General features: G+C 41.9%; 3 protein-coding genes across 5 annotated transcripts in view; all 3 read left to right on the top strand.

Moving 5' to 3' along the window:
• RLF (RLF zinc finger) overlaps nucleotides 1-48,285 on the top strand; it is a 56,937-nt gene extending 8,652 nt beyond the window's left edge. Inside the window, exons 3-8 of one of the 3 annotated variants that reach the window (XM_068418002.1) lie at nucleotides 3,110-3,191; nucleotides 14,608-14,740; nucleotides 26,147-26,349; nucleotides 32,298-32,434; nucleotides 40,486-40,627; nucleotides 43,138-48,285. In XM_068418002.1, coding sequence (XP_068274103.1) covers nucleotides 3,110-3,191; nucleotides 14,608-14,740; nucleotides 26,147-26,349; nucleotides 32,298-32,434; nucleotides 40,486-40,627; nucleotides 43,138-47,871 — 5,431 coding nt within the window. In that variant the 3' untranslated portion in view covers nucleotides 47,872-48,285. Of the gene's footprint in view, nucleotides 1-3,109; nucleotides 3,192-3,379; nucleotides 3,451-14,607; nucleotides 14,741-26,146; nucleotides 26,350-32,297; nucleotides 32,435-40,485; nucleotides 40,628-43,137 lie in introns of those variants that run through there. The other 2 variants (XM_068418004.1, XM_068418003.1) reach the window with 2 other exon arrangements.
• A 9,989-nt stretch (nucleotides 48,286-58,274) lies between these two features.
• Nucleotides 58,275-81,226, top strand: ZMPSTE24 (zinc metallopeptidase STE24). Its single transcript, XM_068417862.1, has 10 exons — nucleotides 58,275-58,428; nucleotides 60,052-60,198; nucleotides 64,073-64,159; nucleotides 64,823-64,939; nucleotides 69,004-69,156; nucleotides 73,675-73,816; nucleotides 76,188-76,345; nucleotides 76,997-77,101; nucleotides 78,973-79,116; nucleotides 79,430-81,226. Exons 1-10 carry the CDS (start codon nucleotides 58,312-58,314, stop codon nucleotides 79,652-79,654), a joined length of 1,395 nt encoding a protein of 464 aa, XP_068273963.1. The 5' UTR covers nucleotides 58,275-58,311; the 3' UTR covers nucleotides 79,655-81,226.
• An 11,581-nt stretch (nucleotides 81,227-92,807) lies between these two features.
• Nucleotides 92,808-141,449, top strand: KDM1A (lysine demethylase 1A). The gene is made up of 20 exons (XM_068417841.1): nucleotides 92,808-93,098; nucleotides 96,127-96,292; nucleotides 101,293-101,352; nucleotides 104,975-105,108; nucleotides 108,464-108,542; nucleotides 109,542-109,634; nucleotides 110,387-110,493; nucleotides 112,492-112,573; nucleotides 114,824-114,918; nucleotides 121,691-121,833; nucleotides 122,382-122,472; nucleotides 123,214-123,348; nucleotides 124,622-124,695; nucleotides 125,382-125,493; nucleotides 125,861-125,993; nucleotides 126,779-126,966; nucleotides 127,398-127,512; nucleotides 132,513-132,640; nucleotides 136,269-136,415; nucleotides 137,569-141,449. Exons 1-20 carry the CDS (start codon nucleotides 92,814-92,816, stop codon nucleotides 137,752-137,754), a joined length of 2,553 nt encoding a protein of 850 aa, XP_068273942.1. The 5' UTR covers nucleotides 92,808-92,813; the 3' UTR covers nucleotides 137,755-141,449.
• Nucleotides 141,450-143,468: the final 2,019 nt, after the last annotated feature.

The following is a 143,468-nucleotide window of genomic DNA, read 5'->3' as shown; positions in this document are numbered from 1 at the left end:
ACTCTTCAGAAATGCAGGAGAATTCCTGGCAACAGGTGAACTGTTCCTGATCATCCGATGTATATTTAGTCATCTTTTTAACTCCCAGAAGCTTAGGATAAGAAAAGTTTTCTAATACAATCTAAAGATGAGCACAATTCTGAAAGCTTTTAAAATTTCTGTCTTAAAATAATAGTGAATGAGGTATAAAGTGATTACAGAATAATTGTATGCAAATAATATGTTGATTTTTGCCTAGAGTTATTCCTTCCAAAATAAAGAAATTAAAATCTAAGAGACCTTCTAAAAGGTATTTTGAAATTGAGTGTTTGAGATGAATGATTTTTTTAATAATGGAAGCATTCAAGCACTCATTACAGTTTATTTGCAAAAACTGTGATTAAAGTTTGGAATTGAGTTTTGTGTGGGTAAGTATTGTGGTGGTACTGGTAGAGTGGGGTAGAAAGGCTTAACTTCATGAAGTGGTACTGGTATTTAATTTGTGGTCTTAGCCATGATACCTAAATTCTGTTTAGTTGCATTACAATAGTGAAGGAAATGGGCTTGCAGGGATAAAGGTGTGTTTTGAATTATTGTATAGTAAGGACCAAAAGGAAGAATTAAGCTAAATGGCCGTTCCTCCCCTTGCCAGTAGCAAAAACTGGCTAGTCTGTATGCAGCTGTTTGAGTCAATTCTTATAACAAAAACTTAAGCAGTTGACTTAGAATTCTAATTCTTCTGCCAAGGGAATTGTAATTGGAATATCCTGGATATTACTTTTGCAGTTGTGCTGTAAGATTTGTGGCTATATATCGGGAGCTCCATATTTCTCATGGAGTGATTTCCAAACTAGAGTGCTTGGTGTTGGGATCCTGAGGAAGACTTAAGCACTCACAACAAAAGAATTTTCAGTTCTTGCTTCAGCTCAGTCCTGTATTACTACAACAGACAATAACTCTTCATGCATAAATTCAGCCCTCTTGTCTTCATAGACTGTCATCTCACTCACTCTGTATACACAATGCTTTGAAAATCTAATTTCAGATTTTTTTTCACTGTCCAAGTAGCACCTTAAGGGTTAACTACAGAAAAATGAAAGCTATCATATTTTGTGCCTGTCTAATAGAAGTTTTTAGAGCTTTTGCAAGTCTAAACCTCTGTTTAAAGGAACAGGATTGGGCAGTGAAGGCAGACTTCTGAAATGTGTAAAGGATGGCCAGATGTTAATTCAGGATTTGCCCATTTGATCTTGTTTATGTACATGACTGCTGAATCTGGCTAAAAACTGGTTAGGCATAGCATTTTGCAGGTAACTGTTCAATGTATTTATCAAAAGTCAGGAGGAAGGGAGAAAGGGAAGTCATTCTTTTTGGGTACTAAGCAGTTTTGAAACTGATGTTTGCTTTATGGTGATCTCTTCCTTTTCCCCTTCCCCAAGCTCAGCTGTTCTGTCTATGGTAAGACTGAATGTGTTGTCCTGTCATTCTTCTATTTAGTATTTGGAAGTGGAGGTTTTGAAGAAAAAATAGCATGAGTTGGAATTAGATAACAATGTAGGTGTGGGCTTATAGCAGTTATTCAGTGCATTTATTATATGTGGAGTCTTAGACCAGTTTTCTTTCCTTGCATTGTCATGATTTATGAGAACATTTTTGCTGTGTGTAAATCTTGTGAATCTCTAGGGAGAGTGTCGTAGTTAACACATTGTGTTTGATTTGGTCAAATTGTTCTTTGCAGCAGCTGAGGTTTCGGTAATCCGTATGTCCTGTACAAGGTTAGGGAGCCCCTGTTTGAGAACAGTATAGGTAGTAGTCCTGCCATTGCTTTGTCTCCCAGAAAGCAGTGATTCTTGTTCTCCAAGACTTTTCCCTGAAATGAGATGGATGTGCTAAATACATAGAGTCATTTCCTTTTTTTTGTTTCTGGAAAGGGATGGCATTGACCTGATGGTCTAAATGAGGGAGTCTCAAGTAGGTCTTGCTTTCCCCTCTTTCTGTTTTTGGAATCTGAACTTACGTATGGAATATACAGGTCTCAAATTTGCTGGATATTTCAGAGATGTTAAAACTTTCTGAACCCTTCCCGCTTTCCTGAATTTTCATTTGGAAAACCTGATAGACAGCAGAAGTTCACATGCCACTGTGATGGGGCTGACTCATACCAACATTAATTGTTGACACAGTTGAAAATGGCATGTAACAAACTTTCCTGGGTATAAAATCAAGACTGGGTGACTAGTGTCCTATTTTTAAGCAGGAGCTTGGCTTAATGAAGAAATAAGGGGATGTTCTCCACCTGTGTTGTGTAGATAACTGAGCTACACAGATACGGCAGCTCCCAGAATTAATGAACTGGGAATTTTACAATCTGATCTGTTTAACTCTGACTTTAATCTAAACATCCTTGATATGTATATCAATGTGGGTAGAGTTTTTTTGGTTTGGTAAGCTCTTGAGCTTGTTGCAGTTCACACCATAGGTATTTGAATATTTCCCTCCCAGCCCCCATGCTATCAAAGATTGACAAGGTGTTTCTAGGAATCTGTTCTGCAGGTCCATTTCTGTGCTGATGCATCTCTTTGACATAGCTTGTCGGTCTGTTGCTTTTAGGATAATGTTAGGGATCTGTTCTCTAGGTCCATTTCTGTGCTGATGCATGTGGTTTCTTCTGTCAAGCTGTTCTTTAGTTTTATTTTCTTATACATGTCAGCACTGAAACTTCAAGTTAGGTAAAAATGGCTTTCATTCTCGCTCTAGGCAAAGAGACGGTGCTGGGGTCAAATGGGTTTTATTCGAAATGGGTATTAGGATTCCTTTGTGAGAGGAAAGGTCAGAAATTCTGTAATGCAACTTTCCTAAGACATGTTGAACAGATTATCTTGGATTATAAGAGTAGCTGCAATCTTATCTAGCAAGATTGTGTATAGTAAAAGGAGCACTCTTTCCGTGTGATGATTCATGGCTGATTCTGGGGCTGGTTTTGGCCTTTAACTGATTTGTGCAGTCAAACATGTTTCAATGTTACTGTCATTTCTTATCTGAATGCTAAGCAGTATGCACCACAAATGTTATTTAATGTTACAACAGAATGTGTTCAGGTGGCTTGCTTACTTGCTTTTTACTTTTCCAGGAGTTGTTTTGAGCTACTGCTTTCAGTTCCTGAAAGTGAATTGCCGCATGAGGTGTGGTTAGGATTCCATCAGTCCATACAGGTAAGTGTTCTGAATTTCTTTTCTCCAACTTACATGTTTTTTTTTTAAAAAGGCTGCTGTTGTGTTCCTCTTTTTCTACCCTTCTCTTGAATTCCACCTGTCCAGCATTGCTGTTATCTAGGCAGCAAGAATTTCTGAGCAGCAAAAGACTAACTGCAACAACAGTATTGGCAGCCTTCAGCCCAACAGCAGATTTATAACTACACAGTCAATGGCAACTGCAGCAAGAGAACTGTAGCAAATCTGGATCTGTCTAATGGTATGTGTGAGAGAAAGTTAGATGGAGTGATGTAACAGCTCTGAAGTACTACTATGAAGATGACTAAAAAATGCTTTTGTGGACATCTGAGTGGCAAGTTAAGTGTCTATACCTGATTTGAGAGGGATAAAAATAGTAGGACTGGTCTTTAGTCTGGATGGTTTCTAGAAGTGTTTCTTCTGAGGTGGTGCTGAAACAAGTTCATAATACTACTGTTCCTACACTCAAATGAAGATGGCTACTATAGACTACGTAGGAGGAAGAGATGTTTTCAAGGTTTTAGTCTGGAGGTAGTACCTAGCTGTCTGCAAGGATTTGTGTTACCTAGCTGTCTGCAAGGACTTGTGTTCCTCATGGAGCTGAAAGACAGGAGTGGTAATCTTGCTGTGTTTGTAATAATAGACCCTTCCAGGACCAGGGACTGATGTGTTGCTGCTGTTGCCTGTTCTGCCTTTAACTGTGACTGATGAAGTTACAGGCTAATATAAGTTATAAGTTACTGACGTGAAGACTTTGGCAGGAAGTAGTTGGAAGGAAGTGAACTTAGACCTTGCAGCTGTCCTTGTGCAGACCGTATCACAAGACCTTACGCTCCTATGACTGGAGATTTCCTCAGTCCCTGAGGCTTGGCTGCTGCTGCTGCAGTAGCTCTGAAGATGCAGATGTAAAGGTTCTGAAGGAGCTTCTACTTTTGTTTCACCTGCAGTGAGGGAAATTGTGGGTGTGGAAACTCTTCCGTAGACTGAAGATGAATAAACGTGGCACTTTAAACTGAGAGAAACAGACTAGTAGAGCTTTGTAGTCCTGCTAGTAGTGGAAGGGGTGGTCTGTGACTGGTGAATTCAGGTGTGGACAGACCTCCTTTTCCTGAAATACCATGGAATACCTACTATCATGGCAACCCTAAAAACAGTTGCAGAAAGTAGTACTTGGTAGTAGAAAGAAGTGCAGTAGGTACAGTTTAAATCCTATGGTCTTAGTGGTGTCAAAGATTTGTCCTTTATTTTGAGTGCTGGTGCGTAAGTCCTGTGACTCCCTTAGTGACTACAGGAGATCATAGTGGACATTGCAGCACTCCAGAACCAAGTTTGAAGGTATGTCAGTTTACTTTGACAATACCCAGGTATGCCATCTATTACACGTAGTCTGTAGTTATTAGTCATGGTGTTGCAGAGGCTAGGTCTGTGCTCCCAACCCATTCATTTGTGGGGATGCCACAAATAAGGGTGGTCAGCCACAGTTCATCTTTTGTGTTAGGGCTGATGGTGGGATAAAAGAGGTGTGAATCACAGAATTATAGAATACCGGGTTGGAAGGCACCTCAAGGATCATCTGGTCCAACCTTTCTTGGAAAAAGCACGGCCGAGACAAGGTGGCGCAGCACCCTGTCCAGCCAAATCTTACGTGTCCAATGTTGGGGAATCCCCCACTTCCCTGGGGAGATTATTCCAATGACTGATTGTTCTCATTGTGAAAAATTTTCCTCTTGTGTCCAATCAGAATCCCCCCAGGAGTAACTTGTACCCATTACCCCTTGTCTTTTCCATGTGACTCTTTGTAAAAAGGGAATCTCCGTCCTCTTTGTAGCCACGCTTTGAATACTGGAACATGGTGATAACGTCTCCCCTAAACCTTATGAGCTTATCATACACTAGAAGGCATATAGTATGTTTGTAACTGAGATGGCCTGGACCTGAAACAAAATGTTCTCTCATATTCCGAGTATGGGAGGGCATATACAGACTTCTTTCCATTATAGCAGATGTATAAAGCAGCTGTAAGAATTACTAGCTTTTAACTGGAGAGATCTGCAAGGAGAATTCTTGTTACCAAGGAGAATAGTTTCTGTGATGTAACAAGCATGTGCATTTATAGGTTTCTGAAGCCAGCGATCGAGCTTTGATACTTGCGTCAACAGAGAACAAATTTTTAGTCGGATGAGATGACTTGATTCAGGCTGAATATGTTGGAAGGAAACTATTAAATGCCAGGGGTAGAAGGTGACAGAAGCCAAGATCTCTCATGTCAGCTTTTAGAACTAAAGGAAAATAAAAGATGTGCAGCTGCCAGGTATAGTAATGTACTTGGCTTTTGTACTGACTTTTTGAAACTGCGGCTTCTAAGTTTAGCACTTGTCTAATGCTCCCGATAGTTCAGATAGTAAAAGATTTGGGCAAAACTTATTAAGCATGGTAGTAGTCTGAAACCTTGCTGAAGAGGTTTGTGGACTTTTACAAACAGGTGCCTCTAATGAGGTTCTGAAGTAGTGCTTTTGCAGAAATATGAGAACGAGAACATTTGTACCCTGCTCTGGAATACAGTAGGAACCCCCTCTTCATCAGAGAAGGAGAGAGTAACAGAGAAGGAGTAAGCAGTCATACAGAAGGCGATATAGACCTTTAGACAGGAATCACTCGTAAACTCTCATGTGAGGGCTTGTAGGTTTCATGGAATCATAGAACGGTTTGGGTTGGAAGGGACCTTAAAGATCATCTAGTTCCAACCCCCCTGCCACAGACAGGGACACCTTCCACTAGACCAGGTTTCTCAGAGCCCCATCCAACCTGGCCTTAAACACTGTCAGGGAGGGGGCAGCCACAGCTTCTCTGGGCAACCTGGGCCAGGGTCTCACCACCCTCACAGGAAAGAATTTCTTCCTCATATCTCATCTAAATCTCCCCTCTTCCAGTTTAAAACCATTCCTCCTCGTCCTATCACTCCGTGCCCTTGTCAAAAGTCCCTCTTCAGCTTTCCTGTAGGCCCCCTTCAGGTACTGGAAGGTGCTAGAAGGTCTCCCCGGAGCCTTCTCTTCTCCAGGCTGAAGAGCCCCAACTCTCTCAGCCTGTCTCCATAGCAGAGGTGCTCCAGCCCTTTGAGCATCTTCATGGCCCTCCTCTGGACTCGCTCCAACAGCTCCATGTCCTTCTTACGTTGGGGGCCCCAGAGCTGGACGCAGCACTGCAGGTGGAGTCTCACGAGAGCGGAGTAAAGGGGCAGAATCCCCTCCCTTGACCTGCTGGCCACACTGCTTGTGATGCAGCCCAGGATACGATTTGCCTTCTGGGCTGCAAACGCACACTGCCAGCTCATGTTGAGCTTCTTGTCAACCATCACCCCCAAGCTCTTCTCCTCAGGACTGCTCTCAATCCATTCTCTGCCCAACCTGTATTTGTGCTCAGGATTGCGCCAACCAACGTGCAGGACCTTGCACTTGGCCTTGTTGAACTTCATGTGGTTCGCACGGGCCCAGCTCTCAAGCCTGTCCAGGTCCCTCTGGATGCCATCCCTTCCCTCCATCTTGTTGACCGCACCACACAGCTTGGTGTTGTCAGAAAACTTGCTGAGGGCACACTCAATCCCACTGTCCATGTCGCCGACAAAGATGTTAAACAGGACCGGTCCCAATACCGACCCGTGAGGAACGCCACTCATCACTGGTCTCCACTTAGACATCGAGCCGTTGAGCGCAACTCTTCAAGTGCGACCATCCAGCCAATGCCTTATCCACCGAGTGGTCCATCCGTCAAGTCCATATATCTCCAATGTAAAGACAAGGATGTCGTGTGAGACAGTATCAAATGCTTTGCACAAGTCCAGGTAGATGACATCAGTTGCTCTTCCCCTATCCACCAGTGCTGTAACCCCATCGTAGAAGGCTGCCAAATTTGTCAGGCACGATTTGCCCTTACTTTAGAGCCTGTGACCATGTTAATGTGCCAATCTCCAGGCAAATCCAGTAGCAAAGCACTACAAAATTATATATTAGCACATGCCCCAGATTGACAGATGTGAATGTGCCTATTCCTTTCTGAACAAAAAGGGCAGGTGTGGCTGATGATGAATAATATAACTCCAAATGTAACTGGTACTTGCAGCAAATGTGGGACAGAGGTATTTCTTTCAGATTTGCCTGCAGTAATTTTTGGTCTGTAACAATCTGCACAGGCAGTGAGAGTCAGTGGAACTTTAAATAAGTTTTCATCCCAGAAGTGAAAAAGGTAAAGGCTTGAATTTCAAAGCAGCAAGGTGTAGGGACTGTTCTAAAGCTGAAAATGGAGTGTCACTGATGTCCAGCTTACATACAAAATGCTATCAAAGCTTTCTTTGGTGTCTGAGCCTGTTTGTTCTTTCATCTTAAATAACAGTTGTTATGCCCTGCAGTTCCCCGTGAGTCCGGTTTTCCTTATCTCTAAGCAAGACGAGAGGCAGCCTGTGCAAAATGAAAACAAGATGTGAGATTGTATGGCAGGAGTCTCGGCGTGGGTTTTACACAGTGGCAGCAGGCAAAAGGATGCGGACACAGGTGGGGAAATGCTGTAAAATATGAATGAAAGGATTGGAGCAGGATTACAACAGGGCTCTTGATACAGGTAAACTCAATTATTCTGGAGGAAGAACTCAGTGGAGAGGTGCTGTGGGGATGGATGTAATCTGACCAGTTGAGGAAGATAAATCAGTGCATTCAAAGATGGCTTTAGTGGGAGTAGGGATGTATTGTCATGGGAATTGAATATGGATTGTGGAACAAGGTTCCATTCAAGCCTTACAAAGAGCATGAGTGCTTTCTTTAGAAAAGTTGTGTGTTGAGGGTAAGCACAAAACAAACTTTTGTGACACTGTAGTAGTAGACACTGTGATCGCTTTGAATTGCCAGGTCTAAAAATCCTGGTATCTTCAGTAAACTGTTCCAAGGATTGTATTTTCTCTTTAACGTTGTCCATAGGATCTTATTAGGTTATCCTTTCCTGACTTCATCTAGAATTAAATGCTTTGTGTCCCTCTCTTCAGGACCTGTTTATGGTGGACCTAACTTAATGAGATGAATATACTTAAATTTTGCATTAGATTTCTTCAAAGACTTTTGAAGTATTCATAGTAGATTTTCATAAATATTTCCATTAATATTAGCCTTGTATTCTTCAGCAGGTCCAACAATGAAAGGTTCAGCTAAGCATCTAGAATAGATGTTTAGTGTATTGTCAGTAGTTAGTTACTTATGCTACATACGTTGGTGAATTTCATATACGATATTTCAGTATTGATACCCTGAATCTCAAACGCAGTGCTGACTCAGGAAATCAGTTGACTTGTATGATAGTCCCCTTCTTTCTCACCTTCTAAAGTTGTTCTTTGAGCCCTTAAAACAAAGGTGCTGAAATGTGAATGATCCCCATAATTGAACTGAGTTCTGCTAGCTCTGTACTGCATCCTGAAGCCTTCGGATTAGGGAAGAGTTGCTGTTGGGAAAACGTTGTTTATATTGGATGTCTGAGTCACAGAATCTCATAATCTGAGGGACAGCAGTCTTTTCAGTAGCAGTACCTCACCCTTTTCCAAGCTGTATAATTTTTTTTTTTTTTTTTTGTCAGCTATGTTGTTCGGCAGCGGCAGCAGATAAGTGGTCTGTTTTGTCTTGCTCCAAGGCAGTGGCTTCTAGCTCCTCAGAACATGCAACTCAGTAGCAGAGGGACTTGGGATAAATATCACTAAGAGGCAACAAGTCTCAGCTAGTGTGATGTGCCATTACAAAATCTGCTTGTATGGTCTTTGGCACTTGTTGGTTGGTGAGTGCTTGTTGGGGCCAGGATAGGTATAACCCTATCCTGTCAATAGAGAGGGTGAGTTCATACAACCAGGAGTTGGTATTTCCCTTTCTTTGCCTTTCAGAACTGTGCAGAGCTGAAAATCCTGTTTGTAGTTCAGTCTTCTTCACTGATAATATCTTGGAGTTTCTGGAACAGATATTTGGGTGACACCATTATATGTAATATGTGCCGAGAGCTCTCTGTGGCTTCCTAAGGCTGTGTCTCTTGCAGTACTGCTGTACACTTAAGTACAATAAAGCATTGGTAATTTAAGAGGTGATTCTTTGTCTCATGTTTGTTAAACTGTTGCTCAACAGGAAGAGCTGGGAATGTCTGAGTCATGCTTTTATTCAAATGATGCTAGGAAATGTCATAAATTCTCAAGACTTGAAATAAAATTGTTAAATTTTTACTGATTAGTAATGCTTTGTTGAAGCTCTTGGTGAAGAATCTGAACATATAAATGATACCCTCAAAGGAAATGTAGGCTGATTACCAAAGGTCTTCTGATAACGAGATCTCTTCTGATTTGGCTGTTGGTTTTGGGTTTTTTTGTTTTGGTTTGGTTTGGTTTTTTTTTCCAAGAAAACATGCTGTTGAAAAGATACGGTGTCCTTTCTCCTCTTACAAGTCATAACTGTGAGGAACCTGTCACTTCTTGCCTTTATGTGATACAAACTGATTGGAAGGGCTTTGATGGTCAATTCCACCTCTTTCCAAGGCATAACACATGTGCTGAATGCCTTCTCAGAGTGCTGTAGCTCAGTAAAGCTCATTGAGTTCAGTCTTCCAGGTGAAGTTCGAAGTCATAGGCTGTTAAATGCTGATGGTTTTTGGGACTTAGTCTTTGACTTGGTTTATGACCTGATCTACGCTTGAGACTGCTACAGGTTAAAGCTGTAATGTTGTATTATTATATGGGATATTATATTATTATATTATATTATTATATTATATATTTATTATTATTATATAATAATATATATATTATATTATTATATGGGAGAGGAATGCACAATGGATACGCTGGCAACCTATTGTATTGAAAAGGCTTCATGCATGGTGCCGTACAGGTGAGAAAGGTCAAAAGTAGAGGTTGTCAGAATGGGCTTGTATTTATTTTGTGGGTAAGATACAGTATCCCTTCTACCTGCACACTGTAATTGTTTTCTAAATCACCCAAGTCTGAGGATAAAATTATATACGTAGACTTCCTACGTGATCATAATTGCCACTTACGGAAACTCTGGACTGTGGTTGCATACTTCATAGATACAAATTTAGATCAGTTTGTTGTTTACTGCTGACACTTTCAAAGGTGTCCTGAGGCTATAACTTGAGCATCTTTTGGCAGAAGCACTGACTTAAGCTTTGAGCCTATCATTCACCTGCCTGATTCTACTGGCATGCCATTTAGCTGTGTAAAGTGGGGAACTGATCATGCTTTAATTTCTAAAAACAAAACAAAAACCCCGCTCCTCCCCTGAGGCTCTTTCTGCAAAATTTAGTTTCCTGATTCAGCTTGCACAGGAAGGAAAGACTTGAACAGCTGTGTGAGCGTAAGGATTGCTTAAGTGATGTTTTCAAATGCTTAAATACAGCCTGAAATCTTTGTCTGTTGTAGCTCATATATTAGTCTCTCAATGCTGTTAGTTAAGAGCAGTTTGAACTCTGGTTAAGAACTTAAGAGGTCACTTGCATCTTCAGGGTGTAGCTGTGACATGCCAAAATTTTTTTTCCTTTGACCTTGTGGGTAATATTTCAGGCCCAAGGCCAGAAATCAATCATTGTCAGCATCCTACTTGGCTATCTTTGCATCTGCAAATTAGCACCAACTCTTCTATATACTTTTCATGTCAACAACTGATTTTGAGGTGGTCTCACCAATAGCTCACTTGCTAGTTTTACTTTCTCTATAATCATTTTTAGAAGTAGCTTAGTCTGTAGTAAATGATTTTAGTTAGCAAGTATGCTAGGAGCTAAGAGTTGGAACACAGTTACAGCAGTTATCTTAAAATAAAATCAACATTGGGGCGATATTTACAGAAAATTTTGGTTACTGCTAAGGAAGATGAGATGGTTGAAGTTACCAAAACTGCTCAATTGTTGCATTCGGCTATGAGGCTTTTAACTTTGGTGCCCCTTAGAATGTGGAAGTCTGCACTATAGTTTCACGTTTGGAAAGAACTCCTAATGTGTGCTTTTTCACTCACTTCTGATGTTAGTTTGGTTTTGTTCTTGCAGCTGGAGAAGAACTAGTGTAGGGCAGAAGCACTGAGTCACACTAAGTGTGCTTTCAGTATGTTTAGTAAATGCATTGAATATGCAGATCTCTGAAGGTGTCTATTGTGGAAGAGTCATGAGGTGGCTGGAGCTGGAAGGTAGCTCAAGTTATCTGATCCATCTCTTCACCCAGAATAAGGGCTATCTTGAATCAGGTTGCTTAGGGTCCTGTCCCACCAAGTTTTAAGTGTCTCTTAAGAATGGAGACTGCACAAACTTTGGGTAGTCCTTTCAAAGTGAGAGTATTTAAACATTGATGCACTTCCCCTACACCCACTTTAAAGAACTTCCCTTTATGTGACTTGTCTGTTAACTCACTCACTAGACAGAAAGAGGAGTCCAGCTTCAACTACCTACTGGGGAGTATAGCAAAGATAGAGACAGCTCTAAAGTTTCCCCCTTCACCCTCTCTTCCTAAGATTGTATAGGCCTTCTGGTGGCCTTTGCTGGACTTGCTCTGCTATGGCAAATGAGTTGTACAGGACAGCCACAAACTGGGTGTTGTACTCCAGTGCAGTCTCAAAAGTACCAAACAGAGGTGAATAAAGACTTCAACGTCCTGGTTATGCCCTGTTTGAAAATGTTCAGCATCGTTTGCCTTGTTTGCAATAAGGGCTCACTGCTGACCTAGACTTAAATTACAGACCCTAGAGGCCTGTTGTGCTAAACTGGAACCTAGCAAGCTGGTCACCAGCCTCTACTGATACTTGCAGTTGTGCGGGGTGCAGCACTTTGCATTTGCCTGTGTTGAACTTCAGTGAGTCCCTGTCAGCGACGTTCTGCGTCCTGTTGAATGTCTTTCTGAATGGCAGCCCTGCCCTCCAGTGTCAGCTGCTCTCCAAGTTCTGTATCAGCTGTGGACTGGCTCATACAGCCCACAAATGCGACAAATGTACTTTGTCCCATTATTCAGACATTTAATAAAGATGTTAGAAGTATCAGCTCAGTGTTGACCCCTGAGAAGTGCTTCTAGGAGACAGCTGCCGGTTGCTTTTTGTACAATTGGTCACAAGCCTTCTGAGCCTGGCAGTTGAGCTGATTTTTCCACCTGCATTATTGTCCACTTTTCCATATTTTAACAATTTGGTTTTAAAGACACTGTGGGAAACTGTCAGAAGCCTTGCTAAATCTGACTGCTCTAATGTCATCTGTAGCCGATTATCACAGCAGGTAGTCAGGTTGATAAAATGTGACTTGTACTTGGCAAATCCTGGCTGTTCCCAGTCACATTTTTGTTCTTCAGGTGACTGGATGTGGTTTCCAGGAGAATTTGCCCCATAGTCTTTCTGGGGACAGGTGATGCTGACTGGCCACTAGTTCCCCAGGGTCTCCTTCCCTTGGTTTTGAAAATGGGCATGGTAGTTCCAGTCACCAGGAACCTTCCCCCATTGGCCGTGACCTTTCAGAGCTAGTATTGGTCTTGCAGTGACATTCATGATCTCCCATCGACACCCTTGGCTTCTGTTCGGTACCATGGATGCTAACATGATTGTCTTAACATCTTGTCTGTTGTGCTGCTTCATGCCCCTTCCCCGCCCCCACTTTGCCACTAGTCATAGGGACCAGGAAGGCCAGAGTGCAGATCTTAACAGTAAAACTTGAGGCACAATTATTGAGTACCTTAGCCTCTTCAGTGTCCTCTGTTACTTGATGCACTCTTCTGTTGAGCTGTTCTCACACTTTCCTTGGCCTTTCTTTCACTTTCAGTCTTATATAATCATTGAATGCAAAGGTGCATTTTACTGTGAATGGTTAATGGGAAAGTCTGGGGTATTTTCATAGCAGATTCATTTGGTTATAGAAGGCAACTCAGGAACTTGAAAAACTTGTCTTGTGCGTTGCCATGTGGAATGAAGTTTATTGCTGTCTTTTGACAGCCCACGATACGAGGCTCTTTAGTTACTCTGGTATTCCCAATGGTCATAGCATTAGCCCCATTTAATTCTGATAATTCAGAGCATGGAATTGATTCCGGTATATGTAGAGGATACAACAGAGGCTATCAAAAGCAAATCTGAGGTTAATAATAGTGTTAAAAGTACTGCTGACTTAAAACACAGCTCTCTAGAACTAGGGGGCATTGTCACATATCAAAGTAATTCTTGAACTTAAGATGTGTTGTGACTGATGTGAGAAGCATTTTTACTGATTGTGTAGCCACAAATTGCCTACAGTTAACTGGCTTCAATTTGTCAGCGTTAGGAAATTCTGCGTGGTGATATTTCTTCCTCCCTTAACTCCTCAGATTTCCAGAATTAAAAGTAGTAGGGCCTTGATGACTCTGAGTATTGTACTATGTATACAGGTTTGGTGGATGAACTTCAGCTGGAGACCTGGTCATTGTGGAGGGGCTCTGGATCAGCCTTCACAGCATCAAAACTGTCAGGATCAGGAATCCCTGGATCGTAGAGTAAATGCACTGGACATGGATTAGTTCCTAAGGAAATGGTGTATCTGTATCCAGTAGAAGGATGTTTTCATCTTAACAAAGGAAATTATTCATGATCTAGTTTTATCTGGATTGTGAGTGTTGTACAGCAGTCTCTGCTGTGTATATTGTGCTCTTCTTTCTCTTTCTTAAGTTCCCTGAGACTTCTTGCATCTCTAACCACCAGGAAACCTGCATCTTCATATCACCCCAACCTCACCCTTTTGGTAGGTGAGAGTCCTTTCTGAGCCTCTCCCATTGCACTGCTTCTCATATAGGATAAAGGATATCCATATCATATATCCGTAAAGGATATTTACCACCATAACCTTCCTCAGACTAGTGAGTGACAGCTTTAATAATTCTCAGAGAAGTGAATTGAGAGGCTCATCTCACTAATGTTAACACTAAATGTAACATTTTACACTCTCAGCATTTTGTTATTCATTTTGAAAACTATTTAGTCTTCATTCCGGTTCCTTAAATGGCACTAAGTGCTTTGATACAAAATCATCCTTTGTCTTTTATACAATAATTTCTGTAATTTTATTTATATGTATACACGTACATGGAGAAACATATAAATTGCAGAAGACTTACCACTGCAGAATAGGCTTTTTGAGTTAAGCCATTTCAGTTAACTTTCAGTACTTTGAAACTGGGAAATTTTGCTGTAGGATTAGAGAAGTGAAAGGACATTGTACCGTTAAAATCATGATGCAAACATGTCAAAACAGTAATGACTTAGAAGAATGGTGTGAAATTATTAGATACAGTCAAATATTAGGACAGATAATGTAAAATTACATTGGTTTAATTTTTAGCAAAGACTTTTAATGACTTTTTTTTTACATTTTGTAGGATTCACATGATGCTTTACTGGAATTTGGGAATAACAACCTCCAAATATTGGTGGATATCACAAAGGAAGGAGTATGGAAAAATCCAGTTCTTCTTAAAATTCTATCCCAGCAACCAGTAGAAACTGAGGAAGGTAAGAATGTGATTTTAGAGATGATATGTGGTTATTAAGGAATTACTTGGTGCAGTTTTGGTGGAGAACCAGTGGCCTGAAGTCAGAAGAGTTGTATTTTAAAGTGCGTTCTGCAGTAGTATTTGTATGCTGCTAAACAATATTTATGGTGAAACTGTCTCACTGGCACTCTAAATAAGGTGTCCTTGCTAATGCAGCTCTGCTTGGACTATACTATCCATCGGTTTGAATATTTTGAAACTCCATTTTTAACAAGAATTACTTCTTTTTCCATCATAAAAATATGGAAATTTTGCTCCCTGAGGTGGTTTGTTCTTCATAAATTTGTGCTTTTAAATGTCTCCCTGAATGCTTCACAGGGAGGAATTGTGTATGTCCACACCTTTCAGAGGCATAGAAGATGTGTTTGGAGGGGTGACATGAGTGTGGAGGTTTCCTTTTATTAAGCTCTGTGCTGGGAAGCTTGTTGTGTTTATACTGTGGAAGTAAGATCTTTAATCAGAAAATGTTGAGAGGTGAGGAAGAGGAATTTTTGGCATCACTTTGTATAATTTTTGAATGTCTTCTCTTAAACTTTCTTCTTTTATTCACTGAATTTTTTTCATATCTATTAGTGTTACCATTAAGTACTTGCAGGTATTTCTTTTAACCGTTCCATTAACGGTACATGAGACTGCAGTTTACCTCAGTGGTAATCTAAAGTTAAAAATAATATAGAGGGGAAGAAGAGCTTAAAATATTTTCTTAAAAATTAAAGGAGCACAAAAAAGGGATTTTAAGTCAAGCTTTCTTCCGTAACAGAATCCTTCTTTCTGGCTTTGCGTAGCCTCTCTTTGAGTTGTGTTAAGGTAGTACTTTTTAAAAAATAACTGAGAAACACGTTAAAGTTATTGAGAGGATATGTTGCTTCTCTGTGCTAGAAAGCATTAAAAAAAAAAAAAAGCAGCCAAGGGTGGACTGCAGTCTTTGCTTGCCTTCACTTCAGGTATTCAATAGTATGGCAGAAACATTTGAACTCCAAACAGCGTTTAATCCCATCTCCAGCATGTCTTGAAAAGAATTGCATTCATAGAATCATAGAATGGTTTGGGTTGGAAGGGACCTTAAAGATCATCTAGTTCCAACCCCCCTGCCATGGGCAGGGACACCTTCCACTAGGTTGCTCAAAACCTCATCCAACCTGGCCTTAAACACTGCCAGGGAGGGGGCAGCCACAACTTCTCTGGGCAACCTGTTCCAGTGTCTCACCACCCTCACAGCAAAGAATTTCTTCCTAATATCTCATCTAAATCTACCCTCTCTCAGTTTAAAACCATTCCCCCTCGTCCTGTCACTACTTCTCCTTGTAAAAAGCCCCTCTCTCGCTTTCCTGTAGCCCCTTCAGGTACTGGAAGGTGCTAGAAGGTCTCCCTGGAGCCTTCCCTTCTCCAGGCTGAACAGCCCCAACCCTCTCAGCCTGTCTTCATAGCAGAGGTGCTCCAGCCCTCTGATCATCTTCATGGCCCTCCTCTGGGCTCGCTCCAACAGCTCCGTGTCCTTCTTATGTTGGGGGCCCCAGAGGTGAACGCAGCACTGCAGGGGAGGTCTCATGAGAGCGGAGTAAAGGGGCAGAATCACCTCCCTTGACCTGCTGGCCACGCTTCTTCTGATGCAGCCCAGGATGCGGTTGGCCTTCTGGGCTGCAAGCACACACTGCCGGCTCATATTGAGCTTCTCGTCAACCGTCACCCCCAAGTCCTTCTCCTCAGGGCTGCTCTCAATCCATTCTCCACCCAGCCTGTATTTGTGCTTGGGATTGTCCCAACCCACATGCAGGACCTTGCACTTGGCCTGGTTGAACTTCATGTGGTTTGCACAGGCCCAGCTCTCAAGCCTGTCAAGGTCCCTCTGGATGGCATCCCTTCCCTCCAGCGTGTCGACCACACCGCACAGCTTGGTGTCATCGGCAAACTTGCTGAGGGCGCACTCAATCCCACTGTCCATGTTGCCGACAAAGATGTTAAACAGGACCGGTCCCAATACCGACCCCAGAGGAACGCCACTCGTCACTGGTGTCCACTTGGATATTGAGCCGTTGTCCGTAACTCTTTGAGTGCGACCATCCAGACAGTTCTTTATCCACCGAGTGGTCCATCCGTCAAGTCCATGTCTCTCCAATTTAGAGACAAGGATGTTGTGCGGGACAGTGTCAAATGCTTTGCACAAGTCCAGGTAGATGACATCAGTCGCTCTTCCCCTATCCACCAGTGCTGTAACCCGATCGTAGAAGGCCACCAAATTTGTCAGGCATGATTTGGCCTTGGTGAAGCCATGTTGGCTGTCACCAATCACCTCCTTGATTTCTGTGTGCCTCAGTGTAGTTCCCAAGAGGATCTGCTCCATGATCTTGCCAGGCACAGAGGTGAGACTGACTGGCCTGTAGTTCCCCGGGTCTTCCTTTTTCCCCTTCTTGAAGATGGGGGTTATGTTTCCCCTTTTCCAGTCAGTGGCAACTTCACCAGACTGCCACGACTTCTCAAAAATGATGGATAGCGGCTTAGGAACTTCATCTACCAGTTCCCTCAGGACCGGTGGATGCACCTCATCAGGTCCCATGGACTTGTGCACCTTCAGGTTCCTTAGATGGTCTCAAACCTGATCTTCTCCTACAGTGGGTGGTTCATCATCCTTCCAGTCCCTGCCTCTGCCTTCTGTGACTTGGGTGGTGAGGCTAGAGCTCTTGCTGGTGAAGACTGGTGAGGCAAAAAAGTCATTGAGTACCTCAGCCTTCTCCATATCCTGGGTAACCAGGTCTCCCGTTTCCTTCCGGAGAGGGCCCACATTTTCTCTAGTCTTCCTTTTATCACTGACACACCTATAGAAGCATTTCTTGTTGTCCTTGACATCCCTGGACAGGTTTAATTCTATCAGGGCTTTAGCTTTCCTGACCTGGTCCCTGGCTTCTCAGACAATTTCCCTGTATTCCTCCCAGCCTACCTGTCCTTGCTTCCACCCTCTGTAGGCTTCCTTCTTGTGCCCGAGTTTATCCAGAAGCTCCTTGTTCATCCATGCAGGCCTCCTGCCATTTTTGCCTGCCTTCCTCTTTGTCGGGATGCATCGCTCCTGAGCCTGGAGGAGGTGGTCCTTGAATACTAACCAGCTTTCTTGGGCCCCTCTTCCCTCCAGGGCTTTATCCCAAGGGACTTTCCCAAGCAGGTCCCCGAAGAGGTCAAAGTCTGCTCTCCTGAAATCCAGGGTGGTGAGCTGGCTGCGCACCCTCCTTGCTGCCCTATGGGTCTTGAACTCCACCATTTCATGGTCGCTGCAGCCAAGGCTACCCTTGAGCTTCAAGTCCCCTACCAGCTGCTCCTTGTTGGTGAGAACAAGGTCTAGCATAGCACCTCTCCTCATCGGCTCCTCTATCACTTGGAGAAGGAAGTTGTCATCCATGCATTCCAGGAACCTCCTGGATTGCTTGTGCCCAGCTGTGTTGTCCTTCCAACAGATGTCAGGGTGGTTGAAGTCCCCCATGAGGACCAGGGCCTGTGAATGTGAGGCTACATCTACCTGTCTGTGGAGGGCCTCATCAGCTTGGCCATCCTGGTCAGGTGGCCTGTAGCAGACACCCGCTATAATGTCTCCCGTCCCTGCCCGCCCTTTAATCCTGACCCATAAGCTTTCTGTCAGCTCCTCCTCCATCCCCAGACAGAGCTCCATGCACTCAAACTGATCATTGACATAGAGGGCAACACCCCCTCCTCGTCTCCCTTGCCTGTCTTTCCTATAAAGCCTGTATCCCTCCATTCCAGTGCTCCAGTTGTCAGAGTCATCCTACCATGTCTCTGTGATGCCAAGAAGGTCGTAAATTAGCATTCCATACTAATGTCCTGTCTTGGAGTCTTTCACGTATAGCATTGTTAGGCCATCCAATTGCACGGTTACTGCTCTTAGGGTATTTCTGCTCCAAAGGACTTGCGTTTCAAAATTGGTCCATATTACTGAAAACCTTCAGCTATTGAAGAATCCCTTACTTGGAGAGTAGTATACCAGTGAGGGCTAATGGTTAGCTCGCTTTGCAAACTCCCTACACCTGTGGCAAGCCAGGAGCTGTTCTGGAGGACTGGGTGAATTCCAGTAGGAGCAATTTCCTCGTACGTGTGGATTCCATTATAGATTAATTTGATTCTTACACACGTGACTGGTTTTATCAATGGCTGTATTACTAAACGCTGCTACACTTCTTCGTTCCTGTGCAGGAGGACCTTGACATGGTTCAGACTACCTCTTGACTTCAGCAGTAATAGGATAAACTAGTTTGTTCAGTCCTTTGGCTTTTAATTTAGGTTGAAGTTTCTGCTGACAAACTGACTGTACATCTCTGACCGTGTTGAATTGGGCTGAGTGTAGGTTCCCATTTCTGAGGTCACTTGGCAACCTTGAAACTATTGATTTCTTAGTGTTCTTTATTTAGTACATATCTGTCTGTTTACCTAGATCTGAATATATGCACAGAAGAGTTGTCGTCACTGGCGTTTCTTTCATGTGATGCAAGCAGAGACAACAGGACATTCATTGGAGCTCATCTGGAAATTTTGTAACTGTGCAAGTGCGTTCTCATATAGTCTGGAGTAGTCCACAGGCGTGCTTAAACAGACTGAATGTGACTTCACAATCCCTTGTTAGACCAGTCTGTCAAAGGAAAGTTTCTCAAGTAAATAACGCGGTAAAGCGTTAGACTTTTTAAATAAAGGGCAGTTCTTAAGAAGCCAAATATCCGCCTGAAATGTCATTTCTTACTGAGTGTCTTGCTTTTGTGGCAATCTTGGGAACCTTGGTTTGGTTTGGTTTTTTGCTTGCTTTCAGAGTATCGAAGAGCAGATAAACTGAGAATCCTTGTGGCCTGTGGACGTGCAACATAGCTGCTTAGACATATCTAAAAGATCTTTCTATAAGCTTTCCAAGCCATCTGAATGTGTCATCTTAGCACCCAAGCAAGATGTTTTAGATATTGGTTGAGTGCTTTCAACTGACAATACAGGGAACAGTAAGTAGTAGTAGAGCTCATGTGGTATTTGTCTACGTGTAGAAAGACAGTGAGAGCAGCACGTGAGAGTGCTCTCCTGTTTCTGCTGTTCTGGGTTGCAGCAAATACTGTGAAAATGGTAGATCAAAGCAGTAGCATGATTAGTAATGGAAATGGGAAAATAGCAAGCGATGGGGATATTTAATAGCTACAAATACTATAAAGTAAACTATTGCTGCAGTAGTTAAATAATTCTGTGCCCTTACATTACAGAGGATGGAGGGGGTTTTATTTGGTTGGTTTTGTTCTTAGCCTCTTGGGAGACTAAGAGCGTGTTGAACAGGTGTTGAAGATTTGCAGGAGACTGTAGGAGAGAACATAAGGCTGGGAAAGACAACGTAGGGCATAGGATTCAGTCTCCTGTAATTGTTCTCAGCTATTCAATAACATTTCAAAGAAATCAAAATCATGCATATCGTGAGTCACTGAGTCATAAACTCTAAAATGCTACAGGAAGAGAGAAGTAGATTGAGGGCAGACATAAAGTTTACGCTTTTCTCAGAAGTCAAGATGAACGTGCCAGATTTGTATACCCTACATTCTGGAGCAAGGCAAAATGAAAACTTAAAGAAATCCTGCTCTCTATGCCAACAAATTATGATGTGGAAAATCTTTTGACTCCTAAATTGTACTGCTTATGTAAATTGTTTATCTTGTTGACATCATCAGACAAACGTACTTCAGTGACTACAGAAGTTATTGTTGAAATACCAGCTGATCCATGAATCTGTATCATACCATGTGTTATGATTACTAAAATCTTGTTGGTTGTGTTTTACTTCCATGTCTTTGTTCAGTCCCTTCTTTCTCTGTGCCAGGAAGTCAGATGCTTCTGTAGTATCATTTGGCTTGCAGAAGGTCTGTCTGGGTAGCTGGAATTACTCTTGGCCTTGTGTAGGACATGGTTGGAGCTGGAATTAAGCAACTATCTCTGGGTGTCTACTGGAATAACTTAATCCTTTTCTACCTTCAGAATCATATCAAGTAAATGCTTGTAGCATAATAGGAGATCATAAGTCACTGATCAGTTACCAGGTTTTGTTTTCCTTCTTTTACTTGTGTCACCTCTTTGATCTGTGTGATGTTCTCTTCTGACTACCAGGCTCCATTTGACAGAAGTAGCAGGAAACAAAATGCACTTTCTACAGGTCACAGCAGGGATGACAGTTCTGCTGTTAGGCATGTTGAGTAAGGGATGCAGAAAGAGCTCTAGCACAACGGTTTCTCAGTTGTTTTAGTCAAACTGCCATTTTATGTTTCAGTACAACAACAGTTTTGCAGAGTATCTCCTGAAATGTTGTAAATAGATGCTGTTTCAGTCATCTAAAATGTGGTTTCTTTGAATAGCTTGTTGTTCATGCTTTTTGTTTTTTTGTCACGTGTCTGGAAAGCATTCCTAGTTTTTACTGTTGTGGGCCACTGGTAAGCCAGATGTGAGAGTAGCTCAATGTGCCCGGCTGGAGCTTTGTTTTGTGAACTGGTAGTTCGTGTTAATGATCATTGGATGCTTGCTTGAATCAAAGATCCTCAAAATGTGACATGTTCTTGTCTCTCTTAATTAGAGTTTTTTGGGTTTTTTTTAATGCACTAGCCCTGAAAAGGAACTGACATCAACTGTAACTATGGCTTACCAAATTTGCTCCAGCAAAAGTTTCATAGCTGCTTAGGTTCTGGCTGCTGCTTCTACGGCTGTTCTATGTGTCTAGGGGGGTCGTTGCTGTTTTGTACTGTCAGCTGGCTCAAGATGGTTGTTTTGGGCATGAATATTTGCTTGAGGAAGGGGTGGTAAAAAAAAATCATTGCTGCTTATGCCTTTTAGAAGAGTAAACGATATTAGCATCCCAAAGTGAACACAGTAGATGCTGTTCAGCAGTCTTGACCTCCGATGTTCTTCTATGCCTAAGGAAGCTAGCTTTAATTCTCTTATTTCAAGATTTTTTTTTTTTTGGCTTAAAAAAATAGTATCATTCAAGAAGAACAAAGAGGTTAGGGTGAGTTTGTTGCTGTGTGCAGCAGGTGAATACCAACACCTTGGTATGTCTCTTGACATGAGTTGATTTGTAGGAAAGCTGGGAGAACTCTCCACCACACTGCTATTGTAAAATATACAGACCTCAATGTTGTTCATGCATATTTAACTTTACTGCACTTGAGCGCATTGTTATCCTGTGCCAGAGGTACTTTCACTGGAAATGCTCACCTAAGATGCTGTTTCTCTTGAACATTTTTCATAGTGACCGCAGAGTCTTCTCGTGCTGTAGTGCCATCCATGCTTTATAAAGGCTGCATTCATGATATTGTGGTATAACTTGAATTCATCTTATACTGCAAGTGTTTTGGGTGAGAGGGGAATCTCTTATCCTTACTTTTGGTCCTAGGATAAGAGAGTCCTTTAGATACATATAGAGTTTGAAACTGCACTGATCCTTTACTACTCTAAAGGTTTGGAGGAGGGAAGGGTTGCAAGGTGTCTTTGCATTGATTTTTATGGCAGGCCTTTTTAGTCCTGAGATGCTTGGTAGAACACTGGGACAGAACAGACAACAACAGGAGGTCTAGGAAGAGAAGGAACAAGAAAATCTGTTCGTGGACATGTTTGGAAACAACAAATTTAGGACCGAGTACAAAATTAGGTTCTCTGAGGGGAAAGCAACTGTTCTGAGGAATAGGCAGCAACATGAGTTTTTGTTCCCTTTTCAGGGAAAGGGAGGTTGTTGCAGGCAGGCTGCTGGAAAAGAATAGACACTTCAAAGGAAAACTTAAGTGCTAAGAAAAAAAAATCACTAGTTAGATCTCTGACTTTTGTTCCTACCTTCACCACTTAACATCTGCATGACAGAGGAGCTCAGTTAGTCATTTGCCTCCTTTGCAGAGGTCAATACACACTTAGGTGTGGAGGAATTGGCCTAGGGGCACAGACCTTCCACCCTTGGGGGAGGAGGGGGTGCACATGCTTACTGGCTGCTCCCAAAGATTGCAGCAAGTTGAGACCCTCTTGTCCATACCAGCAGTGAGTCCACCTCCTGTATTTCATTAGCAAGTTTCTCTCATCTGTGCTTAAAGATAAAAGTGTGAGTGTAACCTGAAAACATTGAATTTGTCTGGCTGACTGCAGGTACTCTTAAAACATTTCCCATGTCTTGACTAGCTGGCTCTGGCATGTCAGTAAAAACTTCACTTGAGCAATAAGTGCGTGTCTAGCTGTGTAATAAGAAACAAGAGTAATCTAAATCATTCTTAGAGCAGGTAAATAGAATACCTTATTTTTCCCTAGTATTTCTTTTATTCTTCTCATGGACCTGAAAATTTTTTTATTTTTTTCTGTGAGCCAAGAGCTGTAGAAATAGAGGCTACAGAACTGCTTTGAATGCTTGTGGGCGCTAAAAACTATTACTGACGTGCCAGGGAATAGTATGCTTCACCTGGAATAGATGACTTTGTTCTGAAGTTGAGTAAGCAAACCTTCTTAGAGTTACAGTGATCTCTTGGCCACCTTGCTGTGGTCGCAGTCTCTTACATCAAATAGGATGGGTATTGAAGCACTGTTAGTTTTCCTTGATAAATTTTCAAGCACAGTGTCATATACAGATGTAATTTTTGAGAGGAGGCTTTTTTCCTAGCAACTGGGGAACTTACTGCAGACTGTCTCTTGGCTAGCCAGCTTTTTTTATCTTCTTCATTGAAGTTGCTTAATTTGAAGTGTCAGTGTCAGCCATGTCAAGAGTTTACTGCTCAGAGGTTTTTCGTGTGAAAAATGGAAACCAGTACCATAGATTTGAATCTTAAAATGATCTCTAATGGGCCACTAAGGAAACTTCAGCAGAATACTATTGTCTCACTACAAGCATATAGTATGTACTTGACCCCTGAAATGAGTTTTCTGTTTAGGTGCACATTATAAGATTCTGCCAGCTAGGTAGTATCTGTTAGAACATGTCATTTTTCTGTTTGGACAATAATTTAAATGCAGAAAGTATAAGAATTTTCCTGTTCTGTGTTACGTACAATCCTCTCTTTCAGAAATTTGTATGCTATTGGTTTCTTAGCTGCCCATCTCACATAATAATAATAAGATACCAACGTAGTGAAAATATTTTTATGCAATGGCTCTTCCAATAAGTTGTTATTCTAAAGCAAACTTACTTTTTTGACTAAACCAGTCTCTTGCAGGCTTTACAGGTATCTGGTTGACTACGGCTGCTGCAGAACACCGGTTCTAATATGTGTTTTATCAGAACATCTCAAGCATTTCCATAATTTCTTCTACAAATCATCAGTTAGTTTGTTCCTTGGTTGATATGTCTTATTGCATGCAGTATAAGAATGTATTGACTCATCTTTCTTAATTCTCAGGGGTCTTTTGAATATGTACAAATCTAGAGACTAGTATCAAACCTTTCTCTAGATGTTTCTGTTAAGCTGGAAATAGCACCGTAGCTGTCTTGAAGCGTACTATTTTGTCAGCTAAGGCGAAATACGTGTACTTTAGCAAAGCTTTTGATGCTGTCTCTCACAATATCCCTCAGGATAAAATGCCCAGCATACAGCTAGACAAGTCCATAATACATTGGGTGAGCAATTAGCTGATGGGTCGGGCTCCATGAGTTATAGTAAATGAGGTTACATCAGGCTGGCGGCCAGTCACCAGTGGGGTTCCTCAGGGCTCAATTTTAGGGCCAGTGCTCTTTAATATTTTTAAAAATGGTCTGGGTGCAGGAGCCGAATGTATGTGAAGTAAGTTTGCTGATGATACTACATTAGAAGGAGCTGTGGACTCCCTTGAGGGTAGAGGCCTTACAGAGAGATCTGGATAGGCCAGAGAGCTGGGCAGTCACCAGCTGTATGAAATTTAACAAGAGCGACATTCTCCACCTGGAATGGGGTAATCCTGGTTATACATACAAATTGGGGGGCGAGAGGCTGGAGAGCAGCCCTGTGGAAAGAGATGTGGGGCTTTGGGTTGATGGCAAGTTATGAGTCAACAGTATGAGCCAACAGTGTGCCCTGGCAGCCAAAGGGTCCAACCATGTCCTGGGATGCATCAAGCACAGCATTGCTACCTGGTCGAGGGAGGTGATTGTCCCAGTCTACACTGCACTGGTGCGGCCCCACCTCGAGTACTGTGTGCAGTTTTGGGCACCTCAATATAAGAAGGACATCAGACCATTAGAGTGTGTCCAGAGGAGGGTGACCATGGTGGTGAAAGGCCTTGAGGGCAAGATGTACAAGGAGCAGCTGAGGTCACTTGGTTTGTTCAGCTTGGAGAGAGAAGGCTAAGGGGGGACCTCATTGCAGTCTACACCTTCTTCAAGGGGGACAGTGGAGAGGGAGGTACTGATCTCTCTGGTGACCAGCAGACAGGACACGAGGCAATGGAATGAAACTGCATCAGCGGAAGTTCATATTGGATATTAGGAGAAGGCTCTTCACTGAGAGAGTGGTCGGTCCCTGGAACAGGCTCCCCAGAGAAGTGATGACAGCACCAAGCCTGTCAGAGTTCAGGGAGCATCTGGATGATGCTCTTAGTCATATGGTTTAGTTTTAGGTAGTCCTGCGAGGAGCAAGGAGTTGGACTTTGATGATCTTTATGGGTCCCTTCCAACTTGAGATATTCTGTGGTTCTATGATAACTACCTGGCAAGAGAATCAAACTCAATCGGTGAGGTTTTTAATCAGATTAAGTAAATCTTGCTAACTACTTACAAAAATAATCTGAAGTTACATTTTTACTATTGAATTAGTTCATCAGGTCTCATAATGATTAGTTGTATTTGGTTGGTCTAGAGGATAAGCCTAGCATGTCTCAAACACAACTCTTCCAAAGTACCACAAAGATAACATTTCACCCTCTACTTCATTTTGTATATTTTGGCATTATGTGAGGTTTTAACAACTTGGGTAGAAAAATCTCTGGTTGAAAAGTATGTAATGCTTTGTTTGAAATATTTTCAGTTCTTTGGAATATGAAGCTATAATGAAAAGTTGAAGATTTTGAATCTCAGCTAAACTACTGTATCTTGTTCAAAATACTCTATGGTTTGATCAGTGTCCTTTAGCCACTGCTGTGGCATACTGCTTTACTGTGTTAATGAATGCTCTCTTGGTTGGGGGGGTGTCTGTTTTCTGTAGCCCAGCATTCTCTCCCTACACAGTTGGTCTGAATTTGTTTGGGAGAAAATATTCCATTTATTGCTGTCACTTTTTATCACACCTAGAGTTTCCTAAGAAAGCTGACTGTACTTATACAAGTTTGTGATAAAATAAAGTGTGAATGCAGTGAGACAATTTCAGTTAAGTGTCAGCTGTAAATTGGTGTATTCTCAAAGGCTTTTTTCTTTTCCTAGCTAATAAATTGATTACACGAGAAGGGCCTTCCTTTCTGCAGATGCGAATAAAACATTTGATGAAGTCAAACTGCATCCCACAAGCTACTTTCTTGTCAAAATTGTGTGCAGATTCTCCAGAAATTGCAAATGTTTCATCTTTTCGCCAAGCCTACATCACATGTGTGTGTTCTATGCTGCCTAATGAAGACTCCATTAAGGAGGTTAGTAATCCATAGTCCCTTTTTAATGTATATCTATCAAGCATTTTAGAATTTATTTCTGCAATATTAAGAACCGAAGCTGAAGAGTGAAACTGTTGCAGCAGAGTTCCGAAAGACAAATGATCTGTTGCAGACTGCAGTAGAAAAGAACATTTATATTAACTGCTGGTGTAGAAAAGTATGTATTATATGCTTGCATTCGAGGTTAGATATGTTTGAAAGCTTAAAATAAGGCTTGTAATTTCATTCCCCCTTGTAAGCAAAATATAATTTAAAAGCTGTCTTTTCTGACTCAAATACTAGTACTAGAGCAGTTACTTCTAGTCATTCTGACCTAGGAAAGAAAAGTTTAAAAAACAAAATGAAACAAAACCCCACAAAACAAGCAAACAAAAACCCGCTTAAAGTTGTTGCTCCAGAACTTGAAACCCAGTTTTAGCAGTTAGTCTTCCTCTTACAGTAAGTCATAGCAATGATTTGTGTTAACACGCTGCAGTCGCAACAGCAATCAGACAACTCTTGCCTCTGTTGCCTCTTGATCTCACACATCTGTTATTTTATCAATCTCACTGTTCTTGTTAGAGTTGTATGGGTTTGGTGTAGTTTTAAATGTGAAACTTGAACATTTTGAGTAAGCCTTTTTGAAACGGGGGAAGCTTCACATAAAAAATGCAACTCTTGTGTCTGCACTTCCTGAGTGAGTGGCAGACTTGTTTGGAATATTCTTGTTATGCATGTAAACTATTTAAAAAGCATTCCTTTAAAAATACTTCTTTTTTAAAATAAGTATTTGGATAGGTGTACCCTCAGACAGTCTCTTCAGTTTGAGCCAGATTCCCCTCAGTTTGCTGTGCTGTAGGAGCGATGAATGCATTTAACACCTCACTGCAGACATGATCTGCGTACTGGAGGTGTTGGGGATATATGGGTAGCTTGAAACATGTTCTTTGATTGGACTGGCTACTAATGATGAACAGCATAGAAATCACATTAAATTGTGTTCAGTTTTTAGTTTCATTTAAGAGTTGTGAAGTGCAGCTGTTTTACCTAGATACTCAGAAAAGTGTCTTGACTTGCCAGTCAAGTATAGAAGTATAGAAGCTAGAACACAGACTGAGGAACTGAATGAAATTATGCTAACCACTTAATTAAACCTTTTAAGGGAAAATAAAGCCACTAAGCATCAAAGCAGTATCTTAAAACTATGGTTTATTGACTTGACTGGACCTGTAGCCAACACTGTGAAAAGTGTAGAGTCAGTGGTGTTACAGTGCCAGAGAGTTGACGTAAAGAAATGATAATATGAGGATTTGTGTGTAATGTTTCTTTGCATGCTTGGTCACAGGTATTGTGTAGTTGTCACTCTTTACAGAATTGCTGAAATCTGAGACTTCTAAAACACTTCTGTTTCCACCTGTCTTCAGAAGGCGAGAATTGTGTTATATGTTCATGTTACCTATTGTCTTCCTTAGGTAGAAAGTTATCAGGTCTAATGACAAGTGGGCAAAAGAGAGAGAAAAAAGATGAAAGATGAAGAACTCAAAGAATGGCAGCTGCTGGAGAACGAGAGGTGGCAATAACCAAAAATCCAGCAGGGGGAAGAGGGAATTAACTGTAATAAAAGAAATAAGGGTTAAGTGAAATCTGAAGTTCAGATTAGGATGGGATAGATGGAGGAACAGGGCTTAAGTAAGAAAGTAAATGTTACAAAAAGGGGTGAATATGAGTGAAGATAGCTTGGGGAGGACTGGAGAGAAATAATTTGTTTCAGAAGATTAGACAATGTATGGTCATCCCTTTCCAGGAACTGGAAGTGATTGGCATGGCTAGGTCAGGCTTGGAAGTTAAGTTGCTCAGCTCCTAAAAGTTAAGGCTGGTGAACTACTTCTATCTATATCTATAGGCCATCACATACTTATATACATGTGTATAGGTACATTCATATATATACACACACGTACATATATGTGTGTGTATGTATATATATATATGGTTATAACTCTGTGTGTATATACACTATATATAAATTGTCCTTTTCATTTCTGGTACCTTCTGATACCTTGAATTGATCCTAAGGAACACATGTAACAAATAATATGACTGTGTAATTATGTGTTCACAAGAATCTCATGCTGCTCTGTGAGAAACATAGAAAGTAACAGAACTAAGAATTGCTGTCTGGCTTACCGAGTCTGGTGTTTGGCTTGAATCTGCCAATTTTATTGAACCAATGAAAATGCTAATTAAAGAGGTTCTCCTACATGCTGGTTAACAAGTAGTTAATAACACTCTTTACTATTGCAAAAAGCATAAAGCCCCAAATGTTCCGTAATCTAAGATGGCTTTCTCTGCAAGGCAAGTGCCAGCCACATGTAGCAATAAAACAGGGTTTTCAAATGAAACAACCAGTTAAAATTAAAACCAGATTGTTTGTTTCAATCATAACTGGTCACCTCTGTAGAATGTCAGTGTGATTGCTTGCTAGGTTGAATTTGAGCTCCATATAGCCATCACTTATCATCAAAGTAGGATTTTTTTTTAGTCTGGACTGTATTTGAGAAAGACCATTCAAAAATCTGAGAGTAAAGCACTAGAGGAAGTCTGAATGTAAGGAAATCCCTGTTATCCCATTCATAAAAATTTCAACTGGGAAGCTTAAGAACAGTCATCTTTTGGAGGCCCTCTCCAGACACTGCCTACAGAATAAGGAATTGTTCTTGGGTTGTATGCTTAAAAGAGCAAGAGGGAAAGACAATGCAGCTTGTTAAAACACTGGGGAAGGATAGTTGCTTATCATGAGTTAGCTTGCAAAAATATTCTTAGTTACTGTATTGTTTCCATTGTCAAGTTAAACCAAGTGTTCTCTTCCCTCTGTAATTTCCAATTTGATTGGAAGATTACAAGAACTTAACCTAAATCTTCCTTGCCCTGCAAACTGTCTATGCTTAATTAAATACTTTTGATATAAAACATGTTCTATTATTAAATTTTGAGGCAGCAGCTCTGAAATTCTTGCAGCTGTAGCAGCATTATTTAATGTAAATAAGGTAATATGCTACAAAAGAGTAGCCTGCATTTACAGGCTCAAGAGTATGTTGTCCCAACTCAGCTAGGGGGGAATTTACAGTCTCTGAGCTGAAACTAAATTGTCTTTAGTCAGTTCATGGTGTATCTCTAGCTCCTGAAAGGAGGGTAAGTCTCTCTAGATAAGCAGGTTGGGTGCCCTACTAAAAAAACTGGTAGAAGTCTTAAGTTAATGGTAGGAAATTTTTATGGTGACATAAGAAATGAGATATCATTGTAATGTTAAAACTTTTTCTTCAAACTAAAACAACATGGAAGACAAAGACAAGATAAATCTTACATGGTTGTATGTTCCATGGAATAACCTTGAGGAGTAAACTGGCATCCTTCTTGTTAACGGAACGTGGGGAGGATGACAGCATTTTTCAACAATTCTAATTTAAAATATCTTAGTACTGCTCATTCTGCAGTCTCTGAACTTTCATTCAGCTGCTGGTCTTGTTGGGTTTCTAACAGAGTAACAGAAGCACAGGTTAGCATTCCAGGTTTAGTAAAGACACTTTAAGTTACTAAGTGTCTGGTTTGTCACTTAAGTGACTGACTAGATATTGTTGCATGAATTCAAGCTGTGCATTTGGACTTTTTGTCTTAAATATTATTTTAAAAAAACAAAACACGTAAAAAAAAAACAAGGTCTGAAACAAGATGGATCATTGACAAAGTTTGAAATAAACAGAACTTGAAAACAAATTGCCTTGTTGCTTACTCAGTAGTTAATGTCCTGAATATGAGTCAGTTTGGCCAAAAGGAATCAAATTTCTTTGTGAGAAGGAGAGTGAATCCAAAGTGCTGTGTGACTACAGGCTGCTCCCAGTGCCATAGACATGCCTGTTGCTGGAGCTCATGTTTGTGCTGTTCCTGCTGGTCCAGCACACAGAAGAAGTTCCAGGTCTTGTTACAGTGCAAGTCTGAGTGAGGAGTAACCGATGGCTGCTAAAAATGAGGGTTTTATTGTTCTGTAGCCTAAGAAACCCTAGTCAGTGGGTTTTAAGTTTTTAGTTTTAAAACAGTGGTAGCGTTGTTCAGTGATTATTCCTTTAATGGAACTGGGAAACTGAGCATGGTCTCTGTCAAGTGATGCCTGGCCAAGTAGATCACAGGCTGCCATGTCGTCCTCATATTTGTGGAGGAAACATATCCCATATTTCCATGCTCTGACAATTTTTGTTTTTCTAAAAACCAAGACCTAGAAGATCAGGTTTGTATCAAACCGCTGCAGGCAGCCTCTTGCATGATGTAAGAATGTTTGCCGCTGTATTGAGGAGATGACAGTGTATAATTGTGGAAATTATCGAAGACAAAAGTTTGGGTCACTTAGCTTTGTTTTCCTGACTTGCTTTATAAAATGTGCTGATGGAAACTGTCATCTATAGAGAATAGGAATAACTGAGTGGTAGAATACTGTGAGAAGACTGGAGTTGCCCAGCTATCAGACCTGTATTCAACTAGACTTCCCACACAAGCTGAAAGCCTGTGTGCCTGTAAGTACCGAAGGCAGATGAGAACAGAAGAAAGGTACTGCTGGCAAAGGATGTTGGAGGGAGATAGTATGCAGCAGTATCCTTTTTTTTGTTGTTTTTATCTGTAAGCTGGAAGAGCCGTGTTCTCTCCTGTGCAGTGATGAACACCTTCAAAATTCTTCCATGTGGCCACTGGTATGGGCTTACTTTTCCATCTTGCCAACCTGATGGAGGTGGCACTTCATTTACAGATATTCTAAGTGCTTATTATTTCTGACATGCAAGGAGCAATGATGTCTGTCCCCTTAGTTAGCAAAGCATTGTCACTTAAATCAGTTCTTTAGGTTTCTCTCTTGCCAGAGGTGAGTCCGTGACAAAACACTAGACCAAAACAATCTGCTATGTTTTACTCTTTTTCAAATGCAAAACTGACACATCTGCAAGCACTTGCAGCTTGTGAATTGCTCTAAAAATGTCTGCTGCAGAAGGTCAGTCATGGGTCTCCAGTTGATCGCCAAAAGTCAGTGGACCCTAGAAAATGCTGACATTGCTCAATGAACTCCAGTGTCAAGCCTGTGTGGAAAACTGGGGTAATACACCTGCTTCTGCTCTTCCTGCTGAATGTGAAAATTAGTTTGGTGTATTTTAACTTCCCTTTGGTCTTTCTAGATCATTATTTTTAATGATTAACAAGAGGTTTGAATTGTTTGTAGTAGCAACAGCTGATTAAGGTAGATGTTGCTTGAGTACAGCATATTATATGAAGTGGAATAGATCTGGTGGAAAATGTACTAAAAATATGTACTAAAAATAGTGTTGTCTTAATAGTAAAAGCACTTCATAATTACTGTTTGTGGTCTAGAATACTTGGCTTATAACCAAGCTAATGCCCTGTTTTGATACATGGATAGGTACTACCTTTAAGTAGGTTTCCAGAGCTTCCATGGGATTTGTCTCTTCTCTAAACACTTCTGTTTTTAACGTCATGCTTTGTGATTGTTCAGAATCAGCACTTACGGACAAAGAGGACAAGAGACTGGCTTTTTCACATCTCTTGACGTTTTTGGACCTGGGTTTTAATTTTCAAAAGGAAAACAGGGATGCCTGCAAGTGCAGAGAAGGAATGGGAAGTTTTAGATAGACTGTGGTTTGTATGTATTTTGTTAAGCTGCCCAAAATGGAAGTTAGTCTCAAAGAAAACAAGAGATTAGAACTAACATATGTGTACTTCTTTCAGCTACAGAATGGCATGAGGTGTGGTATGAAGTCTGGGTATTAAAAGGAGACATAATGTGTTCATGTGTTTGTGAGACCATTTCCTTTGATACGGTAAACATGCATTTCTTTTGTAAACATGCTGAGAATAAAGTGCCTTTTCTTTTAATTTGCTTTTATTCCTTTAAGATTGCAAAGGTGGATTGCAAAGAAGTGCTGGACATCATATGTAATCTGGAATCTGAGGGGCAAGAAAACACTGCATTTATTCTTTGTACAACATACCTTACTCATCAGCTTCAAACAGCAAATGTGTATTGCTCTTGGTAAGTATTAAATATTACCGCTACTCCTAACTGTTCCTCACTGGGCTTCAATGTAAGAGAATTGAACTAATATAGTACAAAAATATGTAGAGAAGGTGGATATATCTTTAAATTGAGAAGTACATCAGAGTGAAGTACTTTCTAGATAACTTGTGACAAAATAAATAAGGACTTATCTTGCTGCAGTCATAGAGCAGTTAAGTCAGACAATGTTTACATCATTTAAAAATGAAACAGCAGTCATTGTTGGCATTAACAGTAATGCTTCAACAACATAGTAGCTCTGTAAGTAGTGCTGGATCTGTGCTGTCTGGGTTGATATTAAACCTCTAAGCTTTGTGGTTCCACAAAGTATGTTGTAATTCAGTTTTTCCCTCTTGAATACTTAGACCCATGAGAGTTTGATGCCTTTTTTTCACTTCTTCCACAGACATGTAAGTAGTAGGAATGTGCAGAGGCAGCACCCTTTAAGTCCCCCCGCCCCTGCCTCTGAGAGCCTTTTTATATTTTTGTAATTGCTGTAACTCTGAGAATTGTAGTACTAGGTCTTGGCCAAATTGTGACTATAAAACTTCTCTGCCCTCTTAACTGGCTGGAGGTACAAAACTTTTTGCATCTCTGTTTCAGCAGTGGCAAACTGGTAGAGCCAAAGCAGGGAAGCTGTTTTCTGCCCCTTATGAAATGGGGTTGTAGTTTTTGCTTTCAAGGCATTGCTAAATGCGTAGTTTTCTCCTGTTTAAATGCTGATAAAGCTTTACATTACCAGCATCTCAAGTGTACCTTGAGAATTTGGATTTGATCAGCTGTGGTATTGTTCATTTACTCACTCCACATTTTAAAGCCATTAAGAAAAGTTTTCATAGCACTTAAGTGTCAGCAGGATGATTGATAGTTTAGCCTGGTCCAATCATCTGTACAAAAAGGCCAGAAGTATTTGCATAGTGCTTCTGTTTCAGGCCAGAAATGTCTTTTTGAGCAAAAGCATGCCTTGTAGAGAGAAATGAACTTGTGGAAGACTCAAAAGGGGAGAGTCCACCATACTTGGAAGTTCTAGAGGCTGACTGTGTTTCACAGCTGAAATGTGTCATTAGAGATTAGATTAGAGCCATGTCCAAAGAGATAAGGAGCTGAAGTCCATCCCATAATCTCTTTTTATAGAAAAAACAAAACAAACAAATAAAAAAAAAAAAAAAAAAAAAAACAAAACAAAACAAAAAACACAAACCAAAAAAACCAACAACAATAAGAGCTAACATTCTTTCAGGGTGAACTAAATTATGTTGTCCAAGGAGACTTGTTAAGGAGTTCTATCTAAAAGCTGTATCCCTAGGGTGCAAATGAAGAGAGTTGGACTTCATGTGTAGCTGAGACTTAAACTATTGGGACTGGAGAACAGACTTTGGTGATGTAGCATTTATTGTTGCAGAATAACACCTCTCTTTTGTGACAACTGCGGGTAAATTTTTTGCTTGCAGTACGAAGTCTGAACTGAAGCTAGTTAGAATTTGAATTAAAATTTCAAGTCCTGTCTTAACCTAGATTTTGTCCTGACTAATGAGTCAGGAGAGATCAATTAGAGCTGTAGATTTCTCATCTCCATGCCAGTATGGCCCATGATGGGGCCTGCCTAAGACTGTCTACACAAAACGTGGTGCAGCTGTAACATGAGGAGTTACTTCCACATCAGCTTTAAAATTGGCTAGCCTAGGTGACAAGCAGGGAAGGCTTGAAGATACAAATGTTAGCACAGTCTAGCAACACAAGTACGTTTCTACTTACAGAAGGTGTTGGCAGGTTTGTGTCCCTCATGCTGAAGTCATATCGTTACGTCTACACTGTTGTTAGTGGTTGTTCAAATGAAAGGTGGTGGTTCAAACTGTGCTGCTATGTCCATGCATGCCATGGCTGCCCCCTCTGCTGTCTGGACAAACTCAAGTTCCAGCTGCCTTCTATCAGGGATGAGACAGGAGAATGAAGTCTTCTGTCTAACACTGAAATTGTATAGGTGTGTAAATTCAAATTTTAGTACCGTACATACCACTCCTTGTACAACAGAATTGCACACAACCAATGCAGTCTGTACCCTCTGAAGAGCAAAGGTTCCAGGATGCTGGAGCCCAGATTGAAGAGGTTCACCTTCTGATGAAACTGGTGTAATACTTCTTGACCATCAGATTACTTTCTCACTTTGAGGCTGTACCTCTGAGTCTGTTTAAAAAGTGCTGTTGCTTGAAAATAAGGATGCCTTGCTGGTCTAATGGTGAACTGCTGTTTGATGGAGAGGCTGACTCCATTATTGACTTCTACCTACTTTCCTTGTGGCAGATGCAGATCTAGTGATTATTTAGCCACAAGGTAGATGAATTCAAGTGGCTGATATGACATAAAACTCTTAATTTGGAAGATTACTTTTGTCACATCATCCAGCTTAATTGATAAGGCATGAGATTACACATTACAGATGTTGTGGATATTATGGCTCACAAAAATGAGGAGGCCTCTGCTCCATACAAACTGTGGTGATCACTGAAATCATTACAGAGCTGATTTGAATCAGTGCCCTGGAAAAGAGATAAGGTAATGTTATTTTCTCTGCATTAGTAAATTGAGCTCAATCAGAAGCCAGCTCATGTCAGAGCTGGCTGGAAGGACAGGAGGTGTTAAGATGGACTCACTGCAATATGCATGTTTAGCCTAATCCTACAGCTAAAACTAAGGTGGAGGAATCTCGTGCTAGAGGTTGCTTGCTAGCCGTTATGCAGGCTTAAGTACAGCATAAATATACACTTAGAATACTTAACTAAATTGAATATATAAACTGAGACATACTGCTTTCTGTGACCAGCTGCTAGTTTTAAGGGGCAGCAATTGCTTAATTCACTTCAAAGAAGGTCCTGTCTGGTTCATAAAGACAGGATTGTAGTTGAAAGGTTATTTTACTCTGTGATGCTTAATCTGCTGATCATTTGGACTCTCCTTAAAATTCTTCTAGCAATGTCATTAATGCCTTTTGGATTTTGATTGTTAATAATAAAGTGTAACTTTTTCTTCTGTATATTTAATCACAAGCCTGCATAATAGTGTTTCAAGTCCAAAACTGATTTAAGTTTTAATCAGTTTCATAGTGTACTTCTGGCACATTGTGTAATTTGATAGACTAGAACCGAGGGGTGACTAAAACATTTACTAAAGACCTTTGAGAGGAGAGTAGGGAGTAAGAAGAGCAGAGACCCTCTGGTACAGTGTCATTTGCAGGTCAGCTTCCCTCTGTGCTGTTACGGATTTGGTTCAACAGACAAGCCCTAGCATATGTACTTGGAAATGTTCCACTCATCTGTAGGATCCTTAAATAAAATTGTTTCCTGCAGAATTTTCTGGATCATGTCCTTCTTGATTTTCAGAGTAGCAGTACATAGATGAAACATTTTCTTCTGGCCCCTGTCTGGCCTTTAACAGATGCTGTAAGCAAGCAGTGTTGTCCAGTGCAATCCTGCTTGCTGCCAGCCATCCATTCCCATTATTCTACTCCCTATGTTGCTTTGTGCAGTGTCAGAGTGAACGAGCGTAAGTGATCCAGATTGAAAGTGTTCTGGTTTAGAAAAAGGAAAAGAACTGTTGACAGCTGTGAACAGCAGGTGAAGGGAGGATGCTTTTGGGACTCTCAGTGTAGATGAGTGTCTTAGATAGTGGATGACGATGGAGCTTTGGTGCTGTGGAGTAACTACTGGGGAGGCAACTCATTGAAACTAATTGTTGGAGGCACACTTATTCAGAGTAAAGTTTTATCCACATCCTATAGAACTAAGAACTGAAGACAGGCTGAGAGAGTTTGGGCTGTTCAGCCTGGAGAAGAGGCAGCTCCAGGGAGACCTTCTAGCACCTTCCAGTACCTGAAGGGGCTACAGGAAAGCTGGAGAGGGGCTTTTTACAAGGGCATGGAGTGATAGGATGAGGGGGAATGGTTTTAAACTGAAAAAGGAGAGATTAAATTAGATATTAGGAAGAAATTCTTTGCTGTGAGGGTGGTGAGACACTGGCCCAGGTTGCCCAGAGAAGCTGTGGCTGCCCCCTCCCTGGCAGTGTTCAATGCCAGGTTGGATGGGGCTTGGAGCAACCTGGTCTAGTGGAAGGTGTCCCTGTCCGTGGCAGGGGGGTTGGAACTAGATGATCTTTAAGGTCCCTTCCAACTCAAACCATTCTGTGATTCTATGAACTAAGAAAGCGTTCTAGGGTGGGACGCAGTCGGCATGTAAGGAATCTGCTCTGTAATAGTTCCCCAAGCAACCTGGCCTGCATTCTTGGCTGTTCGGCACCTCTGAGAGAATGGAGGGTGGAACTGTGTGGAGATAACCATGGCCAGGCTGTGTGTAAACAAGGTAGGTACGGGAACTAGATGGTACCTCGTAGCTTATAAATCACATAGCTACGGTCAAATAAGAGATAACATCACCGTTCCACCGGAACGCTGGTTGCTGAGCTAGCAATTGTGGCGAAATTGTGTCCTATGGATGAACTTTGCTCGTTATAATACCAAAACACACCTCCATCCCAAAAGCTACCTGCTTCCCTCTGGCCCTGAGCATGCTTTCTGAATTTTTCTTAGTCTATACCTTTAAAATCAAAGTGAGAGAATTTTACACCAGTCAATAATAAAGGTATGTATGACTAGAGTCGCTCAAGCTCCACCTAAACGTAGGAAAATAGTATAAAATGCCTTTAAGAAAGAGGCAAGGTGGGGAAGATACCATCCCTGAGAAGTCAGGGAGACATCACTGCGGACTTTGGGATCAGTCAACGGGCTGAACCTCTCTTCCCCACCCATAGGGACGCCTTTGGGTAAGACTCGTACACTTGGTTATACCAGGTGCTTTCCTGGGAAACTTAGAAATCAAGCTTTTATTTGTAATCATATTAGTAGCGCTATGTAGTCATCTTGCTACATATATATGTTCATAGGTACCTAAGCATGCTCTACAGACAGTGTATTCATCACCGGCAATCTAAAAGGATCTGTATCTGTTGCTTAAATAAATTACCTTAACTGTGGAACTCGTTGCGAGGATTTTATTTTGGTGGATGCACCCAGATTTATGGTATAATCTAGAACCATGTCAGTTCATCGACCGTGACAGGGCCCTGCACTGTTAGTGCATCCGGACCTGTGTTAGTTCAGCGTATCAGCTGTTGAATGCAGCTGGGCTGATAGTGCCGACTTTGGCCTATTTCAGCCAAAATTTAAGGTGTCAAATTGGGCATCACTCAGAGGCTAAGCTCAGGTGCCCCCAGCCCCTCTGATATCTGAGGACAAGCTGAAATGCAAGGGGATTTAGTTTCTGCCAAATAAGCCCTCTTAAACGCAACAGATGCCATACTCATACTTGAGCCAGTCCTAACAATTTGCTGCTGCCAAAAAGCAGAAGATAAATTCTTGCCATATTGTGGTGTTAGCTGCATGAGTCTGCCTCATCTGTTGTTCTGGCTCTGCGCCCATCTGCTCTGTAGTGAGCACATTCATCTAACCCAGCCAAAACTGTGTAGCTTTCTACAGATTAATGCTTGATTAGTTTACCATGTGGTCAGACAAGTACCAGCAAAGTGCAACACTGGTGCTTCTAGAAGTTGTAAGCTGTTAAATCTGTTCAGATGTAACATCACTCTCAGTCTAGAAAGGGAAAATCTACCTCCCTTCCCTCCCGTCTTCACTGCCGTAGCATTGCCTGATGGCACAGTGCTAACTCTCCAACCCAGCACAAACCTCTTATTATTCTTGCACATTTGGAGAGCTTAAGCTATTTCACTAGCTTAGCTTGGCTCATCCTGTAGCCTCAAGTCTGTACCTCCAAGAGAAGATTAGGAAACCATATATGTATGTGGATTAGTGCTGTTGGCGTGAAGCTTCATTTCACAGCTGAAGATGAAAGCAAACTTAGATTTGTATATGTTATTCATCACCAAAATTGGAAGATTTTTGCAATGATTGTTGCTGATGATCATAAAATAATGTGTAATGCTACTTTTAAGACTGGAGGTATCTGCTGTGTTTGTAGCTTTATCTGAGAAGTAGTGCTGCTCTGGGCAGTAGTTCTGAGCTAGCTGATTGCCTTAGTCTCTAAGGAGTCAAGCAATTCATCAATCTATAAAATAATGTAATCTTTAACATTAATGCAAGTGGCGTGAAGTATGAACTGTAGCTAAGCACAACTTCAAAAAACTTTGATCTGATATGTTAGTAAGATTTTTTTACTTCTAAGTATTACTAGATATCTGTCTGGAGTTCTTTCAGTTCTCTGCTCTGTCTCATATCAATTTTAAAATGGAAAATTGCCCAAATATTGAGAGTTGGCCTTTCTTGCCTTACCATATGTGTGAGGAACATTTCTACATCACCATCCTTGAGGAGCCCTTCCAACAACGTACTTCAGCTTTGCAGAAAGAAGAGGTGGGAAGAGAAAAGAGAACAGGGCAAACACTGAAAACTTTTTGCTCTGTCAAAACCTCTTAGGAATAAGGATTATCCAGAGTGAAGCCCTTCTATTCTTCCAACCAGTGAAGCCCACTATTCTTCCAACTATGTAAACGTACTGAATAGATACACAAAATGACTGTTGTCTTGCTAAACTATTTTTCAAGTCTGTTTTGTTTCTGTTGTGGTGATGCTGAGTTAAAATTTTTTTGTAATACTTTATATATATTCTGTGCCTTCCTTGCGTAAGCTTCCATTCATAGAAATCTTCCATGTCAGTCCTATTGATGTTCAGTTAAATTTTAAATTTTGTCAGCTTCTTGGGGCTAAAGGGCAGTAGAAAAAGTTGCTGATATTTTGGGTGTCTGCCTTTTTTCCTCTCTAGTTCTGTTTTAGGATTTAAAAATAAAACATCTTGAATTATACTGTTTGTACACTAGTTTCTTGTAGGCCTGTGTAGCTTCTCAGCTGTCTGTTCCTGATTGTGAAGAGCTGTTAATTGCATTTCTAAGCCTTTAAACAAAAAAACCCACAAACAAACAAAAACCCTAAAAAACTGTTACCAGTAAATATTGTCCATTTTTGTGCAATAAATCTATCCTAGGTCAGATCTATAACAAGGCCTCATTCTCTTTCACTTGGCTTGGGGTTCAAGAGTAGAATTGCAATAATTCGAAGGAAAAACCTTGCCAATATTCAGTGTAAAGTGTGCCTAGGTCTGTCTTCTTGATTTTGGTTCTAGAGGCTATGACTGACCTTGCATCTAGAAACCTATAGGTATAATTTGATGCACAGAGTGGTTAAATTAGCAAAGGTGAAGTTTGCTCTACTAAAGGAACAGAAGAAAAGCTTTTTTCAAGTGATGTAGAAGGTACACATCCTATCACTGCTTTTCTGTTTCTGTGGCATTCACTGTGGTGGCAAAGCAACACAAAGTGACACATTGCATCATTCAATGGCTGTGTTGCGTTGGTTATAATAAATTGCTTAACAGAACATCTCTGTGCTCAAATGGTACGAGCAGTAAAGCACATAACTGCTCAAAGACAGTAGACAAAGCCTTCAGCTTACACAGCCTTGGTGTAACACTTCACAAAGTGTGTTCTGTTAGAGGTATCTTTAAAGTACTGAGGGGCAGTTACATCGCTTGAATGCCGGTGTCAACATCTAAGCTGCTTGCCTACTGGGAGAGAAGTGGCTACTTGACATTATGATTCATCTTACCTATTTTAAACTTCTGTGTGAACAGTTAAGGCTCTGCAAGTGTGGGGGTTTTTTACTTGTCTAGAAAGGAAGTCTATACAGCTATAGATGCCTGCATTAAGCGAGAGGAATCCCATTGCCCAGTGTCTTTCCCCATTAAATAACAGCAGATACACTGTGTTTTGATCTGGTGCTTGTTTAGGAGTAACACACAGTACCAGTTCTCTTCAGCATCTCTCAAAGGTGGAGACCTGACTGAAGTGTGTGGTGTTTTTTTAATAACACTTAAATTACTGTGGCATCAACTCTGAACTAAAGCGTGTAGGCTCTGGACAAATTGTGTGTGTCTGCAATGTTCTTACATTCTGCTTTCAACTCTTCACAGGGAACTGACACTTTTCTGGAGCAAACTGCAGAGAAGAATAGATCCTTCTTTAGATTCCTTTTTGGAGAGATGTCGTCAGTTTGGTATCATTGCCAAGACACTACAGCATTTATTTTTCTTGATAAGAGTCATACAGTCTGAAGTAAGTAAGCTGCAGTCCAGAATCTTTGGACACAGCCAGAACTGTTTACATGTATTGTTTTCTTAATAATGCCACTAAACTGATATGAAATATAGCTTATTTCATTATTCATACTTTCTGATAGAGTGCCTAATAACTTACTAATAAAAATATCTGCAAAATGCCTGCTATTGCAGTTTTGTGTCAGTTTGACACCTTGAAGTGACCTTCAATCAATGTGGACTGGTTGGTTTGTTACTCTGAAAATACAGTATGACAGTATTTTGCAAACAAAGCATTGCTGTGTTTTGACCTGATGCCTGTTTAGAGGTGAGGCACAGCAACAATTTTCTGCAGCATCTCTGAGAGATGGAGACTTGGCTGAAATGTCTCATATTTTTGTATCCTGAGAAAATACCTTTTCCTCAAAACGTGTGATACAGTCACATCTGGACTTCTACCTTCGGTTTTGATGCGTATCTTTAGAAAGTTGCAGAAAGGTTCAAGAGATGCTTAACAGCATTTTTTATAAACTTGTAATCTCTGTTTGAGGAGTAATGGAAAGACTTTAATTGATCCATCTAACTAAGAGGAAAAATATAGCATGTTCTTCATAAGCAGAGCAGAAGGGATAGCTGTGGTAACCTGGGTAGTAGCTCAATGGGATGTTTCTGTCTTCCTTTGATGGCTGCTCTGGCTGTTGGAATTGATTAGACTGAAATTTCCTGTGTCTGGTCACTATATAAGAGTAGATTTGTGGAGGGCAATTATGAATGAAAATGAATCAGGCACACTTTAAAGGAGGAAAAATAAGCTAGCTGATAATAACAGGATTGTAACTGGTTTAGTAGCAGTATTACACAGATCATGGACCTTAAGTTAGATAATGGGATTTTCCCTTAGGAATGTCACCATTTCCAAAAGATTTCAGATATTTCTTCCTGAAAAACAGCATAGTTTTGCACATGTAGAGTAGAATTTGCCACACAAACTTCAGTTTTATGAATGTTTCAATTAACAGTACCCTCTCAAATTCACTCATCTTTTTGCATTCTTATATGGAATTGAGTTAATTCAGAGTTAAGGCAGCAAATGGATTATGGATAAGACAGACAAGGTTCCTTTTTTCAACTAAATTTCTCTCCAGCTTCAGGTTTGTTTGCCTGGGAGTCTCTGTCACTGACTAGAGTTAATCCTGCAAACCAAATGAGTTATCAAGTGTGATTTGATAAGAGAAGAGCAAGTATCAGAGCCCAGTTTTAAGAGTCAAAGTAGAGATCAGAAAGGTTATATGATTGTTCTTTTGACAGATCGTAGAGGAGAGTCCAGAACTCTGATTTGGCAAAGATGAATTCCAGTAGAGATTGCACAATGTTTGCTCCTGGTTTTTCTAAAGTTGGCCTATTTCTACTTTTAAAACGTGCATGAATGTGCGCTTTATATATAAAGCATAATACATTGTTAACTATATACCAGTTCTTTCTGTGTTTCCTGCTAAACCATATTAAAATTTCTTCTCCTGGGGAAATAGCTTTTTGGTTGCTGTCTGGCAAATTAACACTGTTACTGAATTAAAGAACTATTGCATGACTTCCAATAGGCACTGCACAGTGAGTGTAAGAGCTTGCCAATTCTTTTAACTTGTTCTTAGTTCTTGTGGATCTTTACCATCTGAGCTGGTGTGGATGTGGTTGTGTTAGCCGCATGTCATCTATCTACACTATTCATAAATAACTGTTACTAATCTTTACTAACAATAGTTACTTCATGCATTCAGATTCTTTATGCTGAAAAGTATGCTTTTGGAACAAGGTAACTTTCCATTTTGTCCATGTAGAATTTGGAATATATTATTTTTTAAAATCAGCATGTGAATAATATTTGTAGGTATCTTCCTGATACTATTGAGCAGCATCTCAAAGTTGCATAGACTCCTCAGAAAACGTTTGGAAGTGAAATCCCAGTTGTCTTCATCAGGACTCATTTCTGCTACTGTACTGCTTATGCCGTTGAAGGTTATTTTGTTTCAGGGTGTGAATTTACATTACTTTCCTTATTACGCAGTATGGCATGTTCGGAATTTATATCCTGTATGGATGCTGCGAGAGGAATGTATATGGAAGATTTACACCGTTCTCTTTTAGACATCTGACTTAATTATGATTGAGAGTCATTCAAGGAGGAGCAAGAGGAGTTAGAAAGATGTTTTGCAACATCTAACGCCTAAACTAGTTTGCGTGACTCCTCCACAGAGTGCGCTAAATGTGAAGTGGCTCCTCTCGCTTGAAAAGTAGAAGAGTTTTCTCACGTAAAATAAACTACAACTTTCTAGAGTATGCTCAGTGACTCGGGCACTTAAAACTCAGAAGCCTGAATACATTCTGAATGGGCTGTAGTCTATTGGATGCTCTCATTGCACGTTTTTTTCATAGAACAGTTCTAGAGAGAATGTACTTATCCAAGAAAAGTAACATTTGTTTTATGGCTGTTTGTTGTTTGTTTTTTTCTTTTTTTCTTTTTTTTTTTAACAGGCAGAAGAAGCAGGACTTGCTGTGTCTGTTTTGTTATGTGTGAGAGCCCTTCAGATCAGATCAAACGGAAGTGATGAAATGAAGACATCAGTATGTAAAACAATTGCATGCCTTTTACCAGAAGACCTTGAAGTTAGAAGAGCTTGTCAGCTCACAGAATTTTTACTTGAGCCAACTCTGAGTGGATTTAATGCGTTGGAAGAGCTCTATATGCAACCAGATCAAAAATTTGATGAAGAAAATGCACCAGTTCCAAATTCACTCCGTTGTGAGCTGCTGTTAGCTTTAAAAGCATATTGGCCATTTGATCCTGAATTTTGGGACTGGAAGACTTTAAAGCGACATTGCCTTAAACTGTTAGGGAAAGTAGCTTCTGATTCTGAGGATGATGCAAGTTGTAATATGTCGATCAATGAAACTGACATGTTAGAAACTTTCTTTAGTGACTACGATGAGACAAAAGAACATAGATATTATTATGGAAGAGACACAATGAACCACCCTAAAGAAAAAGTAAGAGTAAAAAAACCAATTGGTTCTTCAGAAAGATACCAGAGATGGCTTCAATACAAATTTTTTTGTGTGCTCTGCAAAAAGGAGTGTATAGAGGCTAGAATACTGCATCATTCTAAGATGCATATGGAAGATGGTGTTTATACATGTCCGGTCTGTACAAAAAAGTTCAAGAGAAAGGAATTGTTTGTACCACATGTAATGGAACATGTTAAAATGCCACCTAGTAGAACACACAGACCTAAAAAGAAAATAATACTGAAAAAAGAGAGATCACCACAAATGACAACTGCTTCCAGCAGCCCACCCCCAGTGTTTCAGGAAAAGTCACATCAGCCACAGCTGCCCGAAAACTTTGAAAATGACACAGATGAATACGTCACATTTAGCCAACTGGAAAATTGCCAGCTACAAGACAGAGATATCTATCCATGTCCTGGAACAGATTGTTCTAGAGTATTTAAACAGTTTAAATATTTAAGTGTACATCTGAAAGCTGAACATCAAAACAATGATGAGAACGCAAAACACTACTTGGATATGAAAAACAGGAGAGAGAAGTGCGCTTTCTGTCGCCGACACTTCATGACATCCTTCCATTTGCGGGAGCACGAACGCGTGCACTGTGGGCCTCAACCATATATGTGTGTGTCAATGGATTGTTATGCTAGATTTGGGTCAGTTAATGAGCTTCTCAATCACAAACAAACACATGATGATCTTCGTTATAAATGTGAGCTAAATGGCTGTAATATTGTTTTCAGTGACTTGGGGCAACTTTATCATCACGAGGCACAGCACTTCAGAGATGCATCGTATACCTGCAATTTCTTTGGATGCAAAAAGTTTTATTATTCAAAAACTGAGTTTCAGAATCACCTTGCAGTGCATAATATTCAAGTGTCAAATGGGGAAGCAAAGCAAGCACTAAAACTTGGAGAGTCGGCTCCGAAAGACAAATGCAGTTATCTTCCAGAGTCTCAGCTGCTGGAACAATCTGAGAATTCCGGTCTGAACAATAACTTGGATCCCTCAGGCTCTCAGGAAATTCCACAGATTAAGGAAGAAGCTCTCTCTGACAGTGAAGATCTAGACAGTGAAAGTAATTGCAGTCTTCATTGTGGGGACCACAGCGCAGATGCTGCAGTAAACCAAGGCCAGATATCTCCTCTACTGATTGAAACAATGGCTCACAATCAATCAGTTCCAGGTTTTCACATGACCCAAGAAGGAGTCCTCCATCCAGCAGGCGTGAAACAACAATGTTCTAATGTGGCAGTTTGCTTTGATGAAACAAAAGTTTCCTGTGGTTTTGAAGGCTGCTGTTCCACACACAAAAATTCCAGAAGTATGCAAAAACACCTCCGCAGGGCTCATCCATATAACTTTAAAGGTAAAAAACATACAGAGATGAAAACTAAAGACTTTCTCGATCTGTTGAGTGACGCTCAGGACAGTAAATCCCCTACTGACATCAGTGCAGAGTTAGGTCATAATTCAGATACAAATGCTGACTCTCCAGAAAGCTTGTATTGTAGCGTAGATGCTAAAGGAAGCAATGGCCTGAAGGAAGAAGCTTGTCCTTCTTCCCCAGAAACATCTTTTTATGACAGTTCTAAAGAATCAAATATTGAAGATAACATGTTGGAACTAATGTTAGGCTTGAAGCATCTAAGCTTAAAAAATTCTAACATTCAGAATTCTTCAAGACACAAGGCTTTTTTGGGCTCTTTACAGTCCTATTCATCTAGGGATGCCAAGTGCCCCGAGTCAGTAGATGAAACTACCTCAAAATTTCAGCTTCAAGTGCAACAAGATAATTTACCCAGCCAGTACCTTACTCAACTGGCAGCTAAACCATTTTTCTGTGAATGTCAAGGATGTACGTGTGAGTTTGTGACCAGAGAAGCTCTCTTAATGCATTATGTTAGAAAGCATAACTATTCAAAGGAAATGGTTCTTCAGTTAAATATGTTCCAGCATCGGTACTCACCATTTAAGTGTCATATTTGCCAAAGATCATTTACAAGAAAAACACACCTTAGAATTCACTATAGAAACAAACATCAAATTGGCTGTGAGAGGGGAACTCAAAAGGTGTGTTCTAATGAAAAATTTGATCATGTAGGTTTATGTACAGATGACATGCATAAAAATAGCACTGTTCCAACACCTGTCTGTGCAACCAACATTGAATTCCTTGAACATTCAGACCACTCTGACCAGCTGTGTCATCCTAAAAAGGAAGACTGTAGTTCTGAGACAGATTTGGAGTCCAGTGAAGAAACAGACAATAATGTAACAAGAAAAACATCCAACATAGGTTCTCTGGACAGTCATAGGGAAGAACTGGAAGCAAGAGAGGGAAGAGGAAGCAAAAGAACAGTTGCTAAAGGAAACTTATGTTATATATTGCATAAGTACCACAAACCATTTCATTGTATACATAAAAGTTGCAACTCAGCATTTACCAGCCAGAAAGGTTTGATTCGCCATTATAGAACCGTTCACCAGTATAATAAGGAACAGCTCTGCTTAGAAAAAGACAAAGCAAGAACAAAAAGGGAACTTGTCAAATGTAAAAAAATATTTGCATGCAAACACAAAGACTGTGGTAAGCGTTTTTTATGTTCTAAAGCTCTTACTAAGCATTGTATTGACTTCCACGATGAACACTTGGAGGATCAAAAACTGCTTTCTGAAGCTGAATCTGCAAGATTTGCTTGTAACCAGCCCCACTGCCCTGCTGTATTTTATACCTTTAATAAGCTTAAACAGCACCTAATAGAAGAACATGCCAGTGAAGAAAAGTTAAACAAAGATTTTGAAATCCATTGTGACCTTAATGGCTGTGATCGAATTTTCACAAATTACAGTCACTACTCTCAGCATGTATATTTCCGCCATAGTGAGTATTATGATAGTCTCTTTGGAAATCAGAGAGAGGAGGAAGATGATAAAGAGACAAATGAACAAAGTTATTTGAAAGACAGTTTTGATGTAAGCAAGCAGAATGGGAAGCAGTTAAAAGAAAAATCTAGAAGAAATAGCAGAAGTAGAGAAAAGCATTTGATGAATTTCAAAACAAAAGAGGAAGCCCTACAAATGTGCAAAGAGAAGTCTAATCAGACCCAGTACCCTTGCATGGTTCAAGGATGTCTGTCTGTTGTCAAACTGGAAAGCAGCATACTGAGGCACTATAAGCGCACACATCAGATGACCAATATGTATATAGAGCAACGGATTCAGAAACTTGTTGTTTGTGTTAAATGTGGCATAATGATTGAAAAACAGTCCTGCTCCGAAAGAGCTGTAGAGTTGGATAAAAAAGGTGTAGAAGAGGATAAATCAGCTAATCCTGAGCATGTGCAGGAAAGTGAAAAACCTCTTGTTCCAAATACTGACTGTGATCCTCCAGATGTAAGCAACGAAGACCAAAAAAGATGTCCATCGAGTAGTGTGAGTTTTGATGCGAGTGCCTTTATGTATTCAGGCACTTTAAAATACAACCACAGTTCAAAGAACACCTGTTTTGAAGAGCATAACATCAGGGACACGGTTACGTGCAAAACTAAAGATTTTTCTGAAAGTAGTGAAAGAGAGAATAGCTCTTATTTCTCCAGTTTACAATTAGAGTTGCCAAGAGAGGAAGACCCAGAAGGATGTCAACGTAGCGCAGTTAATCAGAATGCAAAAAGAAATGTACTTTGTGCTCCAAAAGACAAATTTCAGAAGCCTCCAGTGTCCAAACCATTTGATTTAAAGACATATAAACCAATGGGATTTGAGTCTTCATTTTTAAAATTTATTCAGGAAAGTGAGGGGAAAGATGATGACGATGATGATGATTTTGATGAAGTAGTAGAATGGGAGTCTCCTGAGCAGCTGCCGGTAGATAAAACCTTGCAAAAAGAGGGAGATGGTCAAGGGGATACACCAGTAAACGACTTTGTAAATGACAAAAATGTAACCGTACCCCAAAATAATCACGGGCAGCTAACAGAAATCCAGCCCCTGTTGTCAGAATCGTCATCTGCCCCTTCTTTAGAAAATTTGAGGGCGATCTTGGACAAGGCACTAACGGACTGTGGAGACCTTGCCTTAAAACAGCTTCATTACTTAAGACCAGTCGTTGTTCTTGAAAGATCCAAGTTTTCCAAACCGCTCATAGACTTATTTCCAACAAAAAAGGCCGATGAGCTTTGTGTAGGAAGTACGTAATTAGTTTTGCTTAGAGCAGATCGCCTCCACTACTGCTATATGGGGAGAACTTCAAATTAGAACAGTAATTGTTACAGTACACACTGTTTAGGTTAGTTTAGACTGTTTAATTCCATGAATGTATAATATCTGTCAAAAGTATTGGCCAAGTTAATTTAGCTCCCCATTTTTTTCAGTGGACTATGCTGATTTTGGTGCTATTTAACACATCAGAATACTGGGGGCTTCCTCTTGAAAGAGTAAATGTGCATGATTGTATATGGAACAAGTACTGGGGTACCAGGGTTTGGGGGGCGATGGAGTTATTACTTGACTTGAATGTGCACCCTAGGGTGCTTTGTGTAACATATTGTACACTACAGCATCTTATATTTTTTGAGTTATGAGTTTCAATAAATTACAGTTTTTCACCCATTTGTTTATTGTACAGTAAATCTTTAATGTGGTTTACTTGTAATTGAATTTGGGACCATTCTGAGTTCGTTGAACAGTGTTGCTTAAGTTTTATGCATTTGTAGATAATTTATCAGGCTGATGAAACAGTATAGATACAGAATAGTAAAGTATTACATTTTATTTTATAATATTCTCTGTGCTTTTTTCAGACTTGAAAGAATTATAATTAGTATAGGCAGAAAGCACTTGCCGCTTAGAAATGAGGAAGTCCTAGTTACCTTTCCCTTTAAAGGAAGAAGATGCTTCTGAGAGTGTGTGGTACAACATGAGTGTTTGAAGAGCGGTGCCAGACTTCCAGGAGGGTTGTGTCACATGAAAGTATAAGTGCACATTTGGGGTTCCCTCGTTAGCTTTTTCGATAATGAATAAAATCTAGCTGGAAGATTCACCAGAAGAGTAATCGAATATTTTAAGATCTGTTTCTTCTTCTGTGTCTCGCGTCTTGCCATACTTCTGGATACCTCGTGAGGCCCAGAATCTCTTTCCCCTGTGAGTGGTATTTCCCAGTCTCCGTGAGGATGCTAATGAGCAAGAAGCAATCACAGCTGCTTCTTGATTGAGAGCTTGGGTTTTGTTGGGGTGTTTTGGGTTTTATGCTGTGATCTGAAAAGTAGCAGTGGAAAGGAAGTGGAGATGTTTAAAACATCTGGGAAATGTTTAAAACAGACCATGAATACTGGATGGGTGCAGGAATGAAGAAGGCTATCTAAAAAATCTGGAGAACTGTGTTTTGACCAAAACTAGGCAGAAATGGCATCTTCATACTACACTTACACTTACTACACTTACAGAAGTTATTTTGGCATCCTTAAAATAAAAGATTAAAAGTTGTACACCAGCGGGAGAAGTGTAGTTTATTGCATATCTTTTCTTGTCATTTCCTTTCTCTAAACTATAAGCTTCTTGTAATGAAAGGAATATGGTGCATGAATCTTCTCACTAGCTTTTAAAAGTGTAAGTTAGGGTTAAAAGGTTAAATACTGCAACGGGGTCAGAAACCTGAAGTAGCTGAAGTGTGTTCCAAAGTGATTTTTGGCTCTTTTTTATAAAAGAAAAAAAAAAAGGTCTACCATTTAATGTCAAGTTTGCATCATGTTCAAACATACTTGAACCTTCACAATCTCAAAACAAAAAGAGATTAACTGCAAACTGAATAAACATGTGATGACTGATTCAGGTAATGTGCCTAGAGAGATACCAGTATGCTACTGGGTTTTTTGAGTATCCACAAAACAGTCTGTCCCCTTGAATGCCTAGAGAAAGAAAAGCGGTCAGCCTGAATAGTAACTTCATTGAGGTTTTGAGTCTTCTGTTTCAGGTCAAGCAGCTGTATTTCCACTAGATAACCAGAGCTTCAAATATGACAGTATTAAAGAATTCAAGCATTTAAAATACTTTGAATGAGAGAAATTAGATGAGAATGCAGGAATGAAATGAGATGGAAAATATGTATATATGCCACAGACCAGAGAAGTGGTAAGACAAAGGGAGTGTGCAAGCTTTTGTGTTGTGTCATCCTAAAAATGTACCAAATCTTTTAAAAAGTAGTTTTGATGTCATTGGTTGCTTCCTACAACTTAAACTGCTGTGAGTACAGTCAGGAAAATGGAAATGTTTAAATGCAAGACTGATACTTAATGTGGTGATAAATCAGATGAGTCGTAAGAGACCAGTACAGAACTTTCTACATGGAGAATAGCAAAGCGAAATAGATTCCACCAAAGCCAGTATCTGCAGACCTAAAAGGCAGGAGACAATTTTATGATGACTCCTTAGGCTAGCTAAGTCCTCTTTGAAGGTAACAAAACTGTGTTCCCAAGACAGTTTCATCATGCCTGATGCTGACTGCCACTTCCATCCATGAGCACACACTGCTGGAAATCTACTTTGTGCAAGGACCTGAAATTGTCTTCAGGGACCTGGGGACAATTAGGTTTTCATAAGACGTTTGAAACATGTTTACACAAGCCAGAAACCAGAAGAAAATTTAAAAATTAAAAATGGGATTTATTTCCAAGGTGCTGCTTTATGATGTAGATGCAGCTTTCAGTAAATGAGGTGTTTAAGGTAGTATGTTGCAAATGATGTAACCTTACAGATTTTTTTTTAATAGTAGTTTTGGAATATTTACAATGTCTTTGCAAACCTGAAGGCATTTAAACACAGACTTGGTGCTTTCCATTATCATTGGGTTAGTTGACAGTTGCTTAGCTGACAGGTGGAAATTTGTTTAACTGGGGTAACAGTTCCATGTGAACTTTTTACCTATCTACACAAGAAAACTTTTCAGAGAAGCTTGCATTTACTCTTTTAGACTTCATTCATACATCATTCACTAGAACTTCCTCTAATGAATACCTGAGGTTCTTGGAGAATAGAGACATGATTGTTTTTAGAAATGCCACAGATCGTACAGCTCCAATTGCAGAGCTGAGCTTCTCCCCCCATTGCCCGTGCTATATTTTGCACATATTGTAACCTGAAGCTGGGCAAGATTTCAGTTTTAACTCCCCACGCACATTTTCCTTCTCTTTTTACACTTGACCGATACTCTAGTTTGATTATGCTTAAACTTTCTTCAAGTTATTTCTTTTCTATCGTTGCCTCTTGGAGTCAGCACCGGTAACTTCCTGCTCAATAGGAAGCTATGATCACAGATTCCCAGTGAACAACCTCATAGAGTTTGTGAATTAATTCTTTTTATAATCAAAAAGATTCTGGGGCCACAGAAGTTGTCCAGAAATAAGGAGCGAAAGAGTTTCTGCCTGGCATGGGTGAAGCTTTATGTGTAAAAGATAAAAATTTTACAAGAATTTGCCTAAGACTGCTGGATAAATTGCCCCATGAGTGAAGGCTTATTGCAACTGTCCATCTTCTCTAGTGAACTCACAGCGCATCTGTCTGCCTGTTCTGACATGAACCTGGGAACAGGTTCACTGTCAAAAGCAGCAATTCAAAATGCAGGTTGTATGGAAGTACCGTGTGTCCTTGTAGTGTGACTAACAAAGTAAAACTAACAGTGGTGCAGCCTTGCCTCCCCCTTTCGAGCATAGCTTCCTACTTCCTTCTGTCAAGCTCCCAAATTATGGATCATTTTAAAACTATGACTTTGAATGAATATGTATTTCTTGCATAATGTTCATCTAAGCTCTGCTGCAAACTTGCTACCAGAGAACTCTACAAAATCATACAAAATTACCTTTATACAATCCTACTGTGTTTAAGCTGTGTATTAAAATTCTTGTGTTCAGCTTTCCTATTAAAAAAATTAATCCTGTCACTTGTTGTATAAACAAATTTGCATATTAAGCATGAACTTTATGACAATTGGAGTTCTGTGTTCCCACGAAACAGTCACATGTGAAACTTTTAATTCCTCAAAGGTATTCTGCTCTTACCAAAGAAGAGTTACTGCATGCATGTAAATTACCACCGCTGTACACAGGGCAAGCTTTTACAAATTATATCTCTGAAGAATTTTATAGATCCTGGTGAGTTGGCTGCTGCTGTAATTACTGCTATTTCCGTAGGCTTGAATATAATGCAGGAGAAGATAAAGAGACAGACGTTGTTTCTGTCTGTCATGTATGGAGACAGGTCCTGCGATATTATTCAGTCCACACGTTGTATTTAGAAAGTGGTGATTTCTCCTCAGTGCTCGTACATGAGCATCTTACGGGCATTTTCTTCTGGTGATGTGGCATCCTGTATGCTACCAGGATTTTTAATACTGTGCTCTTAAGCTGTATTCATATTTCTGTTGAAAGACACCAATGTTACACTGGCCTATCAGCTACTTCCTAGTTAGAGAAATAATGCCTTGCCCATTTCAGATACCGACAGTGTGTTTCAGTCTTTGAACTCCACTTCTTTATCACCTACAAAATGCACTACCCTCTCAGCGAGGTTATCAGTGTTACACCATCAAAACTATACAGTTAGAATCCACATCCTAATCCTGATTTCCTCTTGAGCTTATGTAATCTTTCTAATTGTCTAGCACTGCTGGGTGTCAGGGAAGGAGGCCACAAAAGGGTAAAGGGCTGAAGTTAAGAATTTTTACTGTCTACGTTTTCCTGTCATCAAGTAGGCCATCATTTTTCCTTCTGGGTGCTACCAGAACTTGTCTTACAGTGAAGATGTAACATTTCCAGCTTCTTGCTTTCAGACGGGAGAAACATTTTGTTCTGCAGTAAAGGAACACCTTCATGCTGACTTCCTAAAAAAGGATTCTTACTGTAAACAGCACATACATAGAATCATAGAATCGTTTTGGTTGGAAAGGACCTTTAAGATGATGTCCGTCATGAAGACCATGTCCCTCAGCACCACATCTACACGGCTTTTAAATCCCCCCAGGGATGGTGACTCCACCACTGCCCTGGGCAGCCTGTTCCAGTGCTTGACAACCCTTTTGGTGAATAAATTGTCCCTGATGTCCAATGTAAACCTCCCCTAGTGCAACTTGAGGCCGTTTCCTCTCATCCTATCACTTTTTACCTGGGAGAAGAGACCGACCCCCCCGTCTCTACACCCTCCTTTCAGGCAGTTGTAGAGAGTGATAAGGTCTCCCCTCAGCCTCCTTTTCTCCAGGCTAAACACCCCCAGGTCCCTCAGCCACTCCTCATCACACTTGTGCTCCAGACCCTTCTCCAGCTTTGTTGCCCTTCTCTGGACTTGCTCCAGCACCTCGATGTCTTTCTTGTCGTGAGGGGCCCAAAACTGCACCCAGGATTCGAGGTACGGCCTCACCAGTGCCGAGTACAGAGGGACGATCCCTGCCCTAGTCCTGCTGACCACACTAGTGCTGATACAAGCCAGGATGCTGGTGGCCTTCTTGGCCACCTGGGCACACTGCTGGCTCATATTCAGCCAGCCACCGACCAACACCCCCAGGTCCTTTTCCCCCAGGCACTTTCCAGCCACTCTTCCCCAGCCTGTAGCGGTACGGGGGGTTGTTGTGCCCCAAGTGCAGGACCCGACACTTGGCCTTGTTGAACCTCACACAGTGGCCTCAGCCCATGGATCCAGCCTGTCCAGATCCCTCTGCAGAGCCTTCCTGCCCTCACACAGATCAACACTCCCGCCCAACATGGTGTCATCTGTGAACTTACTGGGGTGCACTCGATCCCCTCGTCCAGATCACTGATAAAGATATTGAACAGAACTGGCCCCAGTAGTGAGCCCTGGGGAGCACCACTTGTGACCGGCCACCAACTGGATTTAATTCCATTCACCACAACTGAAAAAACGTAGGTGCAAGTACATAACCATGGCATGTTGCTTCTGTTTTTTTTAAATTACTGTCTTCAGGTGTGTGGATTTTATAGAAAACAATGTGTTTATTGGTTGTGCATGCCTAAATTCCCCAAGGCTGTGGTCTGCCCTACCGTGTTCCCACGGGTAGTAAAAGACTGTAAGTATCATTACAAAGAGAGACCTTCTAGGCTGACTTCTGTATTTCTGGCAGGGTTCTCAGCGTTTTTGCTTGTCTGTTGTTTTCTGGCTGGTTCATGCAAGGTCTTTGAATTTTATGATGCTGATAAGGCCTTGTGACTCTCTATTTCACAAATTCTGCATCTTTGCTGAAGTTAATTATCTGAGGGAAATTCAATTTCCAGCTAAGTTCTAGCATGTCTTGTCGAGAATCTGAGTACAGTTATGGCAGAAAGCAGGGGAGGCTGAAATGAAACCACCTTGTGTTTGTCTGGCACTGTCAGGTGCTCCCTCCCCTGTTCTCCTCCCTCTCCCCCAAAGTTTACAGCTGGTGCCCTTGAGCCCTTCTGCTCTCCTGACTCCCCACAGCATTATTCCCCCAGGTTTTTTCCCCATGCTCACATGAGTTTGGAGGGGGTTGAGGGTGGGATGGGAGAGCTGTTGCTGTAAGACATAAGATTTATGATTTTAGGGAAGGAAGTAGGTAAGGCATCAGTCCGGATGCAGCGTGGTGCCTGGGAGGGATCTGGCTTGGCCAGCTTTGATGAATTGCTGTGGCTCCCTCTAGGAAAGGAGAAATGTGACAGCCAGTAACAGCTCACTGAGAGGAGCACTGCTTTGTCTTTCGTGGCAGTTGGCAGGGATGGTGTTTCTTCTGGGGGGACATAGCAGCTTACAGAAAAGGTAAGGCTGTTTTTTAATTTATTTGATAGGTCATTCTGCTAAAGAGTTACAAATGGTAACAGACTCCCCCTACAGTGCTGCATCCAGCTCTGGGGTCCCCAATGTAAGAAGGACATGGCGCTGTTGGAGCGAGTCCAGAGGAGGCCACGGAGATGCTCAGAGGGCTGGAGCACCTCTGCTCTGGAGACAGGCTGAGAGAGCTGGGGCTGTTCAGCCTGGAGAAGAGAAGGCTCCGGGGAGACCTTCTAGCAGCTTCCAGTACCTGAAGGAGCTACAGGAAAGCTGGAGAGGGGCTTTTTACAAGGGCATGGAGTGACAGGACGAGGGGGAACGGTTTTAAACTGAAAGAGGGGAGATTGAGACTAGATATTAGGAAGAAATTCTTTGCTGTGAGGATGGTGAGACACTGGCCCAGGTTGCCCAGAGAAGCTGTGGCTGCCCCCTCCCTGGCAGTGTTCAAGGCCAGGTTGGATGGGGCTTGGAGCAACCTGGTCTGGTGGAAGGTGTCCCTGCCCGTGGCAGGGGGGTTGGAACTAGATGATCTTTAAGGTCCCTTCCAACCCAAACCATTCGATGATTCTATGACAGAAAATGATAAAATTGAATTTACATTATTTTATTAAAAGTCAATGATTAAAAATCCACAGATGAGTTCTGTTGCACTTTAGACTGGTAGAAATAAGACAAATGACTGATACTAAAATACTGTCTCAGGAACTGGCTAAAAAGGAGCGTTTATGAACACCCCTCTTACTGCGTCTCTGTCAAGTTACACATCTATTCTGCTTTGCGTGGTGTGTTTGTCCCCAGTACTGCTGTGGCAAGCTCTGTGGATTTCAGCAGCACCTATGCTCTCTTCACTTAACATTACAGGTACCAAATATGAAGAGAGTGTTTTGACTCTAAATAAATATTTTATTCCTTGTAGGGATTTGTAACTTTCTATTTCCCAAAACATTTTCTGTTTATTCTGGTTCAGAAAGGAGGGGACCTACTTACCTTCAGAATGAACTGGGTTAGGCAAAAAAAACATGACAAGAAAGGCTTGAAGTCTTTCAACACCGGTAAGTTCTTCAGTCCTTACTACAAAAGCATGTAAACTTGTGAGCACAGGAAGGGAGAGAAGGAGAGAAGGGGGTTGGTGCTCTGCTTTTTGATACAAGTCAGCTTCAAAGGCTCACAGAGATGAGTGCGGCAGTAAAGGTCACATTGCTACCAAAAGGAGCCTCTGCTTCTCCTCTGGTCCCAGCTGTGAACTCCTGCTGTTTCCTTTGTGCCAGCTCTGGCACTTCTGTGAATTTATTTAACTCCTTGAAATGTTAGAAAACAAACCCAGCAACGGGAACATACAATTAAGTACCTTTCTACCATTACAGTGCAAGGAACTAGGGCTGCAGCTCAAAGATACAAGTTATTAATGCTTTTGGGGCTGCAGTCACTGTGAGAGATTTGCATCCCATTTGGATGCCCGTGCATCCTTACTCAGGCCTGCTGTTCACTTGCAGTATTACGGCATCTCTCGTTATCCCAATTTCCCAAACTCCCTATCCCAGTCCTCTAAGCAGGCTTCCCCTCTTCTATACTCTGATCTCTCTACTCCTGTTTTTTGCCTATGCTATGTTCCATCTTGTCTTCCTTTACAAGAGTAAACTCAGGCTTCGTCTCCTTACCCAGAAGTGCAGGTCCTGCCCTTTGCTTACTGAGTGAGAACAGAATTGCCAAAAAATAACAGCTCAGACTCTGGAATCACAGCCCACCTCATGTGAACGTGCCTGGCTGTGCTGGAAGGTGTCCCTGCCCATGGCAGGGGGATTGGAACTGGATGATCTTTAAGGTCCCTTCCAACTCAAACTATTCTATCATTCTATGATAATTTCAGCACAAGATGTGCTTGGGTCTGAATAATACCCAGAAAACATGGAGTGGAATAAGGGATTCCAGATTTATAGTTATAGGAGGAGCAAAACTAGGCAAAGATGAAAATGTATAGCTGTTGTACACCTCTCATCAAAAGTGTAGTGACCTCACTGATCAGATCCACTTGGGAACTGTATAAAGTTTGCCCTTGCCCAACCAATTCTACTCCATACTCCATTGCTGTCAAGCCCCTCCTCTGTCTCTTCTGGAGGGAGATGATGGGGTTGGTGCTCCACAAGCTGGGCCTGTTGGTGTACACTGTCAATGTTCTCTCTGTGATTCAGGATGCAGGAGACCCAGTGCATGTGGAAGCCCACAAAAAATAATTCTTCTCAGTGTCCTCCTCCACGCTGATCAAGCTGTGTCCCCATGGTTGGAATCAGGTGGAGACAAACTTTTTCCTGCCTGTACTGCACACCACTGAGTGGGCCCTGGCCGACTGCTGTGTCTGGGTACCTGCGTGATCCCCTTTTGCTGAGCCAAACTGGAGGCTGGGTGCCAGAATGGCTGCATGGATGGGACAGAACTCCTACAGGGTCTTTCCCTTTGGAGGGATCACGGTTTATCTGGTCTTGTTTATGCTCTGCTCCTCAACATCCTTTGCGGCAGCCTTGCAGCCCTGGCCAGCCTCCAGGAGAAATATTTAACTTTGTTGTGATCGCAGCTACAGTTGGGTGTGTCAGTGGGCCTTGAGTCTCGCTCTGGAGAGCAGAGAAACCGTGGCTTGCTCGGAACCACAGCTCAGCATTAACGAAAATTTGCTACTGGCCTGTGCCAACTGAGGAGAGATCAGGATGCAAAGCATAGAATGACAAGGGTAGATATTTATCCATCCTCATGAGGTGACCAGGCCAAATTGGGGCACCCCAAATGTGGTTTTACACGGGGTTCCTACACCCTTCAAATGTTCAGGTACAACACAATTTGATTAATCACTAACACCCACGGTCTTGATTACTAATCATAGTAAAACTTTGCAAAGCAACTGTATTTCTGCAGCGTTCTTGCTGCTTGTCTGTTGATCCAGACGTCCCTGGAGTCATTCCTGCTAGAGTCACTTTATCTCCAGACGGTACTGTGATGCCACGCCAGACGATGCTGGGATGGTTTCAGGGGTTGACCCGGGGTATCCTTTATCCTTCATGGACAGCTCTAAGCCTCCAAGAAGCAAAGCCCTTATTTCCAGGGCCAGGCTGTCCTTTAGTTTGTTTTACTTAAGCCTGAACAATACCAAACTCTCCAGTAAAATTCCACTACCTCACCACATTGCAGTGAATTAATATACATACTAACAAAGTTAATACACTTTCATAGTACAAAGACTGAATGATATAATAGTCAGGGAAGGGAATTTCCATAACACCAGTCCCTACAACTTTGCACCTGACGGTCAGGACAGGCTCCAGTGCAGTGTAAGGCATCCAGCACGCACACACCGGCGGGTGCCCTCCCGGCCTGCCGCCGACGCCATGCAGTAACACCAGCAGCTCCCAGTACCACCAGCAGCCCCCAGCAGCTCTCCTCCACCTCCTCAAAGCGCCCGCCGGAGCAGCGGGGCCACCAGGGCTACCCCGGGGACTCGCCTTGCCAGAACCCCCCCTCACACCGGCGTGGGAGAGCAGACTGGGCCCAGTCCCGCGGGCTTCTGACCGGGACGTCAGCCGGAGCGGCCCCTCCCGCTGCGCCCCGGGGAGAGGAGCCCGCCCCGCACCCCCCGGCCGCCCCGCCCTGCTCTCTCCGCGGCGGGGCGCCGTGCGCCGGCGCTGCCCGGGGCGGCGGAGGCGCCTCGAGCCGGCAGGGACCAGCTGGCACAGCGTCCCGGCACCGCTCCGCAGCCGGGGCTGCCGCCCCTCCGCCCGCCCCACCTCCGCGCCCCGCCCCTCCCGCGGCTCCTCCGGGCGCCAGGCGGCGCCGCGGCGGCCGGAAGCGCGGGAGCGGCGCGGGGCTATGGCGCTGCCCGGCGAGCTGTGGGCAGAGCTGCCGGCCGAGCAGCGCATCTTCTGCTCCGTGCTGCTCTTCTCCTGGGCCGTCTACCTCTGGGAGGCCTTCCTGGCGCACCGGCAGGTCAGCGGCGGCTCCGGCGGGGATAGGCGCCACCGGGCCGCCGGCTGTGGCGGGCCCGGCCCGGCCTCACGTGGGGGGCGGCGGGCCGGGCGCGAGAGCGGCGCAGCCCCGCAGCGGGGCCGGGGCCGAGCGGCGCGGGGGCCGGCTCAGTCTGTCGCCTGCCTGGGGAGCGCTCGGCCCTGCCCCGGCCGAAGCAGCGGGGCTGGGCCGCGGTGCCAGCCCTGTTCGCCCGCGGGGCGGACGTAGTTTGCCGCCGTGAGGGCGGTCTGAGGCGGGGAGAGGACTTGCCGTGCCCGTGCGTGCGCGGCGGGGGGGGGGTTGGGAGCCGCACGGCGCAGCTCCCGGCAGGATCCTGCCCCACTCGTCTGCTCACCCTTGCTCCGGCTCTGGAGCGCGGCTGATCTTCAGTGGAGCAGCTGCACCCCCTCAGATGGACCGAGGCCCCCGCTGGTTTTAGCGGGGTGGGGCGGGGGGTACTCACCGTCGTATCGGTAAGTTCACGGAAGGATCTGCAAAGTGCAGGTGCGGTGGGGTAACCAGCAGCTCGATCCTCCTCCCGCAGGACAGGTGAGAGAGCAGGAAGAGCAAAAATGAGAAAACTCATGGGTCGAAGACAGTTAAATAAGTGAAGGAAAGAGGGGAAGAAACCCCCCAAGTGCTGCAAAGGCAGTCGCTCCCCACCTCCCGCAAGCAGGCCGATGCCTGGCTGGTCTCCAAGTAACAGACACCTTGGAAGTCAAACCCTCCCCCCCCTTCCTTCTTCCTCTACCTCAGTTTTTATTGCTGAATATAACATTACACAGCATGGAATATCCCCTTGGTCAGTCAGGTCAGCTGTCCTGGCTGTGTCACCTTCCAGCCTCTTGCCCACCCCCAGCCTGCTCACTGGGGAGGAGAGAGAGGCCTTGGCACTGTTTAGCGGTAGCCAGAACACAGGCGTGTCACTGCTTTGGCCACCGTGCAGACTGTGATGAAAAAATTACCTCCACCCCAGCCAGGCGAAAATGCAGCCGGGAGGGCAGGAAGCAACTGTGTGCTTTTGTGAGACATTAGATCAGCTAAACTGCAGCCCAGTACTCTGGTCAGAGGAGGAATCTGTTTTGAAGTGACAAAGGGTAGGAGTTTTTCCTTTGAGAAGGGATAAATATACTGAAACAAGTTAAAGCAGTAGATGGAATAAGGACCTGTAGCCTTTAAAAGTTTTAAAGTGATGAGTTCTCTACTGAAAATGAAATAGCTCCTCATTTATGCAGCTACGTCATAGATATGTTTTCTGGTGAAGTTGCATGGTTTGCATGGGAGGATCTGGTGTTTAATTTCAAACTCTGCTTAGTTGTTACTATGGTGCAGTAAGTCATATCCTGTGGAAAAATGAGTGTGTGTGATCTTTATATAGTAACTGTATTGGGAATAAATTAATAAGTAGGCAACACAGTTTCTGGTTATAATAATTATGCTTCAGTTTTGTATTTGGAACTTGATAGGAAACAGGAATTTAGGATTATTTTTTTTTTTAAACTTTTTGTGGTGGCCCGTGGGATCATGTAATGTGTTACTTTGAAATGTTATTTATGTTTAAAATAATGGATGTAGACTTTAAGTTTCTTTTTCAATTTTTTTCAGAGACGGGTGTACAGAACAACAACACATGTACCACAGGAATTAGGACAGATCATGGACTCGGAAACATTTGAAAAATCTCGTCTCTATCAGCTGGACAAAAGTACTTTCAGCTTTTGGTCAGGCCTCTATTCAGAGGTTGAGGGCACTGTAAGTACCTGAGCTGCTCTAGCGTTCATATATGATACTTTTCATGTACTTGAACTGTGAAATACTTTGATTCTTAGTGATCCTGTGCAGCTGCACTGTTGGCATTCTGGCGTCTTACACGAAACACTGAAATTTGGAAGGCCTAGGATTTGTGGCTGTATTTGTCGTATTAAATAAAGGAATTATTCAGACAGCACATAATTTCTCTATGCAGTGCTGAGTCATACTGCACAACTACGATGTGTATTATATTATTATGTTTTAGTGGCACAGTTGACCTATTGCGGTTTCCACTGCCAAATAATTAAGCAGCATTAGAATTATTTTAAATTGTTACAAATACAGATCTTTTTCTGTGTTTGGAAGGATGCAACTACTTTCATTTTTAGATAAAATTTAAGTAGAAGGTAGAAAGAAAAGCCTGTGAGAACAGGAAGAGTACCAATGGATACTTCTGAAGCGTAAGAACAATTACACTGGGCAAGTAATGTTTGCGTATATGAAAAAACAGAGCCATTGAATTAGAACAAAGTATGTACATGTGTGATACACAAACAGTGTTAAGAGAAACCTCTGACTTATGCTGAAATGCACTGCTTATCACTAGCATAACTGAGTGAGAAAGGAATCCTGAAATGCCTGGCATTGCAGAATATAATTAGGGTATGATCTACTACATTATGAACTTAAGGAAGGAAAAAGGTCAATTATAAAAGATAATGAAAATAGTATTGTAAAATAGTGTAAGTCACGTAACTGTAGAACTGTGATGCGAAATCAGTACTTAGGAATTGCGACCCCTCTTAACTTTCACATTTCCTGATCTCTTTTGTGCAGCCTAACCTGTACATTGTTTCATTTTGTATGAACTTGTAAAAATGTTGTTATGCCCATGTCAGTATAGCTGTTATATTCTTATTGGGCTTTTTGGTACACTGAGTAGAACTCAAGACAATTTTTGTGTGCATTTGAAAAGCTTCTATATTTTTGACCAACTTTAAAGGCAGTATTTCATTTGAAAAATGAAGCTATCCTCCCAACAGCGGATAAGTGGACAGGGTGAGATGGTACCACCTAGCAAGGCAAAAGTCAGAAGTTCAGAAGCTTTATCTTGATTTCAAGACCTTTACAGAATCACAGAATCACAGAATGTTAGGGATTGGAAGGGACCTCGAAAGATCACCTAGTCCAATCCCCCGCTAGAGCAGGATTACCTAGATCATGTCACACAGGAACGCGTCCAGGCGTTTAGCCAAAACAGTTTCCCTTGTTGTTTTTAAGGAAAATACACGAGTGGAATGAGCCTTTTTTTGCCACTGAATTTAGTGCCATGCTAAACAAAGAGCCTTATCAGCAGTCTGTGCTTATCTTTACCCAGGCCGCCTATTGTTACGGTCCCCCACAACATTCTGTCCGCTAAATTGGAGAGATATGTGTTTGACAGATGGACTGGTAGATAAATAAAGAACTGTCTGGATGGCTGCGTCCAAAGAGTTATAGCCAATGGCTCAATGTCCAAGTGGAAACCAGTGGTGTCCCTCGAGGGTACATACTTGGATGAATACTATTTAACATCTTCATCAACAGCACAGACAGTGGGACTGAGTGCACCCTCAGCAAGTTTGCAGATACACCAAGCTCAGTGGTGCAGTTGATATGCAGGAGGGAACGGATGCCATCCAGGGCAAGCCTGGCAGGCTTAAGGAGTGGGCATGTGCAAACCTCATGAAGTTCAGCAAGGCCAAGTGCAAGGTCCTGCACCTTGGTTGGGGCAATCCCCAGCATCAGTACAGACTGGGGGATGAATGAATCATAGAATCATTTTGGTTGGAAAGGACCTTTAAGATCATCGAGTCCAACCATTAACCCAGCACTGCCAAGGCCACCACTAACCCATGTCCCTCAGCACCACATCTACACAGCTTTTAAATCCCTCCAGGGATGGGGACTCCACCACTACCCTGGGCAGCCTGTTCCAGTGCTTTACAACCCTTTTGGTGAATAAATTGTCCCTGATCTCCAATCTAAACCTCCCCTGGCACAACTTGAGGCCGTTGCCTCTTGTCCTATCACTTGTTACCTGGGAAAAGAGACCGACCCCCACCTCGCTACACCCTCCTTTCAGGCAGTTGTAGAGAGCGATAAGGTCTCCCCTCAGCCTCCTTTTCTCCAGACTAAACACCCCCAGGTCCCTCAGCTGCTCCTCATCACACTTGTGCTCCAGACCCTTCACCAGCTTTGTTGCCCGTCTCTGGACTCGCTCCAGCACCTCGATGTCTTTCTTAGGAAAGTAGGAAAAATTTCTTCACCAAAAGGGTTGTCAAGCACTGAAACAGGCTGCCCAGGGAATTGGTTGAATCATTGTTGCTGGAGGTATTTAAAAGATGTGTAGGTGTGGTGCTTAGGGACATGGTTTACTGGTGAACTTGATAGTGTTAGGTCAGCAGTTGAACTCGATCTTAGGGGTCTTTTCCAACTTAAATGATTCTATCATTCTCTTCTACAACCAAGCTGATACCCCTGATGTGTAGAGTACATGCAGCTTCTTCTCTACATGTATGTGACGACAAGTTGTTGCTTCTTTCTGTGATATTGAGCTGCGTCTTCCTGTTTCTCAGAATCTGTGCTGGGATTATCAGGTTCCATCAGATTTAAAGTGAGGTGGCCTGTACTCTCTGGGTTTGCATCTTCCTTAGAGCATAAACTACATCCTTCATTGGCTTTGGGAACTGCCTGGACTTGAAAGAGGCTGTCGTGACCAAAGTTGATTAAATTAATGATAGTTTTGCAACATTTTGCTTTTAGTAGGTAGAAGTATGATTCATTAACCTAGCAAGTTAATTGAAGGGGAGATGCTGTGTTAGAATTACTAGTGTGCTTTGATTTATTTAAGCCATTAATTATGTGGGTTTATTTTAACTAATAAGCAGTATCAACATCATGGTAATGGCTGTCTTTGTTCAGGAATTGGTACTTCTGGGATTTCCAGCTCTGAAACTTGCAGGCAGCCTGCAAAAGCAGAAACAAGCTTGCTTTGGTCCTTTACATCTCCTGCTGACGCTCAAAATGAACCCTAATAGTTAGGTTTATAACCTACCTATAAATAAAAACCTGGTACTCTCCATACTGGAAAGCTGCCTACTTGCAAACTGATTTTTATATTTATAGTGATGCATCACTTGCTAAGAAAGTAAATGTGAAGCATTTGGAAGTCAAGCTGTTAAACAAACACTACCAGCCCCTGCCTTGAACTACAGTGAGCACTTGCTTCAGTAGCTCTGTCCCAAGCATTTCTTTGATGATGGTGTGTCCCGAGTAGTCCGCTCCATGTTCCTTGGCAACGTGTGTGGCAGGAGGCATTGCGAGGCAGGCACGAGGAGGAGAGCAGGAAGCTTTCTTAAAATGGTTGAAGGAGCACTAATACTGAAAGTGAAACAACAGCCTTATTCTGAATGCTTTTCTCTGGGTAGGGAACGCAGGCGAGACTGTCCCAGTGCAGTCAAGTTGCTGAATCTTGCATACCCTCCCCCAGAGATGGAGGGCAAATAAGTGTTAAGGTCTTCTGAAAAATAACCTTATGTCTGAGCCAATATAGCAGCAAAGTCTATAATAAATAGGCTTGGAAATATGCTAGTTTTTCCCAGGGGGGGAAAAAAACTTGGCCTGATCTCTCCTTCTGTAAAGTAAAAATGAACCATTGCCAAATATTCCAGGCTTTCTTTATGCACTGCTAAGATCAGAGGGGGAACAAAAAGCCTAATTATAAAACTTTTCTAATTCACCCTTATAAGGTCCTTATCATGCTGAAATTTTAGTAGAATAAGATGACAGTCTGTTTCATATTGCCTCTGTGGTATGTGGTTTTGTTTTCAAGATGATTCTCCTCTGTGGAGGAATTCCTTTTCTCTGGAATCTGTCTGGTCAGATCTCTGGTCGTGCTGGGTTTGGACCAGAATATGAGGTAAGCAGTCTAAATTTTAGTAAAAACGTTTGGTTCATGAACTCTGCTGTTATAATAATTTTTATTTTTAAGCTTGCATTTACTTAAAGTGGGATTTAGCTACAAGTACAATATAGTAAAAATAACAGATATTTTCTGGAGAACCTAATGATAGGGTGAGTCCGAGAACTGATAACAGTATGTGACTTTTAAATTAGCTTACTAGTTAAAATAGCCTTGTATGTTAAAAACATACAAGTCTCAAAGCTACTTGAGTCAAACAAGGTGGTGGGTTGGGTTTTGGGGGGCTTTTTGTTTGGGTCTTGTCTTTTTACTGATCCTCAATGTGATCTTCCTGCACAGTAAAAGGGTAAGAAATTTGAGGCTGCTGCTTATGTTGTCTTTGTGCTGTGGATGAGACACCTATCCAAATTCTTGTCCCAAATCCTGAGTTTTTATTTAAATCTGTTTCATCAGTATATTTTTTTTTTCTTTAACATAGTAAGCTATTCCAGTGATTAGTAATCTAATCATCACAAACATGTTATTTCTGTGAATTTATCTAGCTTCATCTTCTAACCAGTTTCAGTTAAACCACTGACATAAAATCCATTTTTAACACCCAGAATATTAATGTTAGTACAGGTCAGTAAATATCAATTTGGGGGTTTTTTTTTTTTTTAGATTGTTCAGTCATTGGTATTTCTGCTGCTTGCAACACTCTTCAGTGCAGTGACCGGTCTCCCATGGAGTTTATATAACACATTTGTCATAGAAGAGAAACATGGCTTCAACCAACAGGTATGGTAGGTGAGCACCTAATGTCTTCAGTAGGTTTGGTTGGTTAGATGGTATGTCCATACCTGTGCCAAAGATCATTAGTTTTAGGAACGTTTCTACTCGTGCTGCATAAAAATAAGAGCAATGACAGTTTGTGTCTGTTGCAGAAGTACCTGTACTGCACCAGAATGTCTCGGCGTGAGCCCATGCCTCTGAGCAAAGAGAAGTGTGTATTCTAGCAGTGGAACAAAGAACATTTCATACCTCAGCTGTTCATTTTTGGAGGGTGTATTCATTGCCCTTCATATGCCCTTCCTGAGAAGTCTGGATCACTGCTTGACAGGGGAAATTCTGATTCACAGACACTGAACAGATGAAACAAACCCAAGACATGACTTTCCTCCTCATTTTGTTTCACTTATTGATTTCTTGTATCAGTCTTTACTAAATTAGAGAATTCAGCTCTTTGTGCTTCTGTTAGGTACTCACTTAATATCGGCCCTGGCTTTCTTAATTTCTCTCACCAACTTAGTTTAACCTGTTTCAGTATCAGTTTCTCATGAGATCAGATTTTCCTTTTGGAGAGGAACCTCAATCTGGGACACATTAGTCATTTCATGCCAGAGCATAAGACTTGTTTTCTGCTTTTGGATGCAGCTAGTGTTGTCTGCAGTACTTTCTGTTCCAAGTTTACTAGGAAGTTTTTTTTTTTTAACAGTAGCATGAAATTTGGATGGGTAGCAGATGTGGGATAAAGCTGTTTGGTTCACTTTAATAAGGGTAGAGATACTTTGGTACTTGCCAGTTTCATCTTCCACTTTCTGTGGAGGCAGGAGAACTGAGTGTCATGGTTTGACCTGGCAGGCAGCTAAATACCATGCAGCTGCTTGCTAAATCATCTTTAAAACAGAAGTGTGTAGTTCCTGTCACATCCTGTATTATTTTGGTTCATGTCAATTATTTACTGGCATACTATTTTCTTTCCAGGGAAGCCCAACTATGAAAATCCTCACTGCACAGTTTTGCCTTGACATCGGTGTGTATTCCCAGAAACTGCAAGGCTTGTTTGGTTCCCCCTGGCCCCCGATGTTTGGGTACTGTGCCAATGGTGGCTCCTGCTCCAGTCTTTGGGAAGCAAATCTGAAGATTGTTCTAGTTACTCATAAGCCTTGAGCTTGTGACCAACTCAGAACTCTTTTTATATTCTGTTTAGCTCTCTAGTCTTATTAAAAAAAGCTTGTGCTTCTAAAAACATGTGTAACTTCTAACAATCACTTTTTTCTCTCACAAGCAAGTAAATACCAGTTGTCAGAACGGTGGTGCACATGGCCATTCATATCCTAGGTGATTCTGAGCCACAGTCCTGGAGATGCCTTTCCCTTCTGCAGACTTTACAGTGAGCGTACTGGCAGGCTAACATCCAGCTCCTATCAAGGGAGGAAGGGATGTTCCCGTGTTTCCAGAGCATGAGTCAAGCAATATTTTTTTTTGGCGAAATACGTATTTGATGTATTTTGTTTGTTCTCTGGCTATCACTTCTGTTCTGTCGTCCTCAAAAATTGTAAGGGCTGGCAAAGTCCTAATTCTTGCAATGTGCTTATGCCCTAGCCCAGCCTAGACATCCTTTTGACATTCAGAATCCTTAAATACGCATCAAAAGCCATCTTTCACTGTTGTCTCTCATGTCAATCCTGAGTAGTCGCATCAGGCCTGCACCTTGATTTTCTGTCCTACCTTAATGAGGAGTAATTCCATCTTGGTGCCAGATCTGCAAGCCCTATATGTCCAGGACACAAAAGTCCAAAGACTGTCAGTACTGGGACTTGTAAAGAACTAGAATTAGAGCAAACTGGCAGACTAGGTGATGGATGGAGAACTTGATCAAGCCCTACCTCTGTGCAGAAGCAGCAGAGGGTCAAATACTGAACTTAGCCGCTTGGGCTTCTTTAAAACTGTCTTGAGAGCTTGCAGAATCCATGTGATTTCTTTGTGTGCTTTAGGGAGAGCAAGGAGGATTCTGGATATATCCTCTGAACGTTTTCTCCTAGGAGCTGTGCTTTCTGGGTGCTTCACTGTTGTCAATGCAAGCACTGTGCCTAATGAAATGAGAAAAGGAAGACTTGGCACTGACACCCGTGGGTGTTATTAAGTGCTTGATTGAGCTACCTGCATGATGTCTTTTGTAAGGGTTTTTTTCACCACAGTGGTCCTCATGCCAAGAACTGAAGGCTGAGTCGAACTCCAATCTAATTTGAGGTACCAAATGTCTTACAAACACAATCTAATCTCCATCTTTCATTTTAGACTGATGGGCTAGGTCCTTTAGTGAATGAGCCAAATTCACACGCAGTACCAGCCCAGACCCTGGAATTTCTAGCAATGATTCTCAAATGATCTTCAGAGAGACTCTTTCTTCCACGGGAGTGGCTTGCTGAAAATGAGGATTTCTCTCGAAGTCACATCTGCCTTAGAAAGCAGGAAAGAGGCTGGGCAAAGGTGAAAGACACCATGCAATTTTATAGCTCTAGACTGTGGAGCTGGAAGTAAAGAAAGTTAAAATGAAAACTTGAGCTAAATGGATTGTAGTTGACGCGTTTCAGAAACGGCGCTGGCAGCACATTTCTGTTAAGAGTTCTAGGTTATATTAAGTACTGTTTCTTCAGCTGTTTACTAAGCTAAAAAATGAAAAAGCTATATCACAGGCCTTTTTCTGGCTGAGCTGAGGAAGTAATAAAGGAGGAACACACTGTTGTGTATTTTGTTTTCTCTCCCTGGCTTGTACCAGTTTAAGAGTCTTGAAACAATTTTTCCTTTGTCCAGGGTGACCAGCAGAATTTCTTTCTTGCTTCTCCATACCGTTTTCAGGAAAAGGAGCACTTCTTAGTGTGAATGAGAGCCACAAGTCTTGCTCTTCTAGTTACAGAACTGTTTTGCTGGAAGAAGGTAGCCCACACTACCTGGGAATATTAAAGGCAGGCAAGGAACAGTGTCTTCTGGAGTGCTCCATTTGTGTGGGCATGTGTCCATACAATTGTGTCACTGCTGATACTAATGGTCGCTTAGCAAGAACGCATCACCAGAGTGCTCACTGTGTGATCAGAGTGAATATATCTACATAAAGAAGAGTCTAAAATTGTGGGTTTATGTCTGATTTGTGTTTCCAATAGTCATGGAAGTCTGAAGTGTCTATCCAAATTCTTGCCCCAAATCCTTAGTTTTTATTTAAATCTGTTTCACCAGTACTTTTTTTCTTTCCAGGTGAGTTCCAAATCTTTCTTTAACATAGTAAGGGCTTTTTAATACAACTTTGTTGGGAAGGATCTTTACATAATAAGCCCCTCACTTCTATGCCTTACAGATAGCTGTAAGTACTCGAGTAACAGTTCCTGAAAGAGCTAGTTGGGTGTCTAATCATGTTGCAGAGTCACTAGATCAGATTCATTCAGGTGGAGGTCTTGGAAATTTCTGTTGCTTCTGTTAAAGTTATGCTAATTTTAAAACCTGAGGCAGCCACACGAGTAGTAACTGCATGTCAGTGGAAGCTTGGAATAAAATGCCCAATATATATATCTAAAAATCTTTAATAGGTCTTTTATATATTTCCAGTTAAGACAGCTTAGTGGTAACTGAAAGTTAAGATGAATGGAGGCAACTGTTCAAAGACAAAATATTTTACAGTAGCTATATTTCTTTATAAGTTTCCTATTCTCTAAAAATCCCATAATGTCTAGTATAGATTGGTAAAGTAATTAAGGGACAGATAAGCTTAGATTTTTCTTTCCTCCTTTAATGAATATATATGTGCAACACAAAATAAGGATTTAGGTCAGATCTTACTAAGGAAGAGTGCATCTGTATGGGCTTGGAGTCCACGTGGATGTAAAGAGCCACAGCTACCAGGAGAGGAGGTGAAAAGGTTCTTCCAGCTTTTCTTAAGTGACTCCGATTTCTTTATCACACTGGTATTGCTGTTTTACAATTTGTTTCACTTTGTTTCTGTACATCCACTGAAGGGCTCAGTTCATTAACCACTGTGGCACATCAATATTTACATGGAAATTATCACTGGTATCCTTTCCTTACAGACGCTGGGATTTTTTTTTAAGGATGCTATCAAGAAGTTTGTCGTGACTCAGTGTATTCTGTTGCCAGTGACATCCCTTCTGCTTTACATTATTAAAATAGGGGGAGACTACTTCTTCATCTATGCCTGGCTCTTCACATTAGTTGTTTCCTTGGTGAGTATGAGAATGTGTTTGGGTTTCTTCCAAATGCTAGCTTACTTGCCTGGTTCAGTGTGCCGAGGTTTAAAAACATAACTGAAAGGAAATGGAGAAAAATCTGTATCTCCTGGGAATTTTAGTGTGTCTACAAACTTTAACAGTGTGTCTTGCTCTCAGCGTACTTTTTCAGGAATAATAGCTCATGTTAATTGTTCACATTAATGTGGTATCTTATATTTTATCTATTTAATACTGGAGTGTCTTCATCAATTGAAAAATTAACATTCAAAAAGCTTTAGAATAGATACTGAAAACACAGCACGATATGGTGATAGATTTTCCTTTTTCCTAAATAGAGAAAGGGCACAAGGACAACTGCTGGCAGTTTGGCAAGACAAGGCAGAATGTGCTTTGGTCAGTAATGTTTCCGTTGGGCTTTTCTTGCAGGATATCAAACACCAATTCTCAATTGCTTTGTATGGAAACGATTAGCAATTTTCCATTTCTGGTTCTGCTTATATAGCTGCTTTTATACACTGAATTGGTAAACTGACATTTTTAAGGCTTATATTAAAAGGATCTTTTTGTATACATCATAAGGATTTGATGTTTTCTATTACTATAAGCTCCGAGGTCTGTATTATTTTTTTCTATTCGACATAGTGTTCTACTGTGGTTTTGCTCAATATACTAGCCATTGCTCACCCAAGGAAGAAATTACATAAATACTGTTGTATATATTCATTCATTTTTAAATTAAAAGAGCACCTTAATAAGTAAAAGAATTATTACATTACAGTAATGCAATAAAGCCTGCCACGTTAGCCTAACAATAAATTCGAGTCAATCAATCCCTAATTCATGTGTAAAATTCAGACTTTATGATTGAACTGGAGTGCATCATCAAGAAAATCGTTAGGAATACCTGGGTAGGAAATCATGGTTGTTTTCTTTCTTAATCTTATCTTTCATGACTTAAGTTGTGCTTTTTTTTTTTTGTTCTTCTCCCCACTGCTTCTAGATTCACCTCACTTTTTATAGCTTTCTTGGACTTTTAATTTGCAGATTCCTTTTTAAAGCACAGGCATTGGCTGGCCACATTTGTACAAAAATGTGATCATAATGCTACCTGGGAGACCATTGCAATTAACACAGGAAAATCTGATTTCCCACTTATATACCCAGCAGCTGCATTGACTTTCTCAGACACAGCAACATAGAAGGAATTGTGGCTGTTTAAATCATGACTGCAAAGTCTTTTCCTAATCCTATTTTTATGGAATACAGATCTCATTATCTGAATTGTATTTGTTGCTTACTTATATTTTTGATTTGTTGGTGCCTAACATGTAACTGAAGTAAAACCGGTGTGGATTAGTGGGTTTCTGTACGGCCACTAATTCTGACATAGCGCAGTTACCAGCAGTGTATTTCTGAGGAACTCATTGACAATGGTGTAGTAGCAGAAGTGTCCCACTTAGTCTAGCTTACTCCTTTGAGTTCTTTCAAGCTTTTCTTTGTTTGTTGGCTTAATTATACAGTGTTTCCTGTTGTTTTGTGCTGGCTCCTGCTTTCTGTAGTGGAGATGTCCTTATGTTCTGACATTTTCCCTTTTTTGTCTCTGAATGTATTCTGAAAAATAAGTGTTATGTGACTTTTGTCTTTGGATCCACTTTCTAGATACTATTATTTTGCTGTAATAAGTAGATTTTATCTTCACTCCCAGAAATGTTCACAAATTCTTTTGCAAGGTCTTCTGCTTTTTCTGTTGATTTGTTTGCTGTCACAGCCATCCCTCTTTTCTTCCGTCCCGTGTGTTTCGGAAACAAACAATATTCTGGCACCTTCCACATTACTCTAAAAAGACCAAACAGCCACTGGAATGGATTGAAAAGGTACTAATCACCTTCTCTAGAAAACTTGGTAAGGCATGGTCCGGCCTTTTGCCTCTGAAAAGCCAGGCAAGCACAGTGCTTGTATACAGTGACACGTGGCTTAGATGGAAGTGTAGATTGTTTCCAGGAACAGAAGTATGACACAGCACAGACACATTTTGTTTGATTTTAAACTTTTTGGAACCTATGCTTAATTCCAAGTAGATGGATTCTACCCTGTACTCACTCCTCCCTTATCTTGTCTTCTTGTCTTTTCATCTTCCTTCACTACTAGACAGGGGTTGGCCTATCTTTTATACAACAAAAGCTAGAAAATAAAATGCGTAGTGTCAGAGCTACAGACTTCTGTACCGAAAGATTATGTAGTAAGACAGAGTAGCTCACTCTTTTTCATTTTTTTTTCTTCCCCCTCTCTCTTTCTTCGTTTTTTTTTCCTGAGCATAAGTGCATGCCCAGACAATTGGTACTTTTCAGGTGTCTTGCAATGTCACTGCAGCTTTACAGGGTACCCATGGTTTGAGGCCTTAATGTGTGGGTTTGAACAGTCTTTAACATGCAAAATAACCTTTAGAGGTGTTAGATTTACCCTTCAGACTTCGGTTTAGGGAAAAAAATCCAGTTGTAATCACATTCCATAACTCTGTAATCATAGTTAGAGTTGTATCCTTCTATCAGTCTGTTATGCCTGCTGATATCAAGGGATTACACAAAGATCGGAGACAAAAACTTAAAATTAGTCCACATGTACTACATGGTCTGAGACACTTGGCTGTGTTACCAGAAAATAGTAACCAAGAAAACTCTCTAAACCAAATGATAGTTTAGAAAGCCGATATTGGTTTATTGCAGCGCTGGGTGCATGGGGGATCTCTCCTCCTGGCATGCACACCCAGGGACAAAAGCACACTCGTTATATACATTATAGAAAAATGAATATTCATACAATTCCAAGAAAAGCCCACCTATTCCAAGAAACTTATGCATATGCTAATACATTATGTAATTGTCTTTGTGCATGCGTACTAAATTGCGGAAGGGGTCTTGGGTGGTCTCTGGGTGTCTCTAGTGGTCATAACCCCCCCATAGCGATGCTGTCTGCTGTACAACCCCGCTTCTGCGCAAGCGTGGTCGAGGCCTTTCTGTTGACACATGCAGGCGGTTCCAAGGAGAAGATCCTGTTCTGGTTCCTACAGGATTTATCTCTACTCCTGGCGCCAGAGCTGTGAATCAGCTCCGTTAAGACACTACAAAGATGTTCTTCACAGTCTTGTTTATCTCTGGCCCTTCTTTGTAATTAGCGAGGAATTTAACAGAGACCTTGGATTCTCTCAGACTAAGTGCAAGCAAGAGTGAGTGATGACTATTAACTGTTATCAGTCCCAAGAAGCAGACCCTGTCTTCAAAACATGCCGTTAGCTTCAGAACATACCATTATTATAGCTGAAAGGAAAATTGCTGAAAGAATAGTTGATTCTGTCTAAAGGTTACACAGAGTAGGCCTTTTTGGGCCTACTTTGAGGCTTGCTTTTACTAAACCATCTGGTATCAGCTGGACTGAAACAGACAGCTGATTTCTGCTCTGTAAAATACCCTCCTACACTTGCTGCAAAATATCTGCAGAGGTTTAAACCATTGTCATTAACAGTTACAGTAATAAAAATAACATTTATTTTCTAGTGGTGTTTCATATTGATGTCCTCACTTGCTATGACTTTGGAAAAGTCAGCTTCCTAGTTTTAGATTTCATTGGACTTTTTCAAGAGTGAAGATACTTTCAAAAGTCAGGGTACTTGTTCTCAGTGGGGAAGAAAACTGTCAAGATAACTTTGAAGTTAATGTTGATGTCCATTTGCCTCTCATGTCCTGTTCCTTTTTTTTGCTAACCAGAATTTAAACTTTTCTCCAATCCTTTTCTTTAAAATAACTAAATAAAAGTCACTTTGTGAAGGTCCAGAGTGTGAGGGGAGTTCAGCTTTCCGTCCCATCACAGTGTTGTTCCAGTCCTGGCTTTCTCATCTGGGCTGCATCTGCTGCCAGTTTGAAGAGATGCAGGTGCATTGTAGTGATTTTTGGGACACTGCTGTTAATCGCTGTGGACCAGAGGCATCAGGCAGTTCCTTACCACTGCATACAACTGGGAGAAGGGGAAGACAATAGGGGACATGAAATTTCTTGCCTGTTTTAGATGGTGGCTTTGCAAGGTAGCAGGAATTTCAAGAAGCAGGACTATCTCCTGGTTCAGTCGGCTCTGCTGCTCATTATGAAACACTTTAGAGCTTTCCAGGATCTGTGAAGGGGTGGAAGTGGCAGCCGGTCACTGATAAGACCACTGCTCACAGCTGTCATAGTGGCTTTGCCTTCTGCTGTTTGATGAACCTTCAGAGCAAAACCACTGTTTCTGCTAATTCTGCTGAGGACTGTAGATTGTAGATTAACCTGCCCCCACTCCATCTTGCTGGTGAATTGCTGACTGTCAAGAGACTAAGTAGTTTTCTTCCTAGATGGGATGACTCACAGTGAGCCTTGCTATAGCAAGTGTTTTTTCTGAAATTGTGCCCTCTTTTTGCACTTGTGCTCCACCTTTACTACTAAACACACATTTGTATGCCTTGTTTTTAATATCTGTATGTGTTTGCAGGTGCTTGTTACAATCTATGCAGACTATATTGCACCTTTGTTTGATAAATTCATTCCGCTTCCTGAAGGAGAGCTCAAGCAACAAATTGAAACAATGGCAAAGAGCATTGACTTCCCATTGACTAAGGTGTATGTTGTGGAAGGTGAGATTTTTTTTTTTTTTTATAAAAAGACTTTGTAATTTTGAATTTGTGGATTTTTAGCTTTGATTGTGGATGCTGTAGTAGGGAGTAGGGCAGTTGCTTATATTTCTTAGCTATTGTAATACTTGTCGATGTCTGTACCATTTTCTTTTTTTTCCCTTGGGGTCAGAAAACTGAAGCTGAATTTACAGCCTTAACTCAGCATCTCGTTGGAAGCTTTGTCTTGGCTCTGTGGAATGGAAAGACAGAAATGCAAGGAGCAATCAAGATTCCAATTTTAGAACTTGAAACCAGAAAGAAAAGTTTTTTTAAATCTTTTCTAGTCTCAGTTTAGCATTAATTGTCTCAAAGTCCTTGGTGAAACAGTTGAAAAAGTTACGAAAGTTAAAAACACCTATTCCTTCTTAGAGTGTTCACATGGACAGTTTCTTACGGTATGGCTGGATGGACTCATACCTTCTACTTGAGACTGTAATTTTTTCACTTTCTAGTAATGAATTTCTCATCCTCTTTTCTTAGGTCATGGAATAGAATATGGAGCATGCCAGCTGCCATGTCACTTCCTCTCCACTTCGTGTTCCTGGTGCACTTTATTGTTTGACATGTCCACTGTCACATGTCCCTTTTGAACTTGATTTCAGGGACTTTCCCAAATTTTTTTCTTTTGGTTTTGTGCCTCACCTTTGAGGATCCAGAGGTGTTTTTATTGCCTTGGTGAAAGCAGTATGAGATGGCATAAAGAGCTGAAATGGTAGAATTTGCTGTACGAAAGGGGTGATGAAGGCTTTATCTAGCCTGTGGCTTTCAAAACTTTGGGCTGGCCAAATCCAGCCAGTGCTCTGCCTCAGTGCAGCCAGGAACTACTACTGTTGATATACTTGGGGCTCAAGAAACTCCTCTCTTTCCTAGCGAAGTTGAAGCTTTTCAAGCTTGAGAGTCAGTTCAGAGGCTTACCAAGTAGGTAAGTTTTTCCCATACGCGTTGCTGACTGTATCCTGGCTTTTAACCACGGTGAAAGTCCTATGTGCCAATTGTTGGTCCTCTGGCACCTGTGTAGTGTACTACTGTATTGGCTTCTTCAGCATGTCTGTCTGCATTTAGTGGCAGTGATCTGCAGTGGAGGGAGGCTGCCAAACCCCCATTCTCTTTCCTGGCATCCTTAAGAGTGTTGAGCCAGCACCATTCCCTTCGGACCTGGGGAACTGGATGTATGAGCATCTTCTTGCCACTGTGTTTCTGCAGTCTGTCTGGGCTCTTCCCACTCCAGAATCGACTTCTTAGTAACACGTACAACTAAGTCCTTTAATTTCAGGGTTCATTCTGTAACAGGCAGTTTACAATCTACCAACACTTAGGGGAGGATGAAGGTTTTTACGATACACAGGTGAAAGAGAACATTGCTACCCTGTGGCTGTTCAGATTTCTTCACTGAGAAGGGACTGGACACTGAGACTTCACACTCTGACCAGCCTCTTCCTCTGTTATCTATCTTGGTTTGGTGCTGAAGGTTACCATGACCATACTGTGGGTTGGCTTGCAATGGAACAGTGGATATTTTGTGCCCTAAGGAGTTTATGCAACTCATACATTTATAGTGAAAGTTGAAGGCAAACGCCTTCCAACTTGAAGTATCTTATCTTTAGCTGCAAAAAACAGAGCAATCCACCTCTTCTCTCATAAAGACCTCTTTCAGTCCTGATGTTGCAACAGCTCCTGTCCGTAGGCAAAAATAGACAAGTTTTAACAGCTGCGTTGATCTAGACAGCTTTTTAGTCAACTGAAACAGTGTTCCATGGAAAGAGATGACTTTCTTGGCCCCAAGTATATTGATAGTAGAAACAGTCCATGATTCACCTGATCTAGACAAAAGCAGATGTAACAAATTGCCTATTTCAAACAAAATAACTCTGAGGAACTGCCTGATATCTGTAGTTCATCTCTTCATCTTCTCCTTATCTGTTTCTAACATCTTCATCCTCATCTGTTTCGAATCATCTTTTTTGGCACATTGAAAGAATTCTAAACGTATTTGTCACAGGTTGCTTGCCAGAAGGGCAGCACGTTTATGCAGAATGCTCTTTCCGCTCTTAACCTGAAATTGCAATAGATCTTCACATGAATGCTTTTATGTTTTTAGCAATTTTAGTGATTACACATTACAGATGAAAAAAATTATTTCTCTATTGGAGTCATTTCATAGATCATTTTAAAATATGCTTCAGCCTGCAAACTCATTTGCTTGAGTTGGTCTGCCATTCATTTGGGGACTTTGAGAATTCCTATGGAAGAATCTGTTCTATGTAATACTGCATAGTCTTCAGTGCATGGGATTATTCAGATCGTGGTCTTCAATGTAAATTTTCCCCCTCAGGTTCTAAGCGTTCTTCTCATAGCAATGCTTATTTCTATGGATTCTTCAAGAATAAGCGGATAGTACTCTTCGATACCCTCCTGGAAGATTATTCTGCATTGAACAAAGAGCCAGCAGAAGAAGATGGTGAGGATGAAGAGACAAAATCTAAAACCAAAGTGAGTTAATCTTTGTTTTTCATCATGTTATTTACATTAACTTCGTGAGATATTCCCTTGTGTTTTCTGAATGTATTTTAAAGGTCCTGAGTGAGGTGCTAAAACCCAAAACCTAATGATTTCAACGTCAAAGTATCCCTGAGCTGCTAACTGGAATTTTTGGGGCTATGTGAGTAGTGCAGACGGCACCAAACAGACAGCAGAAATCCACAGGGACTTCAGCAAAATGTTGGTTCCTTGCATGTAAAAAATAGGCCTGCCTTGTAACTGTTTGAATAAGGGACCTGTCAGGATTTTAGGCTTGAGTTCCTTCTCTTGGGACTGCCACACCGAAGCTTCCCTTTGAAGGAGGTGCTTTTGACTATCAGTGTGTCATTTGTGTGGCTTTTACTACACATGTCTGCATACATGGAAATAAGAGGACACCACCTCATGGTAGACATCTTGTTGAACTTAAAAGTTTATTTTTTTGTAGGTATCTTCTTGGAAAAGGCTCAGTAAGAGATTGTATGTGTGTATCTGCTGGTAGAAGGAAAGAGCCTGATCTAGGGACACTTAAGTGACCTAGGTAAAAACAAACTAATAAATAAGAAATTTATTCAGTTGTGTTCAGTCATACCTGATACTACTTCTGCTTTGTTGTTCCCTCAGAATAAAAAACAAGGATGTAAAAATGAAGAAGTTCTGGCTGTACTTGGTCATGAATTGGGTCACTGGAAACTAGGTCACACTGTCAAAAATATTATCATCAGCCAGGTAAGTTATGATAAACTGGTGGTTTCCCTAGAGCATTCTGTAATTATTGCTGTTTCCAAATGCCTGCTCCCAGACTTGTAAGTGTACATTCACACAATATACTTATGCTCTGTGACAGAAAGTTGTTTGTTTTTTTTTCTTTGCTGTATCTACAGTGAACATGCACTAGCCTTTCTGTCCCCTTCTTGCTCTATCTGGTTGGTAGAAAGCACCTAAGAAAGCATGTCTGCTGCCATTTTAATTCATCTCAGCAGCCTTCTGAAGTTGGGACACATTTTTCTTGCTCTGTAACACATCTTCCTTGTCTGTTTGAATCTCGGGGCCTTCTCTGAACGTCTGTTTCCATCCCTGTGCTAGGGGTAGGATTGGAGGTTTCCTGTCTCCCAGCCTGCATTTTTTTCAGTGTTCTGTCATTATCTCTGAGAAAGCCATGTATCTGAGAGTTTCTGAGGGAGGGCATTCTTACTTATTTATGTTGTATTCTCATACCTTGTACGTTTATTATTGGTAAATAACTTTATTGTGCCATTCTTGGTGCATGCCCGGACGGGGGTGAGCATTGAAGCAATCTCTAGAGATTGCCCGACCTCACCTTTGAAGAAAACGAGCTTGATGGTCTGTTTAGTCATGCGTATGCCTCTGGGCATTGCTCGATACAAGGGAATTTCTCCCCCAAACCTCCTGCTTCAAATACTTTTATTTGCAAAGCACAGCTATGTGCCTTCTGTTAAATTACTATCAGCAGTCTACTATATGCTTTGGTGTAGATCTGTCTTGTTCCAAGTATCACTCACTCTTCTCTTCTCCAAGTTCCCAGCCTTTTTTTTGTTGTTGTTGTTTCTATTACCTGCCCTCCTATGTACTTTCTGTAACTCCATCATGTTGGTACCGAAAAAGTCGGAAAATAAACTCTCCAAGACTTACTTTTAAGTTTTAGAAAGCAGGTGTTCTTTATTGCAGTGCCAGGAGCACGGGGGATATTTCCTCCAATCGTGCTCAACCTCCGTTTCAGTAAGCACTCCTTATATTGTCATATAATCATACATATATATCAGATTTCCCAGAAATCTTATACATATTTAAATAATTTCTTGGAACTATTTACGTAAGTTAACACCCACTGGTGCATGCGTAGTCTTAAACCCTGGTGGTCTTTGAGGGTCGTCAGGCCCCTCTGGTGGTCATCACTCCCGTGTCCTTTTGGTGAACTTCAGGGATGCATGTGTGCTGTTCAGTGTATCACGCTCGGTTGCTTCACTTGTCAGTTCATTTTTCTTCTTAACCTGTTTAAGCTGGTGTGGTTCCTTAACCATGCTACGGTTTTCCTCCCTATCCATTGTCTAACAACCTGTTTGTGTAATTTGGCCGTGCTTCAGCAATTACAGAAGCTTCTATTCTATAAATGATTTTCTAGGGTCCCACTGTTTGAGGTATCAATGTCTTTCTTGAGATGTGTCGACAATTCCAGGAGAGCTGTTCTGTTCTTTTCCTAAGGCTGTTCACAAGCTTTTCAGGCTGTAAACATCACCATCAAGCTCCTGTTTAAGAAAATATCTATCTTTCCATTTCCACACTGGCTTTTTCTTATCCATGCAACTGAACACTTCTTGCTTTCCGCTTTAAGGCAGTTTCATTCCAACTTCTGACATCAGTGTTGATCCCTACCAGCTACCAACTGTTACGATGCTTTTGCCACTCTGCTAACTCATGTACATTTACAGAAAGCAGGTAAAGGCCAGCTGTTTGTTCCTCTTTGTATATTACTTCTAAAGTAATCTTTTTTTTTTTTCAGTGGCATTTCTATGCAAATCTGTAATATGAATAGGCCATGTTTTAGACTTATAATCAAGAATGTCGTTTCCTTTCTCTAGATTAATTCCTTCCTCTGCTTCTTCTTGTTTGCTGTGTTAATTGGTCGAAAAGAACTCTTTGCTGCGTTTGGTTTCTATGACACCCAACCTACCCTGATAGGCTTGATGATTATTTTCCAGTTCATTTTTTCACCTTACAATGAGGTAAATTATTTTCAAGACATACATGCTGAAGTATCATGCTATTTAAATAATGATTTTAATTTGACTGAGGGGGAAAATTTGAAGTTTCTATGGGCGCTATCTGGTATCTTGTTTTAATAAGTAGGCTTAGTGCTCCATGTTGGGTAAGACTCCCAGTTTCAGGTGTGGCCTGGGTAAACCTTAGTGAGATCATTTTACAGCCACAGTGATGTGTGGCATGTGGGAAGGAAGATACAGTAGTATTTACTGGTACTGTAAGGAACTTGCAGATAGCTGAATTCTAAAATAATTTTTAATATATTTCTCTCCACAGGTTCTCTCATTTTGTTTGACTGTATTAAGCCGACGATTTGAGTTTCAAGCAGATGCATTTGCCAAGGAACTTGGGAAGGCTAAAGACCTATATTCTGCTTTGATCAAGCTAAACAAAGATAATTTAGGATTCCCTGTTTCTGACTGGATCTTTTCAATGTGGCATTACTCCCATCCACCCCTTTTAGAAAGACTTCAGGCCTTGAAAGATGCAAAGCAAGAGTGACAGGAATCATTGTTGGTTCAGAGACAGTGCTTCCATCTCAGAAGCAAAGTTCAGAGCTGCTTTTTAATTTCTTTTTAAAAATGGATAATGCCAATTCAGTGCAATGTTAACAGCACCACAGATCTGAGAATCCTCAAACAGGTATTAAATTATAAATTACTTTTTATAACACAAACAAAACTGTGGAACTTAATTTAGGAAAAAGTACTGGGTGAAGACCTTCCCCACACACACACTGGCTTTTATCTCCATATCATGGTATAGACTTGTAAAGGGAGGAAAACAAAAGTATAGACTTCAAAGCACCTATTTCTTCAGTTTGTGTATGCCTTGAACATTGCTTTTGATCCTTTTCCCATTCGCAGCATTCTGTGAGCCTTCCCAGTCTCAGCCCTCTTCACAGTGAAGAGGGTTTGAGTGACTTGATTTCTTGTATAATAATACTTGTACTCGCCAGTCACTGTTTTGTGTTTTAAAAAGCTGAATGCAAGTACAGGCTTTTCTCCTGGATTCATGTCTGTCGTAATTGAAAATGCTACTTAATAAAACTTCCTTTCTCTGAAGTGTGGGAAGAAGGATGAATTACAGCTGAGGAAATGTACCATGGCTTCCTTGAAAATGAGCACCAGTTGGTATTTAGTAGCATTATAATGGGATTAGGCTCCTCCTCTTCTCCACTGTGCTGCTGCGTGTGTGGGAGGATGTTACAGAGAATCAGAACAGGACCTACATGTTAGAGAAAGTTGCTAATTCCCCGTTCTCCTCCCTTTTGCCTGTGAGTGGAATGGTTAACAGCTTTTTCACACCTCAGTTCCTCCATTTCTGTTTTCCTTTGCCTAAATTTTTTGTGTATACGGATGTGTACAGTTGCTCAGACAGTGTATCAGAGCTGAACTTGCGTTCTGAGGGAGTTTGTCCTCCACTCCATGGAGGGTTTTCCATTCATATGAATCCAGCTGAAATAGCAGTGCTGGAATACTTAGAAAATATTGCTTGTCGTTATTCTGATATAAATAGCCCAAGACACAGTTTGTTCATACAGGATAGTGAAGGACAAAGTGAATAATTGCGGAAATTCTTTGATTGCATTGATTAACTCAGATGTTTCTCAGTAAAGGTGGAATTAAATTTACTTTTGTTGAAATAAAGATAAAAGTTAAATGTAAGTTTACATTTGCCATACAAATGTTTTGGACCAGACTGAATGCACATACTTCATATAAAAATCAGATTTTATATCTGCAGTAAATTAAAAAGTTCTGCTCAGCTCTGTACAAAGAGAGAATTTGAAGCAAATTCTCATTGTTTCAGATGTCAGAGTATTCTCAGAGACTTTACTGTTAGCTTAAATTTGCTTTTTTGATCATAGGGAAAAACACCTTATAAGATGATGGGCATGATGATGTCTGAGGTGCAACAAGATAAAAGATGTTGCTGAAGGCCCTTTGTGTGCCTTATTGTAATTGTGTTTATACCCTAGTGAATATGAAGCTGAAGTATAGATATGGACTTAGGAGACAGTTTTACAAATATGGGGAGCCTGTATTTGTCATGCTAACTGCATTTAATAAATGGCCCTTAAAAATAAAAGGATTAACTTGAATCTGTTAATTCAGAAGAGTAAATAAATGTGTCAAGTTTTGAGTTTGAGATGTTGGTTAGTGTAAACCTATGGAAAACATGTTAAATGTTCTCTGAGAAAACCATTTCTCTCACCTATTAGGTAAAACGTATACTCAAAAATTAATTTTGTGGCTATTTCAGAAATTTGGCTAAACACAAGCAGAAGGAGAGTAAAGAGGATAATGAAGGAAATGCCAGTTCCTATGGAAGCATGAAATACTTGAAATACTTAGGCTTACAGGCAAAGACAGTGTTGTTATGGCAATTATCTTCCTTTTCTTCTCTGTCACTGTTTGGAGTTGATCTCTGCAGTTCTCCCAGCTGGATTTTGTCATCTAACTCCTTTGAACAAGGGTTCAAAGCTGGTTCCAGTCTGCTCTAGTTGCTTCTCAGCGCTGGCATTGTTGGTCCATGTGTGCTGTTGACCTTCTGCCTGTCCACATACTGCTGCGCAGACATCTGGAATGCATCAGCTACACATTGCAGACCTTCTACAGCCTCTAGTTTCCTGTGTTCCTAAGAATGGTCAAAGTCACACCTAAATCTTTCTGTGCACCTGCTGCCTTCCCAGGTATCTAAATCCTCCTGCAGTGTCTACAGAGCCACATCACAGCCAATACAAACCAGCTCGATACTAGGATCAGCCACGTATCCCTTCTGATTAATGACCAGTTTTGAGGAGAGAGGCAAGAAAATTAGCAAGAGTGGGCTTTTGTTTTCTATTACCTTAAGCTAATGTTCAAATATTCAAGACAAGGGAACCCAGAGCAGAACATCTTTATATCTTTATATGTTCAATATCTTTATAGATGATCTAGACGTAGGGATTGAGTGCACCCTCAGTAAATTTGCAGATGACCCCAAGTTGGGTGGGAGTGTCGATCTCTGGGAGGGCAGGAAGGCCCTACAGAGGGATCTGGACAGGTTGGATAGATGGGCCGAGACCAACGACATGAGGTTCGACAAGGACAAGTGCCAGGTCTTACACTTTGGCCACAACAACCCCCTGCAGCGCTACAGGCTGGGGGAAGAGTGGTTAGAAAGCGGCCCGGCGGAAAGAGACCTGGGGGTGCTGATCGACAGCCAGCTAAACATGAGCCAGCAGTGTGCCCAGGTGGCCAAGAAGGCCAATGGCATCCTGGCCTCTATTAGGAATAGTGTAGCCAGCCGGTCTAGGGAAGTGATCGTCCCTCTGTACTCGGCACTGGTGAGGCCGCACCTTGAATCCTGTGTCCAGTTCTGGGCCCCGCACTTCAAGAGAGATGTTGAGGTGTTGGAGCGAGTCCAGAGGAGGGCGACCAAGCTGGTGAAGGGTCTGGAGGGTCTGAGCTACGAGGAACGGCTGAGGGAGCTGGGGTTGTTTAGCCTGGAGAAGAGGAGGCTCAGAGGTGACCTTAGTGCAGTCTACAACTACCTGAAGGGAGGTTGTAGTGGAGTGGGAGTCGGCCTCTTCTCCCGGGAAACTAGCGATAGGACAAGAGGACACAGCCTCAAGCTTCACCAGGGGAGGTTCAGGTTGGCCATTAGGAAAAATTTCTTCTCAGAAAGGGTCATTAGACATTGGAACGGGCTGCCCAGGGAGGTGGTGGAGTCACCATCTCTGGAGGTGTTTAAGAAAAGACTGGACATGGCACTTAGTGCCATGGTCTAGTTGCCATGGTGGTGTCAGGGCAATGGTTGGACTCGTGATCCCAGAGGGCTCTTCCAACCTGACTGATTCTGTGATTCCGCGATATCCTTCTGTGATAAGGTCACCTGCATAATGGATGAATGGAAGGTGGTGGATGTATTTTTTCTGGATTTCAGTAAGGGTTTTCATGGTGTATCCTTCTGGACACATCTGACTGTGAGATGAGCAGGTACACAATGTGTTGGGTGAAGAACTGGCTGGACAGCAGGGCTCCAAGAGTTGTAGTGAACGGGGCTGCATGTGGCTGGGGACCAGTCACCAGCGGTGTTCCTCAGGGCTCAACCCTAGGGCTGGTTCTGTTCAGTGTTTTTATCAATGATCTGGGTGCAGGAGTTGGATGCACCGCTAGCAAGTTTGCTGACGATACCAGCTGGGAGGTGCTGTTGGCTCTCCTGAGGGATGAGAGGCCTTGCAGAAGGATCTAGATAGATTGGAGAGTTGGGCAATCATCAATGGCATGAAAGTGAACAAGAATAAATGCCAGATTCTTGTTAAAGAAAATTGGCAGAGTCCAGGTCTCTAGGTTTGCTGATTCTTTATTGAAGCAACTCAGAGTTGGACCACCACCGCAGTGAATGGTACCTGACTCAAATTCACTATCGGTTTATATAGAAACTAATAAGTAATTACATCATAAACGTCTCATAAGCTTTTGTTAAAATTCTACTAACTATTTCAATTCCTCTTTTTTCAGTTGTCAAGAGTCCACAAAAGTCTATTCTTCTCCGTTACTCAGCTGATCCCCTCTTCTGGTTCCACTCCAGCTCCGGTCAATACCCCATCCTTAATGTTCCTGCTGTGATCAGCGTCCCGTCTTGATCCAGGTTGACCAGAGTCTGGTTCCCGCTGCCATTGTCTCCTAAACATTAACCTAAACAGCTGAAGTCTATTTAGAACCTTATCTCTATTAATTCTTATTTCTAAGTGTTCTGTATTCTTTTAAGGTAAAGAAAAGGTTAACCATACATCCCCTTTACTAAAATCATCAGAAATTAATATTTCTAGGCCTACTCCTGCTAGCTACTCATTAACCTTTGACTGATGATTTGTTCAGTCATGGGTCAGGATTATACAAAGGGGCTCTGAGAACATTATTCATGGGTTATGAAACCCACCTTTGTTTATTCAGATAGACTTATATTAATTATTCTTAATTCTATTTCATCTCTATTGATTCTTATTTTCTTAACTCATAAGAACTTCTACAACAATTATGTGAAAATTTCTACAGCAATTCTGCACCTGAGAGGGAGTAATGGTGGCACAAGGATGAATTGGGAGAGGAGCGGCTGGAGAGCACTTCATGTTCTTTAATAGCAGATGTTTAGAACCCAAGCCAGGAAACTCCATGATGTTCTCTCAACCTTTTAAATTACAGCCTCTCTGCAGGACTGTGGTTTTTTAGTAAGGGAAAGGTTTGATTTAGCTCCTCTCGGAATCAGCACTTCTTCTCAGTAGCTCATACAAGTACCATACCAAGTGTGTTGGCTTTACTGAAGCCCATCATGCAAACGTGACCATACGGAACCCGGAGTGAGGACAAAGGCTCTAGCTGTGGTCTGCGACCCATGAGATAGTGAGCAGCCATTCCTGGACTGCTCAGGAGATGCTCTAAGCAGAGCCACGAAGGGTGTTTTCAACTGCAAATGTGAGAAGCGAGTTCTCATCGTGGCTGTTGCCTCTCTGCGAGTCCAGAGCAGAGGGTGTCGGTGCAGACACAGCACCCGAGGGTGGCTCTGGCATGGGTGGGCAGGCTCTCCGGTCCTGGCGCAAGGATGGGGCTTGGGCACATGGCTGCACGGAGCCCTGGCTGGCAGCGCGGTGGCTGTCCTGAGCCTTGCGGGCTTTGCTCCCAATGGGACGGAGCTGCCTGGCTCCTCTCTGTGTGCAGAGAGGTGTTGAAGCTTGGAGCATGGAAGGGCTTTGCCTGCAAGCGTGGCTGCGGAGGAGAGCAGCTGTGTTGCCCGAGCAGCGGGCGGGTGCAGCTTGGGGAGGGTGACTGATGCATTTTTCATCTTGATTCACATTTACCCTCACAGAGTCACAGACTAGTTGGGGTTGGAAGGGACCTCTGGAGATCACCCAGTCCAACCCCTGCCAAAGCAGGGTCACTCAGTGCACAGGGTCGTGTCCAGGCGGGTTTTGAATATCTCCAGAGAAGGAGACTTCCCAGGGTCGTGTCCAGGCGGGTTTTGAATATCTCCAGAGAAGGAGTAAAGATGTTTTTCCTCATATTGGGATGGAACTTCCCATGTTTCAGTTTGTGCCCATTGCCCCTTGTCATCACTGGGCACCACTGAGAAGGGTCTGGCCCCATTGTCTTGACACCCACCCCGAAGGTATTTGTAAGCGTTGATAAGATCCCCCCTCAGTCTTCTCTTCTCTAGGCTGAACAGACCCAGCTCCCTCATCCTCTCCTCTTAAGAGAGATGCTCCAGTCCTCTGATCATAATGTTAATTCAATGAGGAAACGTACTGGATTCTCGTGTTCCCACTGATGGGAATGAGTGTTCCCACTTTGATCTGCTCCTCAATGACTTTGTGCAGGCTTGGAAAGCTCTCAGATGTTATTGAAGATCTCCAATTTCTGTAGCACAAGCCACCGATTCAGCAGTATCTATTTTAAAGTCATCGGGACAAGGCATGAGATGAAGTACATTTGTCTGGTGCTTCCCGGTGCCAGCTGAATTGGCTGTTGTCCTCTTCATCTGGTGTAGGGATGCTTAACTTGGGAGGTGGAATCACATGCTCAGCTCTCTTACCTTGGGACCTAATTTGGGGAATCTTTCCATGATCGAACGGTGCTGTGTAGCGCTGCACATTTACTGCGAACCTATGAACTCGTGGTGTAATTTCTCATGAGCAGTGTGATTTGTTAGCATAAATGGCAGTGAAGTGTGGGGCGTCCTCCACAGCCAGTGTTACAGGTCTGCTCTCGCCAAACCATGAAATTCCCTGCTGTGTGGAAAGGAAGGGGATCAGGGTGTAGCATCTCATTTACATGCTCTGGTGAAAGCCTCTTCCCTAAAGGAAGCCTTAGTGAATGCTGATGGGAGAGGTTCTTCCTCTGGTAAGCCCAGGCTGTGGCTCCCGTAGGACAGCTGTGTGGCTTTGCCAGCTGCGATGCTGTAGTTGTCCCCAGCTGGGATGTAGGATGGGCAGGAGAAGCCCAAGTCTGCTCCCTGTGGCCCCACTGCCCCTCGCCCCCTGGTCTGAGCTGGGCATGGTCTCCCAGGAGCTGTGAGGGGTTGGTTTGGTTTGAGTGGCCTTGGGTGCTGGGGCAGCTCCTGCGTTAGCCCCAGGCTGGCCTCTTGCTGGGTTTTGCTGAGTGCAGCACTAGTGCCTGGGGCCTTTGGCTTTCGCGGGCTGGAGCCAGACCCTTCGTGTGCCTGAAGGTCCCCCCTGCCCCAGGTGTGGAGACAGTGACTGTGAGACTGTAGAGACACGACAAGTCAACTTGAAAAGATTTATTAATGAGAACAACAAACCAAGTACTATTATTCCTATACTAATATATTTCTGCTTCTACGACGCTTATGTGCTACCTAAGAACTCTGCTGTTTCTAGTCCAACCCCTGTTGGGGCCCAACCCCGTTGCCGGCAGCTGCGGTGTTTGCTCTGCAGGTGCAGGTTGGGCAGTGGCAGTGGGTTGGAGCTTGGCCGTACGGTGGCCCTGGCATGGGAATGGCAGAAGCTGCTGCCGGTATGACCATCCCAGCTGTGGAATGCAGAGTAGAGTCAGGCCAGCCCCGGGGACCCACACAGCAGCTAAATTTGGCTGCCCCGATGGAACTGTCCATGGCTGGTGTGAGATGGTGTGGTGAGGCAGATGGTGGAGCATGAGCCGCCCCCTGGTTGCTGCCGGGGCTGTGGCTGCGGTGACGTTTGGGTGGGGATGGACCATCATCACCCATCTGCGTGGTTATGTCAGCCCATGGCTGGGTCGGGGAGGAGCTGGTGGTTGTAGATGTCTGGGTGGTCTCCTCCTCTGCAGCTCCTGCCACCAGCTGACCATGAGATCGTCGTCGTCTTGGGTGCTCTTCGTTCATCCTGCCACCAGCGCTTCGCAGGCACGTCCCGAGGAGGTTGGGGCAATCCCTCTTAAAAAAGGGGTTGTGGTAGAAGAGCAGCTACAAAATGCAAAGGAGGGGAGTTAGTTGCTGTCATTTGAAGAAGGAGAAGGACAGAGATCTGATCACTGAGCATCTGCATCAGCAAAGACAAACATGGGTATTAAAAAGGACTCTCTGGGGCATTTTAAACGTCAAGTTTAGGCTGAATAAAATGTTAGGACAGAGTTTTGGGAAGTAATCACCACCCTTGTGTTTTTAGTAATTGGGAGCGGAGAAGTGTAGGTGTTTCAAAAGCCTAAAAACCAATGGAGAAACCCAAATACCACTAGTTTTCAGGCACCTCAGCGTGGAATGGACATGTTGGGAATAATGCTGGTGCTGATGTGTATCTCGTGAGCATTAAGCAGATGCCACAAGAAGATGTAAACTTTTGGTGCAGCCAGGTACAGAGCAAGCACAAAAAAAGCACGATACAATGGGACTATATTTCCGTTTCACAGATTCCAAGTAAGCAGAAATAACCAAAATCTATTTTATCAGCATTTCTGCTCCTCTGAAATCCTGTGTCGAGAATTCCTGGAAATGACCCGTGAGACGAAATCAGGCTGTTTGCTCCCATTCCCATCTCCCACCTTGTAAAGCCTTATTTTATCTGAATGTGAACCTCTTCCCCCAAATGTCCCGAGGGTTCTTTCATGTGCGGAGGAACCAACGTACCTTGCCCAGAGCAGACCCTACTGCTGCTAGGGCTTGCAGCTCCTTGATGGAGATGGATACAGAGGAATGCCCTTCCATTTTGCGGAATCCATGGAGCTTGAGTTGTTGGATGAAGCCTCTCATGGACTCAGTTTGAAAGATCTTGAGGTGTCCCCTCCTCGCCAGCACCTCCTTTCTGAAGAGTTTGTCTGTGATCACGACGCAGTAACCATCGTCGCCCCACCAGATTGAGTGGAAGCGACGGCTGCCGACGATCCTCCGGAGCTTCTTGAGGAAGGAGCAGGCTGAGGATGGGCTGGTGCTGGCATAGATCTCCTCGTAGAAATGATGGCATGTGGTGGGGCTGCAGGATTCCTGAGGGAAACCCTGAAGGGTGTTTTCATCTGCAGTTGTTCCACTGGCAGCATCCCAAGATGCTCCTGTATAATGTCCTCGATGGCTGGGAGAGGTTGAAGCTGCCCACCAGTCTGAATCGTCCGTACTGGAATCCCAGGATGTCTCTAATGAAGGCGTCTCCATTTTATCTTCTTCCTTCACAGCTTGGCTGCAACTTCCAGCCGTGGACCTTTCTGCGACCAGCCAGTCTTGGTGCTGCCAGTCAGCAGAATGAAGGGCTGTGGCACCAGCTGCCTGGAAGTTCTCCAGCATCAAGGTGACGCCTCTGTTGCATCACCGTGACATCACAGCATGGCGCCCACCTTGTGGTGACAGGGTGTGGCAGTCAGAAGAAATTGCTAAAAAGCCCAGTTTTCTATTCCTGGAGAGAGCTGGTTTGAGCCCCAAAGTGAATCAAACGGAGTTTGCATTTGGCGTGTGGTGCTGGGGCAGCGCTGCGTCCCGCTGCCCCTGGGAGCTGGTCCCCAGGGAGGGATGGGGAAGGCTGCAGCGCTGGGCATCAAAGTGCCCCAGACCTGAAGTTTTTCCCTTGGGCACCTTCCCCCCGTGCAGTAATGGCCGCAGCCTCTTCTGTGAATAACCCCCACTGTGTGATTTCAGGAGCGCTGCTTCTGTCGTGGCTGGCCACGTACCCAGGTGATGCTCCCAGCTGTCAGCAGGCTCTCCGTGCTGCTCCCTAGAATGAAGTAGAAGTGAAACACCACCTAAATCTGGTTTGCAACTGAAATAAACTGGTGCTCTGCACTCCCACCCCTTTCTTGGGTTGGTTTCCTCTGCTTTTCTTTGCCCTAGAGCCTTTAGAACCCAAACCAGGGAGCTCAGTGATGTTCTCTCAAGCTTCTGTCAAGCTATCAACCCAGTCGTCTGAGTTGGAGGACCACGACCACGGGAAGAGTGACTTTCCATTTGTGGACAGTGAAGTTGTAAGGGACCAGTTGTGTCAGCTGAATGTTCCTGAGTGCATGGGGCCTGATGGGCTTCATCCCAGAGTACTGATGGAGCTAGTGGATATTGTGGTAGGCCCCCTCCTGATCTTCTGCCAAAGGTCTTGGGATTATGGGGAGGTCCCTCCTGAGTGGAAGCTGGCCAGTGTTATTCCCATCTACAAGAAGGGTTTGAGGGAAGACCTGTTAGTCTGACCTCAGTTCGTGTAAAAATGATGGAGAAGATCATACTGGGTTCTACTGAAAGGCATTTAAAGAACAATGCCATCATCAGGCACAATCAAGATGGGTTCATGAGGGGAATGTCCTGTTTAATTAATTTGATTAATTAATTAATTAAAGCAGGAGAGGCGGTTTGGTAGCGTTGTATGTTAGGGAGTGCTTGGATTGTGTCGAAATTGAGGAAGATGATGAGGATGACAAGGTTGAATGTCTATGCGTAAAGATCAGGGGGACTGGTCGGCAGGGTGGACATTACGGTGGGAGTCTGTTATAGACCACCCAACCAGGATGAGCAGGCGGACGAGGCGTTTTACAAGCGGCTGTCAGAAGCCGCCCGGCCGCTGGCCCTGTACTCTTGGGAGACTTCAACTTGCCAGATGTCTGCTGGAAATACAACATGGCAGAGAGGAAGCAATCTAGGAGGTTCCTCGAATGTGTGGAGGCCAACTTCCTCATGCAAGTGGTAAATGAGCCCACTAGAGGAGGGGCCCTGCTTGACCTGTTGTTCGTGAACAGACAAGGACTAGTAGCAGATGCGAGGGTCGGTGGCCATCTTGGGAATCTCGACCACAAAATGTTAGAGTTTTCGATAGTGGGGGAAGTAAGGAGGGGCAAGAGCAGAACTTCTGCCTTAGATTTCCGGCGGGCTGACTTTAGCCTGTTTAAGAGGTTGGTGGGCAGAGTCGCTTGGGAGTCGGTCCTGCAGGGCAAAGGAGTCCAGGAAGGCTGGAGGTGCTTTAAAAAGGAATTGTTAAATATTCAGGAGCAGGCTGTCCCGGTGTGTAGGAAGACAAGCCATCGGGGAAAAGACCGGCCTGGTTAAACAGGGAACTTAGGCTAGAACTTAAGGAAAAAAAGAGAACCTACTTGCTCTGGAAGCAAATTGGAAGCCAATTGGACACCCACAAGGCTATGGGCCCGGATGGGATTCACCCCAGATTAATGAAGGAACTGGCAAATGAACTTGCCAAACCACTCTCGATTATCTACCGGCAGTCCTGGTTAACTGGAGAAGTTCCAGCTGACTGGAAATTAGCAAATGTAACGCCCATCTACAAGAAGGGTCAGGATGATCCAGGGAACTATAGGCCTGTCAGCCTGACCTCGGTGCCAGGCAAGGTGATGGAACAGATCAACCTGAGTGCCATTACACGGCACATGCAGGACAATCGGGGCAACGGGGCCAGTCAACATGGATTCATGAAAGGCAGGTCCTGCTCGACCAAACTGGTCGCCTTCTATGACAAAGTGACCCGCTTAGTAGATGAGGGCAGGGCTGTGGCTGGATCTATCTAGACTTCAGTAAGGCATTCGACACTGTCTCCCACAGCATCCTCCTAGACAAACTGGCTGCCCGGGGCTTGGATGGGTGGACTCTTCGATGGGTTAAAAACTGTCTGGATGGCCGAGCCCAGAGAGTGGTGGTGAATGGGGCAAAGTCCAACTGGTGGCCGGTCACTAGCGGTGTTCCCCAGGGCTCAGTTCTGGGGCTGGTGCTGTTCAGTATCTTTAGAGATGATCTAGACGTAGGGATTGAGTGCACCCTCAGCAAATTTGCAGATGACACCAAGCTGGGTGGGAGTGTAGATCTGCTGGAGGGTAGGAAGGCCCTACAGAGGGACCTGGACAGGTTGGATAGATGGGCCGAGACCAACAGCGTGAGGTTCAACAAGAACAAGTGCCAGGTCTTACACTTCGGCCACAACAACTCCAGGCAGCGCTACAGGCTGGGGGAAGAGTGGTTAGAGAGCGGCGCGGCGGAAAGAGACCTGGGGGTGCTGATCAACAGCCAGCTAAACATGAGCCAGCAGTGTGCCCAGGTGGCCAAGAAGGCCAATGGCATCCTGGCCTCTATTAGGAATAGTGTAGCCAGCCGGTCTGGGGAAGTGATCATCCCTCTGTACTCGGCACTGGTGAAGCCGCACCTTGAGTACTGTGTCCAGTTGTGGGCCCCGCACTTCAAGAAAGATGTTGAGGTGTTGGAGCGAGTGCAGAGGGCAACCAAGCTGGTGAAGGGTCTGGAGGGTCTGACCTATGAGGAATGGCTGAGGGAGCTGGAGTTGTTTAGCCTGGAGAAGAGGAGGCTCAGAGGTGACCTTAGTGCAGTCTACAACTACCTGAAGGGAGGTTGTAGTAGAGTGGGAGTCGGCCTCTTCTCCCAGGCAACTAGCGATAGGACAAGAGGACACAGCCTCAAGCTTCGCCAGGGGAGGTTCAGGTTGGCCATTAGGAAGCATTTCTTCTCAGAAAGGGTCATTAGGCATTGGAAGGGGCTGCCCAGGGCGGTGGTGGAGTCACCATCTCTGGAGGTGTCTAAGAAAAGACTGGACACGGCACTTAGTGCCATGGTCTAGTTGACATGGTGGTGTCAGGGCAATGGTTGGACTTGATGATCCCAGAGGTCTCTTCCAACCTGATTGATTCTGTGATTCTGTGAATCTGTGATCTCCGGCCGTACACTCCACACAGGCATCCGTGGGGCTGGTGAGCACTGATCAGCAGTGGTCTGCCCAAAGGCTGATAGCTCCAGCTTCCTATTCCCTGCCTTACCAGCTTTTTCTGGTGGTGTAATGTAGAATCTTGAGAGAGGACATGGTGAGGAAAAGTCAGCCCAGACCTTGGAAGGAAACAGGAAGAGGACTAAAATAGAAATGCTTTATGAAAATAGGCACAAAGGTCTCCCTTTCAGCAGTCTTGGCACATATAAAGGGACTCCATGAGTCATGCTGTGGACATATGTATGTATGACTGCTGTGGCCACTGGATTGCTCACTTTTCTTGTTTGCCAACAGGTCCTGCCACTTTTTATCTGGATTAGATGTGTAGGCAGGGAAACGGAAAGAGATGCGTGCATAGGTGAATTCGATGCCACGAAAGTGAACTGATGTGCATTGTTTCAGCTTGCCAAAGAGATCCAATGGAGATGCTTAGCAGGCTTGCAGGATGCTGACCTGATAATTAGCTCTGTGAGGCCAAGCAAGTAACCGGGGGCTCCCCTGGACTGTGCCCGAGGTAAAAATAATAATTTCTGAACTCAAGGCACCCGTTATGTCTGTAGGAACAGCGAGGGCTGCAGCACGCAGGCACCGCCGGCGGTGAGACCGAGACCTGGGCCTCGTGGCCTCCATCCGTGTCAGTCCTGCCGCCATCCCAGGCGATGCAGGTCAGAGGCGGTCTCACAGCCGGCGTCCCGCTTCAGCTTCTCCAGCGGGCGATCTCCTTCCTCCAGCCGGGCCGGAGCTCCCGCAGCCGCAGCGTGGGGCCGCGGCTGCTGCCCTGTGCCGGTGCCCGGCGGGGGAGGGCCCCGGCGCGGCCTCTGGGAGCGCCTCCGTGACGCGCGCCGCGCAGGGGAGGGGCGGGGCCTGCGCATGCGCGGCTGCGGCCGGCGGGAGCTCCCCCCAGTGCGCGCGCGCCGCGGCGCGGAGGTGACGTCAGGAGGCGGCGCCGTCAGCGCGCTCGCGGCCTCCTTTGTGCAGGGCGGCGCGGCCGGCGCGATGTTGTCGGGGGGGAAGAAGGCCGCGGAGGCGGCGGCGGGCGGCGAGGGCGGGCCTGAGGCGCCGGTGCCTCCGCCCGCCGCCGCGGGGGCCCTGGGCTCCTCTGCCGAGAGCGGTGGGGCTGCGGAGCGCACTCCCCGCAAGAAAGAGCCGCCGCGGGCCTCGCCCCCGGGCGGTCTGTCCGAGCCGCCGGCCGCTGGTGCCGCCCCTGCGCCCGGCGCCGAAACCACCGGCATCGCCGAGACCCCCGAGGGTCGCAGGACCAGCCGCCGCAAGCGGGCCAAAGTAGGTGTTGGGGGGCTCGGTCTACGGGCCCGGCCCCGCCGGACCCTCCTGGCCTGGAGCGGCGGCCGGAGCGGGGGGTTCTGGCGGGCGCCGCGGCCTCGGGCGGGACGTGCTATGGCCGTCGGCTGCCGGGCTCGGCCCTGCTCGGAGCCGATCGAGCTGCCCGGGAAGTGGGCGGTGGGGCCGGGTGCCCCCGGGACCGCTCCCTGCCCGGGGGCACTGGGCTGAGCAGACTCCGCGGCCTGATCGGGCTTTACCGGGCGGCGGTGGTGTGTGGGGTGTGGGTGCTGCCCCGGGGAGTCGAGTCCTGCTCCAGGATTAACATGCAACTTGCAGGAGGATAATGTGGATTAAGGTCTCGTATTGTCACAGGAGTCTGGGGAGAACTGGTGCACTCTGACAAAGCAGAGCAGTCTGCAGCAGTCCTCGGAACTTTGTAGGGCTTCCTGGTCAGATACCAAGCAGTAAAAAAAAAAAGAAACATAAACACCTGAGCATTGCATCTGAGTTCTTATGATCTTACATTTTCATGAGCTCATTCATGTTGTTACTGGGAGTACTGGATGCAGCTTCTCGTGAGGCTTGTGTGCATGGGATGATAGAACCATAGAATTGTTTTGGTTGGAAGGGACGTTTAAGATCATCAAGTCCAACACTGCCAAGTCCACCGCTAACCCATGTCCCTCAGCACCACATCTACATGCCTTTTAAATCCCTCCAGGGATGGTGACTCCACCACTGCCCCGGGCAGCCTGTTCCAATGCTTGATAACCCTTTCGGTGAAGAAATTGTTCCTGATCTCCAATCTAAACCTCCCCTGGCACAACTTGAGGCCATTTCCTCTCTTCCTATCACTTGTTACCTGGGAGAAGAGACTTAACACCTTCCTTGCTACAACAACATGATGCTGGTATTGCAAGGTTATAAAGGTCATGGCCACACTGGAGAGCTGAGCCAATGCTGTGTTAAGGGTGAGATGTAGCAATGAAATATAAAGGCTATAAACAGCTTCCAATAATTTGTGCCTGTGCTATGTAATTCTCATACATTATTCTGAACATCTGAAAACATTACCGTTTTTTGGTGAAACTTTTTCTTGGAAAGCTTATTGCAGAAGGTTTTGAAGATCTTGGCTGTGCCCAGAGCTGGGTGTGTTTGATAATGGAAGCTGAAAGTACTTTAGGGACTCTGTGTGTTGTACTGTAGCTGTGGCATTGACTGTCTTGCTCTTCAGAGCTCTTACGTGACTCGATAGCTGGACTGGTCCTTTGCATAGAGGAACTGTCAGGTAGGTCAGTCTGGTGGATTTTTTAAACTGAAAGAGGGTAGATGAAGATTGGATGTAAGGAAGAAATTTTTTACGATGAGGGTGAGGAGACACTGGCACAGGTTGCCCAGAGAAGCTGTGGATGCCCCATCATTGGAAGTGTTCCGGGTTGGGTTGGATGAGGCTTTAAGCAACCTGATGTAGTGAAAGATGTCCCTGCCCATGGAAGGGGGATTGGACCAGATGATCTTTAAAGGTCCCTTCCAATCCGAACCATTCTATGATTCTGTGATCTTCAGAGGCAGCTTACTTGGGTTTTACTTGCTTTATAGTGGTCTGTTAACAAGTAGGAATTAGTGCACTATCTGTGGGTTGTATTTCGGTGATGTTTCTCTGCATTCACAATACCCATTTGCTGGGGCATTAATCTCTTAAAACAGTTTATCCCCACGATCACTTCAGGCTAGCACAAGATCACCTTGCTGTGAATGTTTGTGGTATGAACTCAGTTGGGCAGGGTATCCGGGTTAAAAATAAACCTAGGGAAATGCTTATTTTTTTATTGGACTTAATTGTTCTCTGAAAGTTGTGTAAGCTCAAGTAGGATGGGAGTCTTCCGAGGGCCTTAGGGCAGAACTAGTTTGTGTTGGTTTCAAGTACCTGTGATACTATACTTATATCCTGTGGGATCGTTGTGACTTGCTTGAGAGTAGGAGTTCACAAAAGATGGTGGTGGTGCAGCATTTGCTCAACAGTGTGAAAAACTGAATGTGCTGGACAAGATGGAATGTAAATGTTTGAAAGATAGCAGATCGTGGAGCGTGTTAGTGGTTTACTGAATTTAGGCTTTCCTATACATGGGCTTCCCAATGCCACTTTGAATCGTACCTGTTAATGTCCTTTCTTAGTGGCTGAACTTTGACTGTGAAAGATTTGTCATTCTTTTGATGAGAAATGCAGAGTTGCTTTTGTCATCTCGTGGCAGAAGCTGACCTGTAGTATGTTGGAGGAACACTGGCTGCATATTGTGAGAAGTGCTTTTTTTCCTTTCCCGTAGGTAGGGAAATTCAATAGCGATATACAAAGCTTTCTTACTTTGGGAAAAAGCTTGGTTTATTGAACGATATGAGATGCATGCCTTCTAGGTTATTTCTTGGAGTTTCCAGGTTCCTTTAAGTTGGAGCGAGTCTTTTTAGCTGGTAAGGTTATTTTTTTTACTGGAGAACAGAGCAAAACATATATGGCAATGAAGATAATTTTTTTTCTTTTGGTCTCATGTTGAGCCACTAGTGTGACCATCCTGGAGAGGAGGCAAATGTGATCCTCTGTACCAGGGCAAGGTGAAATCTGGTGTACAGTTCTGGTCACCCATGTTTGACAGATAAATTCAAGTTAGAACATACGGATTGAACGCAGAGGCAATTTTTTATGCCTGAGTTTGACAGGGAGGTGAAGGAAGGGAAGAAAACAAGAGAGGTTAAACGGTGATATAACAAATACACGTAAACTGGACTCAATATGAGTAGAAGGTTCCTGCTATTGGACAGTTGGGTGCTGAAGACATTTTTTTAGTGGAGGTAAAACCAGGTGGATCTTGTTAAGCTGTTGGAGATTTTACAACATGGTAGCTGTAGTAAGACTGGACAAGGTAACTCAGGCCTTTTTTTTTGAGCTGTAAGCAATGTTGCTTGCAATGTTCATTTTCATAGTGAGGCTTACAGACACCTTCAGTGCGTTTATCCTCTGTTGTGCTTTTTACAGGTGGAGTATAGAGAGATGGATGAGAGTCTTGCGAACCTGTCAGAAGATGAGTATTACTCTGAAGAAGAGAGAAATGCTAAAGCTGAGAAAGAGAAGAAACTACCACCACCACCTCCACCAGCTCCTGCAGAAGAAGAGAATGAAAGCGAGCCAGAGGAGCCATCTGGTGAGTAAAGAGGGACCTTCTCCTCTGACACTACGTACCTTTTATTGCGAGAAATTAAGCGGGGTCAGGTGCAGCATCATGAATCCTGTGTCTGGTTTTGATCTGCTCTTGAATGGTTGTTCTACACTATTTTCTTTGCTGGCCCCGTATGTGGAAGGAGGGGAAAAACGCAGAAGAGCAGCCTGATAAAGATGGGAATATGCATGATTTAATTCCAAACTAAGCCAAACCTCTCACACTAGGTTCTCATGCTCCTTATTGACTTGTCTTTGGAAGCTTATTGACCAGAATAGCCTCTTTGGTACTGAGCTGCTACACGTGCTTGTGTACCGACATTCACTTACTCCTCTGAGAGAAAACAGGTTAGATTTAGTGGGGGGGTTGCTATGCAGGAGAACAGATTTAATCTACAGTGATTCCTGTGGCTTTAAACTATGACTCTAATCTTAAGTTCTGGTTGGATACTGTTTGCTTAAACTTCAGTGCTTTCCTCGTTGCCTTTGACAGAGTTGCAAAGCTTCACTTTACATTGGAAAGTTTTTTGGTTAGTCTTGTTCAGGAAGCAGCTTTTGAAATATATGGTATTAGCAGTACCCTCTCCATTCTTTACCTCTGTTGTGTTTACAGCTACCACCATTATTTAGGTCTGGTGTTGGTGTATCACACTGTCATCTACAAAATCATGCTTTTGCAAAGTTTAGCTGTCGGAGACATTGAGATGATGTGTGCACTAGGTGGTTTGAGGCAATAGCTGAAGTCTAGTAGTTAAAGTTCTGGTGGTTCATCACTGATGTGAATAACTGTTAAGTCTTCAGTTCTACTGCTTGTTTGGCTTCTTTTTGGCTGATGGGTTTGAGAATGTAGACAATAGGACTGATGTCAGTTTGGGGATACTTAACCTTTAGTTTCAGAAAATATATTAAAAGCCACAGTTGTGTTTTATCTCTTAGGATTTGCCCCTGTAATCTCTCCTCAGTTGTGGCTGTTGGCTCCTGGCTTGATACATCAATACTACAGCTCATACGCTTGACTGAAATATTTGCAATGATAAAAATTGTCCCCGCCCCTGGTTGTAGCTGATCTATCAAAAATGGAATTTTAATAGGTGTAATTAAGCAAGTATCTTAAATTTTTAATTTAGCTTAGACTTTGGGTTTAATCCTTGAGACCTAATATTGATACACTTTTGATATTTCTCAGATGCCATGTTATGCCTGTAAGAGTGATCACTGAAATCGGTTTGAGGCATAATCAGTGAAGTGCAGTGTTTTATCCCATGAAGGAAGAAATGTGGAAGATAAGCAGTGGTAGACTCATACTATTCTATACACACAACAGTCTGTTAAGCAGTTATTGTGCAAGCACTATATTTAGTCATCTAAATACAACCAATTTTAAAACAGGCTATATCTAGCTGCCTAGAAATAAGTAGACTTCAGGTCATCATATCCTTCCTCCATTCCTAGAAATCCTGTGATATGCATGAAGCAATGATGTAGGCAGACGACAAATTTTCTGTTGTCATTCCATAGCTAGTCTTGCTGTGTTGTTAAAGGCTTCTGAAACTATATATATTGGTGCATCTCTCTCTCTTTGTCTTTATTAATGCAGGCGTCAAGAGCATCAGGTCATCTTATGCTGGCTGTTAAAGTGCATTGAAACTTCTAATTCAAACAGCCATTAGCAGGAAGAGGCATGGAGTGTGCTGTATATCGAAGCAATGTTTATAATTGATTTTTTTCTCTCTCTATCTTTGAAACAAACATAAGAAACATTAAATAGGACAGTAATAGTAGAGCAGGATTGCATGTTGAAAATTTAACAAATTCCAAAAGTTAGCTTGTGTATTACTGTTAATTTATTCTCATTGCAGACCTTAATAATTTCCTTTGTGTGTTTAAAGCCTGCAAAAACATAGGTAATGCAGGAGAGGTGTAAAGCCGTTGTGTTACAGGTTATGACCTTTTCTGTTGAAAAGCCTAATTGTGCAAATTTAAAAGTGTAATAGTGATAGTAGCTGGTATTTAATTAGTCTGTCCTCACAGACAGTTTGCAGTAGAAGGAGTATCACACTTTAGGTGACAGGGAAATGCTGGTTTTATTTGGGGTGGGTTCCATTAATGTGTTCAGCTGTGGGGAATTCCAGATGTTTTGGCTATGTGGATTGTTACAGTCTGGATTTGCAAGATTTACTGCATGTTATTGCAGAGCAGTTTTAAAAGGCGTAACAGTATTTCATGATTAAGGTACTTTCCTTAAAGTCTCTCTCCTCTTTTTTTACTTGAGAAATCTTGTCTGATAGCAGAAAGCTTCCAAACTCACTTGTGTGAGTGCTGAATGACACTTGTGTTCTTCATTTCAAAAGAGATACTGGCAAATAAGGAACTTGCTTCTTTTGTTTTTCTCCTCTAAGGAACTTCTTTGTTTGCCCTTACCAAATTGGATTTTCATTTTTATAGCTTCCAGAAGATTTTCTTTACCGGCTTCTGTCTTTTCAGTTTGACAAGTATTCTTACTTTCTGGTAATCTTATGTTCCTAGCTGCTGTTTTCCAAGGAAGTGGGTGACTGAATATGATCCAGATTAATGTCAAGTGAATAGTCAAACTTAGTGGTGCTCTGCCTCTGTCTTTCATCTGACTTGTCTGTGTTCCTAATTAAATTCAGTACTCAGTGGTAAACATATGCTGCTGTTCTTTATTTTGAGACAGTGGATGATTGTATGAAGTTGGACTCCTTTGCAGACCTTCTTCCTGATTGCTGTTCAGCTCATGGTCCATTATTCTGTTGCCTTGAGACTTTCAGCAGATCCTGCTCCTGCACATGTTGTGTTCAGCTGCAATAATTTGAGGTTAACATGGATCAGCAGTTTGCTTGCTGCTTTGTTCCTTTGCAACTGGAGCATGACTTTCTTATGGGGAAGGAAAGGCGATCTGCACTAGCAGGCCTTGTTTTCACACCTCTGTACTCAGACTAGGTAGCATTTAGAATTGTGTCCGAGCAAGCAGTAACAGCGATGCTTTTTTGACTAACATTGAAAATGGGTTAGCTGTTATTAACAGAAGAGGAAAATACTGATTTCTTTTTGTAAGTAAACTGAGAGCAATTTTGTCCCCTTTACTCATTGTCAGTGCTAATTCAGGGATAATGAAAGCCACAAGCTGATGTCAGCATCTTTTCAATTTCTTAACTTAAAAAGGCACAAGTGTAACTTTTCCTGCAAATTAATGGCCTATGCCCAAGTGTAAATATTAGTGTTTGAGTTGCGTTAGTCTCTTCCAGAATGGAAGCAAATCTTGTAGTGTTGTCAGCAAAATAAAGTACTTACAGTGTAGGTGAAGTGAGGAATTTTCTCTTGCTGTTGCAGATACAGCAGTTCATAGAGTCACAACTTTGGGTCTTCTGAGGCCTGTGAAAATACAGTTATTTGTCACAGTCTCTCTTGTGAGTTTCTGAAATTCCCTGCTGGTAGACTGATTATATAAAAATACTGACTATTGCTTCTCTGTTGTAGCTGAGTGAAAATGTGTTTCTTGTTTCAGTTTCTGTTTTGTTTTATCTGTAGATATGTAATGTTACAGCATTCCAGGTGTTAATCCAGGTTATCGAAGTATGAAAACTGGTGGTTCACTTTCTGTGTCTTGCTTTAAGGGTTAAATTTTTAATTCAGATTAAATTCTTTTTAAGTTAGTGTATCCCCTAAAGGCTTCAAATTACATTCTGGCAAAATTGTCCACCTAATCCCAAACTCTGAAGATAATCTTAACAACTGTGTGTTCAGCCTCAGGTTAGACCTTACTCTTGCCTGTTTGGAGATGACACGTTGAGCAGTTGTGCTCTAGGAAGTGACTGTACCATTTGCTACCTTGACCTCAGCAGTTTGTTTCAGTGGGGGGTTAATTGGACATTAGAAAACACCCAATTTGCTGACTATTGAAGCACTTGGTTTGACAGAGCCTTGGTACAGGAGCAGCAAGCCAAACAGTGATTGGCCGTCTCTGTAGTGTTCCACAGCTTCCTGCTCTCTGGAGGTGGCAAGACTTTAGGCAAACATCTGACTGTGGAAGAACATCGCTTATGAGCTAAACTGGGAGCTAGCATCTCCTGTGAAGATTAGCAGTGTGTGAGGTGACTTGTATTAGCTTTATTCCTGCAGACATTGCAGCTGTACTCATCTCTGTTGTAGAAATTCTCTGTTCCTGGTTGTGTTGTAGTCCTGTCAAAGCTGCTGTTTAGGACTTACATGCAGGCTAAGGTGATTTTGAGACTTCTTCGGATCTTTCAGATGACTGCTTTGCCTTTCCTCATGTTTTCAGCCCTGGACACGTTGAAAGACCAGTGTCTTTCAGTGCTGGGTATTGATCGTGTTACTGATCAGAGGTTGACGTGTACTTGGCTTCCAGCGTGGTCTTAGTGTGTTAGAACATTGTTGGTGTATCAAGGGTGCTGAAGTCAAAATAAGTGGTCTGAGCCTTTCTAAAAAAGTTCCGTCATCAAGCTTCAAGGAAGGGTTTATGGCAAAAAAAAGAACAGGCTTTCTTGAAAGTAAGAGGTTTTTCAGAATGTTTGAAACTATCCCCTTGCATATGGGGAGACTTGGGAGTACCAAGGGCAAGATTACCAAGTTCTTATGGTTTGAGATCTATAGAATCTGATGGTATCCATCCACCAGATCTTGGCAGTAAGAAATGTAATCTTATTATTCAAATCCTAGCCATTAATGAAGTTGATCATAAGTATATTGCCACCAGGAATGCTACATATTGTGTACTTCTTTATTTCCCGTAAAGTCTGATGTAAAGCGTTCCAGTAAGAGGGATAACACTTTAGAAGACCTCAGTTTGGTGCCCTGAACCTAGGTTCCAGAAGATGGGATTCTCAGAAAATGGGTTTAGTTAGTTGGTGAAATTTAATACCTAAAACGCCAACTGCCGGGCCTTTATGTCCAATATGGTTTAACTTACGGAGTAAGGTCCCTGAGTTCTCCTCTTTCCTTCCACAGGGCAAGCAGGAGGACTTCAAGACGACAATTCTGGAGGGTATGGAGACGGCCAAGCATCAGGTGAGGGTGGCGTTTGATGCTTGCCACTTAGTAGCAAGGGCCGCCAGGTTAGGCATTGATGCTTGCAAGTGCGCATGGGTGTGGTTGACCAGAACTTAGCATGAGATACAGGAGTTTTTACCCACTTGTTAAAAAAGCGAGGGGTATGTTCCAATTTCAGTTGAGGTCTGTACCAACTGCGGAAGAGGACGTTATTCTATGTTGAAATGCATCAGGCCGATCTCTCATCCCTCCACTCCTCTCCATGTTTAGAGGAGTCCAAATGTGCAAAAAGGTACTTCTTACATAGCCAGTTTCTACCACCTAGAATGACACAGCCCTGGGCTTCAGCACAGTAGACCTTTTTTTTTTCTAATTTGCAAGAAACTTAGTGTGGAGTACCTTTTTGCTCCTTTGTTTTTTTGTTTTTTTTTTTTGAAAGGGTTTGTGTTTGGGCTGTGTGCCAGTGGTTAGTCCAGGAGATTTATCTGTTGGGGAGATTCCTAGTCAGCTTCTCAGTGGACTGGATTGTGAATTGCATTTGCCATTTGACCTAAGTACTGATGCAAGCAGTATGCACTTACTGCTTAATTCACAGAATTGGTGTCTTAATAGTAAGTCCTTAGAGTGCTACTGAAAATCTTTCTTCAACTCTGCCACTTTCACTCTCATGAGGATTAGGGTTTTAAGCAAAGGAGTCAAACGCTGCAGAACCTATTTTGTACCTCCAAGTTGCTCTTTTTGAAGCAAATATAACTTCAAGATATTAATCTGAGAGTGCATCCTTGCTGTTCTAAGTAAAGGAACCTAGTTATGTTTTGGATCTTAGCACTTGCACAGAATTTCTGACTATTATAGATTATGGGCTTAAGGATGCATTGTCTATTTCATTTTTAGGCAGGCATTGACTGTTTGGAAATCTGCATATTTTGCATTTTATATATGTGCTGAGGTTATGCTTTAGAGATTGTCTGATTCAGCAGCCAAACAACTTTTCTTCAGAGTGTTTTTCATCTGCAGATGTTTCTTTAAGTCAGTCTTCAAATGAGCAACGACCCACAGGATTTCTTCTGTGGGGAAGAAGATAATAAAAATTTCAGCACATTAGTTGCTGATGCTGAATGTCAGGAAGTGGCAAGTGTGTGCGCGAATGTGTGTGAAGAGGAGATGAGAATCCAGTCTAGGCAGAGCCAGTCTAGGCAGAGCCATCGATCGTTAGTGAGTTGCCTGCCCCAAGGAAAGCGTGTGTAGTTTTGGACTGGTACTCTTTTTAATGTGTTGCTTTCATGAAACACAAAGCAGTAAGAGTGTGGGATGGGGCAATTTAATTGATTTAACTTTGAGATGTGTAGTTGCAAAAGTAAATTCAAGGACATTTAGTTCTTATAAGATCTTCCAGTGATTGGGCCAAATAAAATAATATCTTCACTAATAACAGCTAGGCTTTTTCTAAATTCTGGTGTCAAACCCTGTTGTGGGTTTGTATTTTTCCTAAATACCAGTGCTCATCTGGAGCTATTCTGACATTTTAAAGTTGAGGTATTGCCGTAAAAGACGTGATCTTAAAAAAACAACAAAAAACCCAACAAAAAAACCCCTCCTTGGAGTTCTTTCCAAAGCTGTTAGGAGCGCCAGTTTCTCTGGCTTCTCAATTTGAAGAAATAAATTGCAAAACTTTTCAAGAAACTGGTGAGTTGTCTTAAATCCACATGTTTGAGAGTTTCCTGGTAGTTAATCGCTGCGTGACAGTCAATGCTTTTTATCAAATATCTGGAGAACACGCACCCATTTTAGCATAAGCCTGTAAGAGGGAGTCAGGTTCAGCATTTCAAATCTTTGTTTAAATGGCCATTCTCTGAAAATTGTGCTGCTGAGCTTTTTGCCAACACATGATGATCTAGAACCTTCATTAAGATTTGTTAACATTAATGAAGTATCGGAGAATTGGTAACTTGGGTTTGATTTACGTGCACAGTTTTACAGAGTTCATAGTTTAGCATATGCATTCGTATGTAGATATTTGCACAGTTGGACAACAGAAGGGCTGAGGTGTGTTTATTATTGGAGAAGCTGAAGTTTTAGCAGAGCTATGGGTTTCTATTCCATAGCTGAATGGAAGCGTTGCGGGTGTGTCAACTTTTCCTATTGTTAATTTTGTTTTACTTTCTTGCAGTGCTCTGTAGCCTCCCTTAGTATTTTCCTCTTGTTGTAAAATTCCTGTAAATGAGTATAGACAGTTTTCTTTACCTTGAGTCATCACACAGATCTTCTAATCTTTGCTTGTGAATGAATTTTGTTAGCTTCACTATTGCTTCCTTGCTTAAATATTTTTCTTCATCTTTGGAATGTAAAAATGCTTGGAAGTTAAAGGTGTGTGTGGTTGCATCAGAACTGAAAGAGAATTCCTCTTCCCAATACAGTGACATGTGTACCTCTGCACATGAACTTCAAACTTTCAAACAGTTGTCTTGGTCAGTGTAACACACCACAAGCTAATATTTTCTTTGATATTTATTATAATCTTTTGAACGGTTCCAATTGCAGAAAATAATCTTACTGCATTACTTGTGGGTTTTTTTTCCCTTGGGATGTATTGGTTTATATCTTTCCAGATTGAATGTCCTCTCCTCTGTCTGTCCTAATCTTAAGTCACTTCCTAGGACGTACGAGATTTATATTGTTGTTGCTGTATTTCACATCTCAGTATTTCATTGTGCTCGCTGTGCCTGCAAGGTTTGCTTTCTGCACTCTGCTTGTGCTGTAGCACTTTATGCAGCTGTGTCTTAGTTTGTTACTTTACATACAGTATAACATTCAAATAAGATTGAGGAGTGTAGGGTACACAACCGCAGTATTACTTCATTGCCAGTGTTTGAATTGATAGAAGGACAGGTGCCTTTATGAATGAAGTCTTTCCATAGAGAAAATGTCTCTGGTTGTTGAACATGTTCAACATCAGTCTTTTACATGTGGAGCATTTAAAAGGAAAAGTCAGCAATCTGTAGCTGTTGATTGTAGGCAGCACTTGGGGAGGGGACACTGAAAAAGCACAAGTAGGATTGTGTTTCATTGCACTGCCTGTTGCGAATATGTAAAATATGCAAAAGGAGAGGTTAGGATGGGTTCCTTTAGCTTGAGGAGTTCAGTGCAAATGAAACCTTGGAAAAGCAGGTGAGAGGGGACTATGAGCATTGTGCTTGTACCCTATAGATCTTTTGCCTTTGAATGGGTTCCAGAATGTTTTTCATACTCTATTAGAAACTGGAAACCACACAAATGAAGGACAGCATCTAAAGCAGTTATGTTTTATTGATATTATATTTTCTATATATGCTATATGTTATATATAATTTATATTGATATATGCCCCTGCCCCCTTATTTTTCAGTTGTTTTTTGTTTGTTTTCCCCTGCAGTATAGCTTTTTCATTAACCCTAGATGATACCTGTAATTCCAAGAACTGTTAACTTGGGAACCTGCATGTCTTGCAGAAATAAATAAAAGGACTAAATGAAACCATGACATGAAATTGGGGACCATATCGCCTCAAGGCTAGATGCACTGGCTAGGAAGGGTAGTGTAAATATACTTATTTAGCAGTTCCTTTTGCAGTGCCTGTAGACAACTTGTCTTTTTATTGTAGGTGTGGAGGGTGCAGCTTTCCAGAGTAGACTTCCACACGACCGTATGACATCTCAAGAAGCTGCCTGCTTCCCTGATATAATCAGTGGGCCACAGCAGACTCAGAAGGTGTTTCTGTACATCAGGAACCGCACCGTAAGTTTATTGTAAAAGTATTGATGGAAAAAAGTGTAGGACGTTTGTGTACCTTACAAAGACGTTTTGGGAATTAGCAAGTCTAACAGATTTTTTTTTTTTTTCGTTTTTGGGATGGTGGGGTTTCATTTCTGGCATCCTGTCATGCTCTAAGTTGCTAAGGAAGGTGTTATGCAGTTCTTGGTTGAGGCAATGCTGTGAGGCAGCATAAAGAATCTGTAGCATATTTACAATATCCAAAATACAGTCATAACAACCATCAAAACTACATGTTTCAGCTAATAACAGCTTTTAAAAAGTAAACAAACAGAAAGTGGTGCAATGTTCTATTCCTTAATCTCAGCTTGAAGAAGTCTCTGTGGAGACTTCTTTAAACCGAGACTTAAAATAATATTCAATCAAATGCATTATTGCTTAGAATAAGGCAAACCTCTCAGCTTTTTACTTTGCTTAGCATTCAGTTGGTGTAATACTGAGACATCAAGCCAGTCATGCAGCTTATTCTCAGAACAGAGTAGTTACTTTGCCAGCTTTGATTTCAGAAAAGAAATTGTAATGTTGAAGAAACGAAATTCTGCTTCTAAATGTTTGTAGCATTTCTGCCCAATTCAAAACTTCCATGCAACTTAAAATATAGAAAGAAGGGGCAATATTCAAATAATTCATTGGGGAGTTCATTCACTTGAGTTCAGGCAAACATGCCTGAAGTTTAAACTGTAATATAACTTAAACAGTAGTATTGTGTTTTGCAGATAATGCTTTTAAATTGTTACAGTGCTTTTAGGTTCCCCAGCACACAACCAGGGTTCAGGACTTTCTCCTGTACTTAGAAAAGTGTTTTAGAGAACTTAAGTCATGTTAGAAAAATTAACAGTAGGAAAGCAAGAAATATTTTGAAAATTGCTTTGTTAGCCTAGTTAAGAGAAAACACCTTATGCACCATTCAGTTTTTTTCACAAACTTGAGATGATCAAGTGGCATTATGGTGTATTAACCATGGTAGCACCCAATGCTTAATAACTTAAAGAAGTTATTTGAAGTTTATGTATGGTGGACATCTTCATGCTAAGAGTGTAACTTTTGCTATTCCTGTGAAATCTCCCTGTAATTAACCTAAGTTGTAACTTTTGGGAAGTCATGAGATGCGTGAAAACGGACCGAGGCAAGCCAAAAAGTTTGAAAAACAGTTTGTGCAAAATGTATAGTGAGTAATCCTTTTACAAACACATTAGAAGGAGAAAAGCATCCCACTGCAGCTAATAAATGACTGGGATTTAAAGAAATGCTTGGAAGGGGTATTGCAGAGCTGCACTAGAAAAGCTGTATTGTTGGTCTTTGGTCCCTATTCGCTATGGAGGAACTTAGAGAAGTTCCTGAGCAGGAATCCCCTTTCAAGGAAGACTTGTGAGAGGATCTCCTCCAGTCAGGACAGCAGAGGTTCTAGAACAGCAGATGAAGCAAACGGTAATATAAACCCAGTGCTCAGCAGAGCTCTGGAAGAGCTGTGAACTGCAGCGTGCATCCTTTTGCTTACAGCTGGCACAGTACCAGGGGATTTAAAAATATTGAAGAGAGCATAAACACCCAGAGTTCCCGGAGGTTAGAGGAGTTAGACTAGTAAGTCTGATGTTTCCAGTTTGCCGGGTAACAAATGGAATCAAGAATTGAATGAATGACCTGGTAAGTAAAACCATATTTTGGAAGGCTCACAGTAGCTTTTATAAAGGGAAGTGATCCTTTACAGTCCATCTGAGTTCTTTAAAGGACTCGTAAGAATAAGTGAACAAAGGAGATCCACTTCATGTGATCTTCTAAATGAATCCTCCCACCCCAAAATATAAAAAACCCGAACAACCAACCAATTAAAAAAAAAACCACACCCATGCAAAACAGTAAAAGCTCTTGCTAAATTACTGTTGATTAAAGCAGATCATGAAAATTTACAGAGCAAAATGTAGGATAAATGATCTGTTGTGGCAGTGCAGGACAGTTGTGATTTGAAGCCTTTATAGTCCTTTAGGACCTGCACTCTTCTGTGTATTTGTAGAGGGACTAAAAATCAGAATTTGTAAAGAAATGGTCGTTTGCTGCATATACCAAGTTACTTTAGGTAGTAAAATGAGGACTACAAAAACTACAAACAGTGAAGACTTTTACAAGTAACTGGGTGATAACATAGATGAAATTAATTTGAAATAAAAGAAAACTAATATGAATAATGGAAGTAATTATATATCTACATACATAGAGGTTTATATATAAAAATATAGATTATGGGCTTTGCAGTCTTCCAGCTGAGAATGGAATCTTAGCGTCACGGTACATTATACTATGAAATGGTTAGTTCCATGCTCAGAAATTATTAGAAAGAACGTTGTTAAAAACTACTTGGAAAACAAGTAGAAGAAAGTACTAAAGATGAAATTTGCCTCAAATGGCCTCCTAAATTATATGGAAATTCTTTCTTAATCTTTCCTGTTCATTATACTTGTATGATTTCCACTTTAGTTTGCTATCTGTGAGGAGCTGTGAAGTTCAGTAGTGCAATTGTAGAGAAATACCCAAATAAATGACTAATTCTGGAATGTAAAATGGTGTGGAGATGCTATGTATGACCTAGATCTAGGCATTGAACAGTAAAATGTTATTTATTAGCTATTGCCATCTGTGCCATGAAGTAGGCGTTCTGTTGGGAAAACAGTTGTGATTCTATTATTCTGTGCTTTTTTTCCTAGTGTGGAGTGACATAATTAATATTTTACAAGCAGATTTTCCTGCTTGGTTGTTGAACTGTGACTGTCCTCTGAATGTTCGTTCTTGTGTATACGTGGCCAGTGTAGTCCATGTGCCTTATATCTATGAAGATGGATTAGATGATTAAAGTTCTGAGATAAATTAACTTCATAAGAATACAAGTACTCCTGTAGCTTTTACAAAAATAATGTGAAATTTGATGGCAAAAAGTTAGATGCTGGCTGATGTTGGATGGCCAATTAAAACATCCCACATATCACACTTGCCATGCAGGTGGAAGGAAGGCTGTACACATAAGCATTCTGGCGCTTCCATTTTGTAGCTTTTTTCTTTCAGTGTATGTTTTCTTGTATGTGTGATTAGGAGGTTGCTTACTTAATGCATTTCCACTTATTTGAGATGATATAGGAAGTTAAGATGGACTGTATTGCACCTTAAAGAACACTGGAAGGCAAAGTTCAGTGCAGCTTGGATAGCACTGCCAAAGTTTAACTTGTTAGAGGTTTTCATCTCCTAACAGTATTTGGTAACAAACATGCACATGGAAAACATCTCTTTTGTATTGCTTAATATAATATGTCTTATTGTTTGTTAAATACAGCTGCAGCTCTGGCTGGATAATCCAAAGATTCAGTTGACATTTGAGGCAACTATCCAACAATTAGAAGCACCTTATAATAGTAAGTCAAGCCTTTTACTACCAAAACCATACTGTACGTATCATTGTTCTTCTTTTTCAGTTTTGGTTAGGGAAAAGCTGCTCAGAATCAAGAGGGGACGTCAGATGGTCCTTTTGTTAGTGGAGCTGCATAAGCGTTCATGTACAGAATGGGATATTGCAGTATGCTCGTGTTTCAGGTTTGTCAGAGTTCATTTGCGTGGTAAAGAAATATATCCCTAGCAGAATTCAAAAAGACTGATTAAAAGATGTGTTGTTACAGAAGTTTCCCTGCGAGTGAATTCACACGCAGCTTTTAAGGTTTGCTACAACTTCATGGTGGTTTGCAGCTGTGAGATTTTCTTAATAATCAAGGTTTTTGCAAAGCATTAAAAAGTTGCGTAAGGTTTGAACGGAGTGTCTGTGATGAAAGAAGGCAGTAGAAGAGCGAGGAGTTACTGCTTGTAAATGTAGGCCATTCCACCCTTCTCAAAAAAGATCCCAATAAACTGAAAAATGGTGGAGGGGAGCCACAAAGAAAGAGTAATTAAGAAGAAAATAATGCTGAAATGAATGCAAATACACTGTCAAGTATTGCAAAGGAGTGAATTATTGTGTTTATAAAAATGAGAATTCAGTGCTCCGGTAACGGATTGGCTTAATGCTGGCAAATCGCATTACAGTTCTGTGTAAAGATCTCTGGTTTTCTGCAGTCAGTTTCAGACAAGGTGTTCTTCCACACTAAATAAATAGAAGCATTTAATGTCCTATACAGCTTTTCTGGCAGTATTCAAAACTGCAGTATAGCATGGAAAACGGCTTGTGGGTTCCAGAAAAGTTTAACCTCAGCCTTCTTCAAGAAGATGGATTCTTCAGTAGGGCGGCTGGGGGTGCAGAAAGGGATGTGTTCAGTGTGACTTTGCTGGGTTGCTGCTGTGGCACATTTGCTTGTAAATATGTTTTTAGTACATACGTGCTGCTGAACATACAGAATACTTTAAAAACATGACAATTTTTTTAGGTGATACAGTGCTCGTTCACAGAGTACACAGCTATCTGGAGCGGCATGGTCTAATCAACTTTGGTATCTACAAGAGAGTGAAGCCCCTTCCAAGTAAGAAACTTAAATTGTTTCTAATTGGAGTTTTGTTTTATTGTTCTGTGATCTGTTAGAACAGATTTTTGAGTGCTTTTTTTAAGATTTTGGTGCTGAGAAAATAAAAAAGGCTGGAAAACCATTGGCTATAGATGTTCAGTTTTTATTTTGGCATGAAGAAGCCATGTATTTAAGTAAATCGCTTTGAGAGGGAAAATGTTTGCAAATCTGTAGATAATTTGGTGGCTGTCACTCTTTAATGAGTTATCTTTGTTCCTCATTTGAATAACAGAAGCACAATACTGTTCTTAACATTTGTCCTATGCTTATATGATGCTTGAATTTTACAAGTGCTGAACTTGTCTGTCCTTTCTAGGTTTTATTCTTCTGGGACAGAAAGAAATAAAACTGATACTTTGTCCTGCAGTTGTTAATAAGAATCAGTTTCTTCTTCAAACAATTGTCCTTCAAAAAATTTTTTTCCTCCTGTTTCCTTCTTTGTCACAGATACACTACTGGTGTATTTTGCTTGTACCTGTCTCATTAAGAAAAATTGTGAAGTGTTTTACTGTTACCATATTATGTACATAATTACTTCAGTTTTCTTTTTGTGGCTATTTGTTTTGTTAAAGAGTTTGTTCTGTCAGAACTACTGATGAGAAGGAAGCTGCTTTTTGTTCTCAGTATTTCTTAAATGCAACTTTAACACGACTGCTTACGATGTACTAATGCACATATAGAGCCTGCAGCTTATGTTTCCCTTTCTTTAGCCAAGAAGACTGGAAAGGTGATCATTATCGGTTCTGGAGTCTCTGGGTTGGCAGCAGCTCGCCAGTTGCAGAGTTTTGGAATGGATGTCACGGTTCTGGAAGCCAGGGTATGAATTTCTGGGCTATTTTACTTCTGTACAGAAACTTAACCACATTCAGTACTAGCGTAAGGCTAAGTATCCCAGCAGTGTGGCAAAGATGGGTAAGATCGTGTGTCGTTACAGGCATCTGGGATGTATTGCTGGGTACTAAACCTGTCTCACTAGGAAACAAGTGTATCTGTTCTCACTGGCAGTTGCCTACTGCTTTCTCAGGGGTGGACTGTGTGGTCAGGTGCTAGTGCCATACACTTACACAAATAACAGGCTGGAATCTTCTTCCTTTCATGATTGAGAACTGATTTTTCACTGGAAAGCAGAATGCAAGTCTGTATTTCAAGAACTTGCCTGTTAAATAGAATCATTGTTTGAAATTGCCCTACGACGTCAGGCAGGGTTTTTTCCTTGCACCTTTCAAGTCTACATTAATTCTTTATTACTGTGTGATTAACAGAGGCTTTAAAGTTATATAGAGCTACATTTTGTGGTGCATGAACTAGCTGATTGTTCTTCCAGTAATAAGGTATTCTTTTATATCCAGCCCTAAGTGGAATCTCCTTTTTTTTAAAGTTGAAGTTTTTTTCATATAATCTAATCAATCGAGAACAGCTTGATACTCATTTAAAACAAATAAATCCATTGACCAGTTAAATTGGAATTTATCTTAAGTTTTACTTTGTGACTTCATTTTGTTTGTATATTTACTTCTGACACTTTTCCTGCACAGATTATTTTAATCATCTTAAGTTTTTTATTAGAGTAATGTTTCAGGCTCTTAATTTTGCTAGCTACTGCTAGGGAACAAGAGCTGCTGGCTCTGTGCTTCACAGGTTCCATACCTCTAGAGCAAAGGAGAGTGCAACGGTCTAGTTGTTTAGGAGTCTCTTGCTCACCTGAAGGTATTGTGGGGTTTGTTGGTTTGTTTTGGTTTTGGGGCATTTTTTTTTTTTGAAGCTGGAAGAAAGAGATCTGTGCTGTAACCTGGGTTTTGTTTTATGCATCTTTGTTATAACCAGTATGTAGATCTGGCAAGAGGCTATTTTAAAATGCACAATATTTTTCAGTCATTTTTTTTCTAGACCGCTGCATGTCTTCTGGAGTAGTCTGTATAATTTTGGTTTTATTTTTGAAGGCTGGCTGGTGTTTTCTTGCATTATGATTTCAGCGATTCAGGTGGTAGTTTCTTTGTGTCCGTTCATTTTCTGTAACTTTTAGGCTATTAGTTTACATGCTTCTGAATTGCTGATTTAATTACTAAAAATCAAACTTTACATTTGTATATGAATTGGTAGCTGTTTGGAATCTTTGCCCAGTTGTAAATGATATTTCTCTCGGATATCACACTGCTAGCTGGACCGAGAATAGGGAAAGGTGGCGCTTTTTTTTCCTTATTAAGTTTAAAGTTGTAGGAAAATAAGTGTCATCCTTAAGTCAGTAGTATGTGTCAAGAATCAAAAACTTTTTTTCCTGCTTCTAAAATGGGCTGTTGATTCATGGTTATCTTCTTGATTGATAGCTGCCTTTTCTGAAAAGAACAGATAGGAATAATTGGCTTTTCTGACAACTCTAAAATTTAGTTTTCTCTAGCATAGCTGAATCATTTCCTATATAGCTGTTGGATTTTGTGCTAGAAAGTGGGAGGTGGAAATCTAGTACCTAACTTAATCTATCTATGGACAATGAAGGATTGGTTTTAGAATCACAGTAGATCCTACTGTAGATATAGTTAAATCTGTCCAAATGAGGTTAGGCATATTTTTCTTTTTTTTTTTTCCATTTTTTTCCTTTTTTTTTTTTTAATGCAGCTTAAACATTTTATTCCTTACTTAGGCAAATTAATTGAGATCAAGTGTTTATTTGCAGAGGTTCTTGGAAAAGTGTGCATTTTATTTATTGAACCTTTGGATAAAAGAATGTACCACCTTCTGTAGAAGTCTCAGTGATGATATTTAAGTGAGATGTATTGCCAAATGTTACTGGAGGTTTAATATATTGTGCTTTTGAAAGGACCGAGTAGGAGGAAGAGTTGCTACCTTTCGCAAAGGGAACTATGTTGCTGATCTAGGAGCAATGGTGGTAACAGGACTTGGTGAGTTTTTCAAAATAAAAAGGAGGGAGGAGCAAAATGGCGGGATTGAGATATTACAAATCCGAAACCTTATGCCATTTCCTTTCATGGCCAAAATAATTGAGTATTTTTGTCTATTAAAAAGTAGATGTTCCAGTTCAGCCTCTTCAGCAGTTAGCTTTTTCATCAGTGAATCTTCAGAACAGATGGCAGCCTGCACTAAAAGCTGGGATTTTTGTTGGTGCCATAGCTCTCACAAGTCACTGAAGTCATACAGGTGCTTGTCACGTCATCAAACTGTTGTAGATCCATTCTTTTACAGTTTGCTCTTGTTTAGTGGAATTCTTTGCTCTTTCCTTGGCATGCTGTCCTTGTGTGTGTCTATTCCTTCGCCCAATTCCTTTAAGTCTTTCTAAAGCTGCTTTACCCAGCTGCCAGTGGCCACTGAGCTCAGGTCTGTGGACTGAATTTCTTGGCAACTCTCTTAGTTGTTCCCTTGGATCTTTCAAAGTATAAGCTGAACTTGAACATGGAGAAGTAGGAATGTAGTGAGGGGATTAGTTGAGTAGCTAAGAGCAAAGTAAATAAGAGCAAATAAATAGCAAAGTTATAAGATGGGAGAGACCCCAAAGAGATGGAGTATGTTTTTTCGTATACATGGGGGGGAGAAAAAGGGAAGAGGGAGAATGAAGAGCAGAGCCATTCTAAAGAGAAAGCCCTTCTTAAAGTCAGGATTTAAACCCCAAAAGTCCTTTCTCTAAGTGATTTCAAAAATAGTTGTGAAAATAATGGCAAACAAGCCATATTTCTTCTTATTTAATGCTGGTTTATGGGATGGCATCAGTTATTGATACTGGTTACTCTGCTAACAAGATGGGCAGATGTTTAGTGTGGAATACCCTTCAGTAATGCAGTAAAATGATAAAATATTATAAAACCTATAATAAAATCTAACTGAGTTTACTGACTGCCAAAACTTGGTGTCTGTCCTATGGTTAGTCTTTATTAAATTGCATCCAGAAACTGTTTCCAGACAAAGCGTACTGAAGTTGCACAGTTCTGGTAAAACAGGTTTAAGGTTGCCTAGTGAAAGACTGTGATATTTTTATATTTAATTCATCATGGATGTTTCCTTTCCAAAAGAATCTACCCTTTGCCTTGAATGAGGCAGCATACGCTACGGAGAAAAAAAGATTCCTGTAGTGAAGGAGACGGTTTGAAGGGCATCCTTTGTATTTCTGAGTCTGGAAGGGATGTGAGGAGGGAAGACTACTGAAGGGGTTGAGCTTGTGGTTCAGGAAGCTGAATGGCTGAAGTGATGGGATCTATTCTGGTTTTGTTAGTAAACCATGGAAGAAGTAAAATTTTTAGTAGGTTGTTGAACTTGAAACATGAACTTATTTACTTCAAAACTCTGTTGTTCTTCAGTCATCTCTCTAAAGACAGGAAGGTATTAGGGTAGTTGAACCTCCCCCTCTGTTTTGAACTAAGGCTCTGGGTTTGATTGGGTTGCAGAATCAGAGAACAGTGGGAAACTAGATCTGAAAAACTTTTCCCAAAGTTAAATTGTGGAGGAAGCCCATGTTGCCTCTCCCCTATGCCGTTTCCCGTTTGTGTCTGTTCTTTTCCTTTCCTCTGTCGTACTTACAGAGAGGCTTTGATGTTTAGTGATTCTGGATGCTTAAAGTTGATGCTTTCTGCCTTCCTCATGTTTCTGTGTGGAGTCTCCCGGATTGTTTTCTAATCTGTTTAGTTACACATCTTCCAGGTACAGTTGGTGTACATGGTTCATCTTCATGGATTGTATTCGCTAGTGTCACTCGTTGGAGTTCCACTAAGGTTTTAGGGACTGAATTCTTCAGGTTCCATCTCCATGTCACCGCACTTTCAAAAGCTGCTGAAGTTACTGTGTGGCTGTGGGAGCTTTCCTTGGCTTTTCAAACACTCTGCTCGCAAATGTTTTGAAGATACGTTTATAGCTGTGAACTCTCAATCATACTAAGGTTGCTGCCACCCTAGGACTCTGCTTTTACAGTTGGCCTTTGTTACATACTGTCCTTTTAAGGGTTGGTGGGCAGGTTTTTTTTCATGATCTTGCAAAAATTGTTGTGAAGAGTAGAGCTTTGGCAGTGTTATACTACTTCACTGGAATGCATTTTGCACTGGAGTTGGCATATTTAGTCTCTGAAATAGCCTTAACTGTGGAATTTTTATTTAATCGCAGACGAACATTGCAGGAGTACTCTGTTAACTACACAAAATGTTTTCCAGGAGGAAATCCCATGGCTGTGGTCAGCAAACAAGTGAATATGGAATTGGCTAAGATCAAACAAAAATGCCCGCTTTATGAAGCAAATGGACAAGCTGTAAGTCTGATACTGTTTTCATGAACCTTTTAAAAAGAAATAGTGTCTCAAGTGTATTTGTTAGCTGGCTATTGGTCTAGCAGGAGATGGCTTCCAGGAAGAGAGAGAGGAAGTAATGAAAGTGTGTGTCTGTTTTAGGCATTGTAGTAATATTCTAGCATAACTGCACCTATTCTTCTAAAAGCTGTTCTTTCCACGTGAGTTTTTAACTTTGAACTTCAGAGGTTTTGTGGTAGCTAAGTTACTGTTTGTTCTTCCCAAATTCATTACTGTTTTTCCTTAGACAGTTGTCTGTCTCATTCCTCTTTGAAACAATTGTCTGCTGTACTGGCACTCTAGCTTTTGTCATTGTTGCTACTCCTTTTCCCTGAAATAAGCTATTTCTGGCTGTTCTACTTATCTGATGCCTTTTAAAGAATTGATTAACCGATGCCAGCTGGTTGAATGCATGCAGCAGTTCAGCAACAATATTCTAGAGCTGGGATTCACAAACTTAATTAGCTTTGTTTCTCTCTGCTGTAGTGTCAAGGAGTGCTGTTAGAGATAGAAATGACAGATCCTAGTTTAGTGCTAAATCTCACACATGTATTGACTGGAAGTGTTCCTACCTCCTGAATCTTAAAACATGGTACTAAGAGCAACTGCTGAAAGAAGACAGATGAGGGTAGTGGGCTTCTTGCTAGAGGCCTGAAAAAGTGATCCCTGGCACCAGCAAATAGGGTGTTATAATAAACTCAGGGAGACCTGCCAAGGCATTGCAGTCAGTTCTAGCAGTCAGTCTGCTCTTGTGTTGTGAAGCCTGTCCTGCATGTAAAATGCTTGCCTCTGCGCTGCTGTGGTCCCCCTCTCCCGGCTGTTTTCAATTCAATGTCTGCCCAAGTAATGCTTCAGTATCTCGTAGGGGGACAGGTGTATCCCTGTGCAATTTGAAGATACTCCCTTTGTTAATGCCACCCAATAAGAGACACAGTTCAGCTGCTTTGAACTTTAGACCATGCTTTTATTGTCTCAGCCAGCACTGTGATGCCTGCAGCTTTCTGCTGCCACTTCTTTCTGTTCACAGTATGCAGCAACTCAATCACTTATATCCAGCTAAGCCCCTCAGCATATGCAGCTCCTGTGGTCCAGGAATTTCTCTTGCTCATCAGATAGGCACTTACAGAAGAAGCCTCTGGGAGTGGAGTGTGTGCCTGAAAAGGAATATTCCTTCTGATCACTCTGTAGTGTTTCCTGTACCACATTCAAATGCTGTTTATCCCTGTCAGGATGGAAACTGGCGGTGTGGCTGCGTGCTGTCAAGCACTGGGGTAGGGAGGGAATCCCTCAGCACAGAAAAGGTTCTTACTGCTCCTTTGGCTAACCCGGTGGCACAGGTAACATCACCTCCTTGTGTTTGAAGGTGGTTGCTGCAGCAAGGAATTGCTGCTGTTTAGATGTGTGCATTTATTAGTGTAATGACAGGAAGGTTATAACACTAGTCATATTTTAAAAAGGCATGTCACAAAATTTGTCAGCTTACCTGTTGCAAACAAAGCTTGATACGTGTAACTGGATATATTTTCCAGACTGAATTTTATCACTTCCTTGTGTTGAGTGTTGTCTTGATGACTACATAATGAACCAGAGTGCTCTTCCTTGGTTTAAAAAGAAATAAATAAGATTGCCTCTGTGTGCTGCTTGTTTCCTAGCATGTCTGTCATGTATAGCTTCTGGAACATTTGACTAAACTATCTAGTTTGAAACCATTTTAACTATGACGGATACTTAGGAAGAGAAGTTGTGGTGTAATGATGACAAATATTTTAATCTTCTACCGCCTAGATACCACGAATGCCAATGTAATTTTGATTATGTGACATTCAGTATCTGTGCATCTATCTGTGATGGCATCTCTGTATTTCCTGTAGCTCATGACCATCTAAACCGTTAAAGGTTGTTACTTCATATGATAAAGAGTAAGTAAATGAAAATGGAAGCTCTAGAAATTAAAAAAAAAAAAATTTGAATTTGCTTGCTCAGATGTGGTGCAATTGTACCTTGAAAGCTGTGTGTTTTGATGTGTACTACTCATTTTGTCTTTCTCTTGTTTTTCCTTAATGTACTCCATGATGCTACTTACACCAAGAGAGTTATTTTACTAATCCTTTCTTTTCCTTTTTTAATGTTGCCACACTTTTTCCTTTGCTTGTTAGCACTGCTAAATATTAAATGCTGATTATTTCTGCAATGTTTTCAAATCTTTGATTTTCACCCCACTGTATAAAGCTTATCCTGAAATAGCTGTCAGGCTACTTCTGTTGTATTTCTGCTGCAGTTGTTGAAAGGTCACTGTCAAGGTACTACTTTATAAAGAGTGAAAAATAAGTTTAAGTTGAAATCACTTTCTATGGGATATGCTTCTTCCAAAGGTGCATTCACATTGGGTTACTAATAAGTATTGGGCAAGTAACTTCTAAGTACCTTTTGCAAAAATGAGCAAAAATTTTTCTCACCCTGTCAATAGAGTCTACTAACTTGATAATGTCCCTTTACATTTTCCTTTCAGCTTATCCCTGAGCCCAAGTCCATTCGTTGCTCTGCTCCTCCTCAAAACCGTCTCAATTTATGTCCACCAGTAACAGCCAAGAGCACAGCCTTTCTTGTCTCAAATAAAAGAGCACTGATGTTCCACCTCTCCCTCTGGCATTTTGGCAAACTTCATGGTGCTTGACAGGAGGCAAGTTGTAGCTTTTAAATTAGCTCATTCCCCAGCCATCCTGGGAAGTATCAAAGATCTCCTTGGGAAACAATATACATAGATGATAATTCAGATATCTAAAGCAGGGAATGCATCTAGAAGTCTAAGGACAAGTAATAAGTGGATGTCCTTCATACCTCGGCCTACTGTGTTGACAGCTTTTCACATCTACACAAGCATCTTTTAGACTTGCCAGTCTGTCTACATCTTTTTCTCCACTCTCTGCATTTTACTGAAGGGCAAAGTACATAAGAGTTATGCACTGAGTGTACATCCTCATCGTTAAGCTTTGCACTGAAGGCATAAATCTCTCTTGCTGCTCACAACTGTGTGATGACCCAAGATTGAGCAGTTCTATACCTTCAATTGCTACTCTTCTAAAGTGTGGTTATTATTTTAGTCTTTGCCATGGTGTTACCTAATTAAGAAAGACTTCTCTCCGAAGAAGTGAAGATGGAATCAAGTTCTCTGCATATAGGATGAGCTCTTGATGATTGCAAGTTTCAGATCCTTTATTTGTGGTGAGTCGATTTCCTTCAAAAAGTTTACCGATTTAGTTCTGAATAGTCTTTGGGAAGTTCTACTTGCCAGCACAGCTGCCTAAGCTTCTGAATGAGGCATTGATGTCAGCTGTGAAAAGGTAGGCAATGTAAATGTCAAAATGTCATTTCTCTTCCCATCCTAACTTCACATTGCTGGAAAGTGTGCATTTTGTAATGCCATCTTCAATTTGTTATCCACCAGTTTCCTCACATCCTTTTCTTCAGAGCTGATACCCAACAGTCAGTTCTCAGCCTGTGCTGATGTATGGGGGTATTCCATTAACAGTTTCAAGGCTTTGCCTTTGAATTTCACGAGGGTTTTGTCAGCCCATTCCGCCAACTTGTTGAGCTTACACTGAGAGGAGAAGAGATTGGGAAGGCCTGAGAGCAGACCTTACCTGTAAGTTCCTGAGGCAAAGAGGAATTCAGTGCTTTAGCCTTTTCCATATCCATTACCACTAGATTCAGCAGCAGGTCTACAGTCTGCATTATCCTTACTTTTTTGCTACTGCTGTGTATGTAGAGAGCCCTTCTTCTTGCCCTCTTATGTCCAGCATCTCAGTTTCAACTCTGGCTGACTTCTGGTTTTCCTAATGCCATCTCTGCATGCTTGGGCAATGCTGCTTAATTCATCACAGATGACTTGTGGTGTAGATGCTTAAACTGTGACTTGGAAGATGAAGCTCGAATGATAAAAGTTTCTTGAAACTGGGGCCCTAATTTTAATTTTTCAACCTTCAGAAAAGCTATCCTACACCTGTTCGTCCAGAAAAGATCTTGGAAATCTAATTGTTCAGTGGAGTCTGCCCTGTGGCTCTGGAGAGCCTCTGTTCAGTCTTAAGGCAATGCTTAGTAGTAGCAAGTTCTCTGTTTTCCACTGAGACTTCAACTGAGGACACGTACCAAGTTCTGACCCATGGAGACAGGGCTTTTACTTAAGCCAGAAGCTGCAGCAGCCTGTTCATCCCCAGGGTCTTCTCTTCAAAGACAGAATCACTTATCCATGGATTGGCTGTAAGGAAGTGTCCTAGAAACCAAGTTATTTAGATCATGCCTTTTCATTTCCAGCTCTTCCTTTTTCATGATTAAAGAAATCAGAAGGGCACAGTGGTACCCACGCTGTTAAAGTCTATCCTAGCATTCAGGTGTGGTACAAGCATGCAAAGGTTAAGTCAGCGGTGGGTCTGTCACTGGAATGTGACAAACTTTTTGCATTTGGGAACTGCCGTTTGAAGCTTTCCTTATACCTCTGCTATGCTCAGTAACCTTGTTGAAGCTTTCTGGTACATATAGGAAAATAGTCTAATAATTGTGAAATACATATTCTACTTAGTATAAAACCCAGATCTTCTTGAATATAGTAGGTACAAATTATGTTGTTCCATGGCTATGGAGATATATAATTGTTATCAAATGTGACTGGCAGGAACTACTAGAGAGGATGGCATAGAGGAATCTTAAGTACAGATATGGCTAAAGAGGAATTTTCAGCATGTAATTCTGAAGGGGAGCAGTATCAATCAGGGAAAGTGATACAGGTCTTTGGGACAGATTTTCAGTTTTTACATGAATGAGCAGAAATGTAAGCATGCATCTACATCTTGAAATTGTAGATTGAACAAGACTGGAGATAAGTATAGGGAAAGTTTGAAATATCCTCATATATAGTTAAAAAATAATCATCTTTCGACATGTACTCTAGTCATCATATAATCTTCTATAGTACTGTTGTGTATAATGTTCCAGCCTTTGAGCTGACAGTACCTCAAAACTTTTATCATGTTTTAAAAGTGCATGATCTTGAGAAATAAATAGTGGGTATAATATAGAATATACTAGTGTCAAAAATGAGATCATGCATTTTTGAGACCTAATAACCTTGAGTGATAGGAGAATTTTAGTAATAATCAAGAAAAAAGGAGACCCTTGCACCGATTGCAGAGTAGGTGAGTCACTAATCTTTGGCAGCCATGGAGTGGAGGAGGTATCTTCATTCTTAAGATTCTCTCAAAAAGGTAGATCCATCAGAAACAGGGAAGTTCAGTTCATAATGCAGTGAGTCTCCAGGGAGATACCACCTGCAGAACCGTATGGGATTCTAAGACATTTCACTGCAAGAATAGTAGAAGAATCAGCATCTTAGTATAAGCAGTTGGAAAAGTTGGCTTGTTGTGCTTGTGATATATACCTGGAGATGAAGTATGACTATTGTGAACCTCAGTGTTTTAGTCTGGGAAAATGCCAGACAACAAAGATCTGCAGAGCTAGAAGATAACCATTGGCACAAGAATGAGTGGCCAGCTGCAAAGTGGAAGAGGAATCCTAATTAGAGCAATGAGATAGTGATATAACTTCCCAGTCAACACAGGGTATACTTTGAGTTAGGGGTGAGTAACAATTGGAAAAGAGCCATCTGATAGAGTCATAGGGATAGGCTTAGCCCAGTTAACAGCACCTCTCAAGCTCTTCTTGTTCTGGTTGGCAACCATCCAAGAGCTTTCCCAGTCTTTCTGAAGTGTATACGTTTTCTGCTCTTCCTCATGCTGATCTTTCCCTTATACTTATCAGTATTTTGTCTCTATCCTTTGTTTAACCTGGACTGGGTTTAACAGATGTTTATACCATGTGATGCTTGGTCTTTTCAGCACATGCAGCCATCATCACCTAACAGCTATTTCCACACTGGCAGCAGCACACGCTATTTAAATGAGTAGCTTCAGTACAGTCAAATACCACCATTCTAGAAGTGTCCTGCAATGCTTCCTCCATCATCCTGGAAAAGCTGGATTGGTAGTTCTTAATCACGCTGACCTCTCCAAAAGATGTTACTGTCTGTCTACTCACTGAGCCATGCCAAGCCTTCTAAAGTCTTGTGATTGCATAGAGCCATCCTGCCATCAGAGTGGTCTTTTGTTCCCTTGGCAAGCTTCTGAAGCTTTGGTGAATACACCTTCCAGTAAGGAAATCTTCATGTGCCCATAAACTGGTTTGCTTCCTCGTGCAAGAGAAATCAGTTGTCATCATGATTTGCCAGCTCTTCTTGTAGCTCTTTGGCCAGACATCCTGGCAAAGTGACTTTGTGTTGTACAGACCTTGGTGTCTGACCGTTTGAGAGAGCTTAGGGTATTAGATTTCTTTTTACAAGGTTTTCTCAGCTACTTTTTTGTTGTACTTTTGAAGTGTCACTCTAGTTTAGGGCTTGTGATACCTTTTTTTTTTTTTTTTGATCACTGCTCTAAGAATTTATCCGCACCATGCCTTTCTCGTTCCTGTGATTTGGGGAATGGTAGCGTTTTGAGTTTGTTATAAGATGTTGTGAATTCAGACTGCACTAGAGAAGGTAATCTGTGTCATTGCTCTGGTTTCTTTTAAAATTTTCTCTGTACTACTCGAGTGTCTTGTCTTTGAGGCTTTGAGCTTTGGTGATCTCTATTTTTTCTTTTTTATTTATGAATAAGTTATTAAGAAGAAAGTTTGTTCTTTTGACTCTTAGGTTCCAAAAGAGAAAGATGAAATGGTGGAGCAAGAATTTAATCGTCTGCTGGAAGCCACCTCGTATCTCAGTCATCAGCTGGATTTTAATGTTCTCAATAATAAGCCTGTCTCCCTAGGTCAGGCTCTGGAGGTTGTCATACAGTAAGTGACTTCTCTGGTGGTAGACTTTCCTATTTTGTGGAAGATTTTCCAAAAGATACCTAAAAAAATTGTGATGCTCCTAGCGTAAGCATTACCCACTTAATACAGCTATTTGGTCTCTGCTGAGTTCTCGTTTGTGTATGTTTCTTGTTTATTGAAGCTAAATACACCAAAGATGGTTAAAGGAGCAAATATCTTTTCTTGAAAGCTTCCTGGAAATCACTGCTACCGTAACTGACAGTGGATAATTGACTTAGTACGAATTGGTGTACATACAGCCCACTTATGCTACTTACACTTCTGCTAATGGCATTTGTAATACGCCTTTTAACAGCAGTAGGTAACTTCAGACTCAGTTTTAGCTAGTCAAGTATCCCTTATTTACAGAACCTTGTATTAATTTTCTAATTGCCATATTTACTAAAGAGTATTTACTAAAATATCCTGTGATGTGCTTTTATTGCATTATGCTAATTAGATTGTGATAATGAGTTTTCCAATAACACAAGGATTTTATGCTGAACTGACTCACTTCTCACCTTTTCCAGACTGCAGGAGAAGCATGTGAAGGATGAGCAGATTGAGCATTGGAAAAAAATTGTGAAAACACAAGAGGAATTGAAAGATCTTCTTAACAAGGTCGGATGATGACATTTAGAACAAGAGAATAGCATTGTGTTACTCAGAAATTGGCAAAATGTACAACAACTTCAATGGAAAAATATCAGAAAGTTGCCGTTAATGCTGTTCTTAAATGTATCTGTTCATTTAAGACCTGCCTAGAAGCACTGTTACGACAAAAGAGTCTCAATTTTTGAGGAGGAGCACATAAGTGATTAGGCAGAAGACCGTAAAACATAAACATGGAATAAGGGAGGAAGAGGACAGACATGATAAACATTGCTTGTGTCATAGCTTCCTTTAGAGATGTTGATAATGACTGAGGCTTTGAGGGGTTATTTTAAAATGTTTACTTTCTTTACACAAATCTGATTTGTAGTGTAGAAACAGCGGTTTAGGCCTACTTAGAATGTTTGCAGTTGTTGTAGATGACATCTTCACTTCTGCATGGAAGTTTCTCCAATTAAAAATGCCTGAGGACAGCTCTCATATCTGAAGTTATTTGCAACACATGTCAGAAATCAATGATGTAGGATTTAAACCATGTTGTTTTGTGATTGGTGGTATTTATTGTGTTTTCTTGGCGGTAGAATTGCATAAAAGTAACATCTGCCAAAACCAGGAGATCTCCTTGGTATAATGTCATAGTTTGAGATGGTTATCCATTTTACACGGTAACTTACATGAAATCTCCCTTCCCTCATCTTTTTTTTTTTTTTTTTCCTTCCTTCTCCCTTTTCCTACTCCACTTGAAAAAAGATGGTGAATTTAAAAGAGAAGATTAAAGAACTTCATCAACAGTACAAGGAAGCATCAGAAGTGAAGCCACCTCGGGATATTACAGCAGAGTTCCTTGTGAAAAGCAAACACAGAGATCTAACTGCACTTTGCAAGGTAAAGGATGACATACATACAGCACTTAAGTCAGTGGTTTCTGAGGACTTCGGCAGCCAGATAAAATTAGCCAATATAAATGTTTCCACATCTCTCACTCTGATCCAACACTCTCAAGAGAATGTGATTGATGGTGACTCTGGGTTGTAATAGTGATAACAGGGCTGCATTAAGTACCTTTAGGTACCTGTCTTTCGTGGCTCACGATGGAGAGTATTATGTTGAAGACTCAGTTTTAGGTAACAGTCTGTGCTGCCTCATTTCAGACAGCATTTAATGTTTTGAAGGGTAAATTTTAGGTCAGACTTGGTCTTTAGTACTGCTGGGTCTCCCAGTAGTCTGGAAATAAAATCTGTATTTGAAGAGAGATGCTCTTTCTCTAACATAAAAAAGGCGGTTTCCTGAATAAAAGATGACTTTCTATCCAAAGATTATCATTACAGAGCTCTATCTTGACAAGCAGAGTTAGCCCCCGACTCTGTGTGTATCTTGATGTAGAAATATGCCTTAAAAAGGAAACTTTAAAAACTGTTCTTTCTATGATAGTGAAAGACACCTTGCTAACCCAGGTCAGATAGAACCAAGGATCATTTTTCAGCTACTTGTTCAACAGCAGATACATACATACCTTTATATGTGTTTGTGTATACATAAGAAGTAGCTCTTTTGTTTTGTCGCCAATGAACAGCTTTGTGCTCTTGTCACTTTTATTGGACACTCCAAATTATTCTGCCTTGAAGGAAAACAGTTGTTGCCTTTATACCTAGTTCTACTAATGTTTTTTTTTAAATAAGAAAAAAAAAAACACCTCTGAAAGAAGCTCGAATTCGATCACATCTTTGCCTTTTGCATGACTGCTTCTGCTTTGGAAATCTCTACGTACGATATTAAATAAATCTTTTAAGAGAGAAAGAAGACTAGAAATAACATTTTGTGCAATACAAAAAAGCTCTCAGTACCATAGGAACCCTTAAAATACCAGGACTGTATTGGCCCTTCATTTTCTTCAGATTTGAGTGTTTAAATTCCTGAAATATTAGTGTACTAATCTTTTCTGCAGTGTGGCATAGACTTCTGTATAATTTCAACAGCAGAAGAGCAAAATATGCTGGATTAAATGGTGAAAAAAATAAAGAGCTTTTATTTAGATTCCACTAAAAGCATGAATATTCCACTAATTTCTCTTGAGATCAGGTCTAATCTGATGCTACATGATGTCTTTAAGTCCTTTTACATCTAAACGGATTTTAATGTTAGCTTTTAATCTAATTAGGAGTATGATGAATTGGCAGAAACGCAAGGAAAGCTGGAAGAGAAGTTACAAGAACTTGAAGCCAATCCACCAAGGTAAAGATACAAACTGTACAACAAAATACTCAGGAAAGCAGGGGTTTTTTTTACTACTTTTCACTGAGTTTCCAAAATGCTGTCTTTTAATTATAGTTACTCAAGGGGTTAGGAAAGTACAAACACAAAGTTTGAGCTCCATCAGCTTTAGAACTCATCTTCCTTTATTTTAGAGGCGACTCGGACAAAAAAGGCGGTTCTTAGCTAGGGTGCATTTCAGTAGAAATCCTTACTATAACCAGTGCCTGATCTCAGGAGGCCTTTGAGATTTGAAATCCCTGTCAATAATGATAGCATACCAATCCTGCTTATTTTGGCAAAATATTATTGTTTTGTGCTCTGTGTGATTATACTAGGTTTATAGTCGTTGTCTTTATACATGCTACTTAAGCCATTATTTATGTAACTTTTTTTATTTCTAAAGTTAAGTTTCTAGCTTCACTTAGAATATTTTGCATGAACTCTGCTTTGAAAATGTGAATTTGCTGGTTTTTGATATTCAGCTTTGATGAAGGAGGTCTGAATGTTTGAAACAGAATCTGCTTGTGTTCTTTTTTAATTTTTTTTTATTTCTTCATTAAGGAGGGACTCAAAACAGATTGTGAATAATTTTTCAAAAGCTATGCATTTGCAACATCCTACTCTAACAAACTAAATATCTTTGTATTATGTTTGTTTGTTTCTAGTGATGTTTATCTGTCATCAAGAGACAGGCAAATACTCGACTGGCATTTTGCAAACCTAGAATTTGCTAATGCTACACCCCTGTCTACACTGTCACTGAAGCACTGGGACCAGGTAGCTAATTAGTATATTCATTCAGCACTACACTAAAAACTTATATTTATTTCATTCTCGGGGAAGCTTCTCTGTTAACAGTTTCTAGACACTTAAGTGCTATCTGCTTTTATGCAAATACTGAGCTCTTACGTGATGATTATTTGCTGATGAAATTCCAGACAGCTTTTTGTTAGTGCCAAAACAATTTCTAATAATTGTCTACTGAAGTTGACTAATAAACAGAAAGGATTTGAAATTTATTTGACTTACTCTTTGAAAAAACTTTTTGAAAAAATTTTGCCTTTGTGTAGAGTTGCTGATTTATTTTCTTTTGAATTATGTGTTTTCATTATAAATGCATGCTTTTTATGCATCTTCATTTTAGGATGATGACTTTGAATTCACAGGCAGTCACTTGACTGTGAGGAATGGTTATTCCTGTGTGCCTGTAGCCTTGGCAGAAGGGTTGGATATTAAATTAAACACAGCAGTTCGACAGGTTCGCTACACAGCATCAGGTAAATGAAACCACCTCCTCCAGAAAACTGCTCTGAGGGAGTATGATCATAGAAATTAGATTTCAGTGCTTCTGGAAGCAGATGTGAAGACTGATCTTGTAAAAACCCTTCCATTATACATTTTGGGTTAGATAAACAGCCACATTTCTTATTGTGATTAATTGTGTAGGAAGCTGTTAGAGATCTATTAATCATTAATGCTTTTTGCTTATTTCTGTGCCTGGTTTGACACCATCCTTTTCAGTTGTATTTACTGATTCACAAGTTCACATTCCTTCTGCCATTTCTTTACTTCATTGATTGAAGCATTTGGAGTAAGAGGTCTTGGGCTGCTTAAGATTTGGTGCCACAGGATCTGGTATTAGAAGTGTAAATGAATGTAATGTAGACTCAAACAAATGGAAGGCATATATCTTTTTGTTGTTCTTCAGAACGTTGGCCTAGGGAAACTGGCAACTGGGAAAGCAACTCAATGAGAGGCTCACTCTCTACTTGCTATTCATTTATTCATATATTTAAATATCATTTACTGGCCTAGATGAACCGTTAGGCTTGTCCCAGTATGGCCATTGTCAGATGCTGTGGAAATTACGCTTTCTGTAATTGAGCTATGTGGCCAGTAACATCCACTCGTCTGCAAGTTAAATAATTGTTAGTGGAAAGCTGTCTCCATAAACGAAACGTTTTCTGACGTGGATATGTTTTTATGGTAGTTTCTTAAATTTTTAATCCAATGCTTTTGCCTCCTGGCCTATTAAATGATTGTTTTTCTCTCCCCTTTCCAGGCTGTGAAGTGATAGCTGTAAATACCCGATCTACTAGCCAGACTTTCATTTACAAATGTGATGCTGTGCTGTGTACTCTTCCCTTGGGAGTATTGAAACAGCAGCCTCCAGCAGTGCAGTTTGTGCCGCCTCTTCCTGAGTGGAAAACTTCTGCGGTGCAGCGCATGGGATTTGGCAACCTTAACAAGGTGACTTGGTCACTGAGGGAACTGCAGCAGACCATGGGTTGCAATAAGTAGAATCTAAAATGTGTATGAAATATGTATGGTGGATGAGAGGAAGAACATTTTTTCCACTGCCGTTCTGCTAGATTTTGATACTGAAAATTATCTGAAGAACTGTAAGGACCTCTTTATTTCCCGTGCAATTTTTAAATAGTTAAATTTCAGAAGCAGGTTGACTAAATGTCTGCTGTAGCTTGTTAGCCAGGAAATTTGTAAACTATGAGAGCATACTTACCCATGGAAGGCACTGTAGGTCTGCACCTTTATATATTACGTATATATATACGTATTTTCCTTTCTTGATTTTTCCAGTGATAAACATCAATGAGTGTAATTGTCTTCATTTTTATTTTTTCTGTGCACTCTTCCTAAATCTTAGTTCTTCTTGTTTCTAGGTTGTGTTGTGTTTTGATCGTGTCTTCTGGGATCCGAGTGTCAATTTGTTTGGTCATGTTGGTAGCACCACTGCAAGCAGAGGAGAACTTTTCCTGTTCTGGAACCTGTACAAAGGTGGCTGTGATGCATGTCTACTTTTGCCAGTGCCTTAGTTGTGTAGTTTCAGATCTAGAAAAGAGCACTTTTTAAGATGTTGTTAGTGTTCATATATGGATATGATAAGAAGGTAATATTTGTAGGAAGACAGATGGAAGCAGAGAGCACCACCGACTTGCAAACAGTTCTGTAGTAAATTAGGACAGAACATGGACGAGTATGGGTTTACTAATGCTGAATTCTGGGTTATGTCTGTTAAATTGCACTGCTACCTATCTGCTGTAACACTTGCATTTGTATAGGCTGCTTTATTGTCTTGCCCCTCGGTGAAGTTGTCCTGTGACTTACTCAGTGTTATCTTGATTTCTTTTATTAAGCATGTATTTAGTTGCCACTGGTATTCTGAAAAACTTAACTTTTTTGATATTTATTGTGCTGTATTAAGAAAAAAACTCAAAAACCTAATCTAACATGTTTATGTAGTATTTCAGAAATACAGCAAATAATATATGTTCTGTTTACCAAAGAGCAGTGTTGTCTTAATTATATATCTGCTTTGTCAGGAGGATGTATTGAGTACTCTAAGAAAAGGATGATTTGTTGCTGCAGAATTTCTGAATTAAAAGCCGTTTCTTAGTTCATAATTCTATTTGAAATTGAGTTTGTCTCTGGCCACTTGTGACATTGTTTGAGCTCTTCCGCTCTTTCACTAGGCTTCTCACGCAAATGGGTCTGGCATCTAAGTTAGTCTTAGTTTTGAAAGCCTCAGCTTCCTGGATGTTTTTCAAGTTGAGCTGACAGTTTGAAGCCAGTCCTGTATCATGAGGCTGTCTGTCTAACCTGAGATGATTTGATAACTGTAGATGAGCCCCTTTCATCTGCGACCTTAAGTCCTTTCTGATACAGGTGACTGTGCTGCCCAGGATTTCAAACTTAAGGGTCTAGGAACTAACCAAGATACACTTTTTTTCAGGTGTAAGGGGCGCTATTGACTTGTGTATTTTATGTGGCTGAGTTGCAGAACTCAGTGCTTGTATGTTATCCTGCTTCGATTTCTCCGAGGGGTGCAGTACAGCCTTTACAGAGCACTGAACACTCAGATTTTAGTGGAGCAAGCTAGAGGCTTTGTGATAGCTCTATTCCTCTTGCTGGGCATTACCATTCCAGCTTGATGAGCTGCAGGTCCGTCCATCTGGTTAAGATGCAGTGTGCTCTGGAGGAAAAGCAAGCTGCAGTGTCTCCAGTTGGTTGAATGGATGGCCTTTTTCCTGTTCTGAGCAGCGAAGTGGCTGTGACTGTAGACCGTGGGTCTCAGACCGACAGATAATTTTAGAACTACTCTTTAGAAAATGCTTAAGTAAGCAAAAGGTATTGCTCTGCCTTTTTCTACAGCTGGACTTTGCCATTAGTAGTTTTGTTTTATCTGCAGGTGGTGTCTGCCACAAGAGGTTGTCAGAAGATATTTTCAGTAAGCATACTGGTTTTGTTCATTGCCATTTATCATAGTAAAAGCAAAGGTGTATATATAGTGATCACCATTAAATGAGTCGTTTTTCTTGCAGATGACTGTTTAAAGTGCCAGTGGGTTTTCTTCCATTCTATCATGGGCAGGCCAGGTTTTTCGTTTTAACCGGAGAAAATTGCTGTGCAAGGAAGGTGCCTTTCTAGAGTATTTAACTGTTAAAATGTTTGATGAGACTTGCCTGGAGAAATGCTAGTAATGAGCCTTGGATAAGAAGGCTGTTCATGTATCTGCTTTTGTAGCTTTCAGATGGCTCTCTTACATACTTAACAAGTAGTGCTGGGGTTTTGGTGTGGATGGAAAGGCCATCTCACATACAGAAGGTTTTGCTGCTAGATGCAAAACCTTCCTTCTCATGAAAACAGGCAGAGCACACAGAAATAAAATAGAAATGCAGTAAAATGCTATGCTAAAGTACATGTCAGATGGCTGAAATCGAAAAAATCAATTACCATTTTTCATGGATAGTTAGGTGGCAGTTAACGTGATTACAATGTGAAATACTAAAGTAGACCTGACTGAACTTGTGGAGCTGTTATTTATTTCTGTCATATTCTGTATTTCTGTAGCCATAGCATTTCGGGCAGAGAGTATTTAAACTGAACAGATTGGAGAACAATTATTCATCCAGAAACAAAAAAAAAAATCTAGAAGTATCACAGCACATGCTGTATTAGCTCTGTGGAAGTTCTTCAAAGGTCTTGTGTTGGCAGAGACCAACTGGTCTCTGAGAAGCGTTTAAAGATAGGTGGGTGAATGGAGTGAAACTCAGATGAAAAGACTGCACGTGTTTGTACTGCTGTTGGGTGACCTGTTGTATAGAATCATAGAATGGTTTGGGTTGGAAGGGACCTTAAAGATCATCTCGTTCCAACCCCCCTGCCACGGGCAGGGACACCTTCCACTAGACCAGGTTGCTCCAAGCCCCATCCAGCCTGGCCTTGAACACTGCCAGGGAGGGGGCAGCCACAGCTTCTCTGGGCAACCTGGGCCAGTGTCTCACCACTCTCACAGCCAAGAATTTCTTCCTAATATCTCATCTAAATCTCCCCTCTTCCAGTTTAAAACTGTTCCCCCTCATCCTGTCACTCCATGCCCTTGTAAAAAGTCCCTCTCCAGCTCTACTGTAGCCCCTTCAGGTACTGGAAGGTGCTAGAAGGTCTCCCTGGAGCCTTCTCTTCTCCAGGTTGAACAGCCCTAACTCTCTCAGCCTGTCTTCAGAACAGAGGTGCTCCAGCCCTCTGAGCATCTTCGTGGCCTCCTCTGGACTCGCTCTAACAGCTGACCTGTTGTAGCTCAGACAGGAATCCTCTCAGTGGCTTAAGTCTAGTTCAGGTAATGACTGCTGAAAAAACCTGTAGCCTCAGGATCACTATGCACCTGGAGCAGCTGGCCTGTGCTGTTGGTATCTCTCGCTCCCCCGTGCTCTTGGATTATTGTAGCTGTGTAGACACACTTTGAGATGGAGAGACTCCGTCAGCACAGAGCAGAGGAACTCGTGGCAGAAATGCTCAGTGTTTTCTGGAAGTCCAATGACATTTCAGTCTCTGTTTTCTTGCCTGGCTCTTCTGTTTTTCCAAGAGACGTGATGAAAAAGATGAGGCCATTTGTCATAGTTCTGTAGTTACTCATTGATCTCTGGCTAAACCATGTTCTCTGCTTGCTGTTTGGTATCAAGGCTCAGTAAATATCACTGCCTCAAGGAGAGAAGTTTTTGTGGAGCAGTGACACGTGCTCATGATGCAAGAAGCTTTTCTGAGCAGCACTTTGGTATTTGCGTAGCAAAATAGTCACTGTTCTGCTACAGCTTTCTGGCTTTCTGTTACAGCTCTGAATTAGTCCAGGTGGCTGAATAGCAACATTTTTAGTTCTGGATAAATGCTTACAAAACAGGATCTCGTTCCTGGAAAGGCAGGATTTCCCCAAAAATATTTTGGGGTTGTCTAAATACAAGTTTTCATTAGCAAATTCACAGGAAGCTGCATTTTGAATATGTAGTTGTTGCATCAAGAAAAAACATGTCGACTGAAGAACTGCTGAAAAATTTAGGGACCTCATTGTGTCAAGAATGTCAAACTAGGAAAAACTTTAATGCTGAAATAACAAAAAAAAAAATTCTCCATGGATGATAGGAAACTAGGGTTTTTGTTCTTTCCCTCGATTGTTTGAAAGACTAGGCTTAATCTTTCAAAAAATGGAGTTTAACCAGAGGAGCAATCCTGTGTCTTTTTTCTCTAATAAATTGCTTCTAGTCCCAGAGATCCTGCGTATTGAAGTGTCTTAACTGTATCTTGAGTAATTATGTTTGTACTAGTAACAGCCTTACTAGTCTGACTTCTTCAGAATTTCAGGCACTTGTTTTTAACCAGAATATATTATTGTCTCCTCCAGCCTGTATATTGCAACTGAACTTCAGCCAGTTTTCTTCAAAGAGCAGTAACTTGATGGGAATGTATACCAGGAGATCTCTGTATATGCCAGGATATAAGGAATTCACTGATTATTTTGGAAACCTGTACAAAACTTACAGCCAAATTTTTAACAAGGGCTTTATTTCCCATTTCTATATGCTTGACATCTGTTTCTAGCTGTAGTATTTCCTTTGCTAAATTTAGTTGTTCATAAATAGCTCCAGGAGGAGAAAGATCAACTGAAAGAGTTTTCATTAAGCAACCGTGCCCGGGTCTGAGTCACTTCTTGTAAATGCATGTTTCTTGCCATTGGGTTATTTTAGGAGCTCTTCAATACTTGCTTAACACTTTCCTTGAATTTGTGACTACCAAAAATGTATGCTCAGTCTTAGCGTAGCTGGTCAGAGGTAAAATGACATCATCTGTTTGTATACCCTATAATTGTGTTAACACTTCACCACAGCATCACACGGGCAGCTGAGTTATTTGATATCTGTCCATTTGACTTCTGAATTCTTCTCAGAATTGCTGCTTTTCTGGGTATTGTTCTGCTGTTGGTAGATTCCACTCCATGGAGATTTTTTAATGTGAATGTGCATTGGTAATGAAGAAATCTATAAACTTCGTATGAGTGAAGTACTTATACAGGTAATTGCTATGCTGATGTTAATCGTGCCTAATTAGATTGTTTGGCAGGTATTGAGTTCCCTTAAATGTAGCACAGATGACTTTTAAATCCCAGTGGAAACTCCTATGTCAAATAAGTGATGTCTTCAGTAAAGAAACCCTTTCTTCTCTTCTGCATGCTGTACTTCCTAATGTGTGTATTTAATTTTTAATACATCTGTTCTCTTGACAGTTCTAAAATATTACCATAGCATATATTAATTCATTTTCCTTTTGGTAATTTGAGATGATGGTGGAAGATTTAGGACTACTTTTGTTGGGTTTGTTTAGTTTTTAACCTCAGGACTTAGCTGCAGATCCATGCCTATTCAAGTCCCAGTTGTCTAATTAAAATGTTTGATTTCAATAATTAAATTGTTTTTTCTCTCTCCTTGCCCTGCCTCCCCCCTCACCCCCAGCACCAATTTTGTTGGCCTTGGTAGCAGGAGAAGCAGCAGGGATCATGGAAAATATCAGTGATGATGTCATTGTTGGACGGTGCCTTGCCATCCTCAAAGGCATATTTGGTAGCAGCGCTGTGCCACAGGTTAGTACAGACAGTGTCTTTGGGTCACTTCTCTGCATTTCAGAATGTACTACAATTCTCAGTAGCTTGACTGCAATATTGAGCTGTCTGGTATACGTACCACCTTTTGGTTGTTCAGGGTTAGGTGTTTTGTTTTGGTTTGTGGGGTTGTTTTGGTTTGGTTTTTTTTTTTTTGGAGAACATTGTTTTAGAGCAAGTAAGACTCCAGCTTTTCCAGAGCGTCAAATACTTCAGTTAATTTTATACCTTTTAAATTTCCTGCGTTGTCCATGGCCAGTGACAGCACTACTTAGATACTCCCTGCCATGTTCTGCACCTTTTCTAAAGTACAGTAAAGCTCTTGACCAGTGAACTCCACAAAGAAACTGGCTTGGCTGGAAAATAACTGAAAGGGGAGGAAGGGAGTAAAGGCAGTCTTTCATCTGGATCTGTTCCCTGTGCAGCTAGCCATCGGTTATTTAGGTACAACAAGTGTAAAAGGAACGGTGAGTGAAGGGGGAGTTTAGGAAATACTTAAATGTTACTCAAATAAAAAAAAAGCTTGTGTTCTTAGCACATTGATTTGAAAAGTCTTACAGCTGTTCAACCTACAGTATGTGTGACTTAGGAGAACAGACCAAGTATTCAACTAACAGGCAGTGTGGAAGCAGTTCTTACAAATGGCATTGGTTGTAGATAAATAACTCTCCTCCACTGGGATTTCTATATAGGAAAGTAACAGAAAAAATACATGGTAACTGTGATATACCAGTCTTCTCTGAGCATTTGGCCAGGTGTAAATTGGACTGTTTACTTGCTTGGTATTTCACATGAGGAACAGATTCACTTCATTGTCTTTATTGGAGAATAGTTGTAGAGCTCTTTTTGAACATGACTTTATCATCCCCAGTATTTTACTGCTTTTTGAATGAGGGACAAATCCTCACAGCTGACTGTAAGCATGGACTTTTAGCTAATGAGTGGATCTCCCATTTTGGAAATGCTCAGTCAGTTGAATTTTACATCTCGGACTGGAGAGCACAAGAGAAGGAAAGCCTAGGCTTGCCTTTCTGATAAATCCACAGCTCCTTCTCTGAACTCTCAGAAGACAATTTCACTTCCTAATGAGCTCTCTCTCTGACAGGAGCTTTGAGACTCTTCTGTCTACAGGTGCTGAAGAAATCATGTAGTGTGTAGAAATCACTCTAGAGTGAACCAGGAGTGAAGTGTTTTACTGTGCCCACTAGCAAGTTGCAGAATCTTGAGAAATACAGAATTTACTGTAGATAAACAACCAATTTAGAGAACTTATTTGAACTTTTAAAATATTTCAGTGCATTAACTGATAACCCCCTGTTAGGGAATGACTCCATATCTGGTCAGTCATTCAAAGGGAAAAGTAGTTCTTGGTTGTGATAAGCGAGACCTCCGAGTCTCTGTTTTAACATATTCACAGTTCAGGGGTTTATGTGCTACGAGCACTTGATAATGGAGAAATTTGCTGGAGGCTGTATTCTGGACAGGCATTCATCAGCCTGGATAAACTGCAGTCTCATCTGTTGTGTTGGATGAACAACTGTATATGAAGCAGAGCTTGCTGTGCCAGTGCAATTCCTTGTGTCTGTCCAAAACAGGGAAGTAGAAAAGTTAAACAAAAGCAACACTTCATTGGAATGTGAGCCACCCTCCTCGTTCCTGTGCTGCTTCTTGTTATTGCCTTATTTTCTGTCTCTGGTTTGGTTTTCATTTCCCGAAGACCAGATACAACCACTTTTTCCCCCTTGCTGTTCTTCAACACATGGAAACTTTTTCAGCCTTGCCGTGCAGCTAACATCTGCAAGCTTTATGTCCTCTGGTGAGCAGGATTCCAGTTTTCTACAGCTTCCGTTGTAGTACACATTTTATCCCCTAACCATCCTTCTCCCTGTTCACAGGGAATCCTAATTACAGTGTTTGCTTGTCAGGATGAAAATAAAAGCTGACTCATACCCATATGTGGGTGTGTGGGCACGTGAAAACCACAGTTGCTGTTTGGACAGGTGCAGTCTCAGTACTGGGGAACTGGTACTTTCTTATTCTGCTCTGGTGTCTGGGTTAGCCGTACCTTCAAAACTACCTCAGTGAAGTAAAATTTATGTCTGGCTTTATTCCCTGTTAGACTGCTTCACTAGAGATAATTAAGAAATTTATCAAATGCCTCAAAGTTTTCTTTGTCAGACATACGTGTGGTAACATACAGTGCCATCACAGTGGTCTCCATCCAACAAGGAGGGAAATGGGAGGTTACTTTTTTCTCAGGAAGCATTCAGTATATGAGGGCTGGCTCATCACTCACTTTTTTACCTTTTGGATAAAAGAGTGCTGAAAATTGTGGTGAGGGATTTTCTCAATTAATTCATCAGACCATATTGGGAAATGTTGTCTCCAACCCCCAGTGCTGTCTTACACCTTGGAACATGGCCCCAGTCCTCTGTGGCCTTTCCACAGATTCAGCAGAAAGGATCAGATATAGTCCAGCTGAGGCCAGCCTCAGAGAGATCATCTCAGATCTGTTGGTGTTGGAGTCCAGGAGACTTCCCTTGCCACGATGTGGTACGGTGCCTGCTGGACTCTTTTCTGGATAACACCCTCACTAGATAGAGCCTCTTCCTCTTCCTTTGTGGGAAGGTCTGTTCAAGTAGAAACAATTCCATGAAATATCTTCATGCCCAAGGAGAGCAGAGGAGGTTCCTGTCTTGATGTTTTCATTTTTACAGGATATGATTCCTGTTAAAACTCATTTACACATTTGGACAGAGTCTGGGCTATTTTAAGATTCACACCCATCACTTCTCAGTATTATGTCTGCAAGGTTATGAAGATGTCCCATTTTCTCTTGACTGCTGTTATGCCTTAGAGTGATAGTGGTTTGAGTCCTGGTGATGCTCTCACTGTTGTATCTTTCAGTAGAATAACTTTCATCATAACCATTACCTTGTCAAACCAGAGGGATTGGAGAAATACAGGTGTTTGTGCAGGTGCCCTTCACGGTCATTTTCCTAGATGAGTTACAGACCTTATATAGGCCCATATCATAGTCAAATCAGAAGAGGTATTCACATGAGCTGTGGCTGAAAGAAAGCGAAGGAGTAGGAAGTGCACATTGTCATCATGTTGATCATGAAATCATAGACTCGTTTTGGTTGGAAAGGACCTTTTAAGATCATCAAGTCCAACCGTTAACCCAGCACTGCCAAGGCCACCACTAAACCATGTCCCTCAGCACCACATCTACACGGCTTTTAAATCCCTCCAGGAATGGTGACTCTGCCACTGCCCTGGGCAGCCTGTGCCAGTGCTTGACAACCCTTTCAGCAAAGAAATTTTTCCTGATATCCAATCTAAACCTCCTCTGGTGCAACTTGAGGCCTTTTCCTCTCATCCTGGAAAGAATTAAGGTATTGCCACCAAAGACAAGTTATTTACCTTAGTATGTGTTACCATGGAATATAAACTTGGAGTTCCGCCATTAACGTTAGCCTAAGGTGGCTAATGTTAAAAGACACAAAGTCTTTTGTGTCTTTTACTCTTGCAATTTGCATCTTTTGTATTTTGCACTAACTGTAGAACTTGCACTGTGACAGCAACTGAAGTTTCTGTCTTGTCTCAGCCTAAAGAGACTGTGGTGTCCCGCTGGCGTGCTGACCCATGGGCCCGGGGATCGTACTCCTATGTAGCAGCTGGATCTTCTGGAAATGACTATGATTTGATGGCTCAGCCAATTACTCCGGGGCCAGCCATTCCAGGTGCTCCTCAGGTGAGAGATGTCTCAATTACTTTTAGAAAAACCTCAAAACAGGATGATTTTTCTAAGTAATTTGCATGCATGTCTAAACACAAGATTAGGTAACGTGCAACTTCTGATGAATTGTTAGAACCTGTAAAATAATTCAGTTTTCTATCCATGAATTCTGCATTCCTAAGTTTGGTGTCATTTTTTTACTAGAAAAAGAGTGTTTTTATTCAGAAAGTCAGTTTGGTAATGTCTGAACAGAGTATTATTATATACATTTATTGTGCTTCGTACTCTTTATTTATTTTGTCCATCACCATATTTAAGTGAATTGTAGCAAGTGGAAAGAAGGTGAAGGCCGGAGTGAGAAGAAGAGGAATCAAACGGTCTCTCCCAAATTGGGAGCAAACACAATGAAGGCATAAGTCATCCCCAGTTCACTTTGAGAGGATGAAGTTTTGAAAGCAATAGTCATTCTGAAAGCACTAGCAGAGAAGGATGTATGGCTTTGGCTTTATTTAGGTTCTTTTTTCTAGTGATACAAGTCATTAATAAACATAGCTATGGGTAAAATTATTCTCTGTAAAGTATAATATATGAAAGGCTGTTTTTCTCCAACTTTTTATGACACTGTCAATAGTTGGTTTAGGTCTCAGTTTAAAGAGAAACTGCTAATTTAAGTGAATTGCTGAAGTTTTTGTTTGCTTACTGTGCTAGAGTTCATGTCCCAGGATAAGAAACCATCATTCTTCTGAAAAATGTTTAACAGGTTGACTGTAGAGTTGTAGATACAATATGCAAATGCTTTTTCGGTATACAACTGGTGATGTTAATCTCCCCTGCTTATCTAGTTCTGAAAGTATTGTTTTTCAAGTAGAGCTTATTATCTTTGTATCAAAGCAAAGATATTGGCAAGTAACTGGAAAATATTTCCTCATATTACAGTTGTTACAAACATGAAACTCTTCTGTGAAGTGAAAGATGTATATAAAGATTTTTTTGGTAATTTGTAGGAAAGGTTAAAATATTTTTAATATAGACTATTTTATATGCACCACCTTCATGTTAATTGAGACTGCGCGGTGATCAGAGGACTTTTAACATTCTTCTTAAAGTATCTGCTGCAGAATCTGAAAGAATGTCAACAAGCCTTAACAGTGTTCTCTGTTCCCCCCAGCCTATTCCTCGCCTGTTTTTTGCGGGAGAACACACAATTCGCAACTACCCTGCAACTGTTCATGGTGCTTTACTGAGTGGACTGAGAGAAGCCGGTCGCATCGCAGACCAGTTTCTTGGGGCCATGTATACTTTGCCTCGCCAGCCTACGCCTGGGGTCCCCCCACAACAAGCTACCAGCATGTAAGAAGAGCAGAAGGTATCAGAAGAGGAGTGACATGACCACAGTGCTGCTGTTGTGGACTCTCTGGGGTGAAGATATTCACGTAGTCTCTAACAGTGTCTGCTGAAAGGACTCAGCCACGAGTTACTGTATAATACTTCCATTAGAATGGCCTTACAAAAACTTACCTAACCTTTGGCTTGGCATCCTTTTACAAAATCTCTTATAGCTATTTGAAGTGTCAGTGTACACAGAATCCTTTACCACCAAGCTGGTCAGGGACTTTTTTGACTCTGCAGATACTTTTGAAAGTCAAGCTTATAGCTGGAGCTTTTTTAGGGTTTTTTTTTTCTACTTATAGGTGTATTTACGATTTTGTAATTGCACAAGGCCCTCTAGAAGCTGGTTGCTACAAATAGTAGCTTAGTGTAGAATTTATGTACATGTCTTTGTTGGGGGTTTTTTATTGTTTTGGTTTGAAGAATACTACTTTTTGACCAATTCTATTCTTACCTGGCATTTGAGGATTTGGTGCGACTGTTTCCCTACAAGTAACAGTAAATCACACCCCTCTGAAGTGGTCCATTGGCTGCTACACCATACACATCCTGGTTTAGAAAGAAAGCTGGTATTACTAAAGAGTGTGCTAAGCATACTGTTTTATTAAATACTTTCAACAAAAGAAATCATCAGAATTGGATAGCATTAGACTCTTCTTATTTCTTCCAACTTTTCTCATCCTCCTCTTTCTACAGTTTATTTCTATCTCATCTAACCATGGTCTATGTTCACACTGTTTTTTCTACTTTTCAGTTTTTCTGCTCTCACTCTCTCTGGCCCCATGTCTGTAGATGTGCAATCTGTCCCAACTTCCTTCTGTCCTTGCACCTTCTGTTCTGCTAGAGGACCAGTGCCTCCTCATGTTCCATGCTCATCCCTCTACAGGTACATTGCCCACACTTCTTCCTGAAGAAAATACACACACAAACATGACTGCAGCCCCTACTTGTTTATAGCTGTATTGTCTTTGGCCACAGGCTCTCCATCTTCTAGCATCATTGCTTCTGCTGTTTTCTTGTGTCTCCTTCTTAGTAGCTGGAGATAATTCTTCCTCGTGACTATGTCTATTATCTTCTGGTTGTTTTCTCGTTGATGTTGAAGTCTGTGAGGGCGTATCTCCATAGGCAATCCTTCTGACAAGCTGTGAGAAAGGGGAGGACTCTGATGTGGCAGGGGTAATAGTCTGTAAGGCAGCACAGACTTGAGGTCTCAAGGACTTAAGCCCATTTGAACTGGCTGGATTTGGTGCCATGGGGGACCCTCTATCCCGAACCTCTGTCTAAATTAATGCTACCTTCCCCGTATCCCTAACTTTGCAAATGTTGTTGCTATTTGAGCCCTTTATTGAAAGGCGTACTCCTCAGAAACATCATTCATCCTCACTTTCCCTTCCAGGGGACAAGACAAACTTTGTGATGGTTGGTCAGAGAACTGCCACTGAAGTGGGGCAGGAACTGGAAGTCCAGCAAGGCATGGAGGAGGGGTGTCCAGGGGGTGACTGAGAGTAAATAGAGAGTAATTTGAGACTCAAGACTCCCTGCCTTACATTCAGGTAAAAGCCTATCAGCACTACTACCCAGAGAAATCCTGTTCCAGGATGAGAGGTGTGACAGGCCTTTAAAATCCACCAACAGCTGCTCTCTAGCCTCTTGGCTAGGCTGAAGATGGGAAAAGGATCTGAGGATTGGGGTGCTATGTTCTGTAACCAGGCTTCCAGCCTCTGTGAGCCTCCCTGTTTGTGGGGTGGTTTGCTGTTGGGATTAGTGATGGTGCTGTCTCTCGCCATGAGGACTGTCATCCTACTTGCTCTAGCAAAGTGTCAAAAACTCAAAAAAGCACTTCTAGCCCACTGGAATATAAGAGTCCTCAACTTAACACAGCCAAATGGTGTCTTTTCATCAAGTCACTTCTGCATCAACCTGTTAATGTTATTTTCAGCTGCTTTGTTCTGCTTTATGTTTGTTCTGACTGAGAGTCTAGCACATTATTCAGGAGGCTCATTCTGTCAAACACCACGCAGTAATTTGTCGAAGACACTCAAATGTGAACAAACTTCCTTTGGCATGTTGCTGTCGGTTTGACTGAGTGGGGCTGATCTTCCCCCTGACAACCAACCTGTCCTGCTTTCCCTTTTCAAAAAGACATCTGAAAACTGTGGTGACCACTGAAATAAGAAGGTGGAGATGAAGCCCTGACAGTTTCCACCCTTTGTGAAGGTGTGCAAGGAGTTGGTGGGTGTTAGCTGATGGTGGTGATGGGCATGAGCAAAGGAATGGGAATGGCAGGAGGAGACGAGGAGGCCCTGTGGCTTGATGTAGCCTGTATGTTGCTTTCAGAGTCTTCATTGGAAGGTGAAGACCATCTGTGGCCTGCTGCACCCTGCCCTCTCCATTATCTCTGGGAACTCTGGACCTATTCCTCAGCCAGCCCCTGCTAACAAGCCCCAGTAGGTATTAGAGAGTGAGCAGCTCAGAGTACTTTTAGCTCTTACAGGTGTTTGAGGCTCAGAAAAGACACAGATAAGACTGTACAGCTGATTGCTGGACACCTCGGAGCTGCTGCAGCCTCTGCCCTGCATGGCCCAGTTTCTTGTGGTCAGTGGCATTGGTCGGGTGAAGGTCAAAGACTGCCCCCTTTGTTCTGGTTGTATCCTGTGGAACTGCTGGGATGGAGGGGTGAGCTTGGGGGAAAGCACTATCACCCCAAGACCAGCTGGAGCTTGCAGACATGGAAGAGGTGGCCTGTGCACGTAGTGATGAGTCAGCTTAGAGTTGGGGTTCAGCTCTGCCAGGCCACATGGTGAAACTTCCATTGTTTGTTCAGGAGCAGGATGGTCTCATGCTCTTTGCAGCACTACCAGTGTGTGATACTCCTCAAGCAAGTACTTTCCCAGCAGTTAGCAGCTCTTGCCCCGCTGCTCCTGGTCATCCCAGGAGTGCCTTCTGCTGTGCCTCAAATGGTGGCTCAGAGTCCAGACTATCAATGTACATGGTTAGGAGCATGTTGTTCTCTGCTCCCTCTGCCAGGGGCTGTTAGATGAACCTTTGGTCTGACCCATAATGGCTGGTCCTATTTAAGTGCTGCCTGCACAGTCTTCCTACCACTGTGACCTACGGAGGAGGAATGGCATTGTACCTAAATGGGTCACCAGGCCCTCTGCATCTCAGCATCCTTCCTCATGGTGTAGCCATTCTTCTTGCTGCTGTTTGCTTGCCCTGACTTCCCTGTAGGGATTGCCTGATGTGTTTCAGCAGGTCATGGATGACCTTTATCACAGATTGGAGGCTGCTGGGCATAGTCACAAAACCTGGTGGTCAAGTCTCTTTGCCCCGTGTAGCACACCTTTCCACCTGTTCTCAGGGACTCTCACTCTACTCCATGGGTAGGTTAATCGCATTTCTGACAACAAAACTGATTGGTGCCCATTTTGGAAAGAAAAATGTTCTTCCCTAGTTGGACCTCCCTCACTGTACTGAAGATGAAGGACCACAGTAATCTGCTGTGGAGTTCTGAATCCTGAGTGAACGTGTGCTTTCACTAGTCAGACTATGGGTTTGGATGGGGTGAATCTGGAGAAAGATTTGCATTTCTCAGTTCTCCAGACATCTGTGTTTTTGTCAGGTGCTAGCGTTTACTTTGCAATAAATGACTTAGCTCTGGGTCTTTGTGTTCAGTCTTTGTATGGAATTTAGAATATTTGCAATGGTCTTGCCTGTACTGGAAATTAATTGCAAAGCGTAGGTTCTCTCTGTTTTGTTATCTTAGTAGTTGACTGAATCGTTGTCCTGGTTTGGACTAGGACAGAACCAATTTTCCTCTCCTTGGGGGAAGGAAAGGGTTAATAGAGAGTATCTGTCATCTGTTAAACAGCCAGCCCAGCTTTAAACCGTGACAATCAGAAACCTAGAGGAACAACTTCACTGGGGTGCTTCAGTTTCTCTTTTTTATTACGAATCTTTTCACCTGACTGGGTCTCTCTGTATGTTTCTAAAAACGTTCAGCTGAGGGTACTATGTCAAGTACTATGTCAAGTGAGGTGACTAAACTTAATCTATTTGTACACTTCAGATTCTTTTTAAAGGTGGTGATAATTGCATGAGTAACTTCTCCCGAAAATGTTTACCAAAGAGAATGAGATGCCGTGGGCTGGTTTTCAACTTTGCTGCTTTGACAAGGGGCAACGGGCACAAACTGAAACACGGGAAGGTTCCATCTGAATATGAGGAAAAACTTCTTTACTCTGAGGGTGCCAGAGCCCTGGGACAGGCTGCGCAGGGAGGGTGGGAAGTCTCCTTCTCTGGAGATATTCAAACCCGCCTGGACACGACCCTGTGCAACGTGCTCTGGGTGACCCTGCTTTGGCAGGGCGTTGGGCTAGATGATCTCCAGAGGTCCCTTCCAACCCTTAACCATTCTGTGATTCTGTGATGGGAGCTTGAAGTTAATGGCTTCAACTTTATGGCTAATCCACACCTAGTTCTGTCATTGCTAGGAGGATGTTGGTTTATTCTCCACGGCACCATAACTGGGGTGATTTGCCCCAAGTAGGCACAGGCATTACCCATGGTGCACCAGAGGCGTGAGAGCAGTGCTGAGCCCCAGCCTGGGTCAGTGACAGCTGATGTCCAATATGTTCACTGACAGCGGGCGTTGGGGCTTCCTGTGTAGAAGGAAACAGCTTGGGCTCCCAGTAACATGGTGGTTTTTAAAGATAAGGGGAGTCCTGGGTGCCTGAGTACGGGAGTGTCACTAAGGATGAAGGAAGGTATTTGGCTGGCCTCAGGGAGGCAGTTTGGCTCTGGCCATCCCGTTCGGCAGCTGGAGGGAAATGTTTGCCCTCATATATGTGGTGTAGGGAGGCGATGGGGTCACAGTCTGTGAATAGGAGCCTCACAGAATCATTTTGGTTGGAAAGGACCTTTAAGATCATCAAGTCCAACCATTAACCCAGCACTGCCAAGCCCACCACTAAACCATGTCCCTCAGCACCACATCTACACGGCTTTTAAATCCCTCCAGGAATGGTGACTCCACCACTGCCCTGGGCAGCCTGTTCCAATGCTTGATAACCCTTTTGGTGAAGACATTTTCCCTGATCTCCAATCTAAACCTCCCCAGCACAACTTGAGGCCGTTTCCTCTCGTCCTATCACTTGTTACCTGGGAGAAGAGACGGACCTCCACCTCACTACACCCTCCTTTCAGGTAGTTGTAGACAGCGATAAGGTCTCCCCTCAGCCTCCTTTTCTCCAGGCTAAACACCCCCAGGTCCCTCAGCTGCTCCTCATCACACTTGTGCTCTATACCCATGATGCATCTTGGCCTCGAAGTCCTGGGAGAGGCTTGGAACTGAGCTAGTGCAGATGAGTCCAGAGAGGCCTTGGACCAAGTTAGGCAATTCTCCCACCTGAGCTCTACAATGGCAAAGCCTCAGTCTCAGCCTCCTTCCTTCTTCATTTATTTCCTCCTGACCCAACTGCGTTCTTGCTTGTGCCATGACTGCTGCAGCAGGAGGGTGCCCTCCACCCTTCTTCCCCCTCGCTTTACCCTGGTCTTCTGATGTTGGCTTGAATCCTCAGCAAGCTGAGGAGAATGAACGGAGACCTTCCCTTCCCTGTGGTGTCTAGGCCACCCAGTGATACGAAATACGACTGCTTTATCTGGTGTTTTTGAAGGGAA

The sequence above is a fragment of the Nyctibius grandis genome, chromosome 24 (assembly GCF_013368605.1).
Source record: "Nyctibius grandis isolate bNycGra1 chromosome 24, bNycGra1.pri, whole genome shotgun sequence".
NCBI lineage: Eukaryota > Metazoa > Chordata > Aves > Nyctibiiformes > Nyctibiidae > Nyctibius > Nyctibius grandis.
This window is presented reverse-complemented; position numbering and strand designations above follow the sequence as displayed.

Bases quoted from the DNA above. Each gene is read 5' to 3' on its own strand.
- ZMPSTE24 (XM_068417862.1), top strand. From the start codon at position 58,312: ATGGCGCTGCCCGGCGAGCTGTGGGCAGAGCTGCCGGCCGAGCAGCGC. The intron at 58,429-60,051 runs GTCAGCGGCGGC...AATTTTTTTCAG, and splicing joins CCTTCCTGGCGCACCGGCAG to AGACGGGTGTACAGAACAAC. The intron at 69,157-73,674 runs GTGAGTATGAGA...ATGTGTTTGCAG, and splicing joins TCACATTAGTTGTTTCCTTG to GTGCTTGTTACAATCTATGC.
- KDM1A (XM_068417841.1), top strand. From the start codon at position 92,814: ATGTTGTCGGGGGGGAAGAAGGCCGCGGAGGCGGCGGCGGGCGGCGAG. The intron at 109,635-110,386 runs GTAAGAAACTTA...CCCTTTCTTTAG, and splicing joins GAGAGTGAAGCCCCTTCCAA to CCAAGAAGACTGGAAAGGTG. The intron at 121,834-122,381 runs GTAAGTGACTTC...CACCTTTTCCAG, and splicing joins GCTCTGGAGGTTGTCATACA to ACTGCAGGAGAAGCATGTGA.